The sequence below is a fragment of the Phycodurus eques genome, chromosome 22, assembly GCF_024500275.1.
Source record: "Phycodurus eques isolate BA_2022a chromosome 22, UOR_Pequ_1.1, whole genome shotgun sequence".
NCBI lineage: Eukaryota > Metazoa > Chordata > Actinopteri > Syngnathiformes > Syngnathidae > Phycodurus > Phycodurus eques.
This window is the reverse complement of record NC_084546.1, coordinates 2,087,572-2,226,203: the sequence shown is the minus strand read 5'-3', so window position 1 is coordinate 2,226,203 and position 138,632 is coordinate 2,087,572. Positions and strand designations below refer to the sequence as shown.

The window sequence follows — 138,632 nt, the reverse complement described above, 5'->3', positions numbered from 1 at the left end:
TTAACGTGGTAACATGTTAAGCTATTTTGGCGAAGAGGAGTCCTAGCGTCGCTGCATGATGTGATATACAGTCAATTTGAAAATGCTGTCGTCGTGACGTAGTTTTGTCAATTAATATTCAAGCACCTGCCCACAAGGTGGTTGGCACCCAACACGGCATTTCTGTCTCGGCCACTGGCAAACATGATGAACCGTGACTGACTTATGAATGTGTGTGAGACGATATTCACAGTTCCCTCCCACCAATGACAAAATGTTATCGAAACGCAATTTAAAATTCTGACCCAAGTAGCTATAGCATGCATGTTTGCTCCCCCATGTAGCTTGTTTAGCTATTTTGTGATGTTACACGAATAGGCTGAGGGGAGACTTGGTCCTCTGGTTGGGAACTTTTGTTAAATCTAGTGCAGTACTCTGAGATTTTGTCTGACTGCTACCAAATTTCGACCTCGGATACTAGACAGATGGATGGCGATCTATATCGCCGAGCATTGTAGTTTTTGTCATTTACGCCACAAAACAAAGGTATTTATGAAGGTTGTGGCTCACGGCTGTTTCAGGACTGGGAGCTGGTGGTGCTGGGCAAGTTGAAGTGGAACATGGCCGCCGTCACCCCTAACGACTTCGTGGAGCACATCGTGCGCCGGCTGCCCCTCCCCGACGACAAGCTGCCGATGGTCCGCAAACACACTCAGACCTTCATCGCCCTGTGCGCGACAGGTAAACGTGCTGTTTTGTATATTTATTTCGCGCCCCCGCCGGCCGTGCCCCTCGGCCAGATTCCCATGCACACAGGGCCGGCATTCTCCCACCGTGAGTCATCACTGACGCATGTGACCCATTTCCGAGCAGTCATATCCCACATGGATGACTTGTATGCTGCGGGCCTGGAAATCACTGTCTCCCCAATCTATCACCGCATCCTCTTCCTCCTCTTCCTCTTCATGCGTGTTACGTGTTGACAGGGAAGCCTCCAGGTTGAAAAAGTCAGGGCGACGATCCCGTGATCTTCCTTCCTCTTGGCATGCTGTCCAAAATAAACTTCCCCCCCGTAGGCCTCGTCTCTTTTCTGCCTGACAATCCCGCAAAATATTTTCATATCCTGGACCGTGCTAATTGAATCGCAGGAAACAAGCGGCAGAGGAGGTTACTTCAGTGCGGTAAAAAGCGAAGTAAGCTCTTTCGCACCACGGATGTAACATTTAAATGCGTCCGCTAACAACGCAACACTTTTCCGTCATTTTGGCTCGTTGCCGGAGTTCTCCTGGCGCGGTCTGTTCCGGCTCAGGCGTCCAAACGACTCCTGCGGGGACTCGTCGTTGAAGGCGAGTAGGAGGATTCCTGCTCTGCTTTTCCGATCACTTTTTCCTCCGAGGGGGGAAAAAAATCACCATTTGAAATTCAGAGCCTGGGAAAAAGCGGACCCGAGGAACTCAAACACACGTGTTTAGCAGTCGTGATTTTATTTTCTTCTCCTCTTTTCTCATCAGATGACCGTCTTGCCATGAACCCCCCCTCCATGATTGCCAGCGGCAGCATGGGGGCCGCCGTCTGTGGCCTGCAGCTGCACCACAATGACCAGAGGCTGACCAGAGACAACCTGACGGACCTGCTGGCCAAGATCACCAACACAGAAGTGGTGAGTGTGTGCCGCCGACGCACAAAACAACTCCCACATTCAAGCCGTTTACCCCGCTTCTTCTTCTGCTGCTATAAAGAGCAGCGGCAGCCCACATTCTTGTGGTAGTGCACATGCAATTTCTGCTCTCCCACTGGAGCGCTTTGCCCCTCTTGGTGGAGGAACACTTCCGTCCTTGTGCAGTATATTTTTGACGTTTGCTTAGCTTATTTCTTTTGCTGGGCAATAAATAAAAAAAAAAAAAAATCAGATCAAGTTTATAAAATAAGTTAAATGCTCGACTAAAGTAGAACTTCTTGCCGGTTTGCCAAATTGACTGCAGAATAAACGTAAAAGCTATTTGTCTTTTGATATCTGACAGTGCAGTCTAAAAGTGCAGTTGTTAGCATATCGTTAGCCTAATAGTGTAGTTGCCAAAGTTGTATTTGAACATTTTCAGAAAACAATTATTAGCAAGCACATCGGTATTTTATATTGATTTCGTAACGGCAAGTTAAAGATGACTTGGGCAATTATGCTGTTAGCTAGGTACACTGTAATGTACTTCTCTGGTGATCCATCAGCACACTTTTTGACTAGATGGCGGCTCAGTTGCACAGCTCCCCAGCGTGTGTGCTTTGATGGTATGGCGCCCAAAGAAGAAAAAAAGTCCACTCGCTTCTCTCCGCCGCCGTTGGCCGCCTCCTCCCGCCTTTGCGGTGTGCGTTGCCACGGTAACCCCCGCCGTCACAACAGGCCGCGACGGCCGGCGGCCCATCGGGTTCCAATTAGACAACATTTCAAAGGAAAGCTGTCCCCCGCTTTTCCTCTGTTTGCCGGCCACCCAGCATTCTTCGAGCAGCAGCTAGCGAGCTAGCTAGCAGACGCACGCAGACCTGTTGTACACAATGGCAATTTTTTTTTAATAAACAGCACTCCACTGTACAGTAATAACATAATTAAATAAAAGCGAGAATTCAACAGTTTGTATACATGATCATTCAGTGGGCATTGTGCTGCTCATTCAGGGTGTGTACCTTGGCCACCAGGGGTCAGTTTAAAACATAGATATACGCAAAGACGGTCACAACTGCTTAGCAAGCTGCAGTAATAGTTTTACGTAGTTTGTAATGTTCTGTGCTGTCTGCATGTGTTGCTACTGTTCAATCTGTGCATAATGTTAGTCTTAAACTTTATTTATTATTTATTTTTTTCTCTTCCCCCAATCAAGTGCAGTACTTTTAAGCAGGTCAGTTATAGTTAACTACTTTTTTTTTTTTTTTTTTTTTTTTCCCCAGCACCGTTTACAGAAATTTCTTTAGGTACTATTTTAAGAGTGCCACATATATTTTGGAGGTGTTACTTTGCTGTCAACTAACCCGAGGATGCTCTGCGCTGTTCTCAGGACTGTTTGCGTGCGTGCCAGGAGCAGATCGAGCGTGTCCTGGCTGCCAGCCTGCAGCAGGAGAACCGTACAAACGGCGGCAACAAGTCCAGAGAGCAGCAGCAGGACCAGTCCAGCACCCCCACGGACGTGCGTGACGTCAATTTATGAACCCCGAACCCTTCAACGAACTTGATTTTGTGTCCAGTGACGGCATGACAATCTAAGAATTTCTAGCAGTTAAGAAATTTCGTGTTTTCTTCTTTTTTTTTTTTTTTTTTTTTTGGGGGGTTTTTTTTGGTTTGTTTGCCCCCGAACGCTTCTTGTACGCATGTAAGGATCATGAAACTTGATAGTGCCTTAGGTCCCCCCTGCCGAGCGGAAGCCTGAATATATTTTCATACTTGAAGAAAAATAGCTTATTAAATATATTCTTTTGACAGCGACAAAAAAAGTGTATATTTAGCTAGTATTTAGTTATGTTACTCTCTTAGCATCTTAGCCATTATTGAGTTGAATTGGGGATTCCGCTAGCTGTTACCCGCTAGCTGTTGTCGCCGACACCTGTCGTGCTACTGGGGGCGGGGTCATGCGCGAGAGGAGGAGTGGGCTGGGCCCGCTCACACAGGAAGTGCCGAGATTGTCGTTCTGAACGGCGGTGATGACGTGTTGGGGGTTCGCGGAGGTTGCGAGCGGGACAGACGCAGGTGTTGGAGAAGAATCGGGAATGTAAGCTATATTCTTTTTAAAAAAATAAATAAATAAATAAAAATACAAAAAATACAAACAAAAAAAACAGTGGGGAGGAGCAGGTTCCGGGGTGCTGTTGAAGCGTCGCTCTGCCAAATTAGTTTTGGACTTGTGGAGCGAGGCGTGACATAGGAACAATATTGATGCACTTTTAAAAAAGAAAAAAAAAAGACACTCCTTCAGGATGCAGATGGGATGGTGGTCGAGGAGCCTTTATTTTGGTTAGTAGGGTCTCTCTATGTTTTTTTGTTTTTTCTCTCTCTCTCCCACCCTCATAAGTTATTTGTTTTTGGGTTAGTTTTTTTTTTTTTCCTCTCTCTGGGCTGGATTCCCACACGGGGTGATGAAAGTTGGTAATTGATTATACGTTGACCAAAAAAAGACCAGTCAAGTGTAGACTTTTATTTTGTTTTATTTAATCGTACTTGAATTGCCATAGCCAAACCTTCCTTTTTATAGTTCTGTTCCGGGGTTGATTGTTTGCATTCAACTCTTGGAAGTTTTCCGTCAAATGTGTGTGTTTGGGCGGGGTTTTCATGGTGTGAAACTTAAGGTTGTACATAGAAGTAAGGAAAGTTTAAAAAAAAAAACACACACACACACACTTTGTGAAACGTTCCTGTTTTGGTTGAGTGTTTTCACAAGTTTGCAAAGAAAAAACTGTCAAAGGGTTGAACAAGTTCATTCCAAAACAAGAACACAAAAGTTGATGGATGTCATTTCTCTTTGCTGCTACTAAAAGCTTTTTTGTTTTGGTTTGTTTTTTTCCCCCCGTTCCCCTTTTCTTTCCCCCCTCCTCTCCCTTCGCTCATTTTAAAAACAATTAAATTGTGATTCACTCGTGTTTGCTGCTATTATATGATTTTATTAATTGTGTATACTTTACAAGTCTTGCTTTTTTTGTTGTCTTTTTGTGACTGTACTAGAGGGAACGCCACAGTTTGGTGGGGGACTGGAAGTACTCGTTTATTTTGTATCTGTTGAACTCTTGCTGCTTCCTTGTAATATGTTTGTGTACCTCAGGTTAATTTGGACGGATCGAGCATTACCTCAACACACTTCACATCACACTTTTTTTTTCCAGAGGGAGGATGCTTTTGTTTTAAAATCAGATTCCACTGTGCTTTAAATGGCAAAAGAAGACAAACAAAAAAACATTTGTGTGGTGCTGCTCCAAACACGCCCTGTACTGTATGATATTCATGTATCAAAAAAAAGACCAAAGGTTTTCTTTATTTTGGATTTAAGTGGAATCTTTTTATTTTTGAGGTACCAGCGGAATGTTTGGTGTAGTTTTGATCCTCTCCTCGTCCCCACACAGTGTACCTCAACATTTTCTCAATAAATTGGCTAAAATCACCCGACTTACCTTTGTATGACCAGCGGAGGGCGCCCCAAAAAACGGCAGTACGCGTCTGCAGTGACTTCGTCACGGTGCCGGATGTGACGTCAGGCACGAAAACGGAAGCGTCGCTGTGGAGAAAATGCACGTACACGAATGTTTAAAAAAAAAAAAACTTCATGTGAAGTTCAACCTTCGTACGGCAGTAAGTTCATTTTTCTAATTAAATTTTAATTGACTACATTGATGTATGGCGAGACTTGAAAATGAAAGTTTCGAGGAAAACGCGAGATAGCAAAATAAGACTCAATGCTGTCGTCTTGTGGCCAATTAGAGAAACTACATGCAGGTGGTGCTATGAAGTCTTTTGAAGGTGCGATAAAGCCCAGAATGGCGTTTGCTCAAGTCTCACAGTTCACCCGGTTGCTTGTCAGACGTCTGAATTACTGAGGTGTGTTCAAACCCTGCTCGTCACTCTCCATTCTGTCATGGACGGCCATCATTGAGTTTCAGGGTTGTGACGTCATTGTGGGCGTGGTCTGGTCGAGCCACTGCAGATTTAAACAAAACTGGGAAAAACGACCCCCTCACCCATACCTCCTGATTGGGCGTGACGTCATTGTGGACGTGGTCGAGCAGGGTTATTGTAAACTAAATGGCAAAAACGACCCCCTCACCCCCACCTCATGATTGGTCGTGGCGTCATTGTGGGCGTAGTCGAGAAGTCTCCAAAATCATATGCGCAGTCTTTGCGGCATCTGTATACATCTTTACAATGCAAATGTGGACCAATTTGTAGCTATCATCCATTTTACCAATTAAAACTCTGCAAGTGGAACATCAACTGTGGTAAGGCCTCTGTCAGCTACTGGCACGTGGCATCTACACAAGGTCAGCAAGCTTTCTCTCATATGAATACATCACCATATTAAAATGCACGATACAGCAAAATGTCAATGTTTTAAATATTGTTCTGTAAAGCTTGGTGTCTTTTTGTGACTATTAGCACACAATCAGGAAATCATATAGTAGAGTTGCAAATTTGCAGACCACTGATGAAACTCTTCCCATTCATACATGTTCTTTGTCATAATAAAAGAATCATCATCATCATCTTTATTGTCATGAATATGAGTGCACACAAGGCAGAGAACATATGTTTTAGTGAACACACACACACACTTGTAAGTGGAACAGCAGGGGGACAACTGAAGCGCCCGGGGAGCAGTTCGGTGTATCGTGGTCTTGCTCAAGGACACCACAGCCGCGAGTCCGGGAGATGGTCGGGGTCTTGACCGAGGTCCCCACGGTGGCAGACGATCTGAACCATTGGGCCACGGCTGCCCAAACATGTCATTTCTAAATGCTGTTGCATGCGTGCATTGGACGAAGAATCACTCGTGTTTCTTGAAGCACTTTATTTGGTCCCATGGTGAACAAACATTCAAAGCATTACTTGTGATACAATTCTATCCATGCATAGTTCTGAGTTTTTCTGTGGTAAAAAAACGACAATGTATAGTAAGGCGATTTTTTGCCGGAAAAAACGACAATGTATTGTAAGGCGTTTTTTTGGCGGTAAAAAACGACCGAAAAAACGACAATGTATAGTAAGGAGGTTTTTTTGGCGGGAAAAACGACCATGTAAAGTAAGGCGTTTTTTTGGCAGTAAAAAACGACCATGTAAAGTAAGGCGATTTTTTGGCGGTAAAAAAACGACAATGTATAGTAAGGCGATTTTTTGCCGGAAAAAACGACAATGTATTGTAAGGCGTTTTTTTGGCGGTAAAAAAACGACCATGTATAGTAAGGCGTTTTTTAAGCGGTAAAAAACGACAATGTATAGTAAGGCGTTTTTTAGGTGGTAAAAAAACGACCATGTATAGTAAGGCGTTTTTTAAGCGGTAAAAAACGACAATGTATAGTAAGGCGTTTTTTAGGCGGTAAAAAAACGACAATGTATAGTAAGGCGTTTTTTTTGGCGGTAAAAAAACGACAATGTATAGTAAGGAGGTTTTTTTGGCGGGAAAAACGACCATGTATAGTAAGGCGTTTTTTAGGCGGTAAAAAAACAACCATGTATAGTAAGGCGTTTTTTAGGCGGTAAAAAACGACAATGTAAAGTAAGGCGATTTTTTGGCGGAAAAAACGACAATGTTTTTTGGCGGTAAAAAAACGACAATGTATAGTAAGGAGGTTTTTTTTGCGGGAAAAACGACCATGTAGAGTAAGGCGTTTTTTTGGCAGTAAAAAACGACCATGTATAGTAAGGCGTTTTTTCGGTGGTAAAAAAACAACAATGTATAGTAAGGCGTTTTTTCGGTGGTAAAAAAACGACAATGTATAGTAAGGCGTTTTTTCGGCGGTAAAAAAACGACCATGTATAGTAAGGCGTTTTTTAGGCGGTAAAAAACGACAATGTAAAGTAAGGCGTTTTTTCGGCAGTAAAAAACGACCATGTATAGTAAGGCGTTTTTTAGGCGGTAAAAAAACGACCATGTATAGTAAGGCGTTTTTTAGGCGGTAAAAAACGACAATGTAAAGTAAGGCGATTTTTTGGCGGAAAAAACTTTCGGCGGTAAAAAAATGATGTAAAGTAAGGCGTTTTTTCGGCAGTAAAAAACGACCATGTATAGTAAGGCGTTTTTTAGGCGGTAAAAAAACGACCATGTATAGTAAGGCGTTTTTTAGGCGGTTAAAAACGACAATGTATAGTACGGCGTTTTTTTGGTGGGAAAAACGACCATGTATAGTAAGGCGTTTTTTTGGCAGTAAAAAACGACCATGTATAGTAAAGCGTTTTTCAGGCGGTAAAAAACGACAATGTAAAGTAAGGCGATTATTTGGCGTAAAAAACGACAATGTATAGTAAGGCGTTTTTTAGGCGGTAAAAAACGACAATGTAAAGTAAGGCGATTTTTTGGCGTAAAAAACGACAATGTATAGTAAGGCGTTTTTTAGGCGGTAAAAAACGACAATGTATATATAGTAAGGCGTTTTTTAGGCGGTAAAAAACGACAATGTAAAGTAAGGCGATTTTTTGGCGGAAAAAACGACAATGTATTGTAAGGCGTTTTTTAGGCGGTAAAAAACGACAATGTAAAGTAAGGCGATTTTTTGGCGGAAAAAACGACAATGTAAAGTAAGGCGATTTTTTGGCGGAAAAAACGACAATGTATTGTAAGGCGTTTTTTAGGCGGTAAAAAAACGACAATGTATAGTAAGGCGTTTTTTTTGGCGGTAAAAAAACGACAATGTATAGTAAGGAGGTTTTTTTGGCGGGAAAAACGACCATGTATAGTAAGGCGTTTTTTTGGCAGTAAAAAACGACCATGTATAGTAAGGCGTTTTTTTGGCGGGAAAAACGACCATGTATAGTAAGGCGTTTTTTTGGCAGTAAAAAACGACCATGTATAGTAAGGCGTTTTTTCGGCGGTAAAAAAACGACCATGTATAGTAAGGCGTTTTTTCGGTGGTAAAAAAACGACAATGTATAGTAAGGCGTTTTTTTGGCGGAAAAAACGACAATGTATTGTAAGGCATTTTTTAGGCGGTAAAAAACGACAATGTAAAGTAAGGCGATTTTTTGGCGGAAAAACGACAATGTATTGTAAGGCATTTTTTTGGCGGAAAAAACGACAATGTATAGTAAGGCGTTTTTTTGGCGGTAAAAAAACGACAATGTATAGTAAGGCGTTTTTTTGGCGGAAAAAACGACAATGTATAGTAAGGCGTTTTTTAGGCGGTAAAAAACGACAATGTAAAGTAAGGCGATTTTTTGGCGGAAAAAACGACAATGTAAAGTAAGGCGATTTTTTGGCGGAAAAAACGACAATGTATAGTAAGGCGTTTTTTAGGCGGTAAAAAAACGACAATGTATAGTAAGGCGTTTTTTTTGGCGGTAAAAAAACGACAATGTATAGTAAGGAGGTTTTTTTGGCGGGAAAAACGACCATGTATAGTAAGGCGTTTTTTTGGCAGTAAAAAACGACCATGTATAGTAAGGCGTTTTTTCGGCGGTAAAAAAACGACCATGTATAGTAAGGCGTTTTTTTCGGTGGTAAAAAAACGACAATGTATAGTAAGGCGTTTTTTAGGCGGTAAAAAACGACAATGTAAAGTAAGGCGATTTTTTGGCGGTAAAAAAACGACAATGTATAGTAAGGCGTTTTTTCGGCGGTAAAAAAATGTAAAGTAAGGCGTTTTTTCGGCAGTAAAAAACGACCATGTATAGTAAGGCGTTTTTTAGGCGGTAAAAAAACGACCATGTATAGTAAGGCGTTTTTTAGGCGGTTAAAAACGACAATGTATAGTAAGGCGTTTTTTTGGTGGGAAAAACGACCATGTATAGTAAGGCGTTTTTTTGGCAGTAAAAAACGACCATGTATAGTAAAGCGTTTTTCAGGCGGTAAAAAACGACAATGTAAAGTAAGGCGATTTTTTGGCGGTAAAAAAACGACAATGTATAGTAAGGCGTTTTTTAGGTGGTAAAAAAAACGACCATGTATAGTAAGGCGTTTTTTAAGCGGTAAAAAACGACAATGTATAGTAAGGCGTTTTTTAGGTGGTAAAAAAACGACCATGTATAGTAAGGCGTTTTTTAAGCGGTAAAAAACGACAATGTAGAGTAAGGCGTTTTTTAGGCGGTAAAAAACGACAATGTAAAGTAAGGCGATTTTTTGGCGGAAAAAACGACAATGTAAAGTAAGGCGATTTTTTGGCGGAAAAAACGACAATGTATTGTAAGGCGTTTTTTCGGCGGTAAAAAAACGACCATGTATAGTAAGGCGTTTTTTCGGTGGTAAACAAACGACAATGTAAAGTAAGGCGATTTTTTGGCGGAAAAAACGACAATGTTTTTTGGCGGTAAAAAAACGACAATGTATAGTAAGGCGTTTTTTCGGCGGTAAAAAAATTATGTAAAGTAAGGCGTTTTTTCGGCAGTAAAAAACGACCATGTATAGTAAGGCGTTTTTTAGGCGGTAAAAAAACGACCATGTATAGTAAGGCGTTTTTAGGCGGTTAAAAACGACAATGTATAGTAAGGCGTTTTTTTGGTGGGAAAAACGACCATGTATAGTAAGGCGTTTTTTTGGTGGGAAAAACGACAATGTAAAGTAAGGCGATTTTTTGGCGGTAAAAAAACGACAATGTATAGTAAGGCGTTTTTTAGGTGGTAAAAAAAACGACCATGTATAGTAAGGCGTTTTTTCGGTGGTAAAAAAACGACAATGTATAGTAAGGCGTTTTTTCGGTGGTAAAAAAACGACAATGTATAGTAAGGCGTTTTTTCGGTGGTAAAAAAACGACAATGTATAGTAAGGCGTTTTTTAGGTGGTAAAAAAACGACCATGTATAGTAAGGCGTTTTTTAAGCGGTAAAAAACGACAATGTATAGTAAGGCGTTTTTTAGGCGGTAAAAAACGACAATGTATAGTAAGGCGTTTTTTAGGCGGTAAAAAAACGACAATGTATATATAGTAAGGCGTTTTTTAGGCGGTAAAAAAACGACAATGTATAGTAAGGCGTTTTTTAGGTGGTAAAAAAACGACCATGTATAGTAAGGCGTTTTTTAAGCGGTAAAAAACGACAATGTAAAGTAAGGCGATTTTTTGGCGGAAAAAACGACAATGTATTGTAAGGCGATTTTTTGGCGGAAAAAACGACAATGTAAAGTAAGCCGATTTTTTGGCGGAAAAAACGACAATGTATAGTAAGGCGTTTTTTTGGCGGTAAAAAAACGACTATGTATAGTAAGGCGTTTTTTAGGCGGTAAAAAAACGACCATGTATAGTAAGGCGTTTTTTAGGCGGTTAAAAACGACAATGTATAGTAAGGCGTTTTTTTGGCGGGAAAAACGACCATGTATAGTAAGGCGTTTTTTTGGCAGTAAAAAACGACCATGTATAGTAAGGCGTTTTTTCGGTGGTAAAAAAACGACCATGTATAGTAAGGCGTTTTTTAGGCGGTAAAAAAACGACCATGTATAGTAAGGCGTTTTTTAGGCGGTTAAAAACCACCATGTATAGTAAGGCGTTTTTTAAGCGGTAAAAAACGACAATGTATAGTAAGGCGTTTTTTAGGTGGTAAAAAAACGACCATGTATAGTAAGGCGTTTTTTAAGCGGTAAAAAACGACAATGTATAGTAAGGCGTTTTTTAGGCGGTAAAAAAACGACAATGTAAAGTAAGGCGATTTTTTGGCGGAAAAAACGACAATGTATAGTAAGGCGTTTTTAGGCGGTAAAAAACGACAATGTAAAGTAAGGCGTTTTTTTGGCGGGAAAAACGACCATGTATAGTAAGGCGTTTTTTTGGCAGTGAAAAACGACCATGTATAGTAAAGCGTTTTTTTGGCAGTAAAAAACGACCATGTATAGTAAAGCGTTTTTCAGGCGGTAAAAAACGACAATGTAAAGTAAGGCGATTTTTTGGCGGAAAAAACGACAATGTATAGTAAGGCGTTTTTTAGGCGGTAAAAAACGACAATGTAAAGTAAGGCGATTTTTTGGCGGAAAAAACGACAATGTAAAGTAAGGCGATTTTTTGGCGGAAAAAACGACAATGTATTGTAAGGCGTTTTTTTGGCGGTAAAAAAACGACAATGTATAGTAAGGCGTTTTTTAGGTGGTAAAAAAACGACCATGTATAGTAAGGCGTTTTTTAAGCGGTAAAAAACGACAATGTATAGTAAGGCGTTTTTTTTGGCGGTAAAAAAACGACAATGTATAGTAAGGCGTTTTTTTAGGCGGTAAAAAAACGACCATGTATAGTAAGGCGTTTTTTAGGCGGTTAAAAACGACAATGTATAGTAAGGCGTTTTTTTGGCGGGAAAAACGACCATGTATAGTAAGGCGTTTTTTAGGCGGTAAAAAACGACAATGTAAAGTAAGGCGTTTTTTTGGCGGTAAAAAAACGACAATGTATAGTAAGGCGTTTTTTAGGCGGTAAAAAAACGACCATGTATAGTAAGGCGTTTTTTAGGCGGTTAAAAACGACAATGTATAGTAAGGCGATTTTTTGGCGGAAAAAACGACAATGTAAAGTAAGCCGATTTTTTGGCGGAAAAAACGACAATGTATAGTAAGGCGTTTTTTTGGCGGTAAAAAACGACAATGTAAAGTAAGGCGATTTTTTGGCGGAAAAAACGACAATGTAAAGTAAGGCGATTTTTTGGCGGAAAAACGACAATGTATTGTAAGGCATTTTTTTGGCGGAAAAAACGACAATGTATAGTAAGGCGTTTTTTTGGCGGTAAAAAAACGACAATGTATAGTAAGGCGTTTTTTTGGCGGAAAAAACGACAATGTATAGTAAGGCGTTTTTTAGGCGGTAAAAAACGACAATGTAAAGTAAGGCGATTTTTTGGCGGAAAAAACGACAATGTAAAGTAAGGCGATTTTTTGGCGGAAAAAACGACAATGTATTGTAAGGCGTTTTTTAGGCGGTAAAAAAACGACAATGTATAGTAAGGCGTTTTTTTGGCGGAAAAAACGACAATGTATTGTAAGGCATTTTTTAGGCGGTAAAAAACGACAATGTAAAGTAAGGCGATTTTTTGGCGGAAAAACGACAATGTATTGTAAGGCATTTTTTTGGCGGAAAAAACGACAATGTATAGTAAGGCGTTTTTTTGGCGGTAAAAAAACGACAATGTATAGTAAGGCGTTTTTTTGGCGGAAAAAACGACAATGTATAGTAAGGCGTTTTTTAGGCGGTAAAAAACGACAATGTAAAGTAAGGCGATTTTTTGGCGGAAAAAACGACAATGTAAAGTAAGGCGATTTTTTGGCGGAAAAAACGACAATGTATTGTAAGGCGTTTTTTAGGCGGTAAAAAAACGACAATGTATAGTAAGGCGTTTTTTTTGGCGGTAAAAAAACGACAATGTATAGTAAGGAGGTTTTTTTGGCGGGAAAAACGACCATGTATAGTAAGGCGTTTTTTTGGCAGTAAAAAACGACCATGTATAGTAAGGCGTTTTTTCGGCGGTAAAAAAACGACCATGTATAGTAAGGCGTTTTTTCGGTGGTAAAAAAACGACAATGTATAGTAAGGCGTTTTTTAGGCGGTAAAAAACGACAATGTAAAGTAAGGCGATTTTTTGGCGGTAAAAAAACGACAATGTATAGTAAGGCGTTTTTTCGGCGGTAAAAAAATGTAAAGTAAGGCGTTTTTTCGGCAGTAAAAAACGACCATGTATAGTAAGGCGTTTTTTAGGCGGTAAAAAAACGACCATGTATAGTAAGGCGTTTTTTAGGCGGTTAAAAACGACAATGTATAGTAAGGCGTTTTTTTGGTGGGAAAAACGACCATGTATAGTAAGGCGTTTTTTTGGCAGTAAAAAACGACCATGTATAGTAAAGCGTTTTTCAGGCGGTAAAAAACGACAATGTAAAGTAAGGCGATTTTTTGGCGGTAAAAAAACGACAATGTATAGTAAGGCGTTTTTTAGGTGGTAAAAAAAACGACCATGTATAGTAAGGCGTTTTTTAAGCGGTAAAAAACGACAATGTATAGTAAGGCGTTTTTTAGGTGGTAAAAAAACGACCATGTATAGTAAGGCGTTTTTTAAGCGGTAAAAAACGACAATGTAGAGTAAGGCGTTTTTTAGGCGGTAAAAAACGACAATGTAAAGTAAGGCGATTTTTTGGCGGAAAAAAACGACAATGTAAAGTAAGGCGATTTTTTGGCGGAAAAAACGACAATGTATTGTAAGGCGTTTTTTCGGCGGTAAAAAAACGACCATGTATAGTAAGGCGTTTTTTCGGTGGTAAACAAACGACAATGTAAAGTAAGGCGATTTTTTGGCGGAAAAAACGACAATGTTTTTGGCGGTAAAAAAACGACAATGTATAGTAAGGCGTTTTTTCGGCGGTAAAAAAATTATGTAAAGTAAGGCGTTTTTTCGGCAGTAAAAAACGACCATGTATAGTAAGGCGTTTTTTAGGCGGTAAAAAAACGACCATGTATAGTAAGGCGTTTTTAGGCGGTTAAAAAACGACAATGTATAGTAAGGCGTTTTTTTGGTGGGAAAAACGACCATGTATAGTAAGGCGTTTTTTTGGTGGGAAAAAACGACAATGTAAAGTAAGGCGATTTTTTGGCGGTAAAAAAACGACAATGTATAGTAAGGCGTTTTTTAGGTGGTAAAAAAAACGACCATGTATAGTAAGGCGTTTTTTCGGTGGTAAAAAAACGACAATGTATAGTAAGGCGTTTTTTCGGTGGTAAAAAAACGACAATGTATAGTAAGGCGTTTTTTCGGTGGTAAAAAAACGACAATGTATAGTAAGGCGTTTTTTAGGTGGTAAAAAAACGACCATGTATAGTAAGGCGTTTTTTAAGCGGTAAAAAACGACAATGTATAGTAAGGCGTTTTTTAGGCGGTAAAAAACGACAATGTATAGTAAGGCGTTTTTTAGGCGGTAAAAAAACGACAATGTATATAGTAAGGCGTTTTTTTAGGCGGTAAAAAAACGACAATGTATAGTAAGGCGTTTTTTAGGTGGTAAAAAAACGACCATGTATAGTAAGGCGTTTTTTAAGCGGTAAAAAACGACAATGTAAAGTAAGGCGATTTTTTGGCGGAAAAAACGACAATGTATTGTAAGGCGATTTTTTGGCGGAAAAAACGACAATGTAAAGTAAGCCGATTTTTTGGCGGAAAAAACGACAATGTATAGTAAGGCGTTTTTTTGGCGGTAAAAAAACGACTATGTATAGTAAGGCGTTTTTTAGGCGGTAAAAAAACGACCATGTATAGTAAGGCGTTTTTTAGGCGGTTAAAAACGACAATGTATAGTAAGGCGTTTTTTTGGCGGTAAAAAAACGACTATGTATAGTAAGGCGTTTTTTAGGTGGTAAAAAAACGACCATGTATAGTAAGGCGTTTTTTATGCGGTAAAAAACGACAATGTATAGTAAGGCGTTTTTTAAGCGGTAAAAAACGACAATGTATAGTAAGGCGTTTTTTAGGCGGTAAAAAAACGACAATGTATAGTAAGGCGTTTTTTTTGGCGGTAAAAAAACGACAATGTATAGTAAGGAGGTTTTTTTGGCGGGAAAAACGACCATGTATAGTAAGGCGTTTTTTTGGCAGTAAAAAACGACCATGTATAGTAAGGCGTTTTTTCGGCGGTAAAAACGACAATGTATAGTAAGGCGTTTTTTCGGCGGTAAAAAAACGACCATGTATAGTAAGGCGTTTTTTCGGTGGTAAAAAACGACAATGTAAAGTAAGGCGATTTTTTGGCGGAAAAAACGACAATGTTTTTTGGCGGTAAAAAAACGACAATGTATAGTAAGGCGTTTTTTCGGCGGTAAAAAAATGATGTAAAGTAAGGCGTTTTTTCGGCAGTAAAAAACGACCATGTATAGTAAAGCGTTTTTCAGGCGGTAAAAAACGACAATGTAAAGTAAGGCGATTTTTTGGCAGTAAAAAACGACCATGTATAGTAAGGCGTTTTTTAGGCGGTAAAAAAACGACCATGTATAGTAAGGCGTTTTTTAGGCGGTTAAAAACGACAATGTATAGTAAGGCGTCTTTTTGGTGGGGAAAAACGACCATGTATAGTAAGGCGTTTTTTTTGGCAGTAAAAAACGACCATGTATAGTAAAGCGTTTTTCAGGCGGTAAAAAACGACAATGTAAAGTAAGGCGATTTTTTGGCGGTAAAAAAACGACAATGTATAGTAAGGCGTTTTTTAGGTGGTAAAAAAAACGACCATGTATAGTAAGGCGTTTTTTAAGCGGTAAAAAACGACAATGTATAGTAAGGCGTTTTTTAGGTGGTAAAAAAACGACAATGTATAGTAAGGCGTTTTTTTGGCGGTAAAAAAACGACCGAAAAAACGACAATGTATAGTAAGGAGGTTTTTTTGGCGGGAAAAACGACCATGTAAAGTAAGGCGTTTTTTTGGCAGTAAAAAACGACCATGTAAAGTAAGGCGATTTTTTGGCGGTAAAAAAACGACAATGTATAGTAAGGCGATTTTTTGCCGGAAAAAACGACAATGTATTGTAAGGCGTTTTTTTGGCGGTAAAAAAACGACAATGTATAGTAAGGCGTTTTTTAGGTGGTAAAAAAACGACCATGTATAGTAAGGCGTTTTTTAAGCGGTAAAAAACGACAATGTATAGTAAGGCGTTTTTTAGGTGGTAAAAAAACGACCATGTATAGTAAGGCGTTTTTTAAGCGGTAAAAAACGACAATGTATAGTAAGGCGTTTTTTAGGCGGTAAAAAAACGACAATGTATAGTAAGGCGTTTTTTTTGGCGGTAAAAAAACGACAATGTATAGTAAGGAGGTTTTTTTGGCGGGAAAAACGACCATGTATAGTAAGGCGTTTTTTTGGCAGTAAAAAACGACCATGTATAGTAAGGCGTTTTTTCGGCGGTAAAAACGACAATGTATAGTAAGGCGTTTTTTCGGCGGTAAAAAAACGACCATGTATAGTAAGGCGTTTTTTCGGTGGTAAAAAACGACAATGTAAAGTAAGGCGATTTTTTGGCGGAAAAAAAATGATGTAAAGTAAGGCGTTTTTTCGGCAGTAAAAAACGACCATGTATAGTAAGGCGTTTTTTAGGCGGTAAAAAAACGACCATGTATAGTAAGGCGTTTTTTAGGCGGTTAAAAACGACAATGTATAGTAAGGCGTTTTTTTGGTGGGAAAAACGACCATGTATAGTAAGGCGTTTTTTTGGCAGTAAAAAACGACCATGTATAGTAAAGCGTTTTTCAGGCGGTAAAAAACGACAATGTAAAGTAAGGCGATTTTTTGGCGGTAAAAAAACGACAATGTATAGTAAGGCGTTTTTTAGGTGGTAAAAAAAACGACCATGTATAGTAAGGCGTTTTTTAAGCGGTAAAAAACGACAATGTATAGTAAGGCGTTTTTTAGGTGGTAAAAAAACGACCATGTATAGTAAGGCGTTTTTTCGGTGGTAAAAAAACGACAATGTATAGTAAGGCGTTTTTTAGGCGGTAAAAAAACGACCATGTATAGTAAGGCGTTTTTTAAGCGGTAAAAAACGACAATGTATAGTAAGGCGTTTTTTAGGTGGTAAAAAAACGACAATGTATATATAGTAAGGCGTTTTTTAGGCGGTAAAAAAACGACAATGTATAGTAAGGCGTTTTTTGGCAGTAAAAAACGACCATGTATAGTAAGGCGTTTTTTCGGTGGTAAAAAAACGACAATGTATAGTAAGGCGTTTTTTCGGTGGTAAAAAAACGACCATGTATAGTAAGGCGTTTTTTTGGCAGTAAAAAACGACCATGTATAGTAAGGCGTTTTTTCGGCGGTAAAAACGACAATGTATAGTAAGGCGTTTTTTCGGCGGTAAAAAAACGACCATGTATAGTAAGGCGTTTTTTCGGTGGTAAAAAAACAACCATGTATAGTAAGGCGTTTTTTAGGCGGTAAAAAACGACAATGTAAAGTAAGGCGATTTTTTGGCGGAAAAAACGACAATGTTTTTTGGCGGTAAAAAAACGACAATGTATAGTAAGGCGTTTTTTCGGCGGTAAAAAAATGATGTAAAGTAAGGCGTTTTTTCGGCAGTAAAAAACGACCATGTATAGTAAGGCGTTTTGTAGGCGGTAAAAAAACGACCATGTATAGTAAGGCGTTTTTTAGGCGGTTAAAAACGACAATGTATAGTAAGGCGTTTTTTTGGCAGGGAAAAACGACCATGTATAGTAAGGCGTTTTTTTGGCAGTAAAAAACGACCATGTATAGTAAGGCGTTTTTTAAGCGGTAAAAAACGACAATGTATAGTAAGGCGTTTTTTAGGTGGTAAAAAAACGACCATGTATAGTAAGGCGTTTTTTCGGTGGTAAAAAAACGACAATGTATAGTAAGGCGTTTTTTAGGCGGTAAAAAAACGACAATGTATAGTAAGGAGGTTTTTTTGGCGGGAAAAACGACCATGTATAGTAAGGCGTTTTTTCGGCGGTAAAAAAACGACCATGTATAGTAAGGCGTTTTTTTGGCAGTAAAAAACGACCATGTATAGTAAAGCGTTTTTCAGGCGGTAAAAAACGACAATGTAAAGTAAGGCGATTTTTTGGCGGAAAAAACGACAATGTATAGTAAGGCGTTTTTTAGGTGGTAAAAAAACGACCATGTATAGTAAGGCGTTTTTTAAGCGGTAAAAAACGACAATGTATAGTAAGGCGTTTTTTAAGCGGTAAAAAACGACAATGTATAGTAAGGCGTTTTTTAGGTGGTAAAAAAACGACCATGTATAGTAAGGCGTTTTTTAAGCGGTAAAAAACGACAATGTATAGTAAGGCGTTTTTTAAGCGGTAAAAAACGACAATGTATAGTAAGGCGTTTTTTAGGCGGTAAAAAAACGACAATGTATATATAGTAAGGCGTTTTTTAGGCGGTAAAAAAACGACAATGTATATATAGTAAGGCGTTTTTTAGGCGGTAAAAAAACGACAATGTATAGTAAGGCGTTTTTTTTGGCGGTAAAAAAACGACAATGTATAGTAAGGCGTTTTTTCGGTGGTAAAAAAACGACAATGTATAGTAAGGCGTTTTTTCGGTGGTAAAAAAACGACAATGTATAGTAAGGCGTTTTTTCGGTGGTAAAAAAACGACAATGTATAGTAAGGCGTTTTTTAGGCGGTAAAAAAACGACCATGTGTAGTAAGGCGTTTTTTAAGCGGTAAAAAACGACAATGTATAGTAAGGCATTTTTTAGGTGGTAAAAAAAACGACCATGTATAGTAAGGCGTTTTTTAAGCGGTAAAAAACGACAATGTATAGTAAGGCGTTTTTTAGGTGGTAAAAAAACGACCATGTATAGTAAGGCGTTTTTTCGGTGGTAAAAAAACGACAATGTATAGTAAGGCGTTTTTTAGGCGGTAAAAAAACGACCATGTATAGTAAGGCGTTTTTTAAGCGGTAAAAAACGACAATGTATAGTAAGGCGTTTTTTCGGCGGTAAAAAAACGACCATGTATAGTAAGGCGTTTTTTTGGCAGTAAAAAACGACCATGTATAGTAAAGCGTTTTTCAGGCGGTAAAAAACGACAATGTAAAGTAAGGCGATTTTTTGGCGGAAAAAACGACAATGTATAGTAAGGCGTTTTTTAGGTGGTAAAAAAACGACCATGTATAGTAAGGCGTTTTTTAAGCGGTAAAAAACGACAATGTATAGTAAGGCGTTTTTTAGGTGGTAAAAAAAACGACCATGTATAGTAAGGCGTTTTTTAAGCGGTAAAAAACGACAACGTATAGTAAGGCGTTTTTTAGGTGGTAAAAAAACGACCATGTATAGTAAGGCGTTTTTTAAGCGGTAAAAAAACGACAATGTATAGTAAGGCGTTTTTTAGGCGGTAAAAAAACGACAATGTATATATAGTAAGGCGTTTTTTAGGCGGTAAAAAAACGACAATGTATATATAGTAAGGCGTTTTTTAGGCGGTAAAAAAACGACAATGTATAGTAAGGCGTTTTTTTTGGCGGTAAAAAAACGACAATGTATAGTAAGGCGTTTTTTCGGTGGTAAAAAAACGACAATGTATAGTAAGGCGTTTTTTCGGTGGTAAAAAAACGACCATGTATAGTAAGGCGTTTTTTAAGCGGTAAAAAACGACAATGTATAGTAAGGCGTTTTTTAGGCGGTAAAAAACGACAATGTATAGTAAGGCGTTTTTTAAGCGGTAAAAAACGACAATGTATAGTAAGGCGTTTTTTAGGCGGTAAAAAACGACAATGTATAGTAAGGCGTTTTTTAGGCGGTAAAAAACGACAATGTATAGTAAGGCGTTTTTTAGGCGGTAAAAAAACGACAATGTATATATAGTAAGGCGTTTTTTAGGCGGTAAAAAAACGACAATGTATAGTAAGGCGTTTTTTTTGGCGGTAAAAAAACGACCATGTATAGTAAGGCGTTTTTTCGGTGGTAAAAAAACGACAATGTATAGTAAGGCGTTTTTTCGGCGGTAAAAAAACGACAATGTATAGTAAGGCGTTTTTTCGGTGGTAAAAAAACGACAATGTATAGTAAGGCGTTTTTTAGGCGGTAAAAAAACGACCATGTATAGTAAGGCGTTTTTTAGGCGGTAAAAAACGACAATGTAAAGTAAGGCGATTTTTTGGCGGAAAAAACGACAATGTTTTTTGGCGGTAAAAAAACGACAATGTATAGTAAGGCGTTTTTTCGGCGGTAAAAAAATGATGTAAAGTAAGGCGTTTTTTCGGCAGTAAAAAACGACCATGTATAGTAAAGCGTTTTTCAGGCGGTAAAAAACGACAATGTAAAGTAAGGCGATTTTTTGGCAGTAAAAAACGACCATGTATAGTAAGGCGTTTTTTAGGCGGTAAAAAAACGACCATGTATAGTAAGGCGTTTTTTAGGCGGTTAAAAACGACAATGTATAGTAAGGCGTTTTTTTGGTGGGGAAAAACGACCATGTATAGTAAGGCGTTTTTTTGGCAGTAAAAAACGACCATGTATAGTAAAGCGTTTTTCAGGCGGTAAAAAACGACAATGTAAAGTAAGGCGATTTTTTGGCGGTAAAAAAACGACAATGTATAGTAAGGCGTTTTTTAGGTGGTAAAAAAAACGACCATGTATAGTAAGGCGTTTTTTAAGCGGTAAAAAACGACAATGTATAGTAAGGCGTTTTTTAGGTGGTAAAAAAACGACAATGTATAGTAAGGCGTTTTTTCGGTGGTAAAAAAACGACAATGTATAGTAAGGCGTTTTTTCGGTGGTAAAAAAACGACAATGTATATATAGTAAGGCGTTTTTTAGGCGGTAAAAAAACGACCATGTGTAGTAAGGCGTTTTTTAAGCGGTAAAAAACGACAATGTAAAGTAAGGCGTTTTTTTGGCGGTAAAAAAACGACAATGTATAGTAAGGCGATTTTTTGGCGGGAAAAACGACCATGTATAGTAAGGCGTTTTTTAGGCGGGAAAAACGACCATGTATAGTAAGGCGTTTTTTAGGCGGTAAAAAAACGACCATGTATAGTAAGGCGTTTTTGTGGTGACAAAAAAACAGCATAGTATGGTAAGGCGTTTTTTTGGCGGTAAAAACGACTGTATAGTCAGGCGTTTTTTTGGCAGTAAAAAAACAACAATGAATTGTAAGGCGTTTTTTGTGGTGACAAAAACGACAGTATTGTAAGGCATTTTTTGCGGGGAGAAAAACGACAATGTATAGTAAGGCGTTTTTTCGGTGGTAAAAAAATGACAATGTAAATAAAGTAAGGCGTTTTTTAGGCGGTAAAAAACGACAATGTAAAGTAAGGCGTTTTTTTGGCGGTAAAAAAACGACAATGTATAGTAAGGCGTTTTTTAGGCGGTAAAAAACGACAATGTAAAGTAAGGCGATTTTTTGGCGGAAAAAACGACAATGTATTGTAAGGCGTTTTTTTGGCGGTAAAAAAACGACGATGTATAGTAAGGCGTTTTTTAGGTGGTAAAAACGACAATGTAAAGTAAGGCGATTTTTTGGCGGAAAAAACGACAATGTATAGTAAGGCGTTTTTTTGGCGGTAAAAAAACGACAATGTATAGTAAGGCGTTTTTTAGGCGGTAAAAAACGACAATGTAAAGTAAGGCGATTTTTTGGCGGAAAAAACGACAATGTAAAGTAAGGCGATTTTTTGGCGGAAAAAACGACAATGTTTTTTGGCGGTAAAAAAACGACAATGTATAGTAAGGCGTTTTTTAGGTGGTAAAAACGACAATGTAAAGTAAGGCGATTTTTTGGCGGAAAAAACGACAATGTATTGTAAGGCGTTTTTTTGGCGGAAAAAACGACAATGTATAGTAAGGCGTTTTTTTGGCGGTAAAAAAACGACAATGTATAGTAAGGCGTTTTTTAGGCGGTAAAAAACGACAATGTAAAGTAAGGCGATTTTTTGGCGGAAAAAACGACAATGTATTGTAAGGCATTTTTTTGGCGGTAAAAAAACGACAATGTATAGTAAGGCGTTTTTTTGGCGGAAAAAACGACAATGTATAGTAAGGCGTTTTTTAGGCGGTAAAAAACGACAATGTAAAGTAAGGCGATTTTTTGGCGGAAAAAACGACAATGTAAAGTAAGGCGATTTTTTGGCGGAAAAAACGACAATGTATTGTAAGGCGTTTTTTAGGCGGTAAAAAAACGACAATGTATAGTAAGGCGTTTTTTTTGGCGGTAAAAAAACGACAATGTATAGTAAGGCGTTTTTTAGGTGGTAAAAAAAACGACCATGTATAGTAAGGCGTTTTTTAAGCGGTAAAAAACGACAATGTATAGTGAGGCGTTTTTTAGGTGGTAAAAAAACGACCATGTATAGTAAGGCGTTTTTTTGGCGGAAAAAACGACAATGTTTTTTGGCGGTAAAAAAACGACAATGTATAGTAAGGCGTTTTTTCGGCGGTAAAAAAATGATGTAAAGTAAGGCGTTTTTTCGGCAGTAAAAAACGACCATGTATAGTAAGGCGTTTTTTAGGCGGTAAAAAAACGACCATGTATAGTAAGGCGTTTTTTAGGCGGTTAAAAACGACAATGTATAGTAAGGCGTCTTTTTGGTGGGAAAAACGACAATGTATAGTAAGGCGTTTTTTTGGCAGTAAAAAACGACCATGTATAGTAAAGCGTTTTTTCGGTGGTAAAAAAACGACAATGTATAGTAAGGCGTTTTTTCGGTGGTAAAAAAACGACAATGTATAGTAAGGCGTTTTTTCGGTGGTAAAAAAACGACAATGTATAGTAAGGCGTTTTTTAGGCGGTTAAAAACGACAATGTATAGTAAGGCGTTTTTTCGGTGGTAAAAAAACGACAATGTATAGTAAGGCGTTTTTTCGGTGGTAAAAAAACGACAATGTATAGTAAGGCGTTTTTTCGGTGGTAAAAAAACGACAATGTATAGTAAGGCGTTTTTTAGGCGGTAAAAAAACGACCATGTATAGTAAGGCGTTTTTTAAGCGGTAAAAAACGACAATGTATAGTAAGGCGTTTTTTAGGCGGTAAAAAACGACAATGTATAGTAAGGCGTTTTTTAGGCGGTAAAAAAACGACAATGTATATATAGTAAGGCGTTTTTTAGGCGGTAAAAAAACGACAATGTATAGTAAGGCGTTTTTTTTGGCGGTAAAAAAACGACAATGTATAGTAAGGCGTTTTTTCGGCGGTAAAAAAATGATGTAAAGTAAGGCGTTTTTTCGGCAGTAAAAAACGACCATGTATAGTAAGGCGTTTTGTAGGCGGTAAAAAAACGACCATGTATAGTAAGGCGTTTTTTAGGCGGTTAAAAACGACAATGTATAGTAAGGCGTTTTTTTGGCAGGGAAAAACGACCATGTATAGTAAGGCGTTTTTTTGGCAGTAAAAAACGACCATGTATAGTAAGGCGTTTTTTAAGCGGTAAAAAACGACAATGTATAGTAAGGCGTTTTTTAGGTGGTAAAAAAACGACAATGTATAGTAAGGCGTTTTTTAGGCGGTAAAAAAACGACCATGTATAGTAAGGCGTTTTTTAAGCGGTAAAAAACGACAATGTATAGTAAGGCGTTTTTTAGGCGGTAAAAAACGACTGTATAGTCAGGCGTTTTTTTGGCAGTAAAAAAACGACAATGAATTGTAAGGCGTTTTTTGTGGTGACAAAAACGACAGTATTGTAAGGCATTTTTTGCGGGGAGAAAAACGACAATGTATAGTAAGGCGTTTTTTCGGTGGTAAAAAAATGACAATGTAAATAAAGTAAGGCGTTTTTTAGGCGGTAAAAAACGACAATGTAAAGTAAGGCGTTTTTTTGGCGGTAAAAAAACGACAATGTATAGTAAGGCGTTTTTTAGGCGGTAAAAAACGACAATGTAAAGTAAGGCGATTTTTTGGCGGAAAAAACGACAATGTATTGTAAGGCGTTTTTTTGGCGGTAAAAAAACGACGATGTATAGTAAGGCGTTTTTTTAGGTGGTAAAAACGACAATGTAAAGTAAGGCGATTTTTGGCGGAAAAAACGACAATGTATAGTAAGGCGTTTTTTTGGCGGTAAAAAAACGACAATGTATAGTAAGGCGTTTTTTAGGCGGTAAAAAACGACAATGTAAAGTAAGGCGATTTTTTGGCGGAAAAAACGACAATGTAAAGTAAGGCGATTTTTTGGCGGAAAAAACGACAATGTATTGTAAGGCGTTTTTTTGGCGGAAAAAACGACAATGTATAGTAAGGAGGTTTTTTTGGCGGGAAAAAGGACCATGTATAGTAAGGCGTTTTTTTCGGCGGTAAAAAAACGACAATGTATAGTAAGGCGTTTTTTTCGGCGGTAAAAAAACGACCATGTATAGTAAGGCGTTTTTTCGGTGGTAAAAAAACGACAATGTATAGTAAGGCGTTTTTTAGGCGGTAAAAAACGACAATGTAAAGTAAGGCGATTTTTTGGCGGAAAAAAACGACAATTAAGGCGTTTTTTTGGCGGAAAAAACGACAATGTATTGTAAGGCGTTTTTTTGGCGGTAAAAAAACGACAATGTATAGTAAGGCGTTTTTTAGGCGGTAAAAAACGACAATGTAAAGTAAGGCGATTATTTGGCGTAAAAAACGACAATGTATAGTAAGGCGTTTTTTAGGCGGTAAAAAACGACAATGTAAAGTAAGGCGATTTTTTGGCGTAAAAAACGACAATGTATAGTAAGGCGTTTTTTAGGCGGTAAAAAACGACAATGTATATATAGTAAGGCGTTTTTTAGGCGGTAAAAAACGACAATGTAAAGTAAGGCGATTTTTTGGCGGAAAAAACGACAATGTATTGTAAGGCATTTTTTAGGCGGTAAAAAACGACAATGTAAAGTAAGGCGATTTTTTGGCGGAAAAACGACAATGTATTGTAAGGCGTTTTTTTGGCGGTAAAAAAACGACAATGTATAGTAAGGCGTTTTTTTGGCGGAAAAAAACGACAATGTATAGTAAGGCGTTTTTTAGGCGGTAAAAAACGACAATGTAAAGTAAGGCGATTTTTTGGCGGAAAAAACGACAATGTAAAGTAAGGCGATTTTTTGGCGGAAAAAACGACAATGTATTGTAAGGCGTTTTTTAGGCGGTAAAAAAACGACAATGTATAGTAAGGCGTTTTTTTTGGCGGTAAAAAAACGACAATGTATAGTAAGGAGGTTTTTTTGGCGGGAAAAACGACCATGTATAGTAAGGCGTTTTTTTGGCAGTAAAAAACGACCATGTATAGTAAGGCGTTTTTTTGGCGGGAAAAACGACCATGTATAGTAAGGCGTTTTTTTGGCAGTAAAAAACGACCATGTATAGTAAGGCGTTTTTTCGGCGGTAAAAAAACGACCATGTATAGTAAGGCGTTTTTTCGGTGGTAAAAAAACGACAATGTATAGTAAGGCGTTTTTTTGGCGGAAAAAACGACAATGTATTGTAAGGCATTTTTTAGGCGGTAAAAAACGACAATGTAAAGTAAGGCGATTTTTTGGCGGAAAAACGACAATGTATTGTAAGGCATTTTTTTGGCGGAAAAAACGACAATGTAAAGTAAGGCGTTTTTTTGGCAGTAAAAAACGACCATGTATTGTAAGGCGTTTTTTTGGCGGTAAAAAAATGACAATGTATAGTAAGGAGTTTTTTTTGGCGGGAAAAAAGACCATGTATAGTAAAGCGTTTTTCAGGCGGTAAAAAACGACAATGTAAAGTAAGGCGATTTTTAGGCGGTAAAAAACGACAATGTATAGTAAGGCGTTTTTTAGGCGGTAAAAAACGACAATGTAAAGTAAGGCGATTTTTTGGCGGAAAAAACGACAATGTAAAGTAAGGCGATTTTTTGGCGGAAAAAACGACAATGTATTGTAAGGCGATTTTTTGGCGGAAAAAACGACAATGTATAGTAAGGCGTTTTTTAGGCGGTAAAAAACGACAATGTAAAGTAAGGCGATTTTTTGGCGGAAAAAACGACAATGTAAAGTAAGGCGATTTTTTGGCGGAAAAAACGACAATGTATTGTAAGGCGTTTTTTTGACGGTAAAAAAACGACAATGTATAGTAAGGCGTTTTTTAGGTGGTAAAAAAACGACCATGTATAGTAAGGCGTTTTTTATGCGGTAAAAAACGACAATGTAAAGTAAGGCGATTTTTTGGCGGAAAAAACGACAATGTATGGTAAGGCGTTTTTTTGGCGGTAAAAAAACGACAATGTATAGTAAGGCGTTTTTTTGGCGGTAAAAAACGACAATGTAAAGTAAGGCGATTTTTTGGCGGAAAAAAACGACAATGTATAGTAAGGCGTTTTTTAGGCGGTAAAAAACGACAATGTAAAGTAAGGCGATTTTTTGGCGGAAAAAAACGACAATGTAAAGTAAGGCGTTTTTTTTGGCGGTAAAAAAAGACCATGTATAGTAAAGCGTTTTTTCAGGCGGTAAAAAACGACAATGTAAAGTAAGGCGATTTTTTGGCGGAAAAAACGACAATGTATAGTAAGGCGTTTTTTAGGCGGTAAAAAACGACAATGTAAAGTAAGGCGATTTTTTGGCGGAAAAAACGACAATGTTTTTTGGCGGTAAAAAAACGACAATGTATAGTAAGGAGGTTTTTTTTGCGGGAAAAACGACCATGTAGAGTAAGGCGTTTTTTTGGCAGTAAAAAACGACCATGTATAGTAAGGCGTTTTTTCGGTGGTAAAAAAACGACAATGTATAGTAAGGCGTTTTTTTGGCGGTAAAAAACGACAATGTAAAGTAAGGCGATTTTTTGGCGGAAAAAACGACAATGTATAGTAAGGCGTTTTTTAGGCGGTAAAAAACGACAATGTAAAGTAAGGCGATTTTTTGGCGGAAAAAACGACAATGTAAAGTAAGGCGTTTTTTTGGCGGGAAAAAAGACCATGTATAGTAAAGCGTTTTTCAGGCGGTAAAAAACGACAATGTAAAGTAAGGCGATTTTTTGGCGGAAAAAACGACAATGTATAGTAAGGCGTTTTTTAGGCGGTAAAAAACGACAATGTAAAGTAAGGCGATTTTTTGGCGGAAAAAACGACAATGTTTTTTGGCGGTAAAAAAACGACAATGTATAGTAAGGAGGTTTTTTTTGCGGGAAAAACGACCATGTAGAGTAAGGCGTTTTTTTGGCAGTAAAAAACGACCATGTATAGTAAGGCGTTTTTTCGGTGGTAAAAAAACGACCATGTATAGTAAGGCGTTTTTTCGGTGGTAAAAAAACAACAATGTATAGTAAGGCGTTTTTTTCGGTGGTAAAAAAACGACAATGTATAGTAAGGCGTTTTTTCGGCGGTAAAAAAACGACCATGTATAGTAAGGCGTTTTTTAGGCGGTAAAAAACGACAATGTAAAGTAAGGCGTTTTTTTTGGCAGTAAAAAACGACCATGTATAGTAAGGCGTTTTTTAGGCGGTAAAAAAACGACCATGTATAGTAAGGCGTTTTTTAGGCGGTAAAAAACGACAATGTATAGTAAGGCGTTTTTTGGCGGTAAAAAACGACAATGTATAGTAAGGCGATTTTTTAGGCGGTAAAAAACGACAATGTATAGTAAGGCGTTTTTTTGGCGGAAAAAACGACAATGTATAGTAAGGCGTTTTTTTAGGCGGTAAAAAACGACAATGTATAGTAAGGCGTTTTTTAGGCGGTAAAAAACGACAATGTAAAGTAAGGCGATTTTTTGGCGGAAAAAACGACAATGTATAGTAAGGCGATTTTTTGGCGGTAAAAAACGACAATGTATAGTAAGGCGTTTTTTGGCGGTAAAAAAACGACAATGTATAGTAAGGCGTTTTTTAGGCGGTAAAAAACGACAATGTATAAGTAAGGCGATTTTTTAGGCGGTAAAAAACGACAATGTAAAGTAAGGCGATTTTTTAGGCGGGAAAAAACGACAATGTATAGTAAGGCGTTTTTTAGGCGGTAAAAAAACGACAATGTATAGTAAGGCGTTTTTTTGGCGGTAAAAAAACGACCATGTATAGTAAGGCGTTTTTTAGCGGTTAAAAAACGACAATGTATAGTAAGGCGTTTTTTTAGGCTGGTAAAAAACGACCATGTATAGTAAGGCGTTTTTTAGGCGGTAAAAAACGACAATGTATAGTAAGGCGTTTTTTAGGCGGTAAAAAAACGACAATGTAAGTAGTAAGGCGTTTTTTCGGCGGTAAAAAACGACCATGTATAGTAAGGCGTTTTTTAGGCGGTAAAAAAACGACCATGTATAGTAAGGCGTTTTTTAGGCGGTTAAAAACGACAATGTATAGTAAGGCGTTTTTTTGGGGGGAAAAAAGACAATGTATAGTAAGGCGTTTTTTAGGCGGTAAAAAACGACAATGTATAGTAAGGCGTTTTTTAGGCGGTAAAAACGACAATGTATAGTAAGGCGATTTTTTGGCGGTAAAAAACGACAATGTATAGTAAGGCGTTTTTTAGGCGGTAAAAAAACGACCATGTATAGTAAGGCGTTTTTTAAGCGGTAAAAAACAACAATGTATAGTAAGGCGTTTTTTAGGTGGTAAAAAAACGACCATGTATAGTAAGGCGTTTTTTTTGGCGGTAAAAAAACGACAATGTATTGTAAGGCGTTTTTTTGGCGGAAAAAACGACAATGTATAGTAAGGAGGTTTTTTTGGCGGGAAAAAGGACCATGTATAGTAAGGCGTTTTTTCGGCGGTAAAAAAACGACAATGTATAGTAAGGCGTTTTTTCGGCGGTAAAAAAACGACCATGTATAGTAAGGCGTTTTTTCGGTGGTAAAAAAACGACAATGTATAGTAAGGCGTTTTTTAGGCGGTAAAAAACGACAATGTAAAGTAAGGCGATTTTTTGGCGGAAAAAACGACAATGTTTTTTGGCGGTAAAAAAACGACAATGTATAGTAAGGCGTTTTTTAGGTGGTAAAAACGACAATGTAAAGTAAGGCGATTTTTTGGCGGAAAAAACGACAATGTATTGTAAGGCGTTTTTTTGGCGGAAAAAACGACAATGTATAGTAAGGCGTTTTTTTGGCGGTAAAAAAACGACAATGTATAGTAAGGCGTTTTTTAGGCGGTAAAAAACGACAATGTAAAGTAAGGCGATTTTTTGGCGGAAAAAACGACAATGTAAAGTAAGGCGATTTTTTGGCGGAAAAAACGACAATGTATTGTAAGGCGTTTTTTTGGCGGAAAAAACGACAATGTATAGTAAGGAGGTTTTTTTGGCGGGAAAAACGACCATGTATAGTAAGGCGTTTTTTCGGTGGTAAAAAAACGACAATGTATAGTAAGGCGTTTTTTTGGCGGGAAAAACGACCATGTATAGTAAAGCGTTTTTCAGACGGTAAAAAACGACAATGTAAAGTAAGGCGTTTTTTTGGCGGTAAAAAAACGACAATGTATAGTAAGGCGATTTTTTGGCGGGAAAAACGACCATGTATAGTAAGGCGTTTTTTAGGCGGGAAAAACGACCATGTATAGTAAGGCGTTTTTTAGGCGGTAAAAAAACGACCATGTATAGTAAGGCGTTTTTGTGGTGACAAAAAAACAGCATAGTATGGTAAGGCGTTTTTTTGGCGGTAAAAACGACTGTATAGTCAGGCGTTTTTTTGGCAGTAAAAAAACGACAATGAATTGTAAGGCGTTTTTTGTGGTGACAAAAACGACAGTATTGTAAGGCATTTTTTGCGGGGAGAAAAACGACAATGTATAGTAAGGCGTTTTTTCGGTGGTAAAAAAACTGACAATGTAAATAAAGTAAGGCGTTTTTTAGGCGGTAAAAAACGACAATGTAAAGTAAGGCGTTTTTTTGGCGGTAAAAAAACGACAATGTATAGTAAGGCGTTTTTTAGGCGGTAAAAAACGACAATGTAAAGTAAGGCGATTTTTTGGCGGAAAAAACGACAATGTATTGTAAGGCGTTTTTTTGGCGGTAAAAAAACGACGATGTATAGTAAGGCGTTTTTTAGGTGGTAAAAACGACAATGTAAAGTAAGGCGATTTTTTGGCGGAAAAAACGACAATGTATAGTAAGGCGTTTTTTTGGCGGTAAAAAAACGACAATGTATAGTAAGGCGTTTTTTAGGCGGTAAAAAACGACAATGTAAAGTAAGGCGATTTTTTGGCGGAAAAAACGACAATGTAAAGTAAGGCGATTTTTTGGCGGAAAAAACGACAATGTATTGTAAGGCGTTTTTTTGGCGGAAAAAACGACAATGTATAGTAAGGAGGTTTTTTTGGCGGGAAAAAGGACCATGTATAGTAAGGCGTTTTTTCGGCGGTAAAAAAACGACAATGTATAGTAAGGCGTTTTTTCGGCGGTAAAAAAACGACCATGTATAGTAAGGCGTTTTTTCGGTGGTAAAAAAACGACAATGTATAGTAAGGCGTTTTTTAGGCGGTAAAAAACGACAATGTAAAGTAAGGCGATTTTTTGGCGGAAAAAACGACAATGTTTTTTGGCGGTAAAAAAACGACAATGTATAGTAAGGCGATTTTTTGGCGGAAAAAACGACAATGTAAAGTAAGGCGTTTTTTTGGCGGGAAAAAAGACCATGTATAGTAAAGCGTTTTTCAGGCGGTAAAAAACGACAATGTAAAGTAAGGCGATTTTTTGGCGGAAAAAACGACAATGTATAGTAAGGCGTTTTTTAGGCGGTAAAAAACGACAATGTAAAGTAAGGCGATTTTTTGGCGGAAAAAACGACAATGTTTTTTGGCGGTAAAAAAACGACAATGTATAGTAAGGAGGTTTTTTTTGCGGGAAAAAACGACCATGTAGAGTAAGGCGTTTTTTTGGCAGTAAAAAACGACCATGTATAGTAAGGCGTTTTTTCGGTGGTAAAAAAACGACCATGTATAGTAAGGCGTTTTTTCGGTGGTAAAAAAACAACAATGTATAGTAAGGCGTTTTTTCGGTGGTAAAAAAACGACAATGTATAGTAAGGCGTTTTTTCGGCGGTAAAAAAACGACCATGTATAGTAAGGCGTTTTTTAGGCGGTAAAAAACGACAATGTAAAGTAAGGCGTTTTTTCGGCAGTAAAAAACGACCATGTATAGTAAGGCGTTTTTTAGGCGGTAAAAAAACGACCATGTATAGTAAGGCGTTTTTTAGGCGGTAAAAAACGACAATGTAAAGTAAGGCGATTTTTTGGCGGAAAAAACTTTCGGCGGTAAAAAAATGATGTAAAGTAAGGCGTTTTTTCGGCAGTAAAAAACGACCATGTATAGTAAGGCGTTTTTTAGGCGGTAAAAAACGACCATGTATAGTAAGGCGTTTTTTAGGCGGTTAAAAACGACAATGTATAGTACGGCGTTTTTTTGGTGGGAAAAACGACCATGTATAGTAAGGCGTTTTTTTGGCAGTAATAAACGACCATGTATAGTAAAGCGTTTTTCAGGCGGTAAAAAACGACAATGTAAAGTAAGGCGATTATTTGGCGTAAAAAACGACAATGTATAGTAAGGCGTTTTTTAGGCGGTAAAAAACGACAATGTAAAGTAAGGCGATTTTTTGGCGTAAAAAACGACAATGTATAGTAAGGCGTTTTTTAGGCGGTAAAAAACGACAATGTATATATAGTAAGGCGTTTTTTAGGCGGTAAAAAACGACAATGTAAAGTAAGGCGATTTTTTGGCGGAAAAAACGACAATGTATTGTAAGGCATTTTTTAGGCGATGTAAAGTAAGAAAAAACGACAATGTATTGTAAGGCGTTTTTTTGACGGTAAAAAAACGACAATGTATAGTAAGGCGTTTTTTAGGTGGTAAAAAAACGACCATGTATAGTAAGGCGTTTTTTATGCGGTAAAAAACGACAATGTAAAGTAAGGCGATTTTTTGGCGGAAAAAACGACAATGTATGGTAAGGCGTTTTTTTGGCGGTAAAAAAACGACAATGTATAGTAAGGCGTTTTTTTGGCGGTAAAAAACGACAATGTAAAGTAAGGCGATTTTTTGGCGGAAAAAACGACAATGTATAGTAAGGCGTTTTTTAGGCGGTAAAAAACGACAATGTAAAGTAAGGCGATTTTTTGGCGGAAAAAACGACAATGTAAAGTAAGGCGTTTTTTTGGCGGGAAAAAAGACCATGTATAGTAAAGCGTTTTTCAGGCGGTAAAAAACGACAATGTAAAGTAAGGCGATTTTTTGGCGGAAAAAACGACAATGTATAGTAAGGCGTTTTTTAGGCGGTAAAAAACGACAATGTAAAGTAAGGCGATTTTTTGGCGGAAAAAACGACAATGTTTTTTGGCGGTAAAAAAACGACAATGTATAGTAAGGAGGTTTTTTTTGCGGGAAAAACGACCATGTAGAGTAAGGCGTTTTTTTGGCAGTAAAAAACGACCATGTATAGTAAGGCGTTTTTTCGGTGGTAAAAAAACGACAATGTATAGTAAGGCGTTTTTTTGGCGGTAAAAAACGACAATGTAAAGTAAGGCGATTTTTTGGCGGAAAAAACGACAATGTATAGTAAGGCGTTTTTTAGGCGGTAAAAAACGACAATGTAAAGTAAGGCGATTTTTTGGCGGAAAAAACGACAATGTAAAGTAAGGCGTTTTTTTGGCGGGAAAAAAGACCATGTATAGTAAAGCGTTTTTCAGGCGGTAAAAAACGACAATGTAAAGTAAGGCGTTTTTTAGGCGGTAAAAAACGACAATGTAAAGTAAGGCGATTTTTTGGCGGAAAAAACGACAATGTTTTTTGGCGGTAAAAAAACGACAATGTATAGTAAGGAGGTTTTTTTTGCGGGAAAAACGACCATGTAGAGTAAGGCGTTTTTTTGGCAGTAAAAAACGACCATGTATAGTAAGGCGTTTTTTCGGTGGTAAAAAAACGACCATGTATAGTAAGGCGTTTTTTCGGTGGTAAAAAAACAACAATGTATAGTAAGGCGTTTTTTCGGTGGTAAAAAAACGACAATGTATAGTAAGGCGTTTTTTCGGCGGTAAAAAAACGACCATGTATAGTAAGGCGTTTTTTAGGCGGTAAAAAACGACAATGTAAAGTAAGGCGTTTTTTCGGCAGTAAAAAACGACCATGTATAGTAAGGCGTTTTTTAGGCGGTAAAAAAACGACCATGTATAGTAAGGCGTTTTTTAGGCGGTAAAAAACGACAATGTAAAGTAAGGCGATTTTTTGGCGGAAAAAACTTTCGGCGGTAAAAAAATGATGTAAAGTAAGGCGTTTTTTCGGCAGTAAAAAACGACCATGTATAGTAAGGCGTTTTTTAGGCGGTAAAAAAACGACCATGTATAGTAAGGCGTTTTTTAGGCGGTTAAAAACGACAATGTATAGTACGGCGTTTTTTTGGTGGGAAAAACGACCATGTATAGTAAGGCGTTTTTTTGGCAGTAAAAAACGACCATGTATAGTAAAGCGTTTTTCAGGCGGTAAAAAACGACAATGTAAAGTAAGGCGATTATTTGGCGTAAAAAACGACAATGTATAGTAAGGCGTTTTTTAGGCGGTAAAAAACGACAATGTAAAGTAAGGCGATTTTTTGGCGTAAAAAACGACAATGTATAGTAAGGCGTTTTTTAGGCGGTAAAAAACGACAATGTATATATAGTAAGGCGTTTTTTAGGCGGTAAAAAACGACAATGTAAAGTAAGGCGATTTTTTGGCGGAAAAAACGACAATGTATTGTAAGGCATTTTTTAGGCGGTAAAAAACGACAATGTAAAGTAAGGCGTTTTTTTGGCGGGAAAAACGACCATGTATAGTAAGGCGTTTTTTAGGCGGTAAAAAACGACAATGTAAAGTAAGGCGATTTTTTGGCGGAAAAAACGACAATGTATTGTAAGGCGTTTTTATGGCGGAAAAAACGACAATGTATAGTAAGGCGTTTTTTTGCCGGTAAAAAAACAATCATGTATAGTAAGGCGTTTTTGTGGTGACAAAAAAACGACAATGTATAGTAAGGCGTTTTTTCGGCGGTAAAAAAATGATGTAAAGTAAGGCGTTTTTTCGGCAGTAAAAAACGACCATGTATAGTAAGGCGTTTTTTAGGCGGTAAAAAACGACAATGTAAAGTAAGGCGTTTTTTCGGTGGTAAAAAAACGACCATGTATAGTAAGGCGTTTTTTCGGTGGTAAAAAAACGACAATCTAAAGTAAGGCGTTTTTTCGGCAGTAAAAAACGACCATGTATAGTAAGGCGTTTTTTAGGCGGTAAAAAAACGACCATGTATAGTAAGGCGATTTTTTGGCGGAAAAAACGACCATGTATAGTAAGGCGTTTTTTCGGTGGTAAAAAAACGACCATGTATAGTAAGGCGTTTTTTAGGCGGTAAAAAAACGACCATGTATAGTAAGGCGTTTTTTAGGCGGTTAAAAACGACAATGTATAGTAAGGCGTTTTTTTGGCGGGAAAAACGACCATGTATAGTAAGGCGTTTTTTAGGCGGTAAAAAACGACAATGTAAAGTAAGGCGATTTTTTGGCGGAAAAAACGACAATGTATTGTAAGGCGTTTTTATGGCGGAAAAAACGACAATGTATAGTAAGGCGTTTTTTTTCCGGTAAAAAAACAATCATGTATAGTAAGGCGTTTTTGTGGTGACAAAAAAACGACAATGTATAGTAAGGCGTTTTTTCGGCGGTAAAAAAATGATGTAAAGTAAGGCGTTTTTTCGGCAGTAAAAAACGACCATGTATAGTAAGGCGTTTTTTAGGCGGTAAAAAACGACAATGTAAAGTAAGGCGTTTTTTCGGTGGTAAAAAAACGACCATGTATAGTAAGGCGTTTTTTCGGTGGTAAAAAACGACAATGTAAAGTAAGGCGTTTTTTAGGCGGTAAAAAAATGACAATGTATAGTAAGGAGTTTTTTTTGGCGGGAAAAAAGACCATGTATAGTAAAGCGTTTTTCAGGCGGTAAAAAACGACAATGTATAGTAAGGCATTTTTTTGGCGGTAAAAAAACGACAATGTATAGTAAGGCGTTTTTTTGGCGGTAAAAAAACGACAATGTATAGTAAGGAGGTTTTTTTGGCGGGAAAAACGACCATGTAAAGTAAGGCGTTTTTTCGGTGGTAAAAAAACGACCATGTATAGTAAGGCGTTTTTTCGGTGGTAAAAAACGACAATGTAAAGTAAGGCGTTTTTTAGGCGGTAAAAAAATGACAATGTATAGTAAGGAGTTTTTTTTGGCGGGAAAAAAGACCATGTATAGTAAAGCGTTTTTCAGGCGGTAAAAAACGACAATGTATAGTAAGGCATTTTTTTGGCGGTAAAAAAACGACAATGTATAGTAAGGCGTTTTTTTGGCGGTAAAAAAACGACAATGTATAGTAAGGAGGTTTTTTTGGCGGGAAAAACGACCATGTATAGTAAGGCGTTTTTTCGGCGGTAAAAAAACGACCATGTATAGTAAGGCGTTTTTTAGGCGGTAAAAAAACGACCATGTATAGTAAGGCGTTTTTTAGGCGGTTAAAAACGACAATGTATAGTAAGGCGTTTTTTTGGCGGGAAAAACGACCATGTATAGTAAGGCGTTTTTTAGGCGGTAAAAAACGACAATGTAAAGTAAGGCGTTTTTATGGCGGAAAAAACAACAATGTATAGTAAGGCGTTTTTGTGGTGACAAAAAAACGACAATGTATAGTAAGGCGTTTTTTCGGCGGTAAAAAAATGATGTAAAGTAAGGCGTTTTTTCGGCGGTAAAAAACGACCATGTATAGTAAGGCGTTTTTTAGGCGGTAAAAAACGACCATGTATAGTAAGGCGTTTTTTAGGCGGTAAAAAACGACAATGTAAAGTAAGGCGATTTTTTGGCGGAAAAAACGACAATGTATAGTAAGGAGGTTTTTTTGGCGGGAAAAACGACCATGTATAGTAAGGCGTTTTTTCGGTGGTAAAAAAACGACAATGTATAGTAAGGCGTTTTTTTGGCGGGAAAAACGACCATGTATAGTAAAGCGTTTTTCAGGCGGTAAAAAACGACAATGTAAAGTAAGGCGATTTTTAGGCGGTAAAAAACGACAATGTATAGTAAGGCGTTTTTTCGGCGGTAAAAAAACGACCATGTATAGTAAGGCGTTTTTTCGGCGGTAAAAAAACGACCATGTATAGTAAGGCGTTTTTTAGGCGGTTAAAAACGACAATGTATAGTAAGGCGTTTTTTTGGCGGGAAAAACGACCATGTATAGTAAGGCGTTTTTTAGGCGGTAAAAAACGACAATGTAAAGTAAGGCGATTTTTTGGCGGAAAAAACGACAATGTAAAGTAAGGCGTTTTTTTGGCGGAAAAAACGACAATGTATTGTAAGGCGTTTTTTTGGCGGTAAAAAAACGACAATGTATAGTAAGGCGTTTTTTAGGCGGTAAAAAACGACAATGTAAAGTAAGGCGATTATTTGGCGTAAAAAACGACAATGTATAGTAAGGCGTTTTTTAGGCGGTAAAAAACGACAATGTAAAGTAAGGCGATTTTTTGGCGTAAAAAACGACAATGTATAGTAAGGCGTTTTTTAGGCGGTAAAAAACGACAATGTATATAGTAAGGCGTTTTTTAGGCGGTAAAAAACGACAATGTAAAGTAAGGCGATTTTTTGGCGGAAAAAACGACAATGTATTGTAAGGCATTTTTTAGGCGGTAAAAAACGACAATGTAAAGTAAGGCGATTTTTTGGCGGAAAAAACGACAATGTATTGTAAGGCGTTTTTTTGGCGGTAAAAAAACGACAATGTATAGTAAGGCGTTTTTTTGGCGGAAAAAACGACAATGTATAGTAAGGCGTTTTTTAGGCGGTAAAAAACGACAATGTAAAGTAAGGCGATTTTTTGGCGGAAAAAACGACAATGTAAAGTAAGGCGATTTTTTGGCGGAAAAAACGACAATGTATTGTAAGGCGTTTTTTAGGCGGTAAAAAAACGACAATGTATAGTAAGGCGTTTTTTTTGGCGGTAAAAAAACGACAATGTATAGTAAGGAGGTTTTTTTGGCGGGAAAAACGACCATGTATAGTAAGGCGTTTTTTTGGCAGTAAAAAACGACCATGTATAGTAAGGCGTTTTTTTGGCGGGAAAAACGACCATGTATAGTAAGGCGTTTTTTTGGCAGTAAAAAACGACCATGTATAGTAAGGCGTTTTTTCGGCGGTAAAAAAACGACCATGTATAGTAAGGCGTTTTTTCGGTGGTAAAAAAACGACAATGTATAGTAAGGCGTTTTTTTGGCGGAAAAAACGACAATGTATTGTAAGGCATTTTTTAGGCGGTAAAAAACGACAATGTAAAGTAAGGCGATTTTTTGGCGGAAAAACGACAATGTATTGTAAGGCATTTTTTTGGCGGAAAAAACGACAATGTAAAGTAAGGCGTTTTTTTGGCAGTAAAAAACGACCATGTATTGTAAGGCGTTTTTTTGGCGGTAAAAAAATGACAATGTATAGTAAGGAGTTTTTTTTGGCAGTAAAAAACGACCATGTATAGTAAGGCGTTTTTTCGGCGGTAAAAAAACGACCATGTATAGTAAGGCGTTTTTTCGGTGGTAAAAAAACGACAATGTATAGTAAGGCGTTTTTTTGGCGGAAAAAACGACAATGTATTGTAAGGCATTTTTTAGGCGGTAAAAAAACGACAATGTATAGTAAGGCGTTTTTTTTGGCGGTAAAAAAACGACAATGTATAGTAAGGAGGTTTTTTTGGCGGGAAAAAACGACCATGTATAGTAAGGCGTTTTTTTGGCAGTAAAAAACGACCATGTATAGTAAGGCGTTTTTTTGGCGGGAAAAACGACCATGTATAGTAAGGCGTTTTTTTGGCAGTAAAAAACGACCATGTATAGTAAGGCGTTTTTTTCGGCGGTAAAAAAACGACCATGTATAGTAAGGCGTTTTTTCGGTGGTAAAAAAACGACAATGTATAGTAAGGCGTTTTTTTGGCGGAAAAAACGACAATGTATTGTAAGGCATTTTTTAGGCGGTAAAAAACGACAATGTAAAGTAAGGCGATTTTTTGGCGGAAAAAACGACAATGTATTGTAAGGCGTTTTTTTGGCGGAAAAAACGACAATGTAAAGTAAGGCGTTTTTTTGGCAGTAAAAAACGACCATGTATTGTAAGGCGTTTTTTTGGCGGTAAAAAAATGACAATGTATAGTAAGGAGTTTTTTTTGGCGGGAAAAAAGACCATGTATAGTAAAGCGTTTTTCAGGCGGTAAAAAACGACAATGTAAAGTAAGGCGATTTTTAGGCGGTAAAAAACGACAATGTATAGTAAGGCGTTTTTTAGGCGGTAAAAAACGACAATGTAAAGTAAGGCGATTTTTTGGCGGAAAAAACGACAATGTAAAGTAAGGCGATTTTTTGGCGGAAAAAACGACAATGTATTGTAAGGCGATTTTTTGGCGGAAAAAACGACAATGTATAGTAAGGCGTTTTTTAGGCGGTAAAAAACGACAATGTAAAGTAAGGCGATTTTTTGGCGGAAAAAACGACAATGTAAAGTAAGGCGATTTTTTGGCGGAAAAAACGACAATGTATTGTAAGGCGTTTTTTTGACGGTAAAAAAACGACAATGTATAGTAAGGCGTTTTTTAGGTGGTAAAAAAACGACCATGTATAGTAAGGCGTTTTTTATGCGGTAAAAAACGACAATGTAAAGTAAGGCGATTTTTTGGCGGAAAAAACGACAATGTATGGTAAGGCGTTTTTTTGGCGGTAAAAAAACGACAATGTAAAGTAAGGCGATTTTTTGGCGGAAAAAACGACAATGTATAGTAAGGCGTTTTTTAGGCGGTAAAAAACGACAATGTAAAGTAAGGCGATTTTTTGGCGGAAAAAAACGACAATGTAAAGTAAGGCGTTTTTTTTGGCGGGAAAAAAGACCATGTATAGTAAAGCGTTTTTCAGGCGGTAAAAAACGACAATGTAAAGTAAGGCGATTTTTTGGCGGAAAAAACGACAATGTATTGTAAGGCGATTTTTTGGCGGTAAAAAACGACAATGTAAAGTAAGGCGATTTTTTGGCGGAAAAAACGACAATGTTTTTTGGGCGGTAAAAAAACGACAATGTATAGTAAGGAGGTTTTTTTGGCGGGAAAAACGACCATGTAGAGTAAGGCGTTTTTTGGCAGTAAAAAACGACCATGTATAGTAAGGGCGTTTTTTCGGTGGTAAAAAAACGACAATGTATAGTAAGGCGTTTTTTTGGCGGTAAAAAACGACAATGTAAGTAAGGCGATTTTTTGGCGGAAAAAACGACAATGTATAGTAAGGCGTTTTTTAGGCGGTAAAAAACGACAATGTAAAGTAAGGCGATTTTTTGGCGGAAAAAACGACAATGTAAAGTAAGGCGTTTTTTTGGCGGGAAAAAAGACCATGTATAGTAAAGCGTTTTTCAGGCGGTAAAAAAACGACAATGTAAAGTAAGGCGATTTTTTGGCGGAAAAAACGACAATGTATAGTAAGGCGTTTTTTAGGCGGTAAAAAACGACAATGTAAAGTAAGGCGATTTTTTGGCGGAAAAAACGACAATGTATTGTAAGGCGTTTTTTTGGCGGAAAAAACGACAATGTAAAGTAAGGCGATTTTTTGGCGGAAAAAACGACAATGTATTGTAAGGCGTTTTTTTGGCGGAAAAAACGACAATGTATAGTAAGGCATTTTTTTGGCGGTAAAAAAACGACAATGTAAAGTAAGGCGATTTTTTGGCGGAAAAAACGACAATGTATAGTAAGGCGTTTTTTAGGCGGTAAAAAACGACAATGTAAAGTAAGGCGATTTTTTGGCGGAAAAAACGACAATGTAAAGTAAGGCGATTTTTTGGCGGAAAAAACGACAATGTATTGTAAGGCGTTTTTTTGACGGTAAAAAAACGACAATGTATAGTAAGGCGTTTTTTAGGTGGTAAAAAACGACCATGTATAGTAAGGCGTTTTTTATGCGGTAAAAAACGACAATGTAAAGTAAGGCGATTTTTTGGCGGAAAAAACGACAATGTATAGTAAGGCGTTTTTTTGGCGGTAAAAAAACGACAATGTAAAGTAAGGCGATTTTTTGGCGGAAAAAACGACAATGTATAGTAAGGCGTTTTTTAGGCGGTAAAAAACGACAATGTAAAGTAAGGCGATTTTTTGGCGGAAAAAACGACAATATAAAGTAAGGCGTTTTTTTGGCGGGAAAAAAGACCATGTATAGTAAGGCGATTTTTTGGCGGAAAAAACGACAATGTATTGTAAGGCGTTTTTTTGGCGGTAAAAAAACGACAATGTAAAGTAAGGCGATTTTTTGGCGGAAAAAACGACAATGTATAGTAAGGCGTTTTTTAGGCGGTAAAAAACGACATGTAAAGTAAGGCGATTTTTTGGCGGAAAAAACGACAATGTAAAGTAAGGCGTTTTTTTGGCGGAAAAAACGACAATGTATTGTAAGGCGTTTTTTTGGCGGTAAAAAAACGACAATGTATAGTAAGGCGTTTTTTAGGTGGTAAAAAAACGACAATGTATTGTAAGGCGTTTTTTTGGCGGTAAAAAAACGACAATGTATAGTAAGGCGTTTTTTAGGCGGTAAAAAACGACAATGTAAAGTAAGGCGATTTTTTGGCGGAAAAAACGACAATGTAAAGTAAGGCGATTTTTTGGCGGAAAAAACGACAATGTATTGTAAGGCGTTTTTTTGGCGGTAAAAAAACGACAATGTAAAGTAAGGAGGTTTTTTTGGCGGGAAAAACGACCATGTATAGTAAGGCGTTTTTTTTACAGTAAAAAACGACCATGTATAGTAAGGCGTTTTTTCGGTGGTAAAAAAACGACCATGTATAGTAAGGCGTTTTTTCGGTGGTAAAAAAACGACAATCTAAAGTAAGGCGTTTTTTCGGCAGTAAAAAACGACCATGTATAGTAAGGCGTTTTTTAGGCGGTAAAAAAACGACCATGTATAGTAAGGCGTTTTGTAGGCGGTAAAAAACGACAATGGAAAGTAAGGCGATTTTTTTGGCGGAAAAAACGACAATGTATTGTAAGGCGTTTTTTTGGCGGAAAAAACGACAATGTATAGTAAGGCGTTTTTTTGGCGGTAAAAAAACGACAATGTATAGTAAGGCGTTTTTTTGGCGGTAAAAAAACGACAATGTATAGTACGGAGGTTTTTTTGGCGGGAAAAACGACCATGTATAGTAAGGCGTTTTTTAGGCGGTAAAAAAACGACCATGTATAGTAAGGCGTTTTTGTGGTGACAAAAAAACAGCATAGTATGGTAAGGCGTTTTTTTGGCAGTAAAAAAACGACAATGAATTGTAAGGCGTTTTTTGTGGTGACAAAAACGACAGTATTGTAAGGCATTTTTTGCGGGGAGAAAAACGACAATGTATAGTAAGGCGTTTTTTCGGTGGTAAAAAATGACAATGTATAGTAAGGCGTTTTTTAGGTGGTAAAAAAACGACCATGTATAGTAAGGCGTTTTTTAAGCGGTAAAAAACGACAATGTAATGTAAGGCGATTTTTTGGCGGAAAAAACGACAATGTATTGTAAGGCGTTTTTTTGGCGGAAAAAACGACAATGTATTGTAAGGCGTTTTTTTGGCGGAAAAAACGACAATGTATAGTAAGGCGTTTTTTTGGCGGTAAAAAAACGACAATGTATAGTAAGGCGTTTTTTTGGCGGTAAAAAACGACCATGTATAGTAAGGCGTTTTTTAAGCGGTTAAAAACGACAATGTATAGTAAGGCGTTTTTTGGGCGGGAAAAACGACCATGTATAGTAAGGCGTTTTTTAGGCGGTAAAAAACGACAATGTAAAGTAAGGCGATTTTTTGGCGGAAAAAACGACAATGTATTGTAAGGCGTTTTTTTGGCGGAAAAAACGACAATGTATAGTAAGGCGTTTTTTTGGCGGTAAAAAAACGACAATGTATAGTAAGGCGTTTTTTCGGCGGTAAAAAAATGATGTAAAGTAAGGCGTTTTTTCGGCAGTAAAAAACTACCATGTATAGTAAGGCGTTTTTTAGGCGGTAAAAAACGACAATGTAAAGTAAGGCGATTTTTTGGCGGAAAAAACGACAATGTATAGTAAGGCGTTTTTTTGGCGGTAAAAAAACGACAATGTATAGTAAGGCGTTTTTTTGGCGGTAAAAAAACGACAATTATAGTAAGGCGATTTTTTGGCGGAAAAAACGACAATGTATAGTAAGGCGTTTTTTTGGCGGTAAAAAAATGACAATGTATAGTAAGGCGTTTTTTTGGCGGTAAAAAAACGACAATGTATAGTACGGAGGTTTTTTTGGCGGGAAAAACGACCATGTATAGTAAGGCGTTTTTTTTGGCAGTAAAAAACGACAATGTAAAGTAAGGCGTTTTTTGGCGGTAAAAAAACGACAATGTATATAGTAAGGTGTTTTTTTTGGCGGTAAAAAAACGACAATGTAAAGTAAGGCGTTTTTTTGGCGGTAAAAAAACGACAATGTATAATAAGGCGTTTTTTTGGCGGTAAAAAAACGACAATGTATAGTAAGGCGATTTTTAGGCGGTAAAACAACGACCATGTATAGTAAGGCGTTTTTTAGGCGGTAAAAAAAACGACAATGTATATTTCGGCGTTTTTTCGGCGGTAAAAAACGACAATGTAAAGTAAGGCGTTTTTTTGGCGGTAAAAAAACGACAATGTATAGTAAGGCGTTTTTTTGGCAGTAAAACAACGACAATGTATAGTAAGGAGGTTTTTTTGGCGGGAAAAACGACCATGTATAGTAAGGCGTTTTTTTGGCAGTAAAAAACGACAGTGTATAGTAAGGCGTTTTTTCGGTGGTAAAAAAACGACAATGTATTGTAAGGCGATTTTTGTGGTGAAAAGGAGACCATGGATAGTTAGGCGTTTTTTGTGGTGACAAAAACGACAGTATTGTAAGGCATTTTTTGTGGGGAGAAAAACGACATTATAGTGAGGCGTTTTTTGTGGTGACAAAAACGACATAGTAAGGCTTTTTTTGGCGGTAAAAAAACGACCATGTATTGTAAGGCGATTTTTGTGGTGAAAAGGAGACCATGGATAGTTAGGCATTTTTTTCGGTGGTAAAAAAACGACAATGTATAGTAAGGCGTTTTTTTAGCGGTAAAAAAACGACAATGTATAGTAAGGCGTTTTTTAGGCGGAAAAAAAATGACAATGTATAGTAAGGCGTTTTTTAGGTGGTAAAAAAACGACCATGTATTGTAAGGCGATTTTTGTGGTGAAAAGGAGACCAAAAAAAACGACAATGTAAAGTAAGGCGTTTTTTGGCGGTAAAAAAACGACAATGTATCGTAAGGCGTTTTTTTGGCAGTAAAAAAACGACAATGTATCGTAAGGAGTTTTTTTTGGCGGTAAAAAACGACAATGTATAGTAAGGCGTTTTTTAGGCGGTAAAAAACGACAATGTAAAGTAAGGCGATTTTTGTGGTGACAAAAACGACAATGTAAAGTAAGGCGATTTTTGTGGTGACAAAAACGACATATTGAGGCGTTTTTTGTGGTGACAAAAACGACATAGTAAGGCTTTTTTTGGCGGTAAAAAAACATCAATGTATAGTAAGGCGTTTTTTTGGCGGTAAAAAAACGACAATGTATAGTAAGGCGATTTTTTGGCGGAAAAAACGACAATGTATAGTAAGGCGTTTTTTTGGCGGTAGAAAAAACACAATGTATAGTAAGGTGTTTTTTTGGCGTTAAAAAAACAACAATGTATTGTAAGGCGTTTTTTGTGGTGACAAAAAAAAACCGGTAAAAAAGCAAACATGTATCCTAAGGCGTTTTTGGGGGTGACAAAAACAACCATGTATATAACCATGCGTTTTTTTGTGGTGATTGTAAGTAATCTTATACATCGCCTTTTTATTTTTATTTTTTATTTATTTTATTTTTTTAAACGACTATTCTGCTTGGAGTCTTTTAAACACCTTGTCTTTCTTTAAACGCTTCACTATATATCGTCCTTTTTTAAATGCCTCACTACAAAACTTCTTTTTTCAAACGCCTTAGTATAAGAACTAAGGTCTCCAAACAAATACGCCTTTGATCACCACCACCTGTACATGTCTACTGATGAGGTCTAATTTGTGATGTCATTTTCGTTTTATTTTTCCAGTTTTTCCTCGAGTTTCCCTCAAGGGGAACTTCAACCCTGGTCTAACGTGGTCTCTCCCAGGAAAAAGAGGCCACCGTCGAGTCAGCAACTTCCACCTGCACAAGGTCAGCAAGGTTTCTCTCACACACGACACAATCAGCGATGACATCTCGATGTTTGACGGATAGATGCGGGATACTGCGCCGACACTCTGATACAGCAATGATATTTCAATATTTAATGACATACCGCAGCGATCTCAATATTTGAATTATTCATTTGTGAATCTTATGAAACGTGCTTTTCACAACTATAAACGTTCTGTTGTCGTATTTCTAAATGCTGCTGCTGCATGCGTTCATTGGAGGAAGAATCACTTAAAGCGTTTCGTTGAGCACTTTTATTTGGCCCCATGGCGAACAAACACTCAGCATTACTTGAGATATAAATATATAGCCGTCTATAAATATAAGTTAAAATTACAATTCAAGCATGTATTTCAATAAATAAATACTCTGTTCGGGGCTGGTGCTGTTGGTAAAGTTCAAAGGTCACGTTGCTTTTTGGCTTTTTGGTTTGTGAATATTTACAAATAACGTTTCTCACCTGCTGTCAGGAAAAATGTTTGCTTCATTGCTGTTTGCTTGTTCTATATTTATATGAGCACAATTCACTTTTAGCAAGCTTGGGAAGCTTTCATGTGGTTGCCAAAGTCATAGCATCCTGAGAAATCTTACATTTGACTTTCCAAAACAAAAGCCTCAGCTATCCTTCAAAAGGATACCATAGATTCAAGTTCAATCAAAGCTGTATTTTAATGCAAACAAATACCTTTTTTTTTACATTTATATAGAGCGTTTTAGAATACTCAAAGACGTTTCAAATCTTGGATAATGAGATTGTGCATGCATGTGATTAAAGCTGTACATGATTAAATGTTCAAATATCTAAAATACCATTTGCAAAAAATTATATAAACAAATATGGATGTACTGTTTAATTTTAAATATATATTTTGTACTGATACAATTTTTGTTTTTGTCAGTTTCTTGAAGTCCTTGCTTTGAAACATTTCATGACTAAAATAGAAATGAACAAAAGATTTCTAACATTTAAACTTTTTAAAAACGTAAGTATACGAAAGTATAAGCAAGCAGCCACCAAGAAAGGATGACTATAATTAAGAATAAAGAAATAAAAATATTTTAAGGTTTTTTTATTATTATTTTATTCAGGCACCCTTTCTTTGTCTTTTCCGTGATTGTGTTTGTTGCAATATAATATGTCGATATGGCGGTAGGCGATGACATATTTGTCCAAGTCTTCAAGTCAACGCGAAAAAACAAGACATCGCTTTTAGTGCACGTCGTTGTCGCAGTTGCTCACTCACGCGCATCGCATCGCATCGCATCGCATCGGCGGCTCATCTCACGGTTCCGCTGCCGCGCGGGCTGGAAGGGTTCGACGAATGTACACTCCACGGGTCGTGGGCCGGCGGCTCCCGGAGCAACTCCCGCGACACGTTGGCGCCGTCGTCCCCGGGCTCCTGCGGCTCCAGCTCAGCGTCGTCGTCCTCCGGCACGGCCCGGGAGTCGGAGCCCGCGGCGGCGCCGGCGGGGTCCCGCGGCCGGTTCCGCCTCTCCCGGTGCAACAGGAGGCGCTCCAGCGGCACAGTGCTGCTCTTGGGCAGGAAGAGCGAGGTGGGCGGCAGGTTGTGTCCGGCCGCGAACACCTGGCGGGAGCCCTCCAGATTGAGCAGAATGCCGGTGCGCACAGAGTAGAAGACGTCGCGGTTGTTCTCCAGGAGTCTGTGCTCGAACACGCAGTCGTCGCGCAGACACACAGCCTGTGTGCGTGTGTGCGACAGAAAACAACAATAAAGCTGCAGCACATGACTTCGTATTCATTTCAATCACTTCCACAACACAAACACGTCACATCTGATCAAATTCTTACATTTAGACACTTTATTCCTCATCTTTCTTTGTATTCATGTTCTATTATTTGTATAATTTTCTTCAGTCATATTTTTGTATCTTACTACATTCAAATGTAGTCATGACTTATTTGGACATGTATCGCCTTTTATATTCCTTGGTTTCATATTTTGATCACGCTTTGCTCATTTCACATTCCTTATGAGGTGTATTTTATTTACCTTATAGTCTTAAATACAATCTTAGAATTCCCAATATACTTTTCACCAATAATTCCTTATTACTTTTTTTTTTTTTTTTTTTTTTTTTTTTAAATTGCATGTACTTTCTGCTTCTTATCGGTCTTATTTAATCGATGCTTCCCCATTCCCTGTAAACTGTACAATGGCTTACATTTTCTTTGATATATTTTTAACGTTGATATTTGTTGCGGTTTCCTTGTTCTATATTTACACGAGCAGAGTCTCTTATATTCCCTTATATTTATTAAATTCTCCAACAAAAGCATGATTTATTATCTATCATTTTCTTACAAAAACGTCTCCAACGGAGTGAAAGCTTTGCGCGTAAAAGCGTGCGTAAATGGAGCTGATAAACGAGGAGGATGAGGCGGCGACTTACTGAAGTGAAGGGGGTTCCGTCCAGGTCCAAACACAGGTATCGGCTGCTTTTCACGCCGAGGATGGCGACGCGCTCCCTGGTGTCCGCCTTCAGCATGACGACGCCTGCACGACGAAGCCAACACCAACATCATCAACATCAACAACAACAAGATGCAGACGAAGAACAGGTGAGGAGCATACTGTACGGATTCCTGCTGGTGCTTCTCCGCACGGTTCCGTCCAGCTTGATCTCCAAGTAGAAGTTGCTGAGCTCCGTGGAGGTCTGCAGGTGCAAGAACCTCCGCGGGCTGCCCCAGTTGGAGCCCACCAGGGGCGACGGGTTGGGCGCCGCGTCGCCCCCGGGGATGCCCTGCAGCAGGAGGGCGAGGGCGAGCGTCCGGACCGGCGCGCTGGGCATCGTGGCCTTCTCCATCCCGGAGCAGATGGTGCTGCTGTCGTGCCAGGAGGCTTGTGGAGTCGTGCTGGGAGCCGATTGCTATTTAAGGACCGCCCCTGCTCGGTCGCATCCGTCCACCAACGCAGATGTGCGGCTTTGCAGCGGCGGAAGGGCCACTTCCACCTGGGCGTGTTTAGACCCGCGGCCCAGGCGGCCCACCAGACTTGTTGTTGCACGGTGCGGCTCTAATTTCGGGACTCTGGCTTTTTGACTCATCCGTGCCCACCTCCGAGAGGAAATTCCGGTGTTCCGGTGAAGAAGTGAACAAATGCATAATTGCCTCCACGCACCTGCCCAACGCTTGCACCGTTTGGCCGGCAGATGGCGCCATTCTTAAACGCAAATAGACGTACAAGTCTTAAAACTGACCTAAAATTTGAAAAATCAATAAAAAGAGAACTTAATACAACTTGGATATTGGATCTTATTTTATAAGAACGATACATTATTCCTTTTGTAAGCCCTAAGACTAGAACTGACTATTTCCCTTTTTATTTGTTCTTCTTGTATGATAACCGAATTTAACATTAACGACAGAAACTAAAGTCAACAGAGGTGACTTTTGTTACTGTGGACGATATCCCAACTTCCAAGATTAGAAACGTTTTTTTTGGGGTGGGTGAATCCTATCTTCCTTTCCATTTATTATTTTTTTTCCATTTTTGTAATCAACATGTTTAATAAACTTACTACTTACGATGTGCATTATTTTAATCATTACAATATTTCAAATTCACAAAGAACTAATAACTTACTAAATGCATTTGAAAATATGAACAAATACTTGGCTAATGCTAATGCGGTTATTGCATCTTGCTGCAAACTACGATCACGAAAATGAAATAAAAAAAAAAAAAGAAATTAATAAAAAAGACTAATGTAGCTCTTGTATTGGCTCATGTGGGTGTTCCCAATGTTACGGTCAGTAAATGCATTAAGGGCCTAATCTATGTTGCAGTATATTCTAGCCAACTTTTTATTTCTGCTTTTTCAATGTATAGAATCATCTTTTAAAAGGCTCGAACTGTGGCGTGAGTGTGACTTGCGCGAGTGGACACTCGGGGCAGCAGTGAGTTCTTACAAACGTTTTAATTCTCGGCGGCATCTGAGGATTACAGTGGTGGACTGCTGTGCACAGCACGTACGTACGTAGAAAACAAAACAAAAACAAAAAAACAAACAAAAAAGGACGTCAGCTCGCTTCGCTTTGGGGACAGTCTGTCAACGTTTTTGGGTGGCAGTCAAGCGGAGGCAGCAGGTGTTGGCACGCATGCCAACGCTTCAGTAACAATTCGGCTGATTTCAGAAGACTGAGCAAAGAACAAGGACAAATCTGGATTGACAAAGCTACACTCTTTTGGGTCCAGATGCTTTTATTGAGGACATTTGAATTTTTTTTTTTTTTTTTTTTTAGTATGCAGTCTGTAAGCCAAGAAGAGCAGCTTGAGACAAAAAGGACAGTTTGAGGTGGAAGAAGCAGGACGCTGCATGCCAGCTGCTTTCATTCGACGGCTGTGATGAACGTATTTAACCGCATTTACTGATCGGGCGGAGTTTGACAGAACATATATTTTTTGAGGCAGGATTAATTAACACCCGAGGAGTTTGCGGCCTAAACAGGCTGCAGTATGAATTGATTTCGGAAGTAAACAGAAGGACAGCGGCGTTTGGCTCAGGACCTTTTTGTGTGAACAAATTTGTTATTGCGAGTAGACTCAATCCAGACCCGACTAGTTGTCGCCTAGACCGGCGGCTATAAGAATGGAAAGTAGAATAAAATGTGAGCCCCTTTTGAACAAACAAACATTGCAATATTGCGAGTACGATTAATTCCGAGCTAGTTTGATTCCCGCCTAAATGGGCTGATGTAGAAGTTGGAACAGGAAATACGTGGAAGGCCAGTCCGCGAGTTTGCGGTCTTGTCGTTAATATTGCAAGTTCCATTAAATCAGGCCCAACTAGCTTGTCGCACAACACGGAATAAACAGAAGGACAGTGGCGTTCGATGCAGGACTAATTTAGTACAAATACATTTGCCCGGAGTACTGAGAGTACAATTAATTCCAACGGGATTACCGATGACATGGTTTTGCTGCATTGTCCTTTACTGCATCCTGCATGCGACACTTGTCCCTAACTGCATTGAAAATGAAGAGCTGTGCGCGCACGCACACACACACACACACACACACACACACACACACACACACACAGGAGAAAAGGCCAAGGGCACGTGCACACTCACCAACTCGCACACAAACATCTGGTGTCTCCTTCTATAAAAGCTCCTGAATTCATTTTTGAACTTTGCAATATTTACATAGTCTATGGTTTCTTTTTTTTTTCTTCTTTTTTTAATCACATGCAACAGCAGTTTTAATGTGTGCTAACATTTTAGCAGCTCAGCGTATGGTAAACAGTGGAACCCCCAAAGTCCCAACGCCCCCTCAAAGTGGTGTGCCAATTAAGTACACCAATTAATTTGACCAAGCAGATGCTAACATAATTAGCATGAAGCTAAAAGCATCATGACCCAAGATGGTAATTAGCAGATTTTTGCTGTGCGCCTACAAGGGGTGAGCATTTAAACCACTTCCTAGTACGCAACTAGTCACTCGCCGACGGGGATTTCGGCCTGTTTTACTGCCGCTTCTCCTCTCTCCGCATTCCCCTCCTCTCCTGCCTAGAGGCGGCGACGAGGTGGCTCGCCGACAGCACCTACGGGACCTTCGGGGGACACCGTTTTGAAGTTAGAACGGCTCGGAAGTCGAGCAGCGTCAAAGATTGTGTCGCACTTTGGAGGTTCCACTGTGGTCACGCTTGATCTACACACTACAGAGGTCTCACTCTGTTTTATTGGGCGCCTCTCTGCTCTAAATGACGATCTAATTACAGTGCAAAGAACCAGAGATGGTCTCGGACTCATTCCCACCCCCACGCAGTCAACCCCTAACCCCTCCTCGAGGCCTGCTCCGGATCGTCATTCCTATTTTTCGCCTCGGCCGGGTGTCTCTTACATGCAAGTTCAAGGGGGGTGGCGCACGGTGGGGGGTGAGGGGGGCGGCTTGGGTGGGCGCGCCAAGGCACCTTTTTAAATCGTAGAGCAAAGTAGTGCATTTAAAGTCAGTCACGCACACACGCACACACACTCACGCTTGTTCCGTGCGTCCCTCGTCTCAAACTCAGTGCTTTGAGGTAATTAAAGACAAAGACCCTGACAAGCATAGACAATATGCTCTTGCTCCATGTCAGCGACAAACACTATATGGACACTGGTGCTTGAGATATGACCAATTCGTTCCCTGACCACATGTGAAGCAAAAACACTCATATCATCTTTCCCCATTGACATGAATGGAAAGGTCCATGAATCCGTTCCAGACTTCTAAAAAAACATTTTAACCAGAAAAGAATAGCACGCTATAATTTTGTACTTTATAAAATCCACAGTAATGCAGCAGCACTCAAAATGTAAAGAATTAAAACGATTTTGCCACAATTCAATGGAAATTGTGCCGCTCCTTCTGGTATGCCAACCTTGGCCACCAGGAGGCAGACATACGGACATGTGAGGAGTCAGTCACAGCTGCAGTAATAGTAGATCTTCGCACAGAGAATAAAGAATATATACCTGGGAATATTGTTGTATTATCCAAAGTTTAGCCCGTCTATGTCACAGTTGGGGTTTTTGAAGGAGAGGAAGGCGAGGCAAAAACATGGAGGACCTCAAAAAACTATATTAAATCTCCCAAAAATGCCAAACATGGATAAAGCAAACAAAACAAAGTCCCACAACAGATATCCAAAGTAACAAAGAAACACTTGAATAAACCAAAAATGGAAACAACAACCGAGATGTGGCACAGACAGAGACAGTGACAATGAACCAACAGGAGCTGCAAGAAACCAGGAAACTAAATACAAAGAGATTGACGAGACAACGAGGAACACCTGGACACGACACGAGCGGCTGGAGGGAGCTGATTGGTCGACACAAGGTGGCAGGTTGACGAGAACAGGTGGACACAAGAACTAAATGAGCACACGACATGAACAACATGGAACAAAACTAACCACAACCCAAACCAGAACACAGACCGTGAGAGTCTATGGCTTTTTTGTATTGTTCGCAAGCGGACTTGTATCTTATTTTCAAAACACAACCTTGTCATTTTCGGTTGACTTTTGCAGTACGCGTCAACTGGGAATCGCAAATTTAGCTCGCAAGTCAAAGCAAAAAAATCGTCCGAACGACGACTCGTATCTAAAAAAAACTCGTGAGTGGGCTCACTCGTATCTCAAGGCATCGCTTTATTGGGACGGAAGCGACTTTTGTGTTTGAATTTTTGTGCGCACCAAATTCACCCACGCATGCCGTCGTAGCTCTTGAATTCTTCTCAGAGTTTATTTCTAGATTAAGGGGCGTGTCCATATAGCGTAGCTGGGTAAGCATCAAGCGAGAGCGGCAAAGGCCTCAAAAAGCAGCACAGTATGGCCGACAAAAACAAAGATAGCTCTCCAAATATACATATATATATTTATATAATAACAGGATCAACATTTGCGCAGTTCGTTGGCATTGACACGGCGTGTTACCTGGAAGGAAATAAAATCTGCGTGTGCAAAATGGCCGCGCGGCGGCGGCAGCGTCAGTCACAGCCGAGGGAGGAAGTGTGTGCCGGTGGCGGCGGTGGTGGCCTTGTCGCCACGCCGCGCCCGCCCGTGCCGGCTGAGGGCCACGTAGAAGCCCTTGTAAACAAAAGACTCGTAGGCGTTGTAGTTGTTGGGCAGCAGCGTCTCCCTGAACTTGCACTCGTCGCCGAAGCGCCGCTAGAAACCAGAGAACAAAAGGGTTGTGAGATGACCATGCCCTGATTTAAACACAACAGAGCATGCTTGTCACATGATGGCAGCATAACTTTCACTACTGAAATGAATGGAAATGCCATTAATCCATTCCTGCTCCCCCCCCCCAACAAAAACAATTCGTTTTTGATGAAAAAATAGCACTCTGTAGTATCGTACACGTTAAGTAGAATGTAAAGAATTAAACTGTTTTTGCCTCCATTCAACGGACATTGTGCTGTTCCTTGTAGTGTATGCACCTTGGCCACCGGGAGGCAGTATAATACAGACACAAACGAAGAATTTCACCACTCACTTCATAAACTGCGGGAATATTCGTAATTTTTGGGAATGGGTGAAAACAAATAAATGGTTGTGAGTATTGTCAGATTGTCTGTCTTAAAGTTGTTCATCGTCTTTGTGTCTGCGTTTACACTGAGCGCTAATTCCTTTAAATATAAACAAAATCTGCGGGAACATTCGGACATGTGACCCCTGTGCGTGCCAGAAAGAATATTAATAACACAGCGACACTCATAAAGTCGCCATTTTGGACTCATCTCGGAGCAGGGAGGGAATTCCGGCTGCTCGCAAACGGAGGCGATGGCATCAGGCGTTATGCGCGGACGCCTAAATGACACTTCTTGCATTTTGAAGTTTGAAAGGTCAAGTAGGGATTTATTTAGGGTGCCAAAGTAAGACGTGTTAGACGACAAAACTATTGTAAATTATATTTATTAATTTGGTAAGTTATGATGGGATATTTCGTGACATTGTTAAATACTGGCTCTGTATTCTTTCAAATGTTATTTTGGTGTGTGTGTGTGTGTGTGGGCGGGGGGTCATTGGTGTCCATGCGCACACGCACACTTACCGTCCCGTAGAGCCGGGCCCTGCGGCTCATGGCCACGAACATCTCGCTCTTGACGCCGAACAAGCTGACCACTCCTCGCTCCACGCTGGAGATCTCGATGAGACCTGAAGACCGTTGGCATCGTCATCATCGTCATCATCATCATCATCATCATCAACCTCATCATCTTTGCCATTCGCGCGGCGACTTTTACGCACAACCGGACGCGTACTCACTGTGCGGGTCCTCGAGGTGCGCGCCGCCGATCCTGCCGTCCGGGTGCACCTGCAGGTGGAAGCCGATGCCCACGTTGCAGTAGAGGCGGCGCACCCGCTTGATGCCCCGCAAGTAGTCGCTCTGCCAGTCGGGCCGCGCCGCCCGCCCGCCGGCGAGGCCCAGGTAGGAGCGCGACAACAGCGTCTCCCAGCGCCTCTCCACCTCAGTGCCGTTGGCGCCGCTGCGGCCGCCCGGGGCGACGACCCCCCACACGCAAGTCCAGAGTACGAGCGCGGCCGGCAGCGTCATGCTGCAGGGGCGCCTTCGCGCAGCACGCGGACACCTGCCCTAGAAACACACCTCGTCCTACTTGCTGTAGTCCTGGGACATCCTGCGGGCGGCGGCGGAGGACGCGGCTCAAGTCGCCATGGCCCGGGATCCGAGCGGAAGAGGGAGCGAGCGCGTCCGAGCTTGGGGTGCAGGCGCCGCCGGCGATGAGCATCTTGAGCGACGCCGGCCAGTGGAGGGACTCCGCACCGCAGCACAGTGGCAGCTCGCTCACCTGGGCCCTGACGCTGGCGTCCCTCAGCCGCGTGACATCACCGCTGCGGACCCCCGCTCCACCCCAAAAACTGAGTCACGAGTGGGGAGAACGACTGATAAGAGAGAGAGAGAGAGAGAGGGAGAGAGGGGCCAAGAGGCCGGGACAGGCACTTATGATGGGCACCTTCACACGCGAGCCAAGCACGCACACACCGTGAGAGGGACAGTTTCCTCTTAGGACTTTCAAAATAAAACCCACCTACGCCAAATAAGGCACAGCCGCAAAAATGACTCCATGCAGTGGAAGAACAGTGCCACGTTGTGCCTCAAGGGGCAGCTTTTTGTAAGAATGTTCACCTTTCATTCTACAAAATCAAGCTCTTTAATGAACTTCTGAAAACGCGCGAGGAAGCTCGAAGAAAATTGACGTGAGTGCGGGGAAAGAACGTGCCAGCTCCTTATTTTAAACGAATGTGGATTCTTTTCTGCAATTGAACACTTTTGTTTCCGCTCATCTGCATTTTTTGCGCCACCGAGGCCCGAACGGCCAAAAGCGCAGCCGCCCTATTGACAAATGAAACCCGAATCGATGGCGAGCGGACACTCTTAATTAACGAGCGTCGATGCCGCCGCTCGTTAGCATCTATAAAGCACACGCATGCAAAAAGGAGGCAAGAAGACTGGTGACGATGAAACAAACAATCTGGAGTTGACTGAGCATCAGGACGACTTTGATTGACAGCTGCCTTGTCGCAGTTCGAGCATCCGCTCCGTGCACGCGTGCAGCCAATCGGCTGATTAAGTCGCCTTCAAGCTGACATTTCTCTCATTTCTTTTCATTTTTTCCCCCCCCACGTCCGAACGGGATGACATTCGAAGTCTTCTGATCGCAACCTTTGCAGGTCGCAGCATTGCGGTGATCAATACTCAATCAGAATGGGATTTCGAAACGGCGAGCTCGGTCGGGAGTGGGGGTGCGATTCCTGCTGAGTCAGCTGATGTTTAATTCAGCGGCTAAAAAAAAAATAAAAACACCGGCTCGACATTCCACCATTTATAAATAAATAAACTTGGGACACGCCGGGATCTTTTTTTAAGCCTCTGCGTGCGTGGCGGGTGGAGGCGCGGGTGTTTCCCGGTAACGCCGCCGCCGCTCGGTGCATCCGGTAGACCTTGCAGAGGTGCGCGTTGCCAAATCGGGAAGCGGCTGCTGACTCAGCGAGGTGGAGGTGACTTTTAGCGCTTGTGACGCAGCAGTTTGCCGTCCTTGAATGCAACACTACTACAGCTGCTGCTTGCCTGATGACTCTTGGACTGATATCATCATGAGCTTGTCCTTTCAGCGCTGAAGGAGCAGTTTTGGGGCTTTTTTTTTTAATTGGTACCCCTACGCAGTGGCACGGTACCAAAAGGGTGGAGTCTAGTGTGTCCACTGAAGATTGTTGTTTAGGTCCACAGTTGACAAACTGGCATAAGTATAACTAGCGTATTGCGTATTCAAACTTACAATGCCACAAAAAGTGGAAATTGTTCAGTTGCAACCTCAAAAGACATAATTGCCTAAAAGTGCCACAGGATGGTGCTGCAGCACTCCTTTTGCCGAAATGAAACTCCTCAACTCACTTCAGCATAGCTCATTGGCACCAAAGATGCCGCACGATGGAGCCAAATGTATACTTTTACTGCACCAAAGTAGCAAATATGTTTTTTCACGAATAATGGAGGATTGGTTCCCCCCAAAATTGCAGGCGCTCACCGTAGTTCATTCCTCTCATTTATAATCGATCGAAATGTTTGAAAAATATTTCCTGTGGCAAGCAAAATGGCGCTAACGTTTTTTAGGGGTCTTTGGGAAATGTTATTCCTGTTAACGGGTCTCTGAGTCCCAAAATGTTTGTTTTATGTTGTGGCCCAAATCACAACATAAACTGCGTTCCAAACCGTAGCGCGGTGAGCCAAACTGGACCGGACCGCTCGGTGGAAAAGGGACCGACGAGCGGACCACCCGGTCTTCAGAGGCCAAAGTCGATGATTTGGTTTACGGCGGGGGGGGGGGCAGAGATTACAGCGGGTCTCAGCTGCTGAGTCGTCAGCCCATTCCGGCCCCCCGTCGGCTCCTCCGGCTCCCCCGGCCGGGAACCCGACACCGGGCCGAGCCGCCGCGCGGCCAGCGGTAGAATGCCAGGAATCCCGCCGGCACATTTGCCCCGCCGCTCTGCGCGTTCTCACCGCTTCGGGATGAAAAGCGGGCGGCGGCGGACGAGCGGCGGATCAAGGCCGAGCGGGAATGGAGAGTCGCGGAGGAGAGAGAGAAGAGGGAAGCTCTCGCTCGGCCGGCACAACAAAGATGGGACCGTTTATTTCTGTCACGGCCTGTGCCGAGTGAAATCCACACCCGCCCGGGGAGTTAATCAAAGGTTTTGGAGAGCGACGAACAAATGATAGTTCAGAACCACGGCAAACAATCAGTCACCGACAAACACTACGGGAACCCTGAGACCATTTCAGCCAATCAGAAGCCTGAAGAAAGCTCTTTACGGAAAAGGCACAACCATCGCATGTAGGAAAAGTACATCAAAAGTTGAATATAAAGTGACAAATTTGTCTTTTTAAGGCTCTTATTTCAGTCTTTCCGAAGCCACAAGAGGGGAAAAAAATGGACTAATAACGCCACTTTCTGCACTTCCTTCCTGGTCTCCGCTCGACTACTCGACTGCCCCCTGCTGTCCGAGAGGTGTGAGGACACACCTGAAGATTTGTGACTGCATTGCAGCACTGGGAATGCAGCTTCGACAGATCGATGTCCCTTCACGGGGAAACGGAGACGGCGCTGTGGCATTTGCAAAGCAGCCACGCTGAATGGAAGCTGACGTCGCTTTCACCTGAATGTAAAAAATGTTTTTTAGGAAGGTGCGGCACGGCAGGCGACCGGTTGGCACATCTGCCTCACAGTTCTGAGGACCGGGGTTCAAATGTGGGGTTTGCCTGCGTGGCTTTTCTGCGGGCACTCCGGTTTCCTCCCACATCCCAAAAACATGCGCGCTCGGTCGATTGAAGATTCTAGATTGCCGTTAGGTGTGAACGTGTGCGCGAATGGTTGTTTGTTTGTATGTGCCCTGCGATTGGCTGGCGACCGGTTCAGGGTGTACCCCGCCTCTCGTCCGAAGATAGCACGCCCGCGACCCTTACGAGGATGAAGTGGTACAGAAAATGGACGGACGACCCAGGAAGATGTCAATAAAGACGTTCCGCCTCTCATCCGAGCAGCTTCATTCATTCGTTCCCGGGTTTGGGGTGCGCCTCTAACTTGGAGGATAAATAGTTGGGTTTCCATACCAACACCCAGGCAATTAAGTGCTGCCCTAACGAGAATGAACTAGCAAGGTTAATGCCAATAAACATGTCCTCCACAAACAAGGATTCTAAATGACTCCTTCAAGTGACAGTTGACGGTCACGAGGTTTCCTGATATTTCCGGGATGCTCTCACCTCTTTAATATGGCGATCGGAACCAGTTTGAGCCAGATAAAGTCATTATCAAATTCAACTTCGCTCCATTCAAGTGATGCACCTGAACGCCTCACACTAAAAAGGCCAGCTAATCAACGTCCGCTGTTTTCCACGGAAGCACTTATCGTCCTAAATTTGTGCAGTCAAAAGCCCGCACGTCCGATTATGTCCCTAGCAATTAGCTTTGTGGGGAAAGCATGTACTTAAGAAGACGAAACCTCGGAAAACAAACTCCGGAAGCCACCGATTGACAGATGCGTCCGCCCGCTCCCAGCGCCAGCACCGGAGAGGACGTCTGCGCCGCGGTCGCCGCCGACACGACCGGGACACGTGACGATCGAAGGTCACGCCGGGGTTACGAGCGACACCCGCCCGCCGGATATCCGAAACGGCGAAGAATCCGCGCGGCCCGTATTTACTGTCGCGGCTTGTAAATAACTGAGAGGACAAACTTTCCACTGGCGATGACGATGTAAAGCGTCGCGTAAATAACAACAGCGGAAGGACCGTACAAGGGCTCAGGCGCTGGGAGGCCAGCGGCCCCCCTACGCAAAGTAGCACTCTGGAGGCAACATAATGATGGCATTCACATTGAAGCGGTCGAGGGGGGCGTCCTGACCACTTCCAACTAACAAGCCGTGCCCCAAAGGAAACTTTCAGAGCACCCAGCAAGAAAATGGATATCGATTGGTCAGCTTTTGACAGTGGCGGTTCTGGATGGGGGGGGCAGTGTCCCCCTGCAGTCCGGGGCTTGGCCAAAATCTATTACCCCTCCCTGGGCGACAAAATAAAATGATTCGGACAACACCCCCCCCCCCCGCAGTTTTCAACGTTGGCAGGTGGTGGACGTATTAATATGGATTTCGATTAATCGGTGAACGTTTATGACAGGATGGTGAAGTGATCAATAATTGTTCGCCGCACAGTTTTGGGCACGCAAATGCGCGTTGTGGTTGTTTTACAGTTGTTTGGGTGGGATTCTTGGGGGCTTTATAGTGCATCTGTGTACCGCGTAAATCGAACACTGTCAATAACAATTCCTTATTTATTTATTTTAAATCGAATTTGAACTTCTCAACATTGTCATCATATGCTTTTGTTTGAGAACGACTTTGGGAAGTAGCATTTCCTGTTCTGTTGATCAACAAAATGGAATGACGTCAAAGGATTGAAATGTACGGCTATTAAGGCAAGTGACAATTCTGAGCATGTTGTGACATTGTAAACATATTTCCGTGTGAAGAAAGGCGCGATGTTGTGACGGCAGCGTTGGCATGGCAGGATCTGATATTTTGGTCACGGCTGTCTGAAGGAAGCTCTGGAGGAGTTTTGGAATGCGCGACCACAGGGCATTTGCGTGTCTGCCCTCGTCTGGGCCCAAAGACAGCGCGGACCATCACATCCCTCCGGGGAGCGTCTCCTGCGGGTCCGCGCGCACTGCGACAAACCACAGACGGCAAACCACCCACTCGCACCAAACGGGGAAAATGACAACCCTCGAGGCGGAGGGACGACTTCCACCGCGAGTGTGGGCGAGCGGGGCGGCCGCAGACGTGTCAGGTTAGTGAGTACCTCTCTCTGTGACGGGACCGGCCGGAGCTTCAGAGGAATGCTGCCACCTTCTGGGCGTCTGGTGCACTGCATCAACACTCCACTTGGTTGGCACTTTGACCCAAATCCTTTCTGCAAGCACTGAAACTAAACAAGAAAACTATCAGTTGTGTTTAAACTACTCGCACTCAAACCCGCATTTAAAACAAGTGCTTTTCACGTCCTATTCCTTCAACCGTGATGTAATTTACATAATTCAAGCCAGCCCAGCCACAGATGTAACGACTAACTAGATCGGCGCTGGAGCAGCCTGGCTAACTAACGTGCCTACGAAGCGGCCATGTTGGAAAGGTCGATGCTTCCTCAAATACAACGCACGGACATTGAAATTAAGTCGTAACTGGCTCAATTCTCAACCGATTTTCACGAAGTGTACTGTTTTATCAGTATCAAGGCGTGTTCTATCCAGTCAATTCAGTAATTTACCCCCAACAATCCTCGCAATGTTATTTTCTGTGAAGCGTTATTTTCAGTTCAGCGTGATTGTGCATTTTCGTGTGTAACCGTATGCAGCGCAATGTGCTAGCACACAATCTTTTGGTTCTTTTGGTTTTCTCGCCGTCCAAGGAATGCACCGCCGACTGCGACCTTCCTAGCTTGGCGTCGCCGTAGGCACGCAGTGAAAAGGGGCGTGTCCTATCGAGCCATTCATATGTGCGAGCCAACGTTCCCGCACTCATCCGCTTCAGTGAGCAAGTTTTCCGGTGACTGCCTGCAAAATGTTTCGAGTGAGTATGTTCAACATGTTTAAACTCAACGTGCCGTATATATATGTATGTATGTATGTATGTACACAAGCTAGAATCACATTTAGGACACTTAGACCCTCTAGTTTTGTTTATTGTTACTCGCTACGTCACCGGCAGCTAGCTTAGACAGCTGTCTGAAAACAATGTCAACAAACAAAACGCGGCACTCAAGTGTTGATCGAAAGGCAAAAGTCAGCGTTTGACTTGAATGTTGTTTTGTGTTCTCGCCACACAGAAGCCTTTTTCGTCTCCAAAATGAAGAATGGTGCGTCCACACCGACCTGCCTGAGTTCGCACCTTCACAGGCTGCGGCGGCTTGGACAAAGGTGGCAATGTTGCTTTTGTTTCCATCTCCTTTGGGCCTTCGCCGACGAGAGCCAGTCAAAACATTAGGTACACCTGCCTGCACTATGCTGTTTTTTTTTTTTTTTTTATAAAAGGAATGCTTTCAATAGAAACAATCGATGAGACCACTTGTCATAAAAACAACAATTTTTTTTAGACGTACAAATATATCGTGTTATTTAAATATTTACAGATTAAGCAAATTGTAATGCTTAATGCATATTATTTATCAACATTAAAAGAGACAATTTGCTACAGTTGAAAAGATTTGTAAAGGTTTTGTGACAAAAGCGAGGGTTTCTCAGTGCTGTCAACAAACCCAATTATATGTCAATTGATTTGCGTTGCGTGACTCGGCCTCAACCCCCTTAAATACGAAAACAAAACACCAGGAGCCACAAAACATCTAAAGTGAGGATAATAGCAAAAGAATGTTTTTTCAGCAGTATGTGTTGCATTTATGAAATCAATGAACAGCTAGAGAGAACACAATTTTATTTCTGCACAGATGAAAACATTTTGAACTCAGAAAAAAGAAACTTGGTTGAAGCTGACTTGAACTAAAACAGTCGTCTGTTTGCGTCGCCGTCGTTCTCATGAAATTAAAACCAAAGTTAAATTATCCACCTGCAGCGAACCCAAAATGCCGTCTGCTTCTCCGTTCCGTCTTCATTTTATCACGTGGCGCCCCCAGTCAGCTGTCAACACGAATGAAAAGGGACCATTTCACTGAACAATGTCAAACATATATTTACAAAATAAGAGCCACGAAAATATTTATTTTACCCGGTGAATGTGAGGTGTGCTCCTGAACCTCAGCGTACAGCGTCGGCGGCAGATGTGGCCTTCGTCTTCTGTGAGCGATGTTTGTTCGATGCGGTTCGTCATTACAGATATCGGCAATTCGGTCATTTCGCCGAGGACACGTGACGTCACTTTTGCCATTCGTGCGTATGGGCTTCGTCATTACAGATATCGACAATTCGGTTGCCGATATTTGTAATTCACGAGCGGATATTGGCTGCTGAATTATAGCTATCTGAAATGACGAACCCGACACATCAATGGCAAAAGTGACGTCATTTGAGGCGAAATGACATTGCAGAAATCTGGAATTCAATTTTGACGAGGAAAAACTGAATAAAATACATTTCTATCTGTCGTTAGTGACGAGTCCGAAGGACGATGTTGATATCAACAATGTTCATTCCACATAGTCAAACTTAGTTTTTCAAAGTTGAGGAGGCTTGCCTTACACAGTGTGCTTGAGGCGATGTGTGATGTCACATGACACCACAAGGGGGCGTGAGTGCGCCCACCCATCTCTCTCTCTCTCTCTCTCTCTCTCTCTCTCTCTCTCTCTCTCTCTCTCTCTCTCAACTTGAAACACAGACAGCAAGAACATTATCGAACACTTCTGGACATGTTTTTGAATAACAGTGATGTGGACCAAGTTAGTTGGAAAAAAAGTATTTCAAATATATTATTTAAAAGTTTGTTGACATTTAAAAAAAAAAAAAAAAAAAACCTAACGTTACATTTCTGGGTGTGTTCCTTTTTTAAAATACATCAATGTGTATCAAGTTATCCATCCATTTTGAACTGATTGCCAGCCAATCATGTATCAAGTTATTGAAAAAATATAAAATATTTAAAAAAACTTATGTTGTTTATAATGTACTTTATTCTGTAAAAATATGTTATGGTGAGAAATTATATTTTTAAATAACTGTCCAGAAATCTGGCATGTTTTTTTAAATGACACTGGACAGTTATTTAAAAACATAAAACAAACCAAAAAAAAAAAAAAACATAAATTTGAATATTAAAAAAAATAGTTGCCATTCATGTGGAAGGGGTTCGTCATTACAGATATCTACAATTCCGTTGCCGATATCTGTAATTCACGAGCAGTATTGGCTGCTAAATTATAAATATCTGAAATGACGAACCCGACACATCAATGGCAAAAGTGGCGTCTTTTGAGGCGAAATGACATTGCAGATTTCTGGAATTCAATTTTGATGAGGAAAAACTGAATAAAATAAATTTCTATCTGTCGTTAGTGACGAGTCCGAAGGACGATGTTGATATCTACAATGTTCATTCCACATAGTCAAACTGAGTTTTTCAAAGTTGAGGAGGCTTGCCATACATAGTGTGCTCGAGGCGATGTGCGATGTCACATGACACCACAAGGGGGCGTGAGTGCGCCCTCCCATCTCTCTCTCTCTCTCTGAACTTTAACTTGAACCAACACACAGACAGCAGGAAAGAACATTATCAAATTTTTATCAATAATAGTGATGTGGAGCAAGTTAGTTAAAAATTAAAAAAAAAGAAAGTATTTTAAATATATTATTTAGTTCATTTACAAACTATATATTTATTTTAAAAACAACTTAACAACAACATCAATGTGGATCATGTTATTGAAAGAAATATAAAATATAATAAAAATAAAATATTTTTAAAATAACTTATTTAAAATGTATTTCATTCTGGAAAAAAAATTCGTTGTATAAAAATATATATATTTTTTTTAAAATAACTTAGTCCACATCGTCATTGAAAAACACGTCCAGAAATGTGCTTTTTTTTTTTTTTTTCAAATGACATGAATGTGAACAAAAACATGCATAGTCGGTTAATTGAAGACTCTAAATTGCCCATAGGTGTGAATGTGAGTGAGAATGGTTGTTTGTTTATATGTGCCATGCGATGGGCAGCCAACCAGTTCAGGGTGTACCCCGCCTCCTGCCCGATGATAGCTGGGATAGGCTCCAGCACTCCCGCGACCCGAGTGAGGAGAAGCGGCTCAGAGTCCAAACGACCATGTTGATATCAACAATGTTCATTCCACATCGTCAAACTTAGTTTTTCAAAGTTGAGGAGGCTTGCCTTACACAGTGTGCTTGAGGCGATGTGTGATGTCACATGACACCACAAGGGGGCGTGAGTGGGCCCACTCATCTCTCTCTCTGAACTTTAACTTATTTAAAAAATATTTAAAAAACTTCAGTTGTTTATCCATCCATCCATTTTCTGAGCCGCTTCTCCTCACTCGGGTCGTGGGAGTGCTGGAGCCTATCCCAGCTATCATCGGGCAGGAGGCGGGGTACACCCTGAACTGGTTGGCTGCCAATCGCAGGGCACATAGAAACAAACAACCATTCGCACTCACAGTCACGCCTACGGGCAATTTAGAGTCTCCAATTAATGCATGTTTTTGGGATGTGGTAGGAAACCGGAGTGCCCGGAGAAAATCCACGCAGGCACGGGGAGAACATGCAAACTCCACACAGGCGGGACCAGGGATTGAACCCCGGTCCTCAGAACTGTGAGGCTGACGCTCTAACCAGTTTATAATTTACTTTATTCTGAAAAAATATTTTATTGTGAGAAATTATATTTTTAAATAACTCCACATCAATGTCATTTAATAACACATGTACATAAATGTATTTTTTTTTATATGTAATGACATTTTGGACAGAGTTATGAAAAAAACAAAAAAAACATAAGTTTGAATATTAAAAAAATAGTTGCCATTCATGTGTATGGGGTTCGTCATTTCAGATATCTACAATTCTGTTGCCGAATTCACGAGCGGATATTGGCTGCTGAATTATAAATATCTGAAATGACGAACCCAATCACATCAATGGCAAAAGTGACGTCATTTGTCTGAGGCGAAATGACGCTGCAGATATCTGGAAATCAGTTTTGATGAGGCAAAACTGCATGAAAGAAATCTGTCGTTTGTGATGAGTCCGAAGGACGATGTTGATATCTACAATGTTCATTCCACATCGTCAAAGTTAGTTTTTCAAAGTTGAGGAGGCCTGCCATACAGAGTGTGCTCGAGGCGATGTGTGATGTCAAATGACACCACAAGGGGGCGTGAGTGCGCCCACCCATCTCTCTCTCTCTCTCTCTGAACTTTAACTTGAACCAACACACAGACAGCAAGAACAGTATCGAACACTTCTGGACACGTTTTTAAATAACAGTGATGTGGAACAAGTTAGTTGGGAAAAAAAGTATTTCAAATATATTATTTAAAAGTTTGTTGACATATTTAAAAAACAAAACAAAAAACAACCTAACGTCATATTTCTGGGTGTGTTCCTTTTTAAAAAGACATCAATGTGTATCACTTATTTAAAAAATATAAAAAAAACTTCAGTTGTTTATAATTTACTTTATTCTGAAAAAATATTTTATTGTGAGAAATTATATTTTTAAATAACTCCACATCAATGTCATTTAAAAACACATGTACATAAATGTATTTTTTTAAATATATAATGACATTTTGGACAGAGTTATTAAAAAAAAAAAAAAATTTGAATATTAAAAAAATTGTTGCCATTCATGTGTATGGGATTCGTCATGACAGATATCTACAATTCTGTTGCCGAATTCACGAGCGGATATTGGCTGCTGAATTATAAATATCTGAAATGACGAACCCAATCACATCAATGGCAAAAGTGACGTCATTTGTCTGAGGCGAAATTACATTGCAGATATCTGGAAATCAGTTTTGACGAGGCAAAACTGCATGAAAGAAATCTCTATCTGTCGTTTGTGACGAGTCCGAAGGACGATGTTGATATCTACAATGTTCATTCCACTTAGTCAAACTTAGTTTTTCAAAGTTGAGGAGGCTTGCCATACATAGTGTGCTCGAGGCGATGTGTGATGTCACATTACACCACAAGGGGGCGTGAGTGCACCCACCCATCTCTCTCGCTCTCTCTCTCTCTCTCTGAACTTTAACTTGAACCAACACAGACAGCAAGAAAGAACATTATCAAATGTTTATCAATAATAGTCATGTGGACCAAGTTAGTTGAAAAAAAAAAAGTATTTTAAATATTTTGTAAAAGTTTATTTACAAAATATTTTCTTTTTTTAACAAGTAACGTCACATTTGTGGTTGTTTTTTTTAATGGCATTCAATCTGTTCTGAAAAAATATAAAATATTTAAAAAATATTGTATTTGTTATTGGAACTTATATAAAATGTATGTTTTTCCTGATGTTTATTTTTTATTGTTAAATATATTTGTGACAAAACGTAGTCCACATCAGTGTCATTTAAAAACATGTCCAGAAATGTGGCATGTTTTTTTAACATAACATCGATGTGGACAAATTTATTTAAAAAAAATCGAAAGTATTATTAAAAATATATTTTTAAAATAACTTGTTTAAAATTGACTTTATTCTGGAAAAATATTTTATTGTTTAAAAAATATATTTTTTAGATAACTTAGCACACTTCTGGACAACAGTTTTTAAATGCCATTAATGTTTTTTTTTTTTTTTATGACATTTATGTGGACCAAGCTATTTCATAATACAAAAAAGAATATGTAAGTTTTTAATATTTTTAAGAATGTTACTCACTGCTCTTGCTTTTGTGCGCACGACAGGATCGGGGAGGTTTCGGGCCGACGGCCGACAGACATCTGGGAAAGGCGGACGGGACGCCGACCTGCATTTGGACACGTGTGAGTACGCGATGTTGTGTGCTTATGGCAAGCCTTCTTAACATTGAAGAGCTGGACTGGATATGTGTTGAAGACCTCGCTCATTCAGTTTTGCCTCATCAAAACTGAATTCCAGATATCTGCGACGTCATTTCGCCGAGGACACAGTGACGTCACTTTTGCCATTCGTGTGTATGGGGTCCGTCATTACAGATATCGACAATGTTCATTGCACATCGTCAAACTTAGTTTTTCAAAGTTGAGAAGGCTTGCCATACATCGTGTGCTTGAGGCGATGTGTGATGTCACATGACACCACAAGGGGGCGTGAGTGCGCCCACCTGTCTCTCTCTCTCTCTCTCTCTCTCTCTCTCTCTCTCTCTCTCTCTCTCTCTCTCTCTCTCTGAACTTTAACTTGAACCAACACACAGACAGCAAGAACATTATCGAACACTTCTGGACACGTTTTTAAATAACAGTGATGTGGAACAAGTTAGTTGGGAAAAAAAGTATTTTAAATATGTTATTTAAAAGTTTGTTGACAAAATATTATTTTTAAAAAACAAAACATAATGTCATATTTCTGGGTGTGTTCCTTTTTTAAAAGACATCCATGTGTATCAAGTTATCCATCCATTTTGAACTGATTGCCAGCCAATCATGTATCAAGTTATTGAAAAAATATAAAATATTTAAAAAAACTTCAGTTGTTTATAATGTACTTTATTCTGTAAAAATATGTTATTGTGAGAAATTATATTTTTAAATAACTGTCCAGAAATGTGGCATGTTTTTTCAAATGACATTGTGGACAGTTATTTAAAAACAAAAACAAACCAAAAAAAAAACCATAAGTTTGAATATTAAAAAAATTGTTGCCATTCATGTGGAAGGGGTTCGTCATTACAGATATGTACAATTCCGTTGCCGATATCTGTAATTCACGAGCAGTATTGGCTGCTAAATTATAAATATCTGAAATGACGAACCCGACACATCAATGGCAAAAGTGGCGTCTTTTGAGGCGAAATGACATTGCAGATTTCTGGAATTCAATTTTGACGAGGCAAAACTGCATGAAAGAAATCTGTCGTTTGTGATGAGTCCGAAGGACGATGTTGATATCTACAATGTTCATTCCACATCGTCAAAGTTAGTTTTTCAAGGTTAAGGAGGCTTGCCATAGTGTGCTCGAGGCGATGTGATGTCACATGACACCACAAGGGGGCGTGAGTGCGCCCACCCATCGCGCTCTCTCTCTCTCTCTCTCTCTCTCTCTCTCTCTCTCTCTCTCTCTCTCTCTCTCTCTCTCTCTCTCTCTCTCTCTCTGAACTTGAACCAACACACAGACAGCAAGAACATTATCGAACACTTCTGGACATGTTTTTAAATAACAGTGATGTGGACCAAGTTAGTTGGAAAAATTATTTCAAATATATTATTTAAAAGTTTGTTGACATATTTAAAAAAAACAAAACAACCTAACGTCATATTTCTGGGTGTGTTCCTTTTTAAAAAGACATCAATGTGTATCAAGTTATCCATTCAGTTTGAACTGATTGCCAGCCAATCATGTATCAAGTTATTTAAAAAACATAAAATATGAAAAAAAACTTCAGTTGTTTGTAATGTACTTTATTCTGAAAAAATATTTTATTGTGATAAATTATATTTTTAAATAACTCCACATCAATGTCATTTAAAAACACATGTACAGAAATGTATTTTTTATATATATAATGACATTGTGGACAGAGTTATTAAAAAAAACAAACATAAGTTTGAATATTAAAAAAATAGTTGCCATTCATGTGTATGGGGTGGGTCATGACAGATATCTAAAATTCTGTTGCCGATATCTGTAATTCACGAGCAGTATTGGCTGCTAAATTATAAATATCTGAAATGATGAACCCGACACATCAATGACAAAAGTGACGTCTTTTGAAGCGAAATGACATTGCAGATATCTGGAATTCAATTTTGACGAGGCAAAACTGCATGAAAGAAATCTCTATCTGTCGTTTGTGACGAGTCCGATATCTACAATGTTCATTCCACATTGTCAAACTTAGTTTTTCAAAGTTGAGGAGGCTTGCCATACATAGTGTGCTCGAGGCGATGTGCGATGTCACATGACACCACAAGGGGGCGTGAGTGCGCCCTCCCATCTCTCTGTCTCTCTCTGAACTTTAACTTGAACCAACACACAGACAGCAGGAAAGAACATTATCAAATGTTTATCAATAATACTGATGTGGACCAAGTTAGTTTGAAAAAATAAAAGTATTTTAAATATATTATTATTTAAAAGTTACAAAATATTTTCTTTTTTTAACAAGTAACGTCACATTTCTGGGTGTTTTTTTTAATGCTATCAGTCTGTTCTGAAAAAATATAAAATATTTTAAAAATATTGTATTTGTGATTATAACTTATAAAATGTATTTTTTTCCTGATGTTTATTTTTATTGTTAAATATATTTATGACAAAACGTAGTCCACATCAGTGTCATTTAAAAACATGTCCAGAAATGTGGCATGTTTTTTTAACATAACATTCGATGTGGACAAATTTATTTAAAAAAAATCGAAAGTATTATTAAAAATATATTTTTAAAATAACTTGTTTAAAATTGACTTTATTCTGGAAAAATATTTTATTGTTTAAAAAATATATTTTTTAGATAACTTAGCACACTTCTGGACAACAGTTTTTAAATGCCATTAATGTTTTTTTTTTTTTTTTTATGACATTTATGTGGACCAAGCTATTTAATAATACAAAAAAGAATATGTAAGTTTTGAATATTTTTAAGAATGTTACTCACTGCTCTTGCTTTTGTGCGCACGACAGGATCGGGGAGGTTTCGGGCCGACGGCCGACAGACATCTGGGAAAGGCGGACGGGACGCCGACCTGCATTTGGACACGTGTGAGTACGCGATGTTGTGTGCTTATGGCAAGCCTTCTTAACATTGAAGAGCTGGACTGGATATGTGTTGAAGACCTCGCTCATTCAGTTTTGCCTCATCAAAACTGAATTCCAGATATCTGCGACGTCATTTCGCCGAGGACACATGACGTCACTTTTGCCATTCGTGTGTATGGGGTCCGTCATTACAGATATCGACAATTCGGTTGCCGATATTTGTAATTCACGAGCGGATCTTGGCTGCTGAATTATAAATATCCGAAATGACGAACCCAATCACATCAATGGCAAAAGTGACATCTTTTGAGGCGAAATGACATTGCAGAAATCTGGAATTCAATTTTGACGAGGGAAAACTGAATAAAAGACATTTCAATCTCTCGTTTGTGACGAGTCCGAAGGACGATGTTGATATCGACAATGTTCATTGCACATCGTCAAACTTAGTTTTTCAAAGTTGAGAAGGCTTGCCATACATCGTGTGCTTGAGGCGATGTGTGATGTCACATGACACCACAAGGGGGCGTGAGTGCGCCCACCCATCTCTCTCTCTCTCTCTCTGAACTTTAACTTGAACCAACACACAGACAGCAAGAAAGAACATTATCAAATGTTTATCAATAATAGTGATGTGGAGCAAGTTAGTTAAAAAAAAAAAAAAAGTATTTTATATATATTATTTAGTTCATTTACAAACTATATATTTATTTTAAAAACAACTTAACAACAACATCAATGTGGATCATGTTATTCAAAGAAATATAAACTATAATAAAAATTTAATATTTTTAAAATAACTTATTTAAAATGTATTTCATTCTGGAAAAAAAAATTTCGTTGTATAAAAATATATATATATTTTTTTAAATAACTTAGTCCACATCGTCATTGAAAAACACGTCGAGAAATGTGCTTTTTTTTTTTTTTTTTAAATGACATGAATGTGAACAAAAACACGCATTGTAGGTGAATTGAAGACTCTAAATTGCCCATAGGTGTGAATGTGAGTGAGAATGGTTGTTTGTTTATATGTGCCATGCGATGGGCAGCCAACCAGTTCAGGGTGTACCCCGCCTCCTGCCCGATGATAGCTGGGATAGGCTCCAGCACTCCCGCGACCCGAGTGAGGAGAAGCGGCTCAGAGTCCAAACGACCATGTTGATATCAACAATGTTCATTCCACATCGTCAAACTTAGTTTTTCAAAGTTGAGGAGGCTTGCCTTACACAGTGTGCTTGAGGCGATGTGTGATGTCACATGACACCACAAGGGGGCGTGAGTGGGCCCACTCATCTCTCTCTCTCTCTCTCTCTCTCTCTCTCTCTCTCTGAACTTTAATTTGAACCAACACACAGACAGCAAGAACATTATCGAACACTTCTGGACATGTTTTTAAATAACAGTGATGTGGACCAAGTTAGTTGGAAAAAAATAATTTCAAATATATTATTTAAAAGTTTGTTGACATTTAAAAAAAAAAAAAAAAACCTAACGTTACATTTCTGGGTGTGTTCCTTTTTTAAAAGACATCAATGTGTATCAAGTTATCCATTCAGTTTGAACTGATTGCCAGCCAATCATGTATCAAGTTATTGAAAAAATATTTTAAAAAACTTCAGTTGTTTATAATGTACTTTATTCCGAATTTTTTTTTTTATTGTGATAAATTATATTTTTAAATAACTCCACATCAATGTCATTCAAAAACACATGTACATAAATGTATTTTTTTATATATGACATTGTGGACAGAGTTATGAAAAAAACAAAACCATAAGTTTGAATATTAAAAAAATAGTTGCCATTCATGTGGAAGGGGTTCGTCATTACAGATATCTACAATTCCGTTGCCGATATCTGTAATTCACGAGCAGTATTGGCTGCTAAATTATAAATATCTGAAATGACGAACCCGACACATCAATGGCAAAAGTGGCGTCTTTTGAGGCGAAATGACATTGCAGATTTCTGGAATTCAATTTTGACGAGGAAAAACTGCATGAAAGAAATTTCTATCTGTCGTTTGTGACGAGTCCGAAGGACGATGTTGATATCTACAATGTTCATTCCACAACGTCAAACTATGTGGCAAGCCTCAACTTTTAAAAGTTGAGGAGGCTTGCCATACATAGTGTGCTCGAGGCGATGTGTGATGTCACATTACACCACAAGGGGGCGTGATTGGGCCCACCCATCTCTCTCTCTCTCTCTCTCTCTGAACTTTAACTTGAACCAACACACAGACAGCAAGAACATTATCAAATGTTTATCAATAATACTGATGTGGACCAAGTTAGTTGGAAAAAATCGAAAGTATTATAAAAAATATGTTGTTTAAAATTGACTTTATTCTGGAAAAATATTTTATTGTTAAAAAATATATTTTTTAGATAACTAATGGCATTTAAAAACTATTGTCCAGAAGTGTGCCATGTTTTTTTTTTTTTTTTTTTAATGACATTTATGTGGACCAAGCTATTTAATAATACAAAAAAGAATATGTAAGTTTTGAATATTTTTAAGAATGTTACTCACTGCTCTTGCTTTTGTGCGCACGACAGGATCGGGGAGGTTTCGGGCCGACGGCCGACAGACATTCTGGGAAAGGCGGACGGGACGCCGACCTGCATTTGGACACGTGTGAGTACGCGATGTTGTGTGCTTATGGCAAGCCTTCTTAACATTGAAGAGCTGGACTGGATATGTGTTGAAGACCTCGCTCATTCAGTTTTGCCTCATCAAAACTGAATTCCAGATATCTGCGACGTCATTTCGCCGAGGACACGTGACGTCACTTTTACCATTCGTGCGTATGGGGTTCGTCATTACAGATATCGACAATTCGGTTGCCGATATTTGTAATTCACGAGCGGATATTGGCTGCTGAATTATAAATATCTGAAATGACGAACCCAATCACATCAATGGCAAAAGTGACGTCATTTGTTTGAGGCGAAATGACATTGCAGATATCTGGAAATCAGTTTTGACGAGGCAAAACTGCATGAAAGAAATCTGTCGTTTGTGATGAGTCCGAAGGACGATGTTGATATCTACAATGTTCATTCCACATAGTCAAACTGAGTTTTTCAAAGTTGAGGAGGCTTGCCTTACACAGTGTGCTTGAGGCGATGTGTGATGTCACATGACACCACAAGGGGGCGTGAGTGGGCCCACCCATCTCTCTCTCTCTCTCTCTCTCTCTCTCTCTCTGAACTTTAATTTGAACCAACACACAGACAGCAAGAACATTATCGAACACTTCTGGACATGTTTTTAAATAACAGTGATGTGGACCAAGTTAGTTGGAAAAAAATAATTTCAAATATATTATTTAAAAGTTTGTTGACATTTAAAAAAAAAAAAAAAACCTAACGTTACATTTCTGGGTGTGTTCCTTTTTTAAAAGACATCAATGTGTATCAAGTTATCCATTCAGTTTGAACTGATTGCCAGCCAATCATGTATCAAGTTATTGAATTAATATAAAATATTTAAAAAAACTTCAGTTGTTTATAATGTACTTTATTCCGAATTTTTTTTTTTATTGTGATAAATTATATTTTTAAATAACTCCACATCAATGTCATTCAAAAACACATGTACATAAATGTATTTTTTTATATATGACATTGTGGACAGAGTTATGAAAAAAACAAAACCATAAGTTTGAATATTAAAAAAATAGTTGCCATTCATGTGGAAGGGGTTCGTCATTACAGATATCTACAATTCCGTTGCCGATATCTGTAATTCACGAGCAGTATTGGCTGCTAAATTATAAATATCTGAAATGATGAACCCGACACATCAATGACAAAAGTGACGTCTTTGAAGCGAAATGACATTGCAGATATCTGGAATTCAATTTTGACGAGGCAAAACTGCATGAAAGAAATCTGTCGTTTGTGATGAGTCCGAATGACGATGTTGATATCTACAATGTTCATTCCACATCGTCAACTGTAGTTTTTCAAGGTTGAGGAGGCTTGCCATACATAGTGTGCTCGAGGCGATGTGCGATGTCACATGACACCACAAGGGGGCGTGAGTGCGCCCTCCCATCTCTCTCTCTCTCTCTCTGAACTTTAACTTGAACCAACACACAGACAGCAGGAAAGAACATTATCAAATGTTTATCAATAATACTGATGTGGACCAAGTTAGTTTGAAAAAATAAAAGTATTTTAAATATATTATTATTTAAAAGTTACAAAATATTTTCTTTTTTTAACAAGTAACGTCACATTTCTGGGTGTTTTTTTAATGCTATCAGTCTGTTCTGAAAAAATATAAAATATTTTAAAAATATTGTATTTGTGATTATAACTTATAAAATGTATTTTTTTCCTGATGTTTATTTTTATTGTTAAATATATTTATGACAAAACGTAGTCCACATCAGTGTCATTTAAAAACATGTCCAGAAATGTGGCATGTTTTTTTAACATAACATCGATGTGGACAAATTTATTTAAAAAAAATCGAAAGTATTATTACAAATATATTTTTAAAATAACTTGTTTAAAATTGACTTTATTCTGGAAAAATATTTTATTGTTTAAAAAATATATTTTTTAGATAACTTAGCACACTTCTGGACAACAGTTTTTAAATGCCATTAATGTTTTTTTTTTTTTTTATGACATTTATGTGGACCAAGCTATTTCATAATACAAAAAAGAATATGTAAGTTTTGAATATTTTTAAGAATGTTACTCACTGCTCTTGCTTTTGTGCGCACGACAGGATCGGGGAGGTTTCGGGCCGACGGCCGACAGACATCTGGGAAAGGCGGACGGGACGCCGACCTGCATTTGGACACGTGTGAGTACGCGATGTTGTGTGCTTATGGCAAGCCTTCTTAACATTGAAGAGCTGGACTGGATATGTGTTGAAGACCTCGCTCATTCAGTTTTGCCTCATCAAAACTGAATTCCAGATATCTGCGACGTCATTTCGCCGAGGACACGTGACGTCACTTTTGCCATTCGTGTGTATGGGGTTCGTCATTACAGATATCTACAATTCGGTTGCCGATATTTGTAATTCACGAGCGGATCTTGGCTGCTGAATTATAGATATCCGAAATCACGAACCCAATCACATCAATGACAAAAGTGACGTCATTTGTCTGAGGTGAAATGACGCTGCAGATATCTGGAAATCAGTTTTGACGAGGCAAAACTGCATGGAAGAAATCTGTCGTTTGTGATGAGTCCGAAGGACGATGTTGATATCTACAATGTTCATTCCACATTGTCAAACTGAGTTTTTCAAAGTTGAGGAGACTTGCATAGTGTGATGTCACATGACACCACAAACTGAACTTTGACTTGAACCAACACACAGACAGCAAGAACATCATCGAACACTTCTGGACATGTTTTTAAATAACAGTGATGTGGACCAAGTTAGTTGGAAAATAAAATAAATATTATTATTATTGAAAAGTTGATTTAAAAAAAATATATATATTTTTTAAAACAACTTAATACGGAACGTCACATTTCTCTTTTTTTTTTTTTAAATGACAATGTGTATAATGTTATCATCCATCAATTTTCCATCGCACTTATCCTCACTCGGTCCCAGCTGACTTTCTCTATTTTTTTTTCATAACTTGGGCCACATGTCGTTTAAAAACATGTCCAGAAATGTGCTGTTTGACATTGATGTGGACCAAGTTATTAAAAAAAAAAAAAAAAAAGAGCATATAAGTTTGAAAATTTTTAAGTAACTTATGTTAAAAAAAAAAAAATATATATATATATATATATATATTTTGTTTAAAATAACTTGGTCCATAGCAATATCATTTCAAAACACATGCCCAGAAATCTGTCATGCTTTGTTTTTATGACATTGATTTGGATCGAGTTATTTATATATATATATATAAAAAAAAAAAAAAAAATCTGTTTTATTTTTAAAGTAACTTATGTTAGAAAAATGATATTATTTAAATGACCACTTTGTCCACATCGATGTTGTTTAAAAACATATATCACATTTCTTGATGTGTTTTTAAACGACATGGTTGTGGACAAAGTTATTTTAAAAAAGTAATGTTTTAATATTTTTCAAACAACTTGGTCCACATCAATGTCATTCAAAACCACATGTCCAGAACTCTGCCATGTTTTTGTTTTTAAATGACATTGAATATTTAAAAAACAATGTAAATTACTTGGTCCACATCAATGTTTAAAAACATGTATCATGTTTCTGGGCGTATTTTTAAAGGACACTGATGTGGAATGAGTTATTTAAAACAAAAAAATCATAAGTTTGAATAGTTTGAAAATAACTTGCGTCAAAAATATATTTTAGTAACTACTTGGTCCACATCAATGTCATTTAAAAACATCTCACATTTTTGGACTTGTTTTTCCAATGACATTGCCGTATAGTAAGCGATCCAAAAAATGTTCTGTCAATAAAGTACTTGTGAAAAGAACTTACTTTTGTGCTCATCTTAGGTTTTGTTAGAGAGAGCGATGTCAGACGGGTTTGTGCGCTCGACACTTCGGGCGCTTCCGTGCGCGGCCTGTCGTCAACGTTAACGTGTGCAACTTGAATTCGTCCCGCACTAATGTTCATTCCTAAAATGTCATCACAGTTTTGCTGCTCAATAAATTGTTCAACTTGAGTCATGGTGTTTTCTTGCTAAGTCTGCCCTTACCTCATTTGGAGCCTTTCGCGCATCGTGGTCGCCGCAGTGGACGGCTCTTCAAAAGCTGCTTTGAGTCTTGAGGTGAGAGTTGCGCAGCAGTCATTACAGTGAACGCTAGTGTATCATTGTTCCTCTCTGTCTCCACATGACGCAAACTACAGGACTTTAAAAAGTCTTGTAGCTTTGCTCATGTGGAGATAGAGGGGAACAGTAATAAACTGACGTTCACTGTAGTGACTGATGTGCAACTTAGACCTCAGGACTCCAAAACAACTTTTGAAAAGCCGTCTTCGAATCCACCAATCACAGCGCTTCAACGCGCCGAGCCCAGCCAATCAGGGCGACCTCATTTGCATAACCACGCCCACTTTTGCGCTTTTTCCACATCTCGACCAATCAGAATGCTTCAAATGTGCGTAGCCACGCCCACTTTTGGACCAATCACAGCCTTGGATTCTCATTGCCTCAGCCAATCACAAAGCATTATTCCAGCCCTTCCCCTGCTCATTTTCCCTGAAAAAAATTTCAGGGGGCAGGGAAAAAAAAAAAAAATCCGGGAAATTTTTTGAAAAAAAAAAAATCCGTAAATTTTTTTGAAAAAAAAAAAAAAAAAAAAAAAAAAAAAAAAAATCCAAAAAATTTTTTAAAAAAAAAAAAAAAAAAAAATCCGGAAAATTTTTTGGAGAAAAAAAGTTTAGAAAATATTTTTAGAATTTTTTTTTTGTTTTTGTTTTTTTTAGTTTGTTTTTTTAAGTAAAGAAACTAAGTTTTTTTTGTGATGTGTGTTTGAAGAATGAGAAGAGTTTAAAGTGTTGTAATCAGCTTTTATTTTTTTGCAGAGTAGATGTTAAGCAACAGACATGAAATCACAAAGGAAACCAAGTCGAAGTCTGATGACATCAGCAATCGTCTCATCGCTGCCTGGTGAAGTGGTCGGCCAGTGTGACGAGAGCGAGGACCGGTGTGCGGACCTAAGACAACAAAACATCAGTGAGTCAAAAGTTAAGTCAACCTGTTGTGCAGCAAATGATCTTTGACACGAAACCTACCAGCGAGGAAGACGGGCGACTTGTTTTCTGGGCCTTAGAGCACTCGCACGGCTGCGTGACCGGGAAGCTGACAAGTGTTCCTCTGCAACTCTGGAAGAAATGTGGAAAAACAAAAAACTGGATCAAAGAACACCTAATTGTGGAATGAAGACATTTCAAAGCACGTACCTTCCAGGGGTCAAGGTCTCCCGCTTCTCCAAAATTTGACTTCAGCACCTTGTGGATGAAAGGAAGCAACAAGAAAAACATTTTTGGTGTGCAGCTCTGCTCCGTATCGTGAATGCAGCGTGTCACCTTGTAGGAAAGCTGGCCCCGGAATGACGAGGAACATGGAAGTGGACACAGACCCCATTTGCATTTTTTGTGGTTTACAGTCGACCGCAACCTTCGGCAGAAGCTGTTTGACCGTGACGAGAGAAACCGTCTTCGTATCAAATGTCTTCTGAAGACTCCACGGTGGTACAGACTTCGCCAGGAGACCTGAACACAAGAGATTAACGGGGAACCAGTCAAGCTGCTGTTTAATAAATGTATTAGCAAGGCAACAAAGCTGAAGGCAGCGTTGAGGACCTTCCGCACGTTCATGTAGAACTTGTCTCTTCGCCCAGCAGGTGGAGGAGCTTGCTGGCCGAGTCCCCGATGGCACTTGGACTGGAAGCTGACCTGCATGTGGAGTCAAAGGAAAAAGCAGATGAGGGCACTTCAAACTTAAATTTGCTGATCTTGTTTTGTAGCTTACGTCACCTCTCAACATGTTGGACAGAAAGTTGACCATCACTCCAGGTTTCCACCACCTACAACAACAAGAAACCAAGTATTTGGATTCATCAAGTCTATCGTTGCAAAAGGTTCCTACCTTGATTGAAATTGACTTCAGGAGATCATGTTCTCCAGGGATCTTTCAGCACCACCTGGTGGACGTGCACATGAAGAACATGCAAGTGTCCAGGACCAAGAAGGTAAAGAACTTGAGGGTCCTGGCTGCAGCGGATCTCAGAGTGCAACTGCAGAAGAGAGTTGTTAAAAACTTAACTGCTCAAGTCAACTATTGTGTTGTGTTTTAAAAAAATACAACCATCTTGTTCCTCAGCTCCCAATGACTTCAAACAAGAGGCTGTCGTGACTGCAGCCAAAACACATCAAGAAAGGACAGCGCTGGAAAGTCATCTCAGGTAGACTGGAACAAGTACTAGAACAAGAACAGTCTTCATTTCAAACGACTCAGGCCTTCTGAGTGGACTGGTGGCACGAGACCTGAAACCAAGAGATGAACGAGGGACCAGTCAAGCTGCTGTTTAGTAAGTTTATTAGCATGTGTCAACATTCAAGATTAAGGCAGCGTCGTTGACCTTCTGCACATTCATGTGGAACTCTTCTCTTTGCCCAGCAGGTGGAGGATCTTGGTGGCCGAGTCCCCCGATGGCACTTGGACTGGAACCCGACCTGCATGTGGAGTCAAAGAAAAAGCAAGTGAGGGCGCTTCAAACTTAAATTTGCTGAGATTGTTTTGTAGCTTACTTCAACTCAACATGCTGGACAGGAAGTTGATCATGAGGCCATGTTTCCACCACCTGGAACAACAAACAAAAGTCATTAAGTCTGTCTTTCCAACAGGTCCCAAGCTTAGAGTTACTGCAACAAGAACCATCCTCGTATCAAACGACTGAAGCCTTCAGAGTGGACTGGTGGTCAGAGACTTCTCCGGGAGACCTGAACACAACGAGATGAACGAGGGACCGGCCAAGCTCCTATTTAGTAAGTTTATTCGCATGTGTCAATGTTCAAGATTAAGGCAGCGTCGTTGACCTTCTGCACATTCATGTGGAACTCTTCTCTTTGCCCAGCAGGTGGAGGATCTTGGTGGCCGAGTCCCCCGATGGCACTTGGACTGGAACCCGACCTGCATGTGGAGTCAAAGAAAAAGCAAGTGAGGGCGCTTCAAACTTAAATTTGCTGAGATTGTTTTGTAGCTTACTTCAACTCAACATGCTGGACAGGAAGTTGATCATGAGGCCATGTTTCCACCACCTGGAACAACAAACAAAAGTCATTAAGTCTGTCTTTCCAACAGGTCCCAAGCTTAGAGTTCTACTTCACCTTTAGCGTGACCACTACTACTGCAACAAGAACCATCCTCGTATCAAACGACTGAAGCCTTCAGAGTGGACTGGTGGTCAGAGACTTCTCCGGGAGACCTGAACACAACGAGAGACCGGCCAAGCTCCTATTTAGTAAGTTTATTCGCATGTGTCAATGTTCAAGATTAAGGCAGCGTCGTTGACCTTCTGCACGTTCATGTAGAACTTGTCTCTTTGCCCAGCAGGTGGAGGAGCTTGCTGGCCGAGTCCCCGATGGCACTTGGACTGGAAGCTGACCTGCATGTGGAGTCAAAGAAAAAGCAGGTGAGGGGGGTGCTTCAAACTTAAATTTGCTGAGCTTGTTTTGTAGCTTATGTCACCTCTCAACATGTTGGACAGAAAGTTGACCATGATGCCATGTTTCCACCACCTACAACAACAAGAAACCAAGTATTTGGATTCATCAAGTCCGTCTTTGCAAAAGGTTCCAACCTTGATTGAAATTTACTTCACAAGATCAGGTTCTCCAGGGATCCTTCAGCGCCACCTGGTGGACGTGCGCAGGAAGAACATGCAAGTGTCCAGGACCAAGAAGGTAAAGAACTTGAGGGTCCTGGCTGCAGCGCATCTCCGAGTGCAACTGCAGAAGAGAAAGTTGTTAAAAACTTAACTGCTCAAGTCAGCTATTGTGTTGTCTGAAAAAAAATACAAAAATAAAAAATAAAAATACAGCCATCTTGTTCCTCAGCTCCCAATGACTTCAAACAAGAGGCTGTCGTGACTGCAGCCAAAACTCATCAAGAAAGGACAGCGCTGGAAAGTCATCTCAGGTAGACTGGAACCTTCTGCTTGAACAAGAACAGTCTTCGATTCAAACGACTCAGGCCTTCTGAGTGGACTGGTGGCGCAAGACTTCTCCAGGAGATCTGAAACCAAGAGATGAACGAGGGACCAGTCAAGCGCCTATTTAGTAAGTTTATTAGCATGTGTCAACGTTCAAGATTAAGGCAGCGTCGTTGACCACCTGCACATTCAGGAACTCTTCTCTTTGTCCAGGATCTTGGGGGCCGAGTCCCCGACGGCACTTGGACTGGAAGCAGACCTGCATGTGGAGTCAAAAAGAAAAAGCAGGTGAGGGCGCGTCAAACTTAAATTTGCTGAGCTTGTTTTGTAGCTTACTTCACCTCAACACACTGGACAAGAAGTTGATCATGATGCCATGTTTCCACCACCTGGAACAAAAAACAAAATTCCTTCAAGTCTCGTCTTTCCAACAGGTCCAAGCTTGGAAATCTACTTCACACTTGAGCTTTAACACCACGACTGCAACAAGAACCGTCTTCATATCAAACGACTGAAGCCTTCAGAGTGGACTGGTGGCGCAGAGACTTCTCCGGGAGCCCTGAACACAACGAGATGAACGAGGGACCAGCCAAGCTCCTATTTAGTAAGTTTATTAGCATGTGTCAACGTTCAAGATTAAGGCAGCGTCGTTGACCTTCTGCACATTCATTTGGAACTCTTCTCTTTGTCCAGGATCTTGGGGGCCGAGTCCCCGATGGCACTTGGACTGGAAGCCGACCTGCATGTGGAGTCGAAAAGAAAAAGCAGGTGAGGGCGCGTCAAACTTAAATTTGCTGTGTTTATTTGTAGCGCAATGTCACCGCTCAACATGTTGATTGTGACGCCATGTTTCCACCACCTGGAACAACAAACAAAATTCATTGACTTTTCAACAGGTCCCAAGCTTAGAGATCGACTTCACCAGTTGATCCATGATCAGGTTCTCCAGGAATTCTTCGGCACCACCTGGTGGACGTGAGCAGCAAGAACATGCTACTGTCCAGGAGCGAGAAGGTAAAGAACTTGAAGGATCTGGCTGCAGCGCAGCTCAGAGTGCAACTTTGGGGGAACTGCAGAAGAGAACAAATTGAAAACTTCTGTCAGCCAGTTTGTTTTTGTTTTTATATCAATATCTTGGATAACAAAACCCAAAGGTTACTGCTGGCAAGTCATCTCGGGTGTCCTTACCCTCCTTCAGTCCATCAGATTCTTCCTGGGTTGATACAAAAGCACCACAACATTAAACGTTAACCCCAACATTTGGTGTTGCCATCGAGTGCGTGTTCCCACCTGAACTGTGATGACATCGCTGGAGGCTGCCTGGTCAGCTCGTGCTGAAAGAAATGAGTCACTTTTGTTTTTGTACATGTATGAAAGTTTGTCTCACCAGTGAGGAGAGCAGGGAGCAGCCGGACGCCTCGTCAGCGACGGCCTGAAAGACACGACAACACGGTTAGCGTTCGACGTTTCCCAATTCAGCCCCACGAGCCAGTTTGACTTCGCAACGTGACAATGGAGCGAGGGGTTTATCAGTAGACCCACAAAAGTCTCAAGAGGCCTGCCCCAAAAGGCAGCCATTTAGTTGAAGATTTGAACCTGTAATCAGAAATGAGAATTAATCCACAAGACAATTACTTGATGTATTCTGTTTAATAAAGGATATGCGGTGTAGAGAAACAGGAATTCACTCAATTTGGCCATTCGGTTGAAGATTCAAACCTATGAACAGAAAGGAGAAACGGATGAATAATTCTGTTTCATTTAAAATAAAAAATTAAAGTCAGCCATTTTAGACTCAATTTCAAGATGTGCACAAAAAAAAAAAAAACACTTTAATATAATTATACTTCATTCAGTTGAATTGTGAATTTGTGTACTTACCTCCTGAAAAACGGCACTTTTGTCCAAATGTTGGAAAAGTTTGAGCCAAAACTTTAATTATAAAAAGTGCCAATAATTCAAAGTACATTCACGTCATTAGTGCATGTACTAAATTATAAATTAAACTGTCGTAAATTCCCCGTTATTGTTTAGTTTACTTACTGTGTGCATTCATTTATCAGCATATACCCCAGATAAATGCGTTTTGGTGTAGTTTAAGCTCGCAGGAGACGTTAAATGCCTCCGAAAGCTCAAAGGTTTTAGCTAGCATGCTAGCAAGATGTTAGCACCCTGAAAAGAGAGACTTGGTGTTAATTTGACTTGCTTTGACATGTTTTGGTCACTTCGAAATGTTCAAAGTGAGAAAAATGCAGCGAATTTTGCGAAGCTTAAGAAGAGAGTGTGAGCACTTAGTTACCTTGTCAAAGTTTTGGACGATCTTGTGGAAACGCCGGTGACGGGTCGCTGGCAAAAGAGAACGAGTGTCGCATTTGGCCCGACTTAAATAGGTTGACGGTGATGACGCAATAATTGGAAAAAAAAATATATCACAGGAAAGTAGAAAAAATGTGTGTTCCATTGAAAAAGCAAACAGTTAAATACATTGACTTAAACACAGCAAACTGGCAGCACGGGGGTTCGAACCAAGACCGCCTGCTTCGCAGTTCTGTTCGTAACGCACTGGACTAGATCTCACTGACGGTTTCCGGTATGTGCATTGTTATTTGTCATATTTTGGCACGAAGCGTGTTCACGGATTTACTCATCGATGAATACAAACAAACGTCACACAAACGGTTGACCAAAACTGGTCTAAAGGTTTAATGCTTTGCCTGCTGCCCAGGAGACCCTGGTTCGAGCCTCCTTTCTGCTCCATGTATCTGTATCTATATCAATATATACTGAAGTGGAGGAGAAGGTGGGGATTGAACCTGGGTCACCAAAACTCGAGGTATAGTTTTAGACCATTCGGCCAATTTGGCTGAAAATTCAGAAAATTTGGGGGTTGTATTTATAATGTTTGAACACCGGTGTTGTCGCTCACATATGAATACGTACGAATCGCCTAAGGTTGTCGGATGGAAAATAGCTCAGTGGTTTGTATCACTGACTGTAGTTCTGGTAACTCGTGTTCGATCCTTCCTTTGTCCAACATTTATATTTCTCCACAATGTTTGTTAATAAGTGGAGTGCAGAGTGGGGATCGAACACGGGACGCCCGAAACGGAGGTAAAGTTTTAGACCATTCGGCCAATTCGACTGAAATTGTTTGATTTTTTTGGTCATATTTATGACTTCTGAGCACCGTTGTCGTCGCTAAGACATTAATATGTACAAACCACCGGAGTTTGTCAACTGCAACATAGTCCAGTGGTTTGGGTCACTGACTATAATACTAGTGACTCGTGTTCGATCCTTCCTTTGTCCACCATTTATATCTTTCCACATTATTTGTCAATAAGTGGAGTTCAGAATCGGGTTCGAACCCGGGACGCCGGAACAAGAGGTAAAGTTTTAGACCATTCGGCCAATTCGACTGAAAACATTTAATTTTTTTGGTTGTATTTATGACTTCTGAGCACCGTTGTCGTCGCTAAGACATTAATATGTACAAACCACCTGAGTTTGTCAACTGCAACATAGTCCAGTGGTTTGGGTCACTGACTATAATACTAGTGACTCGTGTTCGGTCCTTCCTTTGTCCACCATTTATATCTTTCCACATTATTTGTCAATAAGTGGAGTTCAGAATCGGGTTCGAACCCGGGACGCCGGAACAAGAGGTAAAGTTTTAGACCATTCGGCCAATTCGACTGAAAACATTTAATTTTTTTGGTTGTATTTATGACTTCTGAGCACCGTTGTCGTCGCTAAGACATTAATATGTACAAACCACCTCAATTTGTCAACTGCAACATAGTCCAGTGGTTTGGGTCACTGACTATAATACTGGTGACCCGTGTTCGATCCTTCCTTTGTTCACCATTTATATCTCTCCACAACATTTGTTAATAAGTGGAGTTCAAAACCGGGATCGAACCCGGGACGCCCGAACCGGAGGTAAAGTTTTAGAGCATTCGGCCGATTCCACTCAAACTTTTGGGATTTTGTGGTCATATTTATCGGGTCTGAACCGGACGAGAACGTTCAAAAGGTACCGGATTATGTATGTGTTCAGCATGAAAGTAGTCCAGTGTGTAGAGACACTGCCTACGACACTGGAGGCTCAGGTTCGGTCATTCCTTCTGCTCCATTTATATACATGTATGTTGAATATATAATAAATGGAACAGAGAGGGTGGGGATCGAACCCGGGTCAGCGGAGCCGCGGGTAAAGTTTTAGACCACAGGACTATCACAGATGGGATTTGCTAACGGAAAAAGTAAAACAAATATTTGTATTTTCGTATTAATCGCCATTGAATTACACATACCTCTTACAAAGAACAAATTTCGACCGGAGAGTAGTCCAGTGGTACGGGTTGCTGACCACCGCTTGCGAGACTCGTGTTCGATCCTCACCCGGTCTTCAGTTTATATTTTATATTTGGACGTTTTAAATAAAGAGGATAAAGCGGGTATCGAACCCGCAATGTCAGAAGACGAGGTAATGTTTTAAACACCAGACCAGCTCGCCTGACAGGCGTACGTGTCGGAGGTCATATTTACAGGATTAGTGCTTGCCCCTCTGCGTGGATTGTGGCCCACCGCCACCCAACCGAAATGTTCACCCGCACCCCGATGGCTCCTCCAAGCCCTGACCGCTGAACCAACTTTTAGGCCCCCGATCAGGAATGACCTTCCATTTCAACTCTTCGTGAGGCATCTTTTTATTCTTTAAATATTGAATGAGTCTATTCATTTGAACGATGACCGTGTTGTGTCTCTTGTTGAAATAAAAGAGAAAACTGTTTTATTTTGTCACATTATGTTCTTCAAGATCTGATTTGACCACCAGAGGGCGGGATTTAGTCACATTTTGCATCACAAGCGAGACAGAGAGAGACAATTGTTTATTTTCCACTTTGTTTATTCGGGAAAATGTATCCAAATACAACTTCCAAATCCAGGCACAAAGACAAAATGGTTCAATGTTAAAAGGTATGCACACATTTGTGGAGGTCTAGTTATCAAAAGTAGTCGACAATATTGAGAAGAAGAAAATGAGTTCATCGACTTTTGCTGCAACTCATCAAAGGTCAGAATCAGAATCATCTTTATTTGCCAAGTCTGTCAAAAACACACGAGGAATTTGACTCCGGTAGTTGGAGCCAGACACCTTGGATACATAAAAACCTAAAAACACAGTACGGAGAGTCACTGAGCAATAAAAGGTGATCGGTAATGCAGATACTTTTTTATTTTTGACAATTGAGCAAATGATGCAGAATCCTCTGGCAATTTAGAGCACTTTGAAAGACAAACTGAAGCATCTGGAGCAAAACAATAATCCATGAAAACAAAAACATTAGCACCCACAACAACAACAAACAACTCCAGCCTCATGGTACAGTATTTACAGTGTATTAAAAACTGAAATACTATACTGCACTTCAGTTAATCGGGGCTGAACACACCTGTGAAACTGAGCCATAATAAAAAAATATTAATAAAACAGCACAATTGAGGTGCTTCAAAATGTAAATGAGTGACAAGCATATTGCGTTCACAGAGCTCTTGTGTTTACAAGTAACCTACTTGGGACTATTAACAAAATACTGTACATATCAAACTGTAAAAGATACATATTTATATTTATGGACTCTTGTTAATGATTGACATCCCAAAATAAAATATTTTCAGCCTTTAGCGTTGCGTGGGAACGCAAAGACCTCCTCGGGAGACATTTGGGCTCTCTGGAAGCTGGACGAGCGGGACATCGCCACTGGGATCCAGAGGGTGGAAACAAGTGCTTGTCATGTCTGTAAAAAGTGAGGAAAAATACATTACAATATAGGAAAATGCATACATAATGTGCCTGACCGCAATTTGTACGACATGATTTAGTCTTGTCTTAGCGTAGTCTTTTGATGATGAATTTTCAAGTTTCAGTTTTTACACACACTTGCACCGCAACAAACATGAAGCAGACACATTTGCAGTCGATTTAGTTTAACAACATCGGGACTAAAATCCCTTCCCCGCCCTCATCGCTACATTTTATTGGGATTTTATGTCGTTTCAATAAATGAAAACTGTTTTTTTTTTTGTTTTTTTTTAAAGCTACTCGGGCGCAGTCGGTGACGTCATTGTCAACGCATGATTACTACGTAACGATCGATGTCGGCTGGACAAGTCGAAATAAATATTGAACTAAATAACAACTTTGTTTCAATGTGTATTTTACAAAATTAATCAAATCAAAGCGACGAACAACATACCGAGCTCCTTTTCACCTTCACCTTCACGCCACCAAACGGTGGCTTGTTATTACTCGGAGGGCCGCCATGTTTTTTGTGTGTTTGTTTTGTATTCTTCTTTTGTGGTGTTCGTTCTTCTTCTGTGGTGTTTCTTTGGGGCGGTTGTCAAACTATCTTAATAGTGAACTAGCGCCACCAACTGGACTCAAGTGCGACTCGGAAAAAAAACCCGACTAAATAAATACATACGACATACTATGAGGTATTTACCTCAGTCACCTTTTGTTTCCAGGAGAACCCACCTTTTTTTCTTCTTTTTGTGACTGTTTTGATGCTAAGCTAAAGATGCTACAATCATCAGCTGTGCACTTACAATCACAAAGTGACCACGTCGGTGCCACGAGATGAGTGGATTCGTCCCCGCTCATGTAAATGAGCAGAAATACGGGCTCTTTTTTACTTGCTTTAAAAGGGAAAAACTATAACAGACTAGGATGCAGTAAGTATAAAATACCGACAAACAAACACTCGATCGACTAAAATACTGTTTTCCATTTGATCCCTGGACGAACTTGACCTGCAATAATATCTTTTTAACGCTAGAGGGAGACAGTTCCCCGTTTTATGGACTACAATACACAGGGTGGGCTAAATGTGGGCACTGAATACACTTTTTAATGACTGTAATTTATTGAAGGAAGGAAGGAAGGAAGGAAGGAAGGAAGGAAGGAAGGAAGGAAGGAAGGAAGGAAGGAAGGAAGGAAGGAAGGAAGGAAAGAAAGAAAGAAAGAAAGGTCAACCCACAACTGGACTTGAAATCCCATTTTGGAACATGAACCCTGGCTTGAAAGCAAATTCCTGTAGTTGACTAAAAGTTTAAAATGTATTAAGCAACGAGGCAAATAAACGCTGATCTACTAAATGTTATGGTTATTGTTTCTCATTTTTGTCAGTGAACTTTTGGGCCGTATTACCTACGTATTAGCAGTCCCATATTTGGCCGCTAGAGGACATTACACAGCTTCATTCTAATATCTTTTATTAGTCAAATTAGTGACAATTATAATGAAAAACTACCCCAAAACCCCCAGGATTTTTTTAAAAACATGAACACAGTATTTAGAATGCTTTAATATAAAAATGAATTACAACTCGTAGGCTGAATAAATACAGTTTCGTCATATCATGAACTGAATTTCTAATTCTAATAAAAACATTTTTATGGATCAGGGCGTGGGTGGATGTTATCAGGCCAACGTCAGTGAGGTTGTACTTTTTTTTTCTGCAGGTGTAGCAGCTCATGCAGGCCAAATGGGGGCTGCTGGTGGCACAGCAGATCCTATCAGTGTTTGGCCCAAAACACTTTGTTGTTGACATGTCCCCCCCCCTCCCTCAATTTCAGGCTGTTTGAAGGCTTGGAGACTGTCACTACTTGTACATTTTAATTGAACTTTCGACTTTAATTCAACATGCACACAGGTGTGTGCGTGTGCGTGTGTGTGTGTGTGTGTGTAGGGGGGTGGGTGAGTGGGTGGTGTGAGTCAGGCTATGAGGTATGTGTTGATGTGCCATGCGATGCCTGTGAATCACTTGTAATGTTTTTCTGGCTGCGTGTCTCGCGGGCCTTCGTGTCAGTACATGCCAACTCTTCCTCCTCCTCTTCACAAATACATTTTTGTGTCACGTTAACGGACGATTAAATGTATGCTTGACACCTCTTGCGTGTTTATTTAAGTTCGCTTTTAATTGCGAAACAGCGCTTTTGATCATGTTTGACCCACCGGGGAAAATGGAGCAACGGTCTTGTCGTCCACTAGTAGGCATTGTTTCTACATTAGGCTTTTGTCAAGAAAGTTTGGGATAGTTTTTAGAAAAAATATTTGATTAAATCGAGCAGAAAAATGTCCAATTGATCGTAAATGATAAATAAATATCAGTTTTTCATAATGGGCTTCCATTGTTGACTATTGCTTTAAAAATGCAGGTCTTCTACTTAAATAATACAGACGAAATATAAAAAATAAATCAATAAAAAATGGCAAATTAAAACTAAAAATGGGTGGGTGCAGATTTATCTGGATTTTCTACCTAGTGGACAAGCTGTTGAAGTACAGTTTTAACTTAACCCCCCAAATACCCCCCCCAAAAATAAATAAAATACAAATAAATAAATAAATCATACAATTTTCTAAAGTGAGGAATCCGATGCCATTTGAGGCTTTCTTGGATCTCTCATTTGCTGTTATAAACACACTAAATGTTCCAAAAATATTCTATACATTTTATGCTTACAAGCACTAGTCTATAAGCGTTACCAAGCATTTAAAGTACGACTATCTCGAGAGCTCTGGAAGACCTCAAGGTTCCGTCCTGAGGGTCCTCAAATTTGGTAAAAGTCGCGAATCTAGCAGAGTTAGAATCTCAGTTGCCGTTCAAAACACAGAATGTGAACATGTGCTCCAAATTTAATACATATATGTTATATTTTGCAAGTGGATGTTATCAGGCCAATGTAAGTGTTTGGTAAAAGTAGCTAATCTAGTGTAATCTAAAGTTAACGTGAACGGCGCCGGCATGGTGGTGTTGACACAGTTGATGCTTTACAAACACATCACCTGTAATTTCGACACCAAGCGTCTCAATGTGATGTTGGCTCACCATCTTAAAAAAAGTGAGAGTTATGTGTATATGACATCAGGCCTTAAGTAATAATAATCAGCGAGTATCTCAATGTCAACATGGGCCCTCCCTGTTCTGGCTTGCTCTCAAGCTACAGAAGCATTCCTGATGCATGCATGTGTGCGTGTGCGTGCGTTTCGGTGTAATTAAGCAGCGCATGGTCGCTCCTGGAAGGAGGAGGCACCTCCACGGGATATTTTTAGGCGACAAGGAGTTCTCGCCTTCACCTGAATCTTCTCCTTTCCCCCTGGGAGCGAATCGCAGCTGGCGGGATAATGGCCACCAGCACATGACTCGCAGATCCACTTCCAAGGGGAAAGATTTGAATTTTCCTCAGTTTTTGCAGGAAACATACGACTATATTCCGAAAATTACTTTTTCTTCGCAAATACTTCAACTTTGTCATAATAAAAATGCAGATTTATTTTTGCAAAAATGTGAAGTGACAAATTTTCAGTTAAAAAACTACAACTACTGCATTCTCAAAAATATTCCTAAAAAATAATTCTTGTCCGATTATGACTTTTTCCTAAAAAAAAAAAAAAAAAACAATATTCTAGTAAGAGTGAGTACAGCACTTTTGTGGGAAAAATATAACTCCACTGTATTCTTTTAATTGACAACTTTTTCCTCGAAAAAATTACTTCATTTTCGTAAAAATGTGATCTTAACTTTCTTTTGTCAAAAAATATAACTTCATTCTTGTAAAATTACCCCCCCGCCAAAAAAACAAAAATAGACTGATCTTCTAAGATTTAAACTCCCCCCCCAAAAAAAAACGGTGATGGTGTTTTTGCATCGCCGCCATGTGTCTCGGAGGAGAGCGGCGTCGTGAAGAGAAAGGAAGGGCGGGGGCGCATTGCCCCGCACGTCTGCGGGGAGCTGTCGTGGGGCCAATGACGGCGCAAGAATGCTGACGGGACAAAAGGCCATAACTGGCTTCTATAGCGGCACAAGCGGCCCATTGTGCGCTTACAGGCACGCACGCAACAGCGCACAAAATACGGAAAACTACCGTATAGCGCGGCCACAGCGGGGAAACGCTTTCCCACAACGTCGCCCACAGGATGAAGGTTCCGGGAACTTTTGGCTCTAAGAGGGAAGCGGCGAGCCAGCATTCTTGGCTGCGTTGTGTTGTTGTGTCTTCACACCTAGAAAGATTCCCAGCGCATGGACATCCTCGCGAAAGCAAACAAGACGACAACAACATACAAACAACACAACACAACGCAAATGGCCAGGTCATTTATAGATGACGTACAAAAAATTAAAGTGTAAACGACGTAAAATTGCTTTATTTTAACAAAAAACAAAAAATTGCATTTTTCATTGCAGTATAGATCAGTTCATTATAACTATTTTATTAAATGCTTAATTTTACGAATATTTTTTCCATTTAATTATATAAAATGAATCAATTAACCAATGTGTTAAAGAAAATTATATGTATATGTAAAATGATTTATGCTACTTATGTTACTTGTTTTATTATTCATAATAAATCATTCATCATTTTTAATGATAAATGGACGTTTAAAAATGGTAAATGTTTTTTTTTCATTTTTCATTTCAAAATGTTTTCAAATATTTACAATAAATCAATTAAACAATTATCTGGTAAAGTACATTTTTAAAAGTTTTTTATTGTTTATTTTTTTAACAAATCATCTGATTAATAAAATAAAATGTACCTTTACATGTAAAATTGTTTATTTTACTATTTTTAAAAAAGTTACAATAAAGCCATTCCCCAATTTTAATGATATAAATCAATATATTTCTAATAACAACAAAACATGGCTAAATTAATTAGATACATTTTTTTATTTCAACAAAATAATAGTCATTAGCTATTTTATATAATTATTTCAATTATTATTAACCAGCCAATTATTTGATTTAAAAAAAAAAAACAGTTTATTTTACTAATATTTGTATCATTTGATGCAAAAAAACCCCCCAAAAAACTATTGAATGAGCTAAATGAATGAATGAATGAACAAAAGGACTGGAATATTTACACATGGTCACATTCCCGGTTCCCGCGTGCACGCGTTCACCTCGTCCGGAATCGTCCTCCTGGGGCTGCAAATCTGTGAGCGGTTACTGCAAAATCATTCAAAACAACAACAACAACAACAACAACAACAAGTGAGTCTGCTCACGTCTGGCCGTCACACAGGTGAGCCACCTCGGACGAGCCAAGAATGCGTCGGCACCTCCCGGCCAAGCGCGTCACGGCCGGCGGGCGGAAACCAGCCCAAACCCAAACAGCGCCGACGGTCGACATTCTGCGGTGCCGCGCGAAGGCGGGCCGGCTCGGCTGTTTTGGGAGCCACGCTGACGGATCGGCTTCACCGGCCACGACAGAAAGGCGCGGCCGATAAGGATATTTTTGACAAATCCGTGTGAAGAATGTCAAGGCCTGCACGGCGAGTGCTCGAAAACAAGATCAGAAGGCCGTTACACAAAAACAACACATAAGACAACAGCGAGACAATCGGGAAACAATACAAACTGTCAAGTTAACCAAGCAAATTCCGCTTGTTTGTTTATATGTCAGCAAATTTTGCCAGGTAGCTTTGGTTTTGTGGTTAAATATGAAAATGTTAGCCTAGCCTAGCTTCAGTTTCTGAGCAAAGTATGTCTGTTTGCATCAATTGTTAGCCAGATAGCTTCAGTTTTGGGGTGGGGGCGGGGGGGAAGTTGAGGAAAGGTAGCTAGCAAAGTTAGCCTCGTAGCTTCAATTTGCTCGGGCTACGAGAGCAACCTTAGCCAGGTAGCTTCAGTTTTTGAGTAAATTTGCATCAAGTTAGGCAAGTCGCTTCAGTTTATGAGTAAAGTTAGCCAAGTAGTATCCATTATGTGGAGTCGATGCGATCATGTCAGCCAGTTAGCATCAATTATTCAGTAAACCTAAGCGAGGCAACTAGATGTAACTTTTGCCGAATGCGCTAATAAAATTACCCGGTTAGTTTACTTAGCTTGAGTCCTTTTGTATTCTTGGAAATGAAATACATGAGAAAAAGTCATGGTGCATTGATAATTATATTATCATTGCATTGAAAAAGCCGTCGGGTTGGGAAACAGCGCGAGTGTAATGGTGATATGATGCTACATAAACAATACAAGCAAAAAGTGTCATAAAGCTGAAAAAAAAAATGACTGTCACGTGACAATAATAATATTTATATCGATACACAAACAACACTGTACAAAGAGCACAGAAGGGGAGGAAGGAAGGACGAGTGGCAACGAGAAGAAAAAGAGCTGGACTGGGACTGTGCTCGTGCTTCAACTCCTCATTCGTACGCAGGCGCACACTCAGGCAAATACATTCACGTTCGGGAGCGATACGCCGCCATTTCCACGCAGGCGGCAAACCTGGACTGGCGAGGACTGAACCACCTGCAGTGGCTTCTATGGCTTCTTCTCTCTCACTGTTTGTGTGTGTGTGTCCACTGTACACATTGTACTTTGTGCGTGTAATTGCGTCTTTGTGCGTTCATATTCCAGTCCAGTCCATCATGCTGGTTAAAGTGCGCAGAGACCTTATTTCCTCTGAGGTCAGTCCAGGTAACAACCCCCCATAATAATAATCCACGTTTCATCATCCAGGCGTGCGTGGAGGACGTCTGCGGGGCAAAAGTCTTACCCGCGTGTGCGCGTCTACCAGTTGCAGTCCTTCTTGAGCAGCGTGAGCACTTTGCGTCCCAAGCTGGACGTCCACGGCTTGACGAAGCTCTTCATGTTGACCAGCAGGTGGCCCCGCTTCCTGTCGGCGTGGCCCGCCACCAGGTACTCCGCACCTGAAACGCGGCAGGACAAACGATGCCACCAGTCAAACGGACAGCAAGCCTTCATGTCCAACTTTAAACCACACCAAAACATATTTCCGTGACATTTTTAGAACGATTGGATTGTTTTATTCACTACATTGAAAATACTCCTTTTTCTCCTACTATGAATCCCTAAACCTGTCTTGACACCCTAACCTTGCTTGAAACCACAATCAATATATGAAACCCTAACTCATGTTTAAAAGCCTAATCAAGGTTGAAAACCCTATTCCCAGTTTGAAACCCTAATTTGAAACCTTGCCACTTATTCAAAACCCCACTCCAGGCTTGAGACCATACATTGAAAGCCAAACTGCATCTTTAAATAAAATACATCAAAATATTGCATCAGATAACCCGAACCCTGTCTTGAGTCTTTAACTTTGAAGGCCGAGCCCTCGTTGAATAATTCCTGTGTGTGCGTATTTATTATGTTAAACTGCATCTTGAGCTCAACAAGCGTGTCACAATTAATGATCAACTAATCAAAAGTAGGACACGGCCACACCGGGATAATAACCCCGATAACGTCCGCTCGAGTGCAAGTTATCGTCGACCTCGCAAACTGACCCGGGTTGAGGATGGGGCAGGTGCAGCCCCGGGCCGTCCACGACTCGGGGTACAGGGTGACGCGGCCCCGCTGGAGCTTCACCTTCTGACTCAGCACCTTCTGGACCTTGGCCTCCACCTCGGCGTGCGAGCCCTTGTCGTGGGCCGAAAGCACCTTCACCTTCAACACTGAAAAGCGCCCACAGCGTCACCGTGACATCATACGCGCGTCCGCTCGTCCGCCGCGTGTGTGTCGTGGCTCACCGTACGCGTAGTTCATGGTGCAGAACAGATGACTGTTGGTCAGCGGCTGCTCTTTGCACTCGCACTTCTCTGCGGGGGGCAAACACAGCATAGCATCTGTCAGTCAGCGTGTGTATTTGTGTGTGTGTCGTCCTAAGAACTCAATCCCGGTGTGTGTGTCCACTGAGGAATGTGCCTAGGAAAGCGACCGGTGGGGTCCACGACATTGTTGTGGGGGGGGTCTGACTCATGGGACACACACACACACACGAATCATTGTTTTATGTCCTTCTGGGGTCCGATTTTCATAACTGGATGGTTGAAGAGTGGGAATAACAACACACGCATTCATACGCACACACACCTGAGTAGTGGAGGGCAGAGAAGAGCTCGTCCGCTCTGAAGATCCTGACGGACTCGCTGGAGTTTCCCTCCGAGTTGTACAAGTCCGAGCTGCGGCACAAAAAGCAGACTGAGCGCCAAGCAAATGTTTTGGGACACTGAGGAATTGCTTGACAAAGGGAACGCTTCTCAAAAATGTGGGGTCCACGGGACCCATTTCTCCAAGGAAGAAATGGGTCCCAATAACTTCCCCAAAAGCGTCTACCGGCCTCTGAAGCCCTATGAGACTTTTTTTTGTGCTTCAGGACTCCATAAATAAATGAAACTTGACTTTTGCAGACCCCCAAGTAACGTCTCGCAGGCCCCAGTTTGAGAACCACTGGACTAAGGGATGTTTCCAAATACTTTAGTTTGTGACTCACGCGAGTACGCAGTCGCCCGTGAAGGGGTCGCAGTCTCCAGCGCAGTCGCACGGCCGGCAGCCGTACTCGTGGAAGCCCCAGTATCCCACCATGCACCTGTCGCAGTGGGCGCCGCCCACGCCCGGCTTGCAGATGCAGTCGCCGTTGGCCGGGTCGCACAGCGCGTCGCTGGCCGCGCGCACGGCCATGGAACCCACAGGGTGACAGTTGCATGCTGGGAGGAGGGAAGAGGGAAGTTAGCCAAACGCTTCGATTTTGGGACAAACTTGTGCTAAGACTGACTGATAGCTTCGATTTTTGAATATAATTAACCAAATGGCTTATGCTTCTCCGTAAAGGTAGCCTAGCAGCTTCATTCTACGGATATTAGCCTGCCAGCTTCAATTTCTGAGTAATCTTGAACAAAGTTAACCATATAGCTAGGTAGCTTTAGAATTTTGAGTCCACTTGCGTGAAGTTAGCCTAGCCCGGCTTGAGTTTGTGAGCAAAGTGAGCCTTGTCGCTTCCTTTCCCCCAGTTTATACGAGCACTGTTGGCCAGGTAGCTTCAGTAACTGAATATAGCAAACCAAATCAAGTAAAGTTAGTCGAACAATTCTAGCGCATGGAGGATGTTAGTCGGGTCGCTTCAGTTTTCCAGTACTCTTGAGCAAAAAGAGCCCAATAGCTTTTGAATTAGCTTTGTGTTCTGAACAAATATTTGTTATGTCTATTAATAATCCATTCGATCTAATCTCGACAAAGAAAGACAGACTAACACACCAAAACACATCATTAAGATGAAGCGTGAGAAGATAAACAATACACCCGAGGCATACAATAGCAATAAAACCATAAAGATAGCGCATTTAGGGAGTTTATGTGCCTTTTTACGTGCTTATCTACAGTGTTAATGTTCAACAGAGATTGCAGTCAGCTCCAAGTTATGCCGGAACACGCAAGCTAATGTGAAGCACAAATACTTGAGTACCTCCCCGTCCTGCTGTTTTGCTGTGTACCAGCTTGTGTGGCGCATGACAAGATTGTTTTCCTTACGCCGCCCCCAGCCAACTCTGGTATGATCAAAATGTTACTTGCCACGGAGGGAAATTCCTCCTTTGTCGGCACGAGAGGAGAGGATTCCAAAACCTTGATCTTCTCTATCCTCAGTCACACGCAGCCCCCCTTGGACACTTCGTTAGGTACACCGAGTGTGCACTGCTGCTCATATTTCGCTCATCTTTTTTCGCTTACAAGTCAAAATATTACTCTTTTTTTGGTTTGTTTTTTACAGTCAACCACATAGCTTTGCCTTACAAAAGTCAGTTCAGCTTAATGCTAACAAACAACGCAAAATGCTGTAGACGGGCTAATGAATGGAATCAGTGTCGCGGTGTCATAACCCTTTGAGTTGAACACAAACGGCGGAGCAACACAACTCGTACAGGCATATAGTTGCAAAAAATGAGTAATATTACTGCAGCTTAGTTAGTCATAAGAATAATATATATATATATATATATATATATATATATATATATATATATATATATGTATATATAAAAAGGTCTGGTGGTCACCATGGTTACCATTAAAAATGGCACATTTATTGAGGGTAAACACGGTGTGCTTTGGGATGCCCTGGTGTATTTTGACAGTTGTTTTGGAGACATACAAATAAACACACCCACATATATATGCTCGCTGCAGCATACCTGCAGGACCGAGCTCACAACGAGGTCACATCTGACAGATAATCGCTGGCGAGAATGTAGCCAGCGCTGCGTGTTTATAGATGGCTATCAGGTGTTTACTCAAGACTCGTCTCATCGGCGGAGGCAGTACCCCCGACGCTCGGCCCGAATGCGCACGCGCATAGAAGACCCCGCAACGATTACCCCGCCGCTGCGAGTTAGCCGTCAGAAAGCATAAACCAAGCCGAGATGGACGAGAGCGCTCGCCTGTGACTCACGGCGAAGGCATGCCGCCATCTGATGATTAACTCCGGCGTAAACCTTGGACGCAGCGCGGGCCGCCTGACATCTCACACACACACGGAGGGCCAGGTGCCCATCAGGAATCGGCGTTATCCAGCAAGCACGTCCCGGCTTGCGCTCTTCCTCATTCCTGGCGAGAATGAGAACGAGCGCGTTGGCGGCGCGCTCCGAGTGATGATGATGATAATGATGACGATGATTCACGCTGCATTAAAAATGAGTGATTCTCAACTGGAAAACAAAGTTCCATTTAAAAAAAATATATATATATTTTTTTTTGCATCACGAGGAATTCATTGTGGCGCCTTCTGGTGTGTGCAACCTGGCCACTAAGGGCAGTATAATAGATTCATGGCGACACCAACGAAGATTGTCACGACGAATGTTAAGCGACTCAGTAAGAAGAGCTAATATTAGTTGTTTGTCACAGAGGATAAAGAATATATGCTTGGGAGTATTGTTATATCATCTGTCTACACGTGTTGCTACGCCGTTTGTGTTCAACTCTCTGTCTTGAAAAAACTCTTAAGTCAGGTCACTCGTATCTCAAGGCGCCACTGTATCCATTGAAGCAACATTTCCGTGGGCTATTTTTGAAGAGTATATCCTTTTTCTTGTACTTTGTGGCAACAGCGAAATGCGCGTCCGCTGTGCGAAATGATGCTTTTGAGACACTTTTCGCTGCCCTCAGGGCTCATCCTCGTACAAATAGCTCACATTTCGCCTGCCGTCGATGAAGCGCGTGGTCACAAAACGCGGCCAGCTGCACGGAAGACCACCCAGCGCTTTGTCAAAGTTTTTACAAAGTGCTGTAAATATGCGCTGGAAAGTGCCGTGATCTTGTCACAAAGCTATAACGTCGTCGCTTTTCTGCGCTTAATCCCTTTTTAATTGGAGTGCGTGTATGTGTGTGTGTGTGTTTTACTACTTACGCTTGCAAGAGTTGGAGGCCGTGTGCGGCCGCCGGGGGTCCCGGTAGAAGCCGGCCTTGCAGTTCTGGCACTGGCGCCCCTCGGTGTCGTGCAGGCAGTCGCATACGCCGCCGCTGCGCTGGCCCGAGTCCCTCCACGCCGACCAATCAAAATGGCAGCTGTGAGCGTGTCCGTTACACTTGCACTCTGGCGGAGAGAGAAAGAGAGGAAGGAAGGAAGACAGGAAGAAAAGAAGGTGGGTGGGTGGGACGCACGTGAGGACCCAGTCATAACAAGGACTCAAAATACTGTTTGTATCTATAGTTACAGTTACTATTTACATTAGCCGGCTAATTAACTAGTGCCGTTGCTAGCCGACTGCACGTCAAAGCACCCGAGGCTCGCACTTGTACCTTACCAATATGGCTGACCGACACACGCATTTGACGCATTCAAATGTCACGGTGGGCGGCATCTTTACACGAGACTCATCAGACACTTCATTAGATACGTCTAAATAATCTCGTGACATCCAATTGAAAAAATGTGTGTAAAAATGTCTTCACATTGATAATTGTGTCTCAGTTGCAGGTTTTTGGCAGCCATATTGGTGTTGCCTGGTCTGGACAAATTTGTCATGGTGCTGGCGTGCCTAATAAATTGTCTGGTAAGTTGAACGCAGTCGGTCCCGACCAGTGTTGTCCAATTTCAATAATTGGTGCCAAAAAGATTATTTATTTAGGACAGATAATATGTCTTTGTTCATCTATCTATGCCAGTGATGTATGGTGACAGGCAGCAAAATTAAATGCTCTTCCACTGGATGGCAGAATGTACAATTAACTTGTGTGTCTGCCTGCTGCCATTCATACGACAGGCCTAGACTTCACACCAAGTTGTAAGTAAATCGACACGAGATCATCATCATTTCAGGATATTTATATATCATTTGGGGGACTTTTTCTATTTTCTGGCAGTGTGCCGTGAGATTTTTCTACTGTCAAATATGTACCTTGGCTCAAAAAAACGCTGGGAAACGCTGGTCAAATGTCCAAATGCAGCAGGTCGTGACAGGGAACACCTCAAATGCGTGGGTCGGGCGGCCATATTGGTCAGGTACCAAAGCGTGCGGTACAAGTTAAGGCGCAATTCTGTCTCCACTCACTGCGACACTCGTGCGGCGCCCCCGTCAGGCCGTCGGCGGGCTGCCACGGCCGGTCGTTGTAGAGCGCGGCGCAGCGCTCGCAGTGCTCCCCGGCCGTGTTGTGTCGGCACACGCACTTCCCGTGGACCTGCCGCACATCGGGGCGAGGGAGGGCTTCGTTAGACACACGTTTGACGGGACCGACGAAGACGTCGCTGTTATGGTCGAGACTGTTTTTCCCACGTGAGAGGCTACGGCTCGCCCCCCACCCCCCGATTCTTCCTTGCTAACATGAGCCCACGCTGCTGCTTCTTTTTCTTGACAACTTTACACCCTTTCGGAATATCCTCCCAATCCATCGCTTTCTCTGGCGTATTCCCTCCACTGAAATTACTGAATGGGGATTGATTGTTTGGCTTCATCGCTGAAAACAATAAAAAGGGGGCTCGGGTCTGAAAGGCCTGTGTGTGTGTGTGTGTGTGTGTGTGTGTGTGTGCGTGTGTGTGTGTGCATGAGAAGAGTGCAAGTATGCAGCACCGAGAGCACAATAACAATCTCCTTGTCATTCCTGAGAGCTGGAATGCCATGTATGCTGGATAATGATTGAATGGGGGGGAGGGAAAGGGGGGCGCAAGGCATCTGAGGAAGCTCTTTATTTGTTTGCGTTACACCGTGCTACTGCTATGTGGGACACACACAGTTATACAACTTGGGACATGCGAACAAAAAGTATGTTTGCTAAACTCCAACTTTGTTTCCCACGATAGGTGTGTGCGCGTGTGCGTGTGTGTGACGTGTTGCCGACTTGAGCCGAACACGTGACGGGCCCAACGTGTCCCCTATCTGAACTGACCTTGGATCAGCTCGCCACACACACACACACACACACACACGAGCACGCGCGCACACACACACACACACACACACACGCACACGCACACACGCACACACACGCACACACAGGGAAAGTATTTTTGCATCACATGTATGCATCCCGATTGTATATAATTGACAGGCTGGAGACTGTTAACATCCTTGTAAAGTTAAAATAAAAGTTTTGTGAAAAACAGTGTAATGATCTAGCTCCACTATTCAGTACGACATAGTTCTCAGTCTTTGCAAAGGTTTTCAGCAATTGTCTTCAAACACATAGTCTGCAAATAGAAACTAATCTCTGAATTCACTTTGCAAGGTCGAGGTTACATCATTCATTTTTGTAGATTTAGCACCCCCAAAAATGAGCAGATCAGCATTTTTCGGAGAGAGAGGAAGCAAGTAAGCAGCAAGATTGTTAGATTGTAGCAATTAGTCCAGCCACTGTGTGTGTGCGTGTGTGTGCGTGCGTGTGTGTGTGGCTGTCCAGGGACGTCATTATGACCGTGTGTTTATGACTTAGCTTTGTGGCTAACTAACAGACAGTGTAATCACTCTGAACAGAAGTTCCCTTCATCCAAACACACACACACACACACGCACACGCACAGTCTGGACTCTAATGACTCAGCTTACGCACACTCACACTGGTCTGACTAGCCGTTGGGTTAGCGACTATTTTGAAGCATATTAAAAGTACGGATCTGCACTACAAACACACACACCGGATATTACACTGTGTTCCATTCATTTCCTGGGACTGAGCCTGGTCATAACCAGAACCTATACGGGCTTAGCATTTAAGCTAACCCTCTGTCTTCAAGTTACTATTGATGTTTTACAGCGCGGGTGTCAAACTCAAGATCCGTGGGCCAGATGTGCTCCTCCGCATCGTTTTAGGTGGCCCCAGCTCAACTTCTGGCTAGCGGACATCATGGCTAGCTAAACACGACGGCGTACACGAGTTGCTTGGCACGGCAAAAAGTCTCTAGTGCAAAAAAAAAAAAAAAGGAAATCGATGAACGTGTTTGTTTCCTGCCGCTGATTGCAAAAGAGGAGATGGATGTTTGCGTGTACGCTCCCATCTTCATCAGCGGCGTCATTACGCATGAAAAATGTCCTCTTTGCTTTCGAGCCAGAAGGAAATGTCGCTGGGCGGGGCCAAAAGATGGAAGGGAGCACAAAGGGTGACCGACGTGCCAGCCGCCAGCGTTAGTTTTATTAAGACGAGTGGCAACACAAAGCGAGACGGAGCGGCCGCACCGACCATTAAGCCCGCTAATGGAGCGTTTGCATCCGTTTGACAGTAACGAGGAAAACAAAAAGATTAGCAGGAGGACGGACAACAAGCGAAAATGTCAAAACAAAGCCACGAGTTACGGCTTGCATTAATGCCATCGTGACTCAATCACATCGCGTATACTGCATATTCCTGGAATATTTCTTTTGGTGTACCAAAATACCTCATCTGTACTGGAACACTTTTTGGCACCTTACTGTTGGGGTACCAAAATAACGCATCGGCACCTTTCCGTTGCTGTGCGCCGAAACAACTCATCTGTACGTTATCACCTTTGCAGTACCAACCGTTTTGTGAGAGCTACTCAAATACCTAGAATAATAATCAGCAACTTGTTTTTTTTTTTCCGGCACCTTTCTGTTGGCTTACCAAAATAACTTTTGGCACCCTCCCATTGGAGTACCAAACATTATGTAAGGGTTACCCAAATAACTAATCAGCTATTAAAAAAATGATACATAAAAGATCAAAGTAAAAGCTAGCGGCGGCTAAAAGTTTTGCACTGTCCTGTAGTTCCTCTGACTGCCTCTCGGTGTCAGTAATGAGCACACGGGAAACGTTTTCTTGTCGGCTTACCACGTGGTTGGTGCGGTCCCGGACGGGTTGGTAACCCGGCGCGGGGACGCACTGCTCGGCGTGCCCGTTGCAGAAGCAGCTGCCCTTCACGATCAGGTCGTAGATGGCGAAGTGGCGCGTGGGCGGAGTCTCGCTCGGCGCGGCGGCGTCTTTGGCCTGGCACGGGCACGGCTGGCGCTTGAGCAGTCGGATGCGGACGTTGGTCACCCGCAGCTGCCGCTGGCCCTCCGGGCCGAAGGGGTCCAGAGACTCCCACTTGGGGAGGGTGCGGTAGATCACCTGCGGAGGAGAATTTCAAAATAAAATATCCATTCGAGGCCTCCTGTGAGGGTAAGGCTACCAAAACAACACAGCTGTACCAACAAGGTACCAAAATAACTTTCTGGCACTCTTTTGTTGAGCGACAAACCATTGTCAGGTTCCCAAATCTGCACTCTAACACGTTTGGCACCCTTCTGTTGGAGTACCAATCATTCTGAAGCCTCGCAAAAAGGTAAATTTGTACGATATCAATTTTGCTCACCTTTCTGTTGGGGTACCAAAATAACCGATCTGTTTTTGTGCAAACAATTATTGAAGGGTCCCAAAATAAGAACTCTGTACAGTGGCACCTTTGGGCACTATGACGTCTCTCATTTGTTATTTTGGTGCTCTAATCGTTGCATCCCATCGTCATGGCGACGTGACCACGAGGGTGCCGGAGCTGCTTTAAAATTGAAGCTCCCCTTTATGGGCTGGCGTTGCCACGGCGACGGCTGCCGCCGGTAACCAACGCCCTGAGGAAAGTGCGTGTTTGCAGTGTGTGTCTTCATCAAAGTGTGTGTCTGTCACTGGTGTGCGTGCGTGCGTGCGTGCGTGTGTGTGTGTGTGTGTGCACCGTCCCCTGATCGGTTGGCCTGGCGGGTCCCCGAAAGTGTGATGGGAGGAGAGCTATTAATTTCCCGCTTGTCGCAACAGGCGGTGGGGTCGCGGCATTGCGGTGGCCGATTAAGGGAACGCCACAAATGAGGCGGTGTACGGAGCGGCGGATGGGGTGGGATGCGCCGAGGGGGGCGGGGGGGGCGGGGGTGGCACGCCCGTCTGCGGGAGAGCACGGCCAAACAAAGACGGGAGACACGCGCACATAACTCAGGACGCCACAAAAGGACTGAGACAGTGCGGCCATTCCTCGGCAACAAACACACACGCACATGTGAGCGACAACACATTCCTTTGCAAAACGACACAATTGCACAAGACATCCTCTCGGGGTTTTGACGAGTGCTCATACTTACAACTCAACTCATTTTTTGCACATCTGTGTTGTCCCACTTTCTGGCACCCTTCAGTATTCTGAAACAACAGTTCTGGACTCTGCCACTTTTTGCACCCTTCTGCTGGCCTACTGTTTATGTGTGTGTGTCTAACCTAAATAGAACCTTTGCACCATGTTAGCATATTAATGATTAGCGCTCAGGGTGAGAAAGGTTCCAAACGTTTGGGTGACCGGGATCCAGATTGGACTTTTCCGGAGGCCCGAGGCGAGCGAGCGGGTCCACCGCGGGCCGCTCGTAATATTCCCAGCCCGAGTTCCGGCCTGTGAAGAAACTCAAGTAAGTCTGGCTTTGAGGCGGCTAATTCCATCAAAGCACACGGGACTGTAACCTGGTAAACGGGCACAATGGGCATTGTGGGGGGGCGGGGAGGGCGTCTGGCTCCTAACATCCATCAGGGCAAACAGCAGCAGCGCTTCCTTCCCAGCAGACATTCCGCTGACTTGAAGTGTTTACATGCAAGTGCGGACAGCCTTCCGCGACACTCACACTCTTCCGACCACATGAATTCATACGGGTGGACGTGAAAACGTCGCTCCCCGGCGTAGCGACTCGCCACGGCATCTTTATCAGATCCCAGAAAGGCCCGGGGGCTCACACGGGAGCCGACGCGCTCCGATGCGAGCCGCGAAGCCGTGAACCCCCGCCGGAGGTCGGCCCGCGCGCGACGCCCTCGTCGGCTTACGTTTTAATAACTCAAGGCCTATTAATAACAGCCTGGAGGGCGGTGGCATAAGGGAAACAAAATCTGTTGATTGTCTATGTAATTGAATAGCTCCAAATTGGGTGTCAAAATCAAATTACGTCAACTGGCGTCGGTGGTTAGGGGGTATGTTGGCACCCTTCAAAGTGCTTCCTAACAAAGCAGAAGGCTGCCAAGAAGCGCCGCGTGACCGGTTTCAATAACTTGCGGCATATTGATAACAGCCTCTCAGATTTAAGCGGAGGCAAAAAGTTCCTAGTCCTAGTCTGAGGACTTCAATAGTTTCAAATTGATATCTAAACCAACGACGTCAACTGTTTTGGAGGCAAAAAGTAGTTATCAGCTATTTTGGTAACCTTCCAAATACTTTGCAACAAAGCAGAAGGCTGCCTAAGGGTGATATTATACCGATTTTAATGTTAATGACTCACAACATATTGATAACAATATCAATATGTAATAAAACTCCTTTATTGTCTCTGGACTTCAACAGTGCCAAATTCTTTTCTCACCGTATCGCATCCAAACCAAACTACGTCAAAAAGCCGTTATGTGTTATTTTTGATGACTTCAATATGACCGGCAACGAAGCAGAAGGGTCCCGAAAGGCCGTACGATAACTCACGGCGTACTGGTGACTCTTATGGCCGACGGACTGAAGAAAGTACGAACAGGCGATGGCACACATTACAGATGCGCACGCACACACATCAGCTCTCGCACGCCTGTTCGACACTCACTCGTGCACACACAACACACCCTTTATGCGTCTGACTGCGGCGTGTTGCGCGAGCATCTGCGTGGATTTGTTCCAGTAGGACGGGCCGCCATCAAAGATTTATTGCGCGCGCGTTTCTCGCCGGCGATGACATCATCGCAATTTGACCCAAATTATGTGAACTCTCGAGGTATTTACATGCCCCCCCCGCCCCCCCCATTAATCGTTCAGAGGCGAACTAAAATAAAGGACCTGTGCGGTACCACTTTTGGGCACTCGTGCTACCATTGTACAGGGCAGCAAAATGACGCATCTGTATCATGTAACATCTTCTTGTTTTGCAAAGCATTTTCAAAGGGTACCAAAATAGGAGCTCAGATACCAAAATAGTAACTGACTGAGGATTTTTGGCACACTGCTATTAAGGTAGAAACCAGTCCACAAGGCGGTACCAAATGAAAGGATCTTTACTGTATGACTTTTTGGTGCCCTTCTGTTGGGGTGCCAACCATTCTGAAAGGTACTAAAATAGTCCAAAAGTTGCTTTTGGGGTGTCTTTCTTTCCAGTGGGTGGTACCACACTTCCTCTTTCTTTACATTAGCACGGCTAGCACGTTAGCGTTCGCCGTTTCGGACCTCACCTCCCCTCGGGTGCACGGGTACGCCCTCGAGTACTTGGACGTGCAGGCGGCTCCGCGCCGCGCCGACGCGGCCGCCTTGCCCTCCGGGACCCCGAACGCGGCGCTGCAGTTGCGGGCGTAGTACTGCAGCGTGTGCCACGTCCGCCCGAAGTCCTGCGAGCGCTCCAGCGTCATGGCGGCGGGCCGCGGCGAGCGGAAGACGGCGATGAGGTGCGTGAAGTAGAACTCGGCCTCCAGGTCCAGCTGCACCGTCTCCGACTCGACGCCCTCGGCCGACTGCCACCAGGTGTCGGGGTGGCGGAAGGACGAGTCGGACATGGCGCCCGCCAGGTGGGACAGGTGCGGCAGGGCGGCGTTGCACCGGGCGCACTTGGCGGCGCCGCACGGCGGGCCCGGCTCGGCGTAGGCGCAGTAGGGCTCGCTGCCGTTGTTGCCGCACACGCTCTGCGTCAGGACGCGGCGGCCCAGAGCCAGGTTGCCCATGCGCGGGTTGCAGGCGCGGCTCTCGCAGCGGGGCGCCACGCCCGCGCGGGGCGACGCCTCCGACGGGGCGCCTGAGGGACGGGAAAAAAAACAAAAACCCAAAAAACGTGAGAAACGGTCATCGTCACAATGGAGGGAGGACGGATAGATGAATAATGAAAGATGGATGGAGGGAGGAAGGGAGAAAGGAAGGATGGATGAAGGCTGGTATAAAATGAATGAAAGAAGGGAGGCAGGAAAGAATTAAGGGTGGATGAAGGAACGACATTATGACGACAAATGAAAGACGGGAGCAGAGGGACGAAAGGAAGGACGCAGATTCAAAAGCCTCATTTGAAACCCGAACTTGAAATCCGAACCCTATTTTGAAACCCTCCTGTGAATTCCCGAGTTTGAAGCGGTCAATGAATGACCAATGAATGAGACGCAAAAGAGTGCACCCGCCGGCCTCCGACCGTGACGCAGATGCAGTTTGGCAGCCGGGCGGCGTTCGGACGCGCCGCCTCGTCCCTCCCGCTCCCATTTGCTGCGTTGTTCTCCTTTTGCGCGTCAGACGCCACACACGTTGGCTCGTATTAAAAACGAAGCCTCGGCCGGGGAGCGCTCAAGCGGCGTGTTTTCCTTCCACGGGAGCCGCCGTTGAATTATGTAACCGTCTGCAGGTGGGGAGAGGTCGCCCGTCCGACGCATTGTGCTCATCGCCGGGGGGCAAATTAACACTTGTAACGCATCTTCTGATGCCAGACTTCAAGCCAAATCCCAGGAAATCAACAACACTGAAACTCTTCACATATTCACTGTTACTGCCTTCATTGGTGAGATTAAGATGAAAAATATGAGGTCGGCGATGTTATCGTAATTGCAGAACAAAAGCTTAACGTTGAATGTAAGTTGGACAATGTGTTGAAATCGTGTCGTAACTCTTCTTGTCATGTCACGTTAAAATTGACCAATATTCCAAGGGGATCAAATTAATGTCACCTCTAAATACCAGACTTCATTCTCAATCCCAGGAAAATATCAACTGTGAAACACTAACATATTCAGGGTTTATTGTGTTCATTCACGAGATTATGATGAAAAATAATCAGTCGATGGTGTTATTGTTATTGCAGAATTCAAGTGAAACACTGAATACAAGTGGGACACGGTGTTAAAAGTCCGCAGAAACTTCTCTGGGCATAAAAGACTCAAAATGAGAAATATTCCAATGGATTTCAGCGTGGAAGCGACACTTCAGCTGCAGTCCAACTCGAGAGCGGCACTGACCTGCACCTGACAACGCGGCCGCACTCATCAGCAGCAGAAGCGGCAGCATGTCGTCTCAACTCCGACGCGATCCGCAAAGAGGCGTTGGAGATGTTCTGCAATTTCCCACCCCAAAAAAAAAAAAAAAAAAAAAAAAAAAAGGTGCGCAGGTTCCAATCCGGTGCGGCCACTCTCGGTCACTCAGCTGAGATCCGGTGAGGCGAAGGCGCACGGCAGCCGAGGAGGAGGAGACGAGGAAGCATGGTCCCGTGAGGAAGAGGAGGGAGAGGAGCGAAAGTCCCGCTCGTGTGCCGCCGCTCCGGGACCTGCAGAGTCTTTCATTTCCACGCGCAGCGCTTCGCCCCGCAAGTCGAACTGAGGAACACACACACACACACACACACACACACACAGCTCCTCCTCCTCCGCGCTTGCGCTTCACTTAAAGGAACATTCCAGCTCCTCACACATCCACGGTAGTGGAATGAATGTTCATTTCCATTTCTGTGACACTGTCCGCCCCAAAATGGCTGCCCGTGCAGCTCACTCGCTGATTTGCACATTTTTTCATTTTATTAGCCAAAGCCTTGTTTAATATAAAAGAAGCGCTTCGGCACCATCCTGTGGCATCTGGTAGCCAAGGAACTGTGTTGAAGTCAACTGAGGAGCTTCAATTTCAGTGCTTCGTCGCCATCTTGTGGCCCTTATAGGCAATTAGAAACCGATTTAGGTGGGCTCCAATCACACGCAGATTTTCGCTATTCGCGAAAGACTTGGACACTTCATTAGGTACGCCTGCACAATGCAATATAACATCTGTCCGCAAAAATTGCAAAGTCCTTTCGGCAGTATGTTTATTTTGTTGCTATGCGACACCATACCGAGGTGCGCCTAATTATTATCACGTTACGCAGTGCAAGCGACAAGCGCGATGCGTCAATCAAAACGAAGCACTTCTATCTTTGCAAAGGGATTTTCCCCCACCGAATGTCATTCGATCGCGTGTAACTAATAACGTGTCCAGTGAGTGTGCGTTACGAAAAAGGGGATTGTCGCACCCTGGTGGCCACTACTGGTATAACACGTCGGCAAGGAGTTTTCTCTCGTTCCATCTGGGTCCAGGCCCATTTGGGCCGAGCTCCGGCGGACACAGCACGTCTGCTGCGTGATGGGACCGCGACCTCCATTTTGCGCCCGTGACCCGTGTCCGGTGACGCCACCTTCCCACCTGTTGCGCCTTTTGTCACTGACGTCAATCATCTTTTTCTTTTTTTGCCGATTATCTCTAAAGTCGGGATAATACTTTGCGCAAACGGAGCCGTCGGCACGCACGTCATCGTCATCATCACGCCGTAAGTGACACGGTTGCTGATGGAAACGCTGCCTGTTAACAAGTCAAAAGTATTCCAAATATGCGGGAAATGATCAGGTTTAAACTTGCCAGATGGCTCAGCGACACTCGGCTGCGTAAAATGGAGGCACACCTTCAAAAAATAAAAATAAATAATAATAATGTTGCGCCTAGAGAGAAAGAGCTGCGCACACACAAACGCACCACGACCCATTTATGACACTTTCTCCACCGGGGTCGAGCGGATGTCAAATATTTCTTAGTGTGCGTTATAAACACGCACTACAACAAAAGTGACAATTGTTTGGGGGCAATTAGGTGACTTTTTAATCAGTGACACTGGGCTTTAAATGAAGAGGTTCGTCAAATTGCTGCAACGTAGAGCGCGGGTGGCGGTATGCACGGTGCGCATGGTCAACATACCAATGTATTTGCTTTTTTTCTAAGTCATGGCAATACGCAAAAGTTCAATTCAGGCAAATGGTCTCTTTTTGTTTTTTTTAAGATCCTCTTTTTTTTTTTAACCAAAAACATTCTAATACGACTGCGGCAACGATGCCATTAGGCAAAGGATATGCATTTAAAAACATTTTTAACCTCATCTATGAATCCGTCCGATTTAAAATTCTAAATGTGGCCCTTGAGTACAAAGGTTTGCCCTCGCCTGTCTGTTCAAGATGTTAAATAATGTGAAAAGCGTTGATAACACTTAGGTTAAGAGGAGTTTGCTGCAATGACGCCCTCCCGCCGACGGGCGGCAGTGTGTAACGACGACAACTTCAAGGAGGTCAACACCTTTTACTTCCGGTTGGGCGGGCAGCGTGAGTCCCAACGCTTTTGTGACGACAAGCTAACTAGGAAACTCCTAACTAACACGTTTACACTTCTAACAAGTCGAAAATGGTGAGTTTGATCGAATTGGTCCGCATCGCTTTTGTGGAGTTAAGTTCTTCATCGACGCGCGCTAAAAATCTGCTGTTTTTTTTGTTTTTGTTTTTTTAGCCGGTTAGCAATTAGCCGCGTTAGCTTCTTCTTCTCCGTGTGTTCCAATGGAATGAATGAAGCGCCTCGCCTCCACTCATGCTAACATTATTAATAGACTAGTTCGATGACTTACATTTAGAACGCCGTTAGACATTTCGCCTTAGCTTTGGCCACTGGTATTTGGTATTTGGAGTACAGGATGTCCCCAAAGCCTGCACACCAAACACCAAATGTTTTTAAGTGGACGACATTTTCAACAACATGGCTTCGTAATATTTTCATGTTGTTGTTGTTTTGCAGAGTTTACCGCTGAACCCCAAGCCCTTCCTGAACGGACTGACGGGCAAGCCGGTGATGGTGAAGCTGAAGTGGGGCATGGAGTACAAAGGCTACCTTGTCTCCGTGGACGGCTACATGAACATGCAGGTGAGCGCGGCGAAGCATCAACTGAGAAATGCGTCAACTTAGCTTGTCACGTTTGCGGGCAGCTGGCGAACACGGAAGAGTACGTGGACGGAGCGTTGGCGGGTCATCTCGGGGAAGTCCTCATCAGGTAATCCCAATTGACTCTAGGTGAAACGGGATCAAAAGCAAGTGGAAATGAAGCAGCGAGACTGACACATTGTTTGTTTATTTGCCCCCTCCCCCCTCCCTTCAGGTGCAACAATGTTCTGTACATCCGAGGTGTCGAAGAGGAGGAGGAGGACGGAGAAATGAGAGAATGATTCCATTGACGGCGACGAGTGTGTGCGCGCGCGCGTTTTCACCGTGTGAAACTAAACGAACGCTTGATTTCTTTGTTGTTGCTTTTTTGTACTGTTGGAGACCAACAATTTTTGTTCGTGTGAGACAATAAAAACATTGTACACTTTGTTATTAAACTGGACACGTGTTTATTGAAAACATCACATCCAAATTTGGATTGTCATCAGGAATAGAAACTGAAGATTAGTTCAAAGAAAGTGTAACGGGTCAAAAGTAAATAGATGCAGGAAAAAACAAGTATAAAACTAAACTATTCAGATGAGGAAAAAGTAGATTATGTACGATATGTTAGTTAATTACTGCACTTGACAGATGGGCCTATCCACTGCATTTTTAGACTTTATACATTTATGGCACTCTTCCACTGCATGTTTAGTTGTTGCACTTTGTAAAATGACCTCTGTTGCACATTATTAGACTTACTTGAGAGATTACATATTGATTTACTGTGCTTGGAGTGATACAAGAAAAAAGTGAAGATTCCGTCATCCAAAAATCAATGAAATTTGCGACAAGAAAACAATGCAGAAAGGAAGAATTTATAACATTTCTAGTCCCGCTCTCTCCAATTTCAATGTTCACAGTAGTTTGTCATTAATGTTAAATTTAGCCAAGGGAAAACAATGATATACTTCATTCTGGGAGACTGTTAATTATTGCAGTTAAAGTCAAAGTATCACTACAAGTATGACTATTTTCTTGTTTACTGCACTTTACTTATTGGGCAGCTAGTTTTACTGCACTTTATTAGACTGCAAGTTCATTATTGCACATGATCAGAGCACTTGTCACATGACTGCACTTTGCTAGACTTTAAGATTATTTATTGTTCAACGAGCAGACCCGGGCTTTTTCATCTCGAATGACAGATGGCATTCTCACCCGTTTTTCTTTTTTGGAACTTTTTTTGTGTGCGTGTGTGTGTGTGTTTTTAGCCCCGCCCCGCCCCTTGTGCACTTCAACCTCTGCTGCTCAAATATTTGTTTCAAACAACCAGAAAGAGAAGGCACCTAAAGAGAAACACGAGCAACATGTCGGTGAAATTGAAACTGCTGGTGAAAAACGCTCAGCAGGTGCTGGTGATTTGCAACAATGGAGAGAAATACCTGACAAAAGGCGACAGCGACATCGACCTTCACGTCATCCACAACGGAAGTGTGGCCATCGGCAGGTTAGTGGGGAAAACAATAAACAAAAACAACAACCTAACAAGGTTCCTGTGAAAAGTTCACTTTGGATTTGATTGGCATCCAGCAACTCGAACAGCGCCCCTGCAGGCTCACGTTGGTCACTGCCCAACGACACATGCCAATCAACTTCTTTTCTTTCATTTATTTGATGAGCATTAGCATTCTTGGTCATTTGAACGGTGATTTGTCCTTTATTTAATGTTATCGATTCCATCCATTATCAGCATTCGTATTTCAACTTGTATTGGTGATTTCATTATTATTATTGTTTTTAATCAGCATTTGTATCTAAGTTTTAAGGGTGAATTTTAATGTACTTATTAGTTCTATTTTCAGCATTAGTATTTCAAATTTTATTCATGAATTTTAATATATTTTTGTCAGCATTTATAATTTCAACACTGGATTTGAATTAAACATTTATTTTATTCAGTATTAGCTTACTTTTAATGGTGCATTGAATTTATTTCTATTCATTATCGGAATGACTTTTTATCATTTAACATTTTTGAATTTGGATTTAATATAAATGAATACATTTTTGTGACACGTCTGCAGATCGAGCTTTATTCATCATTTTCATTTGATGTTTCAGTGATGACATGAGCGATGGTCCTGCACGCTTTAAAATATTAATTTGGATTGATTTTTAGTTTCGTCATCAGTAATGGGCCCGGAGTCCATTTCGTCAAGAACAAATGTATTATGAGGTCTTCGAAACCATTTTGAATGAGTTATGGCCCAGCGGGCTTCGCAACTTTTTTGTTTGGTCTTTTGCGCCGCCCAGCGACGGCCTAATTGAGGCGGCGGGTCCAGCCGATGTCATGGAGCGTCGCTATTCCCAAGCGTCCTTCGATCGCGTGATCGACGCCGCGGGAATGTGCGTGCTGCCCGGTGAGTGTCGGCCATCTGCGCTCACCGGTACGCTTATTGATGATGACGATGACAATGACGACCCTGACGGCAGGCTTGGTGGACGCGCACACTCACCCCATTTGGGCCGGCGACCGCGTGCACGAGTTCGCGATGAAGGTAAGCCGGCGCGCGTCGACGGCGGCGGACCGACGACGGCGGACTGACGGTGTTTCCGCCGCAGCTGGCGGGCGCCACCTACATGGACGTGCACCGCGCGGGCGGCGGCATCCACTTCACGGTGGAGCGCACGCGGGCCGCCTCGGCGCGCGAGCTCCTGGCGTCGCTGAGCGGGCGGCTGGAGCGCGCGCGCCGGGCCGGCACCACCCTGGTGGAGGTCAAGAGCGGCTACGGCCTGGAGCTGGCGGCCGAGCTGAAGATGCTGGAGGTGGTGGAGGAAGCCCGCCGCACTCTGCCCATCAACATCTCCTCCACCTACTGCGGCGCCCACGCCGTGCCCAAGTACGCCACACGGATGTCTGTTCAAAGGTTTAGTTTACCCGATTTGACGATGACGTGACGAGGTTTGCCGCAAAAAACACGTTCGCTAGTGTCACTGCGCCACGCAGAGTCCGTAAACAATCTCAGTGCAGCTCGGCTTCTGGCTAACAGACGTCATGCGCGAAGAAAGAAAACAGCAGCAGCGTTCTTCAGGGTTCTTTGCGAAATGATACAAATTGTCATTTTTGGTGTGTTTTTATAGCCTAAAAGTTCACACGCTTGGAACCGTTACTCTCGCACTCGTCGCCATCCTTCATTTCCTAAAAAGATTGAAGCTGTTGTTGGTTCATTTTGCTGCTGCTTACACATCCGTTTCTCCCAAATTGTAGAATGTGTACTTTTACTCAGGTCTTAAATAAACGCTACTCTTCTTTTATTTTTGAAGAAACAAATACCAAACTCTCCCAAGAGAACAAATGCAAGACACAATACCTCGCGCACGACACCAAACCTTTCTAAATCCAGTCGTGCGGTCGTACATTTGTGGAGCGATTTTGTATTTGAAGCACGTAGCGAGTGTTGTGTGTACGAAGTGCGAGCGGAATGAAACGTGCTTACTTGCGACGGGCGGACGAACCAGAGGGAAGAGCGTGGAAGAAGCCACCCGCGACATCCTGCAGGTTCAACTTCCGGCGCTGAAGGAGCGCATGGCGGCCGGGACGCTGCGGGTGGACAACATCGACGTCTTCTGCGAGGAGGGCGTCTTCGACGTGCCGTCCACGCGCGCCATCCTGCTGGCGGGCAAGAGCATGGGCCTCAACGCCAACTTCCACGGGGACGAGCTCAGTCCCACGAACGCCGCCGAGGTAGTAGTCCGCTCGCCGTGCTTCCGGCGCGCCGCTTTTATCGCACGTCTCCTTCGCGTCCCGTCCGCAGCTGGGGGCCGAGCTGGGGGCGCTGGCCGTCAGCCACCTGGAGGAAGCGTCGGATCGGGGCATCGCCGCCATGGCGCGGGCAGAGACGGCGGCCGTCCTGCTGCCTACCACGGCTTACGTTCTCCGGTAAGGCGCACGCAAACTCACGACCTTTCCCGAAAACCCCCGTTGCGCTGACCCGCGCACGTGTGCCCAGGCTTCGCCAACCGCGGGCGCGAGCCATGCTGGACGCGGGCGTCATCGTGGCGCTGGGCAGCGACTTCAACCCCAACGCGTACTGCTGCTCCATGGTGAGTCCGCCACGTGTAGCGCCCCGCGCATTAAGCGGCATTCCCGATCTCGTCCCCCCTGCCGTCGCCAGCCCATCGTCATGCACCTGGCGTGCGTCAACATGAGGATGTCCATGCCCGAGGCCTTGGCGGCGGCCACCATCAACGCCGCCTACGCCCTCGGACGCTCGCACACGCACGGCTCGCTGGAGGCGGGCAAACACGGCGACCTGCTGCTCATCGACGCCCCGCGGTAAATATCTTCATACGGTCAAGCCCCTGGCGTTTTTCTTGTTTCGCCGTGAAAAGCTCGCCTACGGGCGGCCGATGTAAGACGCCGCAAGATGGCGGGACGATTATTGCGCTGTTGTTAATCGTCACAACGAAAAGGCCGGGCTCTGATTGATGTTCACGTGCAGGTGGGAGCACCTCATCTATCAGCTGGGCGGACATCAGGAGCTCATCCGCTACGTCGTCGTCAAGGGCGACGTCGTCTACGACAACCGCCGCACGCTGCCCTTGTGAAGTCTTCGGTTAAACGACGGCCCGAATTCCTCGCCGATTCGTCGCATCTCGATGGACTCGATTCGTCGTTACTTTAGTTCAGGACAAATCTCTTGGGACTTGCATGGAGAACAAAAAACTGCATCGACTGTATGCTTTTATTGAACATGTCAGGACACTTAACACTGGTAAGAAATATTTTGGGTATAAAAGTGATTACTCGTTAATAAATGAATGTAGTGTGATTGCAAACAAAAAGGAGTAACGTTACGTATGTAAATATTGAGGTGCGGCTACGCTGTCCGGCGAACGTAGAATGTACCGGCTCAGGCTCGGTACTTCTTCCCGGCGCGGTGGATCTGCTGGTACAGCGTCATGGAGAAGGCCATGCCGAGGAGCTGAAAGCGACACGGGTGCTTACGGCGCGCCGCGGCGTCACGAGACGGCGGCCGGCCGAGGTTTCGTCTCACCTGAATGACCAGCACGCACATGGCGACGGTGCCCAGCAGGTGCTTGTTGTCGTCCAGCCACTCCTCCACCTTCTCGTAGCAGCCCTGAAACGAACGCAAAATGTCACTCGCGACCGCCGTGCCATCAGTGCTCTGAATTGACTCAAAGTCACACCCCAAAATGAAAAGAAGAAGAAGAAGAAGTTATTTAACGTGACATCATTATTCACAGACTTTCACAATACTTTGTGGGTGCAATCTAGAAATGTCTGATTTTGATTGTAAATACATTCGGACCGACCCGCGTCCACAAGGCGTCGGAAGCGTTGCGCCCGCATCCCAAGCGGACGAGCTGGCAGCAGCTGTCGGGAACGCCGTTGACCTGGAGCGCCGCGTGCCAGTCGCTGGAACTCGTCACGCCGCAGCAGCGCCACTGCACACGCCATCCAGACATCAACGTCGCCCGCGGATTTTCTTTTTCATTCGGCCACATGACAACGCCCCTCACCTCCTCCTGGATGGCGTTCCACGCGTCCCTCAGGCCGGCGTTGTTGTCCGTGTTGTACAAGACCAGCCCGTCTTTCAGATCGCGTCTGGCGTTCTCGCCCACCTGCGAGGACGCCGGCCAACGGGTCAATTGCGCATTAACAGTCGCGTACGCGAGAACGGCCTACCTTGTCGGTGTAGACGAAGAAGAGGATGAGGAGGATGAGCTCGGCCAGCAGGATGATCAACAGGACGATGAAAAACTGGGACACATTTTTAGGATGAAATTCGTGCTTGAGGAATCATTAATTACAAGAATAGCGACCCCAAGTGCCTCACGCCAGTCAAGTCACAATAAAGACAAACAAAACAAGGTCAAGTTGGGTTTTTTTTAGTAGAAAAGACTATTTCTTCCGCCAGATACTAACAAAATTATGTTGTTAAATGTATTTATGTTGATAAAATACAGCTGTTTTAGTACGTAATTATCATCACTAAACTTTACAATGAAACCATGAAGATTTTTTTTCTTAAAAACCAACACAAAATCTGCATATTTTATTTCTAATTAATCTTTAAATTATACACATAAGAACATAAAAAAAACCATGGTCATTACATTTTCATTAAAAATTTGAATGCGATAAATGAAAGGGAATCATTTTTTTAATTATATTTCAGTCGTCGGTTAATACTATAAAGCTGTTTACGCATTTAATTATCTCATCTGCCAAACTCTGAAATAAAAGCATTAAGAAATGTTTTTTTTAAATTTTTTAAATATTTTGTAGAAGTCATTTTAATGCTCTAAACAGAAGTAAATTGTCAAAAATGACAGCTCTTTTAGCATGTAATTATCATATTTCCCAAATGCTGAAATGTAAAAAATAAATAACATAAATCGGCTTGTTCTTTTTTTTTTTTTTTTGCATCTCATGGTGTCAATTAGTGTTTGCAAATGTAACACTTGCGCTAACCGCGGCATATTTACGTCACGCACTTGCGTGCGTCCCTTTTAAATGTGAAAAGCACAAATTAAATAAGTTGAAGTTCATATTTTCTTGCATTTTAAAGTGACAATTGCCAATTTGTCACTTTTGGCTCTGACGCGGCGCCCGCCGCGACTCACGCTGAGGAGGAGGCACTTGTTCTCCTTGATGGCGCCCAAGCACCCCAGGAAGCCCGTCACCATGACGACGGCGCCCAGCGTGACAACGAGGTTGGCGGCCGACGGCGACGGGAAGGACGGCGACAGCGTGGCGAAGTCGCCCTGCGACACCGACAGCCACACGCCTACGCCCAGCAGGCCGCACCCGCCCAGCTGCAACAAAGACACGGACGGGTCACTCGCTCGGCCCGGCGCGTGCGGGACGCCGTTCGATTCCCTGCGAGTCGGTCCGTCACCCAAAAGAGCAGGTTGAAGAGGAAGAGCATGTACTTGACGCAGCAGACGCAGCCGCGAGCCATGGTGGAGCTCACGGGACCTGAAAGAGGACACTTTTCCTCATGCGCCCTTATATGGATGTTATGACGTCACGGATGTGACAAACTCACCACTCGAATACGATGACCGTGGAAAAACTAGGACGACCTGGAAAATATTGAGAGAGAGTTTCGTCACAAACAGGATCTGGACTCATTTAGGCATTTTATATTTCTCTATATGAGGAGTCAGTGGTTGATAATGAAGCCATCTTGACGCACAGTGCTATAATAACAGCTTGAAGTGTGTTACTATCATTCTGATCCTACGCCAACATTATCTTGATTGAGCGCCTCCAGCTGAAAACAAACTTGTCACGTGACGTCACTGCAGTCAACTTCAAATGACGCTTGAACAAAGTTCGCACTTTCAAAGGTGGCACATTGCTGCCACCTTTGAAAGCCCAGTCGGTCAGATGACTGCTAAGATCGAAAAACAAAACTTGTAGCCCGCTTTGGAGGTCTTTCTCGAAGGCCAAAACCGTTTTTTGCGCCATGAAAAATCACAACAAGCGTAGAGGGAAAATGACGGACTATTTCTTACCGCGCTATGAACTGAAGCTCGTCATTCCGCGGATAGCTGGCCAATCTTCATCTTTCACATGCTGCTTATTGCGGGTCAAGTCGATTTAAAAAGAAAAACGAAACTCGTAGACGACGGAGAACCTTTGCAAAGTTTAACCGATGGCCGAGGAACAGCTGCAGTCGGAGGAGGTTCTATGTGCGGAGGGCGGAGCACAACGGCGGAGGGAGACACCGCACAAGGTCCCGTTTGTGCGCATGACCGGAATTTTTTGACTTTTTTTATTTATATTTTTAATTGTTTTTTTTTTTTTTTTTTTTTTTTTTTTAAATCGGGTTTAAACATATGAACTACCATATATGACGCTTATGTTTGTTTGCTCAGCTCAAAGAATTTAAAAGGCAAATGTAAGTTATTAGTCGTTACTACTAATAGTAGTTATTTCTACTATTACTTCCTGTAAAACTCGTGTGTAAACACTGCCACTCCCAAACGGCGGCAAAACACGGTACTGTAGCTGGATGACAAAATGAAGGAATAATCACACAACCGATCTGTCATAAAGGACTTTATTAAACAACATTGATATAAATACATGACTCTCAACAGTAACCCAAATAAAAATGTACAAAAGAAATACCGCTTGTTTCCCCCTCAACATCTCATCGCAGTTGACAGATGAAGGCGGACTGGATGGAGCGCCTAGCGTTTGGCGCTGCGGCCACGCTGGCCGGGGGCCTAACCCAGCACCCAGCGGTCCGCCCGGGAGCTGTTGAGCTGCACAGACTCGCTGCTGTCTTCCCCTTCATGCTGAAACACACCATTTGGGACATTTTGAAAGGAGACAAATGCCATTAAATCCTATTCTATTCCAAACTGGCATCCCCTCACCTTGTTGGCGATGGCGCGGAGCTTCCCCAGCAGGGAGGACTCGCGGGTGTAGACGGCGTCGTCGGGGTCGGGGTCCTCGTCCTCGTCCAGGCCGCAGCTGTCGGCGGCGGGCAGCTCCCTTTCCTTGTTGGCCGACATCACCATACGAGAGTACTTGTACTCCAGCCTGTCGCGCGCACACTAAGTCACGTGACGGGGACAAAAAGTACGAGGGCACGGCTCCCGATCGATCAATCACCTCTTGTTCTTCTTCCAGAAATAGCAGGTGAGGGCGACGAGCAGCACGGCCAAAATCACTCCGCCACCCACGCCCAACTTGAGCCGCAGAGTGACGGACTCGCAAGGGGCGGAGCTTCTGGGAGGCAGCGGGACCCCTTTGATGCACAGCTTGGGCTCGTTCCACAAGGAAAAGGTTTCCTGGAGACACAGCAGGCAGATCGTCGGGCACTGGGATGTCGCATTATTGATGTGCGCGGGCGGGTACCTGGGTGCCACCCTTGCAGGCGCCGTCGAGCTGGTGGTAGTCGTCCCGCGTGCAGAGCGGGCAGGCGCTGGCGCTCTCCCACAGGAAGTGGAAGGCGCAGCCGTCACATGTTCCTGCAGGGCAGGAGCTAGAAAAACATTGCTAGTCTTTTTTTCAAATGTCGTTTTTACTCGATATAATAATCAATATTTTGTATTTGTATTATTTCTATTTTTTGGTCTAATACTTTGTATTAATTTAAAATGTCCCTGATATTTGTACATTTGTGTATTTTTCATTTGATTTCTGTTTTTAAAACTTTGTCAAAAAGTTAGATATTTTCAAATAATTGAATGTTACCGATCGTTCTCTGACATTTTTCGTTTTAGCAGTATCGCGACGATTCTGACAACCGTGATAGAGCAGCTTCCCGCTTTCCCTCTCGGCACCCGATGTCATCGACTGACCTGGGCACAGAGAGCTCGCCACGTTCCGATTTTCGGGGATTACAACGAACCGCGATGACCGAACTACGGCCTCGATCGCACGAAGCCGTCACCCGTGGCGACCTGAAACGTGGAAAATGAATAAATACATAAATAAATCAATTATGAGGTGGACAGAAATACACAAAAGTCTTTTTCCACCTGTAGAAGAAATTTACATCTGGAATATTGTTGGTGTTTTCCGGGAAGAGCTCGGCATCGGCGCTCACGCCGTCGAGGAAGCGCTCCACCGTCGCTCCTGCGGGAGGCGCCGAAAACCACACCGGTGAACAGCAGCGCAAAACGCGGTCGCTCCATTTAAAAGCCGACGTACGCACCGAGAAACGTGTCCGCCAGGCCGACGGACTGCGAGGAAATGGGCGTCCGGAAGCCGCGCCCGTCCGCCGGGACGATGGTGGACTGGCAGATGAAGCCCTCCGCCGCGTCCGCGAGTCGGGCGGCGCCGGCGTCGCCCCGTCGGTCTTTGCTGAACACGCTGTTGAAGTCGGTCAGGTTGTTCCTGCACACCGCTGCTCTCCTCCCCTGTGCACACACGTCGCCGCGGTTACGCTCGCACGTGACTCCATTAACGGAGACAGACCGTGTTACACGTTAAAAATTCCATTTTCAGAGGCGGCGGGATTACCTGGTGCCCGCACAGGCTGATGTTGAAAAGGTGAAGGTACTTGGTGCCCTTGGTGGTGAAGCCCGGCTCCAGGGTGAGCGAGGCCACGTCGCTCAGCGCGCCGAGGTCGTAGGTCAGCGTGCGGTTGCCGTGCGTGTGCGAGAAGGAGCAGTCGCTGTAGCAACGGGAATGCTCCTGGAAGACATCACCGGTTTTTGTTTTTTTTTGTACCGCACGCTGGAAAATCAATCACTCACCCGGTTGGTGACGCTGCCGGGCCCGCACGGCACGCATGCCTCGCGGCCGTAGGCGTGGCGTCCCGCCAGGTGCGTGCCGGCCGGGCACTCCTCGCATCGGTTGGTCTCGGCGTGGATGTAGAAGCCCGGCGGGCACGGCACGCACGAGGAGCCGGCCCGCCGGGAGTTCTCGGGCACCAGGGCGCACGCCCGGCAGCCCGACGCCACGCCGCCCAGCACGTTGGTCACGTGGACTGAGAAGAGCTTGACGTTGTCGCCGACGTAGCGGCGCACCTACACGCGCGGGACACTTCATTAGGGACGCTGGCATTGACTTTTGATTGACGGGTTACGCCTCCCGCTGTTTTCATCTTTCATCGCAAATTATAAGTTTACGGATCTGTGTAACCACCCGACTCGGTTTCAATGTGACGTGATTACAATTGAGTGCAAAAGTGCATGTAAAATATGTTTAAAAACATTTTCATCTTTTTAATCTTGATATTTCTTCTCTTTATTTGTGTAATTAATTTTATTTTCTCCCTTAAAATAATACATTTTAAGCAATACAATAGGAATGTTCATCTAATTGTATTATTCATAATCAATTATAATTAAACAATAAAATGTACGTGTGAAAATATTAATTTTACTCATGGAATTGAAATACATTATTTACAATAAATAAGGAGATTAATGCAAAAAAAATGAATTCATCCATTTTCTGTAACATGAATGAATGCAACTTATATTACGGGACTTTTGAGAATTGTAAAGCCTCGGTGCATTTTCGGTCTTCACGTGCGGTGGCCAGCATCTGGACGTCCAGGTCATATTCGCAACATGATTTTTACGATACACCGCCAAGTGAAAGGAAACGTTTCACCGTACGTCCAGAGCGCGATTGGTCCTCTGGAAGGCCCACGTGAAGGTGACCGAGTCGTTCCTGCTCACGCTGTGCGAGTACGACTGGCGACCTTTGCTGCCCTCCCACGACTCCACCACGGTGGTGCTCTTGCTGCGCACGTCCTGCGGGGGGCGACCCGGACTCGTGAGAAACCCCGCCCGCCGTTACGAAGAGCGACGTCGGCGTCCCGCTCACCGTCATGAAGTAGAACTCGCAGTCTCCAGCGCAGACCGTCTCAAACTCGAAGGCGATCCGACCCACCTCGCCGCCGCTCACGCCCGACAGCGAGGCCGGCACCCTGCGCCCAAACGCTCTCGTTCACACGGTCGCTCGCGTTCGTGACCCGTTCGGGCAGCCTTACTTAAAGCCGGGCACTTGCAGACTGAGGATGAGGTAGTCGTTGTCCGAAGAACCGGCGCCGCTTCGGACGTGGTCGCCCGCCACTTCCCAACCTGAATATCGGCACGCACACACCCGCACACTGAAATGTGCTTCTCGTGCGCCGGGACCTCCACCGATGAGCTAACGTTCACATGTGGCTTGTCATTACGCTTGAGCAAAACCATAGGAACTTTAGCGTCCTTCTGGCCAATTTATTAGGTCCGGGAAGTTGTGTTCATTGTGTTGATTGTGTGTGTTGATCGTGTGTGTGACAAAGTCTTGCCGTTCATGCCGTCGCATTTGGAATTCCCCACGTTGAAGCAGGATGTCTTCATGTTGGAGGGCAGCACGTTCCACCATCTGTACTCGTAGCCTAGAACCGGCTCGGTGCCTGAAGGGCAACGCGTGCACACTACGCGCACACATACACACACACACAAGCAGGACTTGACATTTTTGTAGCAACGTATTTAATAAGCAGGTGTCGACAACCCGGTGATCTAAAAATCACCAGAGGGCCTTTGTGTAAATCAGTACCAAAGAAGTAGCTGTCAGTGAAAAAAGGTTAGCGACCCGTGTCGTAAAACGAAGACGCCCTTTTCAGGATCGTCCGGTCTGTGCGGAGACTGGCTGCGTCGTGGGCCCTGCAGGTTGCGGGGGGCGTCTGGCTCTCCCCTCACCGGGTGTAGCACGACAGCCCCATACAAGACTCAGAACTAATGTTTCATTGTTGTAGTCACGATTTGCTTTTCTCATCCTGTTTACAATTAGTGCTTTGGCATTTGTCGTTTCTCTCTCCCCTCTACAAATTTCGACTGATCGACTCTGATTCTCAATAAACATCAATTATAATGCGAAGAAACAACAGCGGCAGCTTAAAAACTCCACTGCGACACAGTAAAACTGTTCCGGCATAAAAGGGATTCAGATCCTCCATACTAACAGCCAAACAGGACAACAACAAAAAAAAGGATCGTCCGGTCTGGCCACATTCCAGGATGGCGATAACATCGCAGCGAGTTTGTTTTGGCCGTTACCGTAAGTGCCGTCCGAGCGGGTCCCGGTCGGGCACGGCGAGCAGGTGGAGTCGTTGCTGTTGTAGAAGCCCGGGTTGCACGGCGGGCACGGCTTCACGGGCCCCGCGGCGGGCAGCGCCACGGCGGAGGTGGCGTTCTCGTCGCAGATCTTGGGCTCGACCCAGCGGTACACCGCCTGCGTCTGCGGTGGGAGGGGGGCGTGGGGACAAAAACCACCGACTCATCGCTTACAACATTCGGGACACCTCGACAATCCAGTCGATGCGTTCAAAGTCATGTTGATTATTATGATCGTTGTTATCGTAAAGTGCTCAATTGTAGTCTACCAGGTGTAAATTGGTACACCACGCAAGCACTAGATTTGTTACAGTGCTGCAATTTGAAATGCGCCAAGTTTGCGTCCTGGACAATCGCAATTTTCGGTTTGCATATTGTATTGTCCCAAACTGCTTACTCACCTAATTATCATGTTGCGCAAATGGCTTTGGGGTTGTATTTATGTGTGTGGCCTGGTATGAGGAACCAGGAAGTGCTCGTGTGTGCGTGGGCGCACAAACCTTCCCTTTGCTGTCGCAAGGCGTGTGGATCGGGAAATAGTCCTCCTCGGCGCACGGCGGCCTCGACTTGCACGCGGCCCAACCCTCCACTGAGACGCACGCAACAACATTAAAATTACAAACTGATCGTTCGCCAAATTCACTTTTAATTGGGACGCGAGGCGGAAATGGAGCGGTCTATTTTCTCGGGTGGCATGACTCAGCACATGCAGTTGCGACAATTCATTTTCGTTTTCTGTTCAGAGTTTTGTTTTTTTTAGATTTTACACACTGCCAACACACACAATGACATGAAAAAGGATTTGGGGATTTTTTTGGGGTGACGTTATTTGTAAACAAACAAACAAAAATGTGAGCGTGTGAATATTTACTGTGCTGCATGCACATTTGATTTCTTACTTTGTTTTATTTTGAATTAATTTGCAACAATTTCCCCAAAACATTTTCCATGTCGCCGTTACGGGGTGTTGTGTGTAGACTTTTTTACCCGCCCCTCCCCCCCAAAAAAATGTCATCCATTTTGGAATAAGGCCGCAACAACACAATTTGGGAAGAGTGAAGCGCTGTGAATACTTTTTAGTGCATCTGGAAAGTATTCACAGCGCTTCACTTTTGGAGACTTTTAGAATTTGCAAGCAAGAAATGAGACCGCGGCAAACGCGGACGTCACCGTACGCGAGTAGTGGTTTTCCGGGCAGGCGGCGCAAGAAGCGGAGCTCTTGCCGGAGAAGGTGTCGGCGGGACACGGCCGGCAGGAGGACGAGCCGGCGCTGGCGCTGTACCAGCCGGGTCGGCACGGGAAGCACTCGGACGTGTAGGCCACACCTTCGGCGCACGCAAAGTTAACGAGCGTCCCCGCGCACATTTCGGCGCTGCCGGACGGTAAGGGTCACCTTCGATTTTGATGTCCTTGAGCAGCACGGGTTTCGCCATCTTCACGCCCGCCAGGATGCCCGTGGTTCGCCAGTACAAGATGTTGGTGCCCGCCCACAGGTTGATCTGCAACACAATCAGTCACACGGACACTTTTTGTGTGTGTGTGTGTGTTTGTGCAAGGACGTGTGTGTTCATGTATTGTGTGTAAGCTGTGTGCGTGTCCCAGTGTGTGCAAGTGTGTTGCGCACGTGTGTATGCTTCGTGTGGTCGTGTTTGTGGTTTTGTATGTGTGTGAATTTACACGTGTATCGTGCACATCTTGTATGCACGCGCGTCGTGTACTGTTTGTGTATGCATGTGTGTATTGTGTGCTGCGGACGCGCGTGGGTATATTATGTGTTGTGCGTTCGCGTTGGGCTACGGCGCCGCGAGTGCGGCTTCCCCACTGACCGCGTGCGTCCCCCATTCTCCGTCGCCGGTGACCTCGATCCACTTCTGCTCGTCGCTTTGGCTCATCTCCTGGCACTGCTCGTTCTGGACCTGAACGCACACGCGCAGCCCGTGACGCTAAAGGCGAGCGGCGGCGCGGACGCGGCGGCTCAAGGTTCGCTCACGTAGAACTGGAAGAAGATGTTGCTGTCGGGGTACTGGTAGGTGAAGGAGACGGAGCCGCGCTTCTCCAGGTGCACCACGTAGACCAGCGACACGGTGCACTCGTCGCGGTTGGACTCCAGGTACACGCCCCGCGGCGTCCACGTGGAGCTGCCGGCGAAATACGCACACGCGTCACGTGGGGAACGCGGCGGCCACGCAGCCCGCCTCCCTCCCTTCCTTCCATCCTTTCTACCTACCTTCTAATCTCCCTTCCTTATTTCATTTCCCCCTTCTATCATCTTTCCTTCATCCTCCTTCGCTTTCATTCCAATCTTAATTCCTTCTGACATTCTTTCTTCCTCTTTTCCTTCATCCTGCCATTTTTCCTTCCTTCCCTCCTGTCATACCATCCTAGTTGCCTTCCTCACTTCCTTTATTTTCATTTCCTTCCATCCTTCCTCCTTCCCTCTGTTCATCCTTACTTCTTTCCTTCCTCCATTATTTCAGTCCTCCCTTTCAAATTACCCATGTTTCCTTCACTGCATTCTTCCTTCCCTCCTTCCCTTACTTCACCTTTCCCACCTTCCATCCTCACTGGCATCCAGTCTTTCTCCCTCCTGTCGTTCCTTCAATCTCCCTTGCTTTCATAGCATCCTGCTTCCTATGTGCTTGTTTCCTTCCCTACTTTCCATCCTTCCTTTGCTAGCCTTCTTGTTTCCAGCCTTCCCTCTTGGCTTCTTTCCTGCCCTTCATCCGTCCTCCCACCCCGCACACACATTCCGGGCGACCGCGGTCGTGTTCACGTAAAGGCGGCGGCGTACTTGCTGCACGCCTGGAAGTCGCCGTCGGGCGGCCTGGCGTCGAGGAAGCTGGCGATGCTGATGAAGCCGGCGGGCAGGGCGTCCCACTGGTCGAAGCGCAGGCCGCTGCCCAGCGAGTAGGAGCCGGCCGCGCACGGCGTACACGACTGCGAGGACATCTCCAGGAAGTTGCCGGCCGAGCACGAGAAGCCTCGACAAAGAGCCGCAAAAAACGAATGAGAAAAAAGGAACAACTGCACAAAAACTAAACGAGTTGAGGAAGGGGCAACAGTTCAGTACAACATACAAACTGTATGTTGTTGAGCAAAAGGTGACACGGGCGGACCCGGGCGGCGCTGTACTCACTGCAGTCGGTCCCTCTGCTGGGGGGCGGGAGGCCCGAGCAGGTGCCGGGGTTGAGCGGGATGGCCACCCGCCAGCGGGAGCCCGTGTTGTCGCACTCCGTGTACTGGTAGTAGTAATCCATCTGCGCACGGAACACACACCCGAGCGTCAGGAAAGCGCCGCTCGTCACGTCGCCGGCGCCCACCATTGATGCACGGCCGCGGGGCCAAAGTGGCGTCGCTGGCCGCGATCGCCGCGGCGACCGCCACTAAGCGCGCTAATGGGCCGGAAAGGTCACGTCCCACGCGCATGTTTCATGCACGTTTTTGCCTGAGGACCAGCGAACGCTTACTTCCTTCGCATGACCGCCACAACATCACAAAAATAGATTCTATATATTTTCGATATTTTCGCTAGGCACTCCGATTTCCTCGCGCATCCCAAAAACATGCGTGGTAGGTTGAACGGCCAGCTCGTGCGGTCTGCCGGTCTCCCGGGTGACTCGTGCGGGTTGCCATGGCAACTGATGAGAGGACGAGAGGAGGGGGGTGCGGGCGATAAAAAGGCGGTGACAAAAAAAAAACGAAGCCGAGCGGAGGCAGAAGGCAGAATGAAACAAAGCGACAAAAACAAAGCGCATTATATTACACGAAATGCGAGGACAGTTGAATGTTGCGTTTCAATGTATAAGAGAATGCAGAAGAAATGTTTAGTACACTGCAAATACTGGCTATTCATCACTGCCAATAATATTTTTTGCACTAATTCTACAAATACCACAACAGCATAACGGGACTAAATTTAGGAAAACTAAATATGAAAAAAGCTCTCACAGTGTCCGACAACACTGACAGCTGGCTCTTGATTTCCCAGCAAACCAACACTGGTTGACATATAAATCTAAAATAATGAATGCTAATTCATAATATAATATGAATATGATATATCAATAGTGCGCGCCCACCTCATCGCACGGCGGGAGTGTCGTGCCCGCGCAGGTGGCCCTGAAAGGGGCGATGATGAGGAGCACCAGCAAGCAGCGGGGGAACCAGGAGGCCCATGCCGGCTCCCGCATCCTCAACTCGGATCACGAACGGCGGACGGCCCGCTGCCTGGAGCCGGAGAGTCGAAGTGGTCCGGGCGTGTGGCGCCCAAGTCATTGATGCAACGCTGTCTGACTGTCACAACACACACACAGACACTGACGTCAAGTCACACGGAATGCAGAGATGACATTTCCGGCTTTCAGATTAAAAGTCTATCGGCGGCGACACGCAAATTTACAGAGCGCATACATGTCATTTTCGGGTGTACTATTAAAAGACTGAATTGCAACATTCAGGCTTTGCTGCAAACCTGTTCGACGAGTTATTTATTGTGAAAGAAGCAAACAGCGAATTATGACCAGCCAAACCGGACGTGCCGCTGTGGTGTGCTGTAGCGCTCAGTCACCGCCAGGTGGCAGCAGCGCACCGCAGTTGCGCAATAAAGCCACCGACGAAGAAGAGCGCTCGGAAGCAAAACAATCCGAAGTTGCCAGCGAAGGCTCACAGAAAGAATGAGACGGAATTCACCACGCTCACTTTCGCGCGTATTTCACATCACATAAATAACAACTTAACTATCCGGGAGCCTTTGAATGAACTCTCGTAGGGTGTTATTGCGCGGGAGCGGCGTATTTGGGGGCGGTTCTGTCTCGTCTTGTTAGCTGCTTAGCTTGCCCGGCTCGAGAAAGTTGCTCGATGACGACCTATGGGCCGAACATGGCCATATTTGGAGCGCTCCACGCCGGTGAGATGTAAACAATGTCCAGTCAAGCCGGCCTGCTCGAGACGCACTCTTTTCGACATGTCATCGGAGCAGAAGATCGCCATCGTGATGGAGGACAAAACGTACGAGGTGAACAAGAGGAAGCTGATCGAGAAGAGCGACTACTTCCGTGCGCTGTACAGCTCGGGGATGAGGGAGTCCACGGAGGACTCGGTCCAGCTGCAGGGCCTCAGCGCCCCCGGCCTGGAGCTGGTGCTGGAGTTCATCGACACCTCCAAAGTGGAGATCGCCAACGAGACCCTGGAGGACCTGATCGAGACCGCCTCCTTCCTGCAGGTCACGTCCATCCTCAAGCTCCTGACGGCCGAGATCCGGATGGACAACTCCGTGGCGCTCTACAGCCTCTCTGAGGTTTACGGAACCCACGAGCTGCGTGACGCCTGCCTCGAGTTCATTAGCTGCTACTACCACCCCGTGATGAGACGACCAGAGTTCCGCAGCCTGCCCCCCGCCGTCAGGGAGCGGGCGAGGGAGATGCGCATGAGGGGCGTCGCCACCTTGGTGGCCACGGGGGACTTCGGCGGCCTGTGCCTGGACGCGCCGGACCGGAACGAGCCCTGGTCCATGCTGAGCTACGGCGAGGCGGAGCAGCGCTGGAAGCCGCTGGCCAACAACCCGCCGGCGGACGCCATCAACGTGCGAGGCTACGGCTCTGCCGTGCTGGACAACTACCTCTTCATTGCCGGGGGATACCGCGCCAGCAGCCAGGAGATCTCGGCCGCGCATTGCTACAACCCTTGCAGGAACGAGTGGAACCAGGTGGCGCCGCTCAACCAGAAGCGGTAACGTCGACGTGTCCGAAGCGGCAGTTTGGCACGTAGGCTTCAGCCTGTTTATTGCCGCGCTTACTTCAAGTAAACTTTCAACAAGGAGAATTATACACTGTGTATTTCGACAAAACAAACAACATTTTGCGTTAGACACGTCTGCTTGATAGCTTAATGCTAACAAACACTACAAAACGCCATAGACAGGCTAACAAATAGCATCAGTCTGGCGCTGTTGTGAAACTTCAAGCAGCGGCTATTTGAACGCAAACAATGAGGCAACACATGTAGACAGCAGCTTTGTGATCGTCTCCATGTTCGTATTACACTGTGTGTATTATACAGTTTGCCAGAGGTGGCAAAAGTACTCAATCTGTACTTGAGTAGAGGTTACAGATGGCCTACGTGCTTTAAAAACAACAAGTACAGATTCTGAAATGTATGTTCGTACAAACGTTAAAATGAATGAAAAGACAACACGTTCGTTCACCACACATCTCCATTTACGTCGAGGTTGAAAAAAGTAGCAAGCCTATTTTGACAAAGTAAGGAGTAGGAAGCACAGGTTTTGGTTTTTGTCTGTAAATGTCGGGCATACAAGTACAATTGTTCAGAAAAAGAAATATTCAAGTGCCTGACGAAGTCACACTCACCACTCAGGTCCAACTTCAAGCTTCTGGCCGTGCAGGGGAAGCTGTACGCCGTGGGAGGCCAGAGTCTGGGCACGGTGGAGTGCTACAGCCCGGAGAACGACTTCTGGACCTGCGTGTCGTCCATGCCCGACCCGCTGGCAGAGTTCTCGGCCTGCGAGTGCCAGGGCATGATCTACGTCCTGGGAGGGTACACGGCAAGAGGTGGGCGCACGTGCTGAAACCGCAAATGTGCGTTACTTTTACTTTTTACTGTTACTTTTTTGCATTTTTGAAGTTTATGTTTGTCCAAATTTCCTGTTGTGTTGGCAGATATTTTTGCTTCCAATGAACTCATATATCCCTCATTTCATGACTTTTTGTCTCACTCGTATCTTAAGGCACCACTGTAATATATTCCCCATTTTGTTTTTTAAGCCGGTTTTTAGCAGTGCAGGTGTTACGGTTTGTCTCTCCCAACAGTGCGGAACACCAACCTGCTGCGCTACTGCCCCGCGGCAGACGCGTGGACGGCGTTCCGCCCGTGCACGGTGCACGTGCGGAAGCAGCAGATGCTGTCGGTGGAGGACACCATCTACCTGGTGGGCGGCTACACGCACAAGCTGGAGCACGCCCGGCGCTGGCCCAGCGAGACGGAGGACGTGCTCACCGTGCAGTCGTACAACGTCACCACCGGCGAGTGGCTGCAGCTCAAGGAGAACACGTCCAAGTCGGGCCTGAACCTGACGTGCGCGCTGCACAACGACGGCATCTACATCATGAGCCGGGACGTCGGGCTGTCCACCAGCATGGAGCACCGCGTCTTCCTCAAGTACAACATTTTCTCCGGCGCCTGGGAGGCCTTCAGGCGCCTGCAGGTGTTCGGGCAGAACATGCTGCTCTGCTCGCTTTACCTCCCCAACGCGCTCTGACAGGACCTGAGCGACGAGGCTGCTGACTTGCTTGTTACCATGACAATCAAGCGTAAACACACCTACAAATGGAGGCCAAACCCAGCTAACTTGCACGTCATATTTGACACTCCACACCATCAGGGGGCAGCCTATGAGCAGCGAGATGGGAAATGCTAACTTCCTTAGCATTGTCTGATGTTGAAACTCGGGTTCGCGGTCAAAAAACAGCCAATAGTTTGACTGTAAATGAAATGAACAGAAGGTCAAATGGTTTCAACTGTAAAAGAGCTGTTAAAAAGCATTCCCATGACAGAAAAAAAGTATTGCACATGTGCCTTCTCCATTTGGAACTTGATCCCGCCAAAAGGACAAAATGACCAAAACTGCTTTTAATTTTTTTTTCTGTTGCTAAAGCAGACTTACTTTTTTTCAATAAAGGTGTTTTTCATTCTTCAATTGTTTGAAAACATTGAGAATTTTTGGGATGAATGCTTTGACACTTCACTGACAAAGTGGACGCTCGGGTCTCTGTGTTGTTGTCAATTAAAAATGTTTTAATCAGACGACTTATTTAGAAACCTCTGATCCCCTGAATGGTGCTGCATACATCTAAGTTAACTTCGAAAAGGAAGCTCTGGATGGTTAGAAATACGTGGAGTTGTGAGCAAGTGGCCAACAGAGGGCGACGAACCACCCAGAAAGCCAAGCTAAATCACAATCCTCAAGACTCAACAATGCAAGTTCACAATCTATGGATGACCATCTCCGCCAGTCAAAAAAAAAAAAAACAGGTACAGGGGTGAACTGATTTAAAAATAAAAAAATCTGACGCAAGTACTGAAAAGCGGATGAGAAATGCATGTAGTGTTTGAAGGTGGCCAACAGAGAGCGACAAACACCACCCAGAATCCAACCTAACTCCACCTTCACAAGGACTCAAGAATACATGTTAAAAATCCACACCAGACTTTAGTCATTATCTAAAAATGCATCTTAACCTTAACGCAGACATTTAATTCAGTGTTTACTGGTGCGGAAGAGAATCCGTGTGACACGTTTGAATCAATCGTTGCTGTACGATTGATCGGCTCAGGCCGTGCGAGGTCGCACGTCGCCTTCACAGCGGGACCACTGAGGCTAATTTGCAAGCATCCACCGCGACGCGAGATCCAAGTGAGCAAACGCTCGCTCTTCCTCGCCGTCTGACAAGAGGAGGAGGGTCGAGGGCGGAGAGAAAGCGAGGGAGGGAGGAGAATCCACTCGGAAGGAGGCAAAGAAGCGAAAACGCGCAGGAGGATGCTCATCCAAACCAGACCATCATCTCGGAGTAACACTAAAAATATACACTGTTCTCTTTGAAGGGCAACATTCCTACTTCTCTCTGGTATTTTTTCTTTATTTTTTGGCGGGGGGGCAGGGGGGATTCCAGTTTTGAAGACCATGAGTGAGGCCAAGAAGAGCGAGCTGGCCATCCGGGATGAAGCCATCCTGCACCAGCAGCGCCGTCTCAAGCAGGCCACTCAGTTCACGCACAAGGACTCGGCTGACCTGCTGCCCCTGGACGGTCTCAAGAGACTGGGCACGTCCAAAGACCTGGTGAGTACGCGCACCCTGGAGGACATCAATCATGAACTAGTGTCCATGTCACCGTTGCTTCTCCATGATTATCAAAGCAATCAGCAAGTAGCGGTCAGCATGGGAGAGCTCACTTATTTTCTCCTACTTCTCGTTTATTCAAATAAAAAAAACACTAGCGTCACTAATATTATCTTAAGATTTATATAGCGCCTTTCAAGGGACCGAAGGACGCTTAACAATAACTCATGGTGGTAATTAAAACGTTGAGTACGGCCACCAGCTGATCGCAAAGGGCAGGTGATGAAAGATGACAGTCGAGGTTCTGACAGGCAGGCCAGGATCTTTGTAGGCTGGACAAAGGGTGGGAACGTCACGAAGGCAGCTAATGTTGGCGCTAACATCTGGCGATAACCTCGGCCTTCATTAGCGCTAACGGTAGGCCTGGTACACACATAAGGACTTTGAACATCTTCAAAGATTGTTTATCTGCTCCAGACCCCACACATGAAGATTTAACAGTTTTGGTGATATGGTGTGGTTTGTTCCGGTCGTCTCAACACAGAACACCACACACATAAAGATTCTGTTCCACCACGATCTAGAAACAAGTCCTCCACGACAGAAATCGCGCATGATCAAATGTGATCTAACAAAAACGAAAAAGAAAGAGTTTCCCAAGTGTTGCCGAAGGCGGGAGTGTTGTAGAATGGTGACGTCGTCAATACAGAATTGCTTTGGAAAATACTACAGACTTGCCGTCTGGTGAACCAAATTATACAAAAACAACATCGGGTAGGACGTTAGTTGTTATTTATGGCCATTTCGATGTTCCTCAGTCAGGTCCCTTCTTGACTGGCTACATTCTGTGTCACGTCATGATTCACGTGGTCATGACTCAGGAGTAGTCGGATTTCGCCATACACATTAAGATTTTTGGTCGTAAATATTGAACACATTTAATACTTGAGATTGTCGGCCTGAACCGTTTCGGACCCTATTAACGAGACAAAGAGGCTCCTACCACCCCTCACACCAAAGGATAATCTTATAGGATAATATTATAAGACATAAAATAGTCTGGCGCTTGGGATAAAGGGATAAATCGAGACAAAAACAGCCCGATTATCTTTATGTAATGTTGGAAGCTGATGTTAGAGGTAATGTTGAGGCTAACATTGGAAGCTAACTTCAGAATCCAATGTTGGAAGCTAACGTCGGCCTCCCTTAGCTCCAAGAACTCCAATTTAGCTCTCATCACTTTGCAACCCTTTGTGTGGAAATGTCATAAAAATTGAATAGTGCAGCGTATTGGCATTATATATTTTGGTAATCCTTGCTAGCTAACCGCGCACGGAATTGCTGGGGTTATTTTTTCCTGCGTGGGGCGCACATGTAGGAAAGAGAAGTCTCCAGGAAAGGAAATCTGAAATACCATGACTCTAGCTTTGAATTGCTAAAAACTCGATTAGCTTTGAAGAGCTTAACACGCGAGTCATCCATTAGCCGCCTGTGCCCCAGCCGCTACATAAGGCACCCGGGACGCCTCTCGTGATAAAACCAATTATCTGGAATGACGCTCGTCTCGGCGCTGAGGGGTAAAAAATGCAATCTGTCAAGCGTGGCGTTGACGACTTGAGCCGGCGGGAGTCAAAATTGTCCTCCATTAGACGAGAGCCTGGGTCGCTGTTTAGCTGCTGAATACATTTGAAAAACTCGTTAAATGACAAGAAAGAAGGTTCCGGAAGCATACTGATGACTCATCAGGAGTTCTGCGAGTCTCAGAACGCATCTATCATGTCTATTTCTTTCATCCTTTTAGCACATATACTTTACTTCTGTGTGAATAGTAGCAAAATAACGTACGGGAGTAGGGTATCTAAAGAGGCGGAGCTAAACAGAAGGGTCACTTCCTTGAAGCGCTGTCAATATTTCCGTATGCACTGTATACGAATACATCAATAATCCTGTCCCAATTGGCAGCTAAAAGCCAACCTACAATAACAATAACATGAGATGGGCATCAACAATTCACCGCTGACCTTTCCGCTCCGATGTGTAATTCAGCAGCGTTGGTTACGCAACGTTTGTTTTTGTGCTCTTTCGCCCGAGGTGCTGAGCGGCTAGCATCAGCGAACTTGGGGGGGGGGGGGGGGGGAGTCCGCACTCTAAAGCGAGGGAAACGCCGTCTTGAGACCGGGTCACAGACGACACGTGCTACCCGAGGGGGCCGCTTCATTATGTAATAGTATGCGCGTTAAATGTACGTAAAAAGCCCAGACGTGTGGGAATAGCGTGTTTGGGAAGTCAACGTCTAAGTCCCGTGACACACAACAACACACGCCACCATTTTGTGTAAAAAAAATGGCACCTTTGACAATTTTTGCCAAAAGTCAGCTGGGAGAGACTCCAGCTCATTCGCCATATTAACAAGGATGAGCGCTATAGAAAATGTACAGATAAATGGATGTGTTTAACGTGTCCCACAAATTCTACCAAGCAACAAGCCATACAGGACAAGCTGTAACCCCCACGCATGTTGTTGCTCGCCCGCTGCCCAGCGTAAATTGAAGGGAACGTGGTGTCCAGAAGATGTTCCGCACGCGGGCAGATGGTGCAGAGTTGACTTAATCCTACAGCAGGTGTTTTATATTCACCTCCAAATGTGAGCTTTCCCAGCAGGCAGCAGCAGAGCAGAGCAGCACTTCAAAGTCAAGCACACTCACAGGAAGCCTTACAGCTAAAAAATCTAGACGGCTTAAATGCAGCCTGCATCATTTGTATTATTAGCCGAGGGACAATTAGCTGTGCAGCATCAATGTATACGTGGGAGTGAGACTGTTTTGTGCGGGGAGACGGGCGGCTAAAAATATTCGGCTAGCTTCGGCTAGCTTCAGGCGAACAACCAGCCTCAGCTAAGAAGGGTAAACAGCTAAATAACTAATGGCTACTTGTCAAAAGCTAAATGCTAACTAGCCAACAGATAGTAACAGGCTAGAAAACTAGTCAAAAGCTGAGTACAGTAATAGCTAACGTCTGGTCAACAGCTAAATAACAGCTTGTAGCTATTCAGTTGCTAAAATGAAAATGCTGGCACTTTTCAAGTTTTCACTTTACAAGTGACAGCTAGCTACAGGCTACAAATTGTCAACCACTAAGTACAGCAATAGCTAAGAAATTGTAACTACAGGTCAACAGCTAAGTTGTGTGTCAAAAGCGAAGCGCTCGCTAGTCAACACCTAGCTACAGAGTAAAAGAAGTCAAAAGCTAAGTAGAGTGCTAGTTAATGACTGATCAACAGCTAAGTGTCTGCAAGCGGCTAGCCCCTCGTCAAAAGCTAATCGCTAACCAGTCAAGAGTGCAGTAATTACTAACAATTGGTTAACAGCTAATAAGCAGCTATTCACTCACCCAAAGGTAAATAGCAGCCAGCCACTGATCACATTTTCTTTTGAGGTGTTTTCCTCTGTGCAGGAAAACAGACGAATGGCATAAATTCAATTTATGAACATAATTCAATTTGGCGCTCCATTGTCGTCTGTTTGTGCTCCGGGGGTCTGCAACCCGACCACAAATCACGTTAGGAAGCAAGCGGCGAGCAGGCGGACCATAGTGTCGCCACTTTATTAGGTATGAGGGACAGTAGTGAAAAATGGGAGGTATTAATTTCATAGCAGTGTGTAGGCAGCAGATGAAAAACAATGGCCTCAAATATGGAGAGTAAAGGGTTTAAAATGAAGTGAAGGAGGGAGTCTTTTGGCTTTTTGGTGCTCAGCCAAGCAGACAATGCACTCTCTTCTTCATCTTACCGTCACACGGCTGCCAAAAACGACTCCCTGGTGCAACGACGGCGTGGAGCTGAGCTGCTTCACAGATGGGCGCTGAAAGGCAATCAGAGACATGGCCAGACATGAGAGGACTCGATTACATCTGTGACACACATCAGCACACTGATACACTCTTATTTCCATAGCAACCCCACAGCATCGTGCAGCGCCGCTTCCTGGAGGGCAACATCACGCGGCTGCGGGGCGAGGCCCGAGACCCCGCCGCCCACGTCCGCTCCCCGCTGGCCGGCACTGCCGGCGAGGACGAGGAGGACGAGCCGGCGGACGGCGAGGACGAGAGCGCCGACGACTCCTCGGCCGAGGAGAGCGAGAAGAGTCTCCAGTCGGACGACGACGATAGCGGCGACGCGGCGGCGGCCTCGGAGACGACACGCCTCACGACTCTGCTCGTTCACTGCAAGGTAGCCAAAACCTTTGTCTGCCAATCAAAACACGGCACTGATCACATTTTTTTTTTTTTTTTTTTTTTTTACAAATCTCACAATTTAGTGTCATCCATCTGTCAAGGTTCAAATTTGGTAGCAATCGCTATGAACAGTCCATCAATGGCAGACCCTAGGAAATGACCTACATGCCCTTTAAATGGCAGACGTCCCGTGTCTTGGCAGCCATGGCTTCTTCAGACTTTTTGTGGGTTGACTCATGAAAGACATGCCTGCCAAATTTCCTGCTCTGAAGCGAAACTGAAATTTTCACAATTTCCAGGGTTAGTGTATGGGCCCAAACAACAACAACCCAACCACACGTTATTGATATATTTAATAAGTCAACCAAGTGAAATATTTGTGGAGCTTTTCTGCAGCAGCATTTGCCTTTGCACTTTGCTCACGTGCACCATTGCTAAATGCTGTGGTTGCACGGTTACTCATCCAGCATCTATTTTTAAACTTCCTGGCGAGAAAAGAGAGAGAGATTTTAGCACGGAGACAAAAAAAAAAAAAGGTGAGCCTTTGTGGTGTCGCTGATAAGCTGCACTGGCTCTGTGGACAAAAAGAACTAGGCTCAGCTTGAGTACAGCAACACAATAGGAAAAAAATTTGCTCGCCTTTTTGTCCAAGGGGAAAATAAGCCGAGGAGCTGAAGTAGACCAGCTACTGATTTATCAGACAGAAAATACAACAACCCCAGCTTGGAACCAAAATGGACAACTAACTGTACTTTTTGGGGGGGATAGGGAGTTGCTTTTGGTGGGCTTGCATCCAGGACCCTTCAAAACTTAAATTCAAATTTTTATTGAGTTTCCGACTATGTTGAAGGTGATTTAGCTGCTATAATAATCATAAGAATTCAAAGTACTGCGCTGGTGACCCCTGACTTGACAGGCCTGGTTAATATTTGATGGCGCAGCATCATGCTTTCATGTTTAACTCCATTCATTATAGATGATTAACCACTAATTGCTTATCAGTGTCAAAGTTTTACAACAAGTCAGCACAAAATGTGGCATCAATTTTGTGTTTTGACAACAAAAATGCTTCATTGTGTGTGTCCCGTCTGCAGTGCTGTGAGAGTGACGTGAAGGTTTCTTTAAACACCAGCAGTGCGCACAACCGCATCTCGCCCTCCTGCTGCCAAAGGCTCGGGTAAGAACCCCGACGCACTCGCTTATTATCTGCCTTTTTAATCCAGCCAATTAGTGTACTCGTGTAGCTTTAGGAGCAACATTTAAACATACAGCTTTATATTACAGTGAGATGCATTAAAACATAAGAATGTGAGTGGTAGAAGCACCAAGAAAAAGACTGACCATCATTTCCAAAAAATAAAAAATAAACATGTTGTGTGGTTGATGCTGTTCCACTCCAGGCCTGTATGTGGCGGCAGTGCACACTACGAGTTTGCCGACGGCGCAACAAATGAAGACAGCGACGCGCTAATGTGAAATGATTCTCATAATTATTGTGCCGCAATTTCCTGGATCTGCACTTTTATCCCAAATATTATTCAACTCATAAAATATACAATGACAATATTTAAATGAAAAATGTATTGATTATATTTTGATGTTAAATTAATATAGTAAATGTATTTACATTAACAGTAGTTTTTTTTGTATTCATGATAATGCATACTACTATTATTACTTAATTACAATACATAAGTTAGTGGTATGATATCATGTTATCATGATATAATATTTTAATGTTTTTGTTTAATACAGTCAATTTATAAATGTGTATTAGTTTTACTTGATTATTTGTTTAAATGATATAGAGTAATATTTGAGTGATACAATATAATGTCATATTTTTATTTAAGTAAATTTATATATATTGATCATATTTTGTATTTTTTGTGGATAACAAAGTTAGTTATTATTATTATTATTTTTTTTTTACATAAGATCATTTAATAAGGACAGATTATTTGAATGGAATATCATTTACAAAAAAAAAAAAAACGCAAAATGAAATGACGTTAGGTTGAACTGTGGAATATTTCCATAAATGTTTTCAAATGTGGTTTCTTACCTGTTGTCGGATCTGCGGTCCAGTTTGGACTTTGTGACGAAGATGAAGTTGTTCTCGTGTTCCCTCAGCCTCTCGGCAACCGGCCGGGACGGAAGCGGCTCGGTGAGCGGTCTCAAGCTTCAGCTGGGCTCCAGGACGATCCAGTGCTCTGCTTTGGTCCAAGGTACCAATGACAACAACTTTAAAACGTATACTTTGTTGAAGAGCTTCAAAACCCGTGCGCATCTTTTCCCTCTAAGAGGACGAGTTGAGCGAGATGAGCCTCGGCCTGCACACTCTGCTCCGACTCAGAGTAAGCAGACAATAGTCCAAAAAGTACAAATAAACATAAAACGACGAAGTAATATGATCATACTTGCCTTCCGCAGTGCTGTCTGGACTTGAACCGCCGGGTCTTGAAGCTAGGGGGCGTCGTCGAGGAGCTTCCCTTCTTGAGTGACGACAAACTCGGCAGCGCAAAGAAGGTGTGAGCGCCCCCTGCGGTTGTGCTCGCGTCATCGTCGTCGTCGCGGCGGAATGGGACCGCCCGGGCTGTCGGACCTCGAGTGTTGCACGTCGCCGGACGAGCATTAGCCGCTGAAAAATTACCCTCGTTGGATGAGCCCGTGTGTGTTAAATGGAGCTTTATTTTTTTTAATTGACTGAATTGAGGCCGTTGAGCAAAAAAATGGAAATTTTGTGATTGGGCTTCAATCAATTAATCAATTTTTAATTACAAAAGGTACACAAATCACTTGTTAAAGCGATAAATTCATGTTTTCTGATTGACTTTTTTCCTCGCCTGAATGTTTGATGCAAAGCGAAATATGAATGAGCAATTGTTAGCTTAGCATTAGACCAAAAAACACACTGCCAATGAGTCTACGTTTTTGACAAAGGCGAGCTAACTAGCAGTGGGCTATGCCAAGCTAACGACCGCCACGACGCATTCAGGCAGGAAGCGGCTGCGCTCGCGAAAAGTCAGATCAAGTGTTTTGTCCTCCCGCTACCTCCTTGTCACACAAAGACAAAATCATTTTAAAAAGCAATTAGCGGTTTGTTAGCATCGACATGCTAACGGGTGTCCACGTGAGCTCCTTTAGCCAGTCGCACACTTACCAACCGCGTCCTTTCATATTTCTCAAACCGATTCAAATTATTCAACACATTCAGGAATCCTAGGAACAATTTTTCACATTCCCAAATGTTCATTTCCTTCACAAATTCAAAATTCCCTGATAAAATTCCCAAATCAACGGAGATGTTTGCCAAATTTACAGTCTTTCTTAAAATTTCAACCAATTCAAACCATTCCACAATCAAAAAGATGAGTTCATTCAAGGTTACTATTGGATTATCTGCAAAAATTGCATCTAGATTAGTTGCACTTGTTATGATTATTGTCCAGTCCCATGGAGAAGTGATCCTTTTTGTTGCTGTTCAAGATCATGCAACGTCACGCTCGGTGTGCGACTGGATTTTCCATTTCCTCCCAGTAAAAATAGTCCGTCGGACGTTTATATCCGAGTCACACTCGGGAATACGAAAACATTCCACGTGCGTGACGTTGTGGCGTTCCGCATGCATGTTTGTGTACTCGTCTGATGGCGTGAACCCCGGAAGTGCGTGTGTAGCGTGTAAGTGTGTGTGTATGTGTGTTTTTCCGGCTCACACAGGATGGAAAAAAAAAAAAAAAAAAAAAAAAAAGCCGAGCTGCCAAACAAGCTGCCTTCCCACGCCGCCTTTGTCACATCTACAAAAGCTTTGCATCTTTTTGTGATCATTTTGCGCATTTTAGCACCTTTGAGACCTCGACGCTTTTCTTAGCCAACTTTGGACAAAGAGCGCCGCCTGACTTTTTCATTTAGTTTTTAAGAAAAGCAAAAAATAGCATGGTAGGTTCTTGAAAACCACAGATGTATAGTTAAGCAAATACATTATTTCAATAAGCTAAAGAACGGCCAAAACGATGACAAGTCAGTCAGTCGGTTAAATTGACAAGTATGATGATTTTCCTGACATTAAAAAAAAAAAAAAAATCCTCGCTCTAAATCAATTTGAATATCGCGGTAGACTGAATGTATTTCAGTTCGAAAAGAAACATTCAAATAGAATATCGTCACCGAAATGCGTTTACCAGATAAGCTAACAGCTAGCCTAGCTTCTTCACTTCTTCTTTGTATTTTGCTCCGTGGCACCTTGCTGCCTCTCGCAGGTCAGTGCAGGAACTACGCCACACTTCTGGTCTCGCGCCGAGCGAGATGTCGTAAAAAGACCCGCTTACATTGATGACCACTTGCTTTACACGCAAATGTAAATTGTTAAACATCTGTGGTTGGCAGATAATTGGCGCAAATGCTAATTTCCTTTTCGTTTTACTTTTCGCCTTTCACGCTCCGTCTACCAGTGACGTTATGAGAGAATTTTATTTTTCGTGTTTCTTCTTGCTCTTCTTCTGTATAACAGTATTTTCTCTGGCAGACAAATAAAAGATATGTATTCTGGCTAGCTCGATGCATCTTTTTCCCTTTGAAAGGGAACACGTGGAATATGTCTTCTGATCTGGGTGCAAGCAGACATCTTGTGGCTCGCCAAAGGTGAGCTCACTCCCACTCCCATGAACGGCAAAAAATAAAGCTCAGACTAAATAAGGACTCACGTCCGAGGAAGGGAAACACATTTCTGTCACCACATTTAGCAACATGAGAGGCTCTCAAATACTTATTACTCCTTTTGAAATGCTTCCATTTTGAGGGCTTTCCCTTGCTTTGCTTTGAAGTGATCCATTTCGGGGTCATTTTGGTCATTTCCAGGGTTTCGTCAAAGGTGATCTTGGGGGAAAATTCCTCCCCTGAAGCCAGTTTCACGTAGCAACATGAGAAATAGATGCACGAGAGAGTCTCAAGAAGCCACGCCAGAGAAGACGCAGAGAGTCCGCCATTTTGCTTATTTCTCAGGGTTCTTCAAAGACAGGCTACTTGCAGATTTAGTCCCATTGCTACCAAAATGGAACCTTGTGAACAACAACACCGAGTATAATTTGGCTCAGTGCATGTGGGGGAGCAGGGCAGCGAAGTTTGATGTCTCGCCATAACACAGGAAACGCTTAGA

The 138,632-nt window shown here is 42.8% G+C and overlaps 11 protein-coding genes and 2 long non-coding RNA genes across 52 annotated transcripts in view; 6 read left to right on the top strand and 7 right to left on the bottom strand.

The window, feature by feature from the left end:
• LOC133396915 (G1/S-specific cyclin-D2-like) overlaps positions 1–4,372 on the top strand; it is a 7,435-nt gene extending 3,063 nt beyond the window's left edge. The window contains exons 3-5 of the mRNA XM_061667207.1: positions 561–720; positions 1,491–1,639; positions 3,024–4,372. Coding sequence (XP_061523191.1) covers positions 561–720; positions 1,491–1,639; positions 3,024–3,173 — 459 coding nt within the window. The 3' untranslated portion in view covers positions 3,174–4,372. The remainder of the gene's footprint in view (positions 1–560; positions 721–1,490; positions 1,640–3,023) is intronic.
• Positions 4,373–45,492: 41,120 nt separating this feature from the next.
• Positions 45,493–47,041, bottom strand: fgf23 (fibroblast growth factor 23). The gene is made up of 3 exons (XM_061668452.1): positions 46,810–47,041; positions 46,628–46,731; positions 45,493–45,915 (listed from the first exon to the last, which is right to left on the bottom strand). Exons 1-3 carry the CDS (start codon positions 47,039–47,041, stop codon positions 45,493–45,495), a joined length of 759 nt encoding a protein of 252 aa, XP_061524436.1.
• A 4,598-nt stretch (positions 47,042–51,639) lies between these two features.
• Positions 51,640–53,368, bottom strand: LOC133396922 (fibroblast growth factor 6-like). Its single transcript, XM_061667219.1, has 3 exons — positions 53,000–53,368; positions 52,785–52,888; positions 51,640–51,895 (listed from the first exon to the last, which is right to left on the bottom strand). The coding sequence occupies exons 1-3, from the start codon at positions 53,286–53,288 to the stop codon at positions 51,719–51,721; spliced, it is 570 nt and encodes a 189-aa protein (XP_061523203.1). The 5' UTR covers positions 53,289–53,368; the 3' UTR covers positions 51,640–51,718.
• Positions 53,369–59,181: 5,813 nt separating this feature from the next.
• LOC133396927 (uncharacterized) lies at positions 59,182–81,944 on the top strand. Of its 20 annotated transcripts, none has more exons than XR_009767471.1 (21): positions 59,183–59,371; positions 59,628–59,785; positions 65,182–65,259; positions 68,096–68,173; positions 70,735–70,813; positions 72,923–73,000; positions 75,694–76,712; positions 76,793–76,857; positions 76,989–77,196; positions 77,286–77,368; positions 77,513–77,653; positions 77,743–77,825; positions 77,970–78,129; positions 78,219–78,300; positions 78,380–78,426; positions 78,498–78,571; positions 78,725–78,946; positions 79,033–79,107; positions 79,254–79,423; positions 79,513–79,587; positions 79,716–81,943. It is a non-coding gene; the product is annotated as an uncharacterized LOC133396927 (long non-coding RNA). The 20 variants fall into 20 exon arrangements; XR_009767470.1 differs by having other exon boundaries at positions 78,493–78,571; XR_009767468.1 differs by having other exon boundaries at positions 59,184–59,371; positions 78,376–78,426.
• On the bottom strand, positions 75,659–77,477 carry LOC133396919 (uncharacterized). Of its 6 annotated transcripts, XM_061667217.1 has the most exons (10): positions 77,417–77,477; positions 77,248–77,341; positions 76,974–77,152; positions 76,755–76,902; positions 76,638–76,692; positions 76,469–76,561; positions 76,193–76,378; positions 76,067–76,114; positions 75,899–75,988; positions 75,659–75,820 (listed from the first exon to the last, which is right to left on the bottom strand). In XM_061667217.1, exons 5-10 carry the CDS (start codon positions 76,671–76,673, stop codon positions 75,761–75,763), a joined length of 513 nt encoding a protein of 170 aa, XP_061523201.1. In that variant the 5' UTR covers positions 76,674–76,692; positions 76,755–76,902; positions 76,974–77,152; positions 77,248–77,341; positions 77,417–77,477; the 3' UTR covers positions 75,659–75,760. The 6 variants fall into 6 exon arrangements, with proteins under 6 accessions (XP_061523201.1, XP_061523198.1, XP_061523199.1 ...); XM_061667214.1 differs by having other exon boundaries at positions 76,067–76,378; XM_061667215.1 differs by having other exon boundaries at positions 75,899–76,114.
• LOC133396930 (uncharacterized) lies at positions 77,478–81,384 on the bottom strand. Of its 13 annotated transcripts, XR_009767497.1 has the most exons (18): positions 81,119–81,384; positions 80,863–80,991; positions 80,701–80,716; positions 80,362–80,538; positions 80,207–80,251; positions 80,110–80,153; positions 80,008–80,032; positions 79,475–79,889; positions 79,161–79,378; positions 79,001–79,078; positions 78,707–78,902; positions 78,485–78,616; positions 78,357–78,406; positions 78,181–78,273; positions 77,996–78,093; positions 77,874–77,926; positions 77,705–77,798; positions 77,478–77,608 (listed from the first exon to the last, which is right to left on the bottom strand). It is a non-coding gene; the product is annotated as an uncharacterized LOC133396930 (long non-coding RNA). The 13 variants fall into 13 exon arrangements; XR_009767492.1 differs by having other exon boundaries at positions 79,161–79,208; positions 79,279–79,378; positions 80,110–80,538; XR_009767495.1 differs by having other exon boundaries at positions 80,207–80,538.
• Positions 81,945–90,913: 8,969 nt separating the features above from the next.
• Positions 90,914–108,205, bottom strand: ntn4 (netrin 4). Its single transcript, XM_061667187.1, has 10 exons — positions 105,042–108,205; positions 103,290–103,843; positions 99,915–100,193; positions 97,187–97,313; positions 96,043–96,228; positions 93,136–93,349; positions 92,736–92,824; positions 92,393–92,461; positions 92,150–92,317; positions 90,914–91,549 (listed from the first exon to the last, which is right to left on the bottom strand). Exons 1-10 carry the CDS (start codon positions 105,088–105,090, stop codon positions 91,410–91,412), a joined length of 1,875 nt encoding a protein of 624 aa, XP_061523171.1. The 5' UTR covers positions 105,091–108,205; the 3' UTR covers positions 90,914–91,409.
• snrpf (small nuclear ribonucleoprotein polypeptide F) lies at positions 107,164–108,236 on the top strand. The gene is made up of 4 exons (XM_061667223.1): positions 107,164–107,274; positions 107,656–107,781; positions 107,844–107,908; positions 108,014–108,236. Exons 1-4 carry the CDS (start codon positions 107,272–107,274, stop codon positions 108,078–108,080), a joined length of 261 nt encoding a protein of 86 aa, XP_061523207.1. The 5' UTR covers positions 107,164–107,271; the 3' UTR covers positions 108,081–108,236.
• Positions 108,237–109,151: 915 nt separating this feature from the next.
• Positions 109,152–112,392, top strand: amdhd1 (amidohydrolase domain containing 1). Its single transcript, XM_061667201.1, has 9 exons — positions 109,152–109,291; positions 110,098–110,204; positions 110,278–110,342; positions 110,407–110,684; positions 111,304–111,529; positions 111,600–111,724; positions 111,795–111,888; positions 111,960–112,120; positions 112,287–112,392. Exons 1-9 carry the CDS (start codon positions 109,152–109,154, stop codon positions 112,390–112,392), a joined length of 1,302 nt encoding a protein of 433 aa, XP_061523185.1.
• Positions 112,393–112,515: 123 nt separating this feature from the next.
• On the bottom strand, positions 112,516–115,546 carry LOC133396917 (tetraspanin-9-like). Its single transcript, XM_061667209.1, has 9 exons — positions 115,333–115,546; positions 114,861–114,897; positions 114,711–114,790; positions 114,436–114,627; positions 113,495–113,569; positions 113,329–113,430; positions 113,122–113,253; positions 112,842–112,925; positions 112,516–112,769 (listed from the first exon to the last, which is right to left on the bottom strand). The coding sequence occupies exons 3-9, from the start codon at positions 114,771–114,773 to the stop codon at positions 112,698–112,700; spliced, it is 720 nt and encodes a 239-aa protein (XP_061523193.1). The 5' UTR covers positions 114,774–114,790; positions 114,861–114,897; positions 115,333–115,546; the 3' UTR covers positions 112,516–112,697.
• Positions 115,547–115,866: 320 nt separating this feature from the next.
• LOC133396902 (endosome/lysosome-associated apoptosis and autophagy regulator family member 2-like) lies at positions 115,867–126,946 on the bottom strand. Of its 2 annotated transcripts, none has more exons than XM_061667181.1 (23): positions 126,759–126,946; positions 124,473–124,686; positions 123,530–123,650; positions 123,185–123,374; positions 122,384–122,531; positions 122,220–122,309; positions 121,787–121,892; positions 121,569–121,718; positions 120,894–120,982; positions 120,337–120,517; positions 119,583–119,711; positions 119,280–119,370; positions 119,114–119,216; positions 118,903–119,040; positions 118,033–118,305; positions 117,797–117,970; positions 117,489–117,693; positions 117,313–117,409; positions 117,133–117,234; positions 116,687–116,813; positions 116,441–116,619; positions 116,203–116,368; positions 115,867–116,121 (listed from the first exon to the last, which is right to left on the bottom strand). In XM_061667181.1, exons 2-23 carry the CDS (start codon positions 124,581–124,583, stop codon positions 116,050–116,052), a joined length of 3,042 nt encoding a protein of 1,013 aa, XP_061523165.1. In that variant the 5' UTR covers positions 124,584–124,686; positions 126,759–126,946; the 3' UTR covers positions 115,867–116,049. The 2 variants fall into 2 exon arrangements, with proteins under 2 accessions (XP_061523165.1, XP_061523166.1); XM_061667182.1 differs by having other exon boundaries at positions 118,898–119,029; positions 126,759–126,933.
• On the top strand, positions 125,002–128,146 carry klhl42 (kelch-like family, member 42). Of its 3 annotated transcripts, none has more exons than XM_061667190.1 (3): positions 125,002–126,097; positions 126,766–126,986; positions 127,218–128,146. In XM_061667190.1, exons 1-3 carry the CDS (start codon positions 125,261–125,263, stop codon positions 127,690–127,692), a joined length of 1,533 nt encoding a protein of 510 aa, XP_061523174.1. In that variant the 5' UTR covers positions 125,002–125,260; the 3' UTR covers positions 127,693–128,146. The 3 variants fall into 3 exon arrangements, with proteins under 3 accessions (XP_061523174.1, XP_061523175.1, XP_061523176.1); XM_061667191.1 differs by having other exon boundaries at positions 126,766–126,959; positions 127,218–128,145; XM_061667192.1 differs by having other exon boundaries at positions 125,002–126,120; positions 126,766–126,959; positions 127,218–128,145.
• A 515-nt stretch (positions 128,147–128,661) lies between these two features.
• nrip2 (nuclear receptor interacting protein 2) lies at positions 128,662–138,029 on the top strand. Its single transcript, XM_061667208.1, has 6 exons — positions 128,662–129,244; positions 133,197–133,472; positions 134,572–134,654; positions 135,611–135,705; positions 135,782–135,834; positions 135,911–138,029. Exons 1-6 carry the CDS (start codon positions 129,089–129,091, stop codon positions 136,010–136,012), a joined length of 765 nt encoding a protein of 254 aa, XP_061523192.1. The 5' UTR covers positions 128,662–129,088; the 3' UTR covers positions 136,013–138,029.
• Positions 138,030–138,632: the final 603 nt, after the last annotated feature.

Coding starts and splice junctions, on each gene's coding strand:
- fgf23 (XM_061668452.1), bottom strand. CDS start 47,041: ATGGAGAAGGCCACGATGCCCAGCGCGCCGGTCCGGACGCTCGCCCTC. Junction 46,732..46,809: donor CACCAGCAGGAATCCGTACA/GTATGCTCCTCA, acceptor TTCGTCGTGCAG/GCGTCGTCATGCTGAAGGCG. Junction 45,916..46,627: donor ACGGAACCCCCTTCACTTCA/GTAAGTCGCCGC, acceptor ACACGCACACAG/GCTGTGTGTCTGCGCGACGA.
- LOC133396922 (XM_061667219.1), bottom strand. CDS start 53,288: ATGACGCTGCCGGCCGCGCTCGTACTCTGGACTTGCGTGTGGGGGGTC. Junction 52,889..52,999: donor GCACCTCGAGGACCCGCACA/GTGAGTACGCGT, acceptor AACGGTCTTCAG/GTCTCATCGAGATCTCCAGC. Junction 51,896..52,784: donor GGGCCCGGCTCTACGGGACG/GTAAGTGTGCGT, acceptor TCTGGTTTCTAG/CGGCGCTTCGGCGACGAGTG.
- LOC133396919 (XM_061667211.1), bottom strand. CDS start 76,673: ATGGTCAACTTTCTGTCCAACATGTTGAGAGGTGAC. Junction 76,562..76,637: donor CCAACATGTTGAGAGGTGAC/GTAAGCTACAAA, acceptor CTCCACATGCAG/GTCAGCTTCCAGTCCAAGTG. Junction 75,821..75,898: donor GTCGCCCGTCTTCCTCGCTG/GTAGGTTTCGTG, acceptor TTGTTGTCTTAG/GTCCGCACACCGGTCCTCGC.
- ntn4 (XM_061667187.1), bottom strand. CDS start 105,090: ATGCTGCCGCTTCTGCTGCTGATGAGTGCGGCCGCGTTGTCAGGTGCA. Junction 92,462..92,735: donor CTCTGCCCTCCACTACTCAG/GTGTGTGTGCGT, acceptor TGCCCCCCGCAG/AGAAGTGCGAGTGCAAAGAG. Junction 92,318..92,392: donor CACCATGAACTACGCGTACG/GTGAGCCACGAC, acceptor GGCGCTTTTCAG/TGTTGAAGGTGAAGGTGCTT.
- snrpf (XM_061667223.1), top strand. Junction 107,782..107,843: donor ACGGCTACATGAACATGCAG/GTGAGCGCGGCG, acceptor GTTTGCGGGCAG/CTGGCGAACACGGAAGAGTA. Junction 107,909..108,013: donor CTCGGGGAAGTCCTCATCAG/GTAATCCCAATT, acceptor CCCTCCCTTCAG/GTGCAACAATGTTCTGTACA.
- amdhd1 (XM_061667201.1), top strand. CDS start 109,152: ATGTCGGTGAAATTGAAACTGCTGGTGAAAAACGCTCAGCAGGTGCTG. Junction 110,343..110,406: donor TGCACGAGTTCGCGATGAAG/GTAAGCCGGCGC, acceptor TTTCCGCCGCAG/CTGGCGGGCGCCACCTACAT. Junction 110,685..111,303: donor GGCGCCCACGCCGTGCCCAA/GTACGCCACACG, acceptor CGGACGAACCAG/AGGGAAGAGCGTGGAAGAAG.
- LOC133396917 (XM_061667209.1), bottom strand. CDS start 114,773: ATGGCTCGCGGCTGCGTCTGCTGCGTCAAGTACATGCTCTTCCTCTTC. Junction 113,254..113,328: donor GGAACGCCATCCAGGAGGAG/GTGAGGGGCGTT, acceptor TGGCGTGTGCAG/TGGCGCTGCTGCGGCGTGAC. Junction 112,926..113,121: donor CCGACGCCTTGTGGACGCGG/GTCGGTCCGAAT, acceptor CGTTCGTTTCAG/GGCTGCTACGAGAAGGTGGA.
- LOC133396902 (XM_061667181.1), bottom strand. CDS start 124,583: ATGCGGGAGCCGGCATGGGCCTCCTGGTTCCCCCGCTGCTTGCTGGTG. Junction 119,371..119,582: donor CAAATGCGACGGCATGAACG/GCAAGACTTTGT, acceptor GCCGATATTCAG/GTTGGGAAGTGGCGGGCGAC. Junction 117,235..117,312: donor GATGTAAATTTCTTCTACAG/GTGGAAAAAGAC, acceptor TCCACGTTTCAG/GTCGCCACGGGTGACGGCTT.
- klhl42 (XM_061667190.1), top strand. CDS start 125,261: ATGGGCCGAACATGGCCATATTTGGAGCGCTCCACGCCGGTGAGATGT. Junction 126,098..126,765: donor GCAGGAACGAGTGGAACCAG/GTGGCGCCGCTC, acceptor CTCACCACTCAG/GTCCAACTTCAAGCTTCTGG. Junction 126,987..127,217: donor CACGTGCTGAAACCGCAAAT/GTGCGTTACTTT, acceptor CTCTCCCAACAG/TGCGGAACACCAACCTGCTG.
- nrip2 (XM_061667208.1), top strand. CDS start 129,089: ATGAGTGAGGCCAAGAAGAGCGAGCTGGCCATCCGGGATGAAGCCATC. Junction 134,655..135,610: donor TCCTGCTGCCAAAGGCTCGG/GTAAGAACCCCG, acceptor GTGTTCCCTCAG/CCTCTCGGCAACCGGCCGGG. Junction 135,706..135,781: donor GTGCTCTGCTTTGGTCCAAG/GTACCAATGACA, acceptor TTTCCCTCTAAG/AGGACGAGTTGAGCGAGATG.